General features: G+C 43.3%; 1 protein-coding gene across 3 annotated transcripts; it reads left to right on the top strand.

Moving 5' to 3' along the window:
- Positions 1-46,368: 46,368 nt before the first annotated feature.
- On the top strand, positions 46,369-109,353 carry SOCS5 (suppressor of cytokine signaling 5). 3 transcript variants are annotated; one of them, XM_089653914.1, is made up of 4 exons: positions 46,369-46,634; positions 74,292-74,538; positions 96,626-96,682; positions 105,391-109,353. In XM_089653914.1, the coding sequence occupies exon 4, from the start codon at positions 105,403-105,405 to the stop codon at positions 107,014-107,016; it is 1,614 nt and encodes a 537-aa protein (XP_089510040.1). In that variant the 5' UTR covers positions 46,369-46,634; positions 74,292-74,538; positions 96,626-96,682; positions 105,391-105,402; the 3' UTR covers positions 107,017-109,353. The 3 variants fall into 3 exon arrangements, with proteins under 3 accessions (XP_089510040.1, XP_089510038.1, XP_089510039.1); XM_089653912.1 differs by lacking the exon at positions 96,626-96,682; XM_089653913.1 differs by lacking the exon at positions 96,626-96,682 and having other exon boundaries at positions 46,369-46,643.
- The last annotated feature ends 34,826 nt before the right edge of the window (positions 109,354-144,179 follow it).

The raw sequence follows: 144,179 nt of genomic DNA, 5'->3' as shown, positions 1-144,179 counted from the left end.
TTGTGATTCAACACAGAATGGATTGCAACGCATGCACGGGATGTTGTGATCCGGAACAGGAAGTCGTCTCATCCCTCTGGCGGTTAGGGGCAGGGAATATAGATACACTAATACCCAGATACAATACAGCATATAGACAAAATAGGATTTTTTAGGCATGCCTTTTGTAAGGAATTGTTTAAAAAATATTTTAATGATATCATTAAAATTACAAGACAATGAGATAAAATCAATGGCTTACACAGTATTATATTTGATCACTCAATTTAGAAATGATATGGTATTGCTCCAACTTCCGACATAGGATCATATATACTCTATATATTGTTGCATTCAATGCGTTGCAGAAGTCATAGGTATGGGATAACACCAATGCATTTCAAGCAGGGCCAGGACAAGGGGTGGGCAGGAGGGGCAGCTGCCCTGGGCACTGTGGTATCATGTTAGGTGGGGGGGGCACCACAAGGAGATTGGAGGGAGGGGACTTGTGATGACAGGGGGAATTTGAAGGAAATCCCGGCAGGGGGTAAGAATTGTTCTAGGAGGGGAGATTTGGGAAGGTGTGCTAGGAGTGGTGATTGGAGGGGATTTGTGTTGGGAAGGGGGATGATATTTGAGCTAGGAGCGAGAATTTGGGGTGTATGAGCTATAAAAGTAATATAGTAGAGGGTGGAGAAGACATGTGCAAGGAGGTGATTTTTCTTGTGTGGGGGGCAGTGGGGGGGATTTGTGCTAGCAGGGATGATTAGGGGGTATTTGTACTAGGTTAGGAAATGTGTGGTGGGGGTATTTGTGTTAGGATAGGGGATTGGGGGGGGGGGACTCTGTGAATGTCCTGCAGTGACCAAGCCAGAGCCCAGACTTGAACTCGATTGAACATCTCTGGAGACATCTGAAAATGGCTGTGCACCGATGCTCCCCATCCAACCAGATCAGGGGTGGACTGACCATTTGGAAACTCGGGCACTGCCCAAGGGCCCCGGGTCAGTAGGGGGCCCCATGAGATGCCCCTGGTACCTTTTTCATAGGCTTTTTTGAGTTTGGGCAAGGACACAGGGGCCCCATGATCCCCTATTGCCCGAGAGCCCCATGAGTTGTCAGTCCGCCCCTGAACCAGATGGAGCTTGAGAGGTCCTGCAAAGAAGAATGGGAGAAATTGCCCAAAATAGGTGTGCCAAGCTTGTAGCATCATACTGAAAACAACTTAAGGCTGTAATTGGTGCTAAAGGGGCTTCAACAAAGTATTGATCAAAGGCTGTGATACTTATGTTCTTGTGGTTTTTGTTGTTTTTTATTTTTAATAAATTGCAAAGATTTCAAAACGGAAGTCTTTCAGGTTGCCATTATGGGGTATTGTTTGTAGAATGTTGAGGAAAAAAATGAATTTAATCCATTTTGGAATAAGTATATATATAAAAATGCAGCGCTATTAATATATCATGGATAATAATGATGAAACACAGTCCAATAAAAGGTGCTCCTTGATTCCCGATGCAAATGATAAGAATGCGCACTAACCAGAAAGCGTATAGGTAATACACATGTGAATAAATATCCTGAAGATTCCCCTCTCCTTTCTGGTCTGATCACGGGAATAGCTGATCTTCATTCTTTCCAGCTATTCCCGTGATCAGACCAGAAAGGAGAGGGGAATCTTCAGGATATTTATTCACATGCGTATTACCTATACGCTTTCTGGTTAGTGCGCATTCTTATCATTTGCACCGGGAATCAAGGAGCACCTTTTATTGGACTGTGTTTCATCATTATTATCCATGATGTATTAATAGCGCTGCATTTTTGTATATATATATTTCTTGGGACTTTTATGCGTTTTCCTTGAATGTTCAGCTGCTACATTACTGAGAGCGCTCACTATATTTTTATATTTTTCATTTTGGAATAAGGCTGTAACAGAACAAAATGTGGCAAAAGTTAAGCACTGTGAATACAATCTGGATGCACTATATATGTGATGATACAATTACCAATCAGCCAAGCATAGAAAGTTCAGTTTTCGACCCAAAGATACTGATGGTGGCCACCAGGAGGAGACAATGTGCATATATATGGACCAAGGGATTGTGGTACAAGGATAAGCTTCAACATACCATCACAGGTAAAGAGAGACTCCCTGAATTGACCCTAACATGAACAGACTAAACTAGATATCCCAATCAAAAGGCTAAGAATTGTATAGTGAACAATCATCAAGATTAAGGTATATATGATATACATCCCAAAACAAGGGGCAAAAAATTACATATTCAAAAGACTCTTTATGACTCATAATATTTGGGATGTGTGGTTTAATAAATGGGGTCATTTTGTGGGAGTTTCCACTGTCCTGCTACTCCAGGACCTTCAAAAATGTGATAGGTAGTCAGGAAATTAGATCTGTAATTTATGCTCCTTTAAAGATATTTTTTCCAAAAAATGTAGCAGATTAAAGTTTGGCCTAAATTTACAAAGAAAGATTATTTAGTTGAAAAATTTTATAACATAAACTAAGAAAATTTTTTTTTTTTTAATTTTCTGTGTTTTTTCATTTATATAGCAAAAAAATAGAAAACCCAGTGGTGATTAATTTCCACAAAAAAAATTCCATCTGTCTAAAAAAATGATAAAACTCTCATTTGGGTACAGTGTTGCATGATTGAGTAATTGTCTGAAATCTGAAAATTGGCCTGGCAGGAACAAGGTGAAAGTTGAAGGGGTTATCATTGCTGGAGTATCCCACCTATCCAGGTTCAAGTTCAGAAAAGCATAAAGCTAGACTGATTACTGAGCCAAGAGAGTAACTGGAACTGCCTGCTGGCTGCAGGTGTAACCAGGGTGGATTTGATTTATATCACTAGTGAAAAGACTCGATTTAAATCATAATTTTTAAAGAGTAACTGTCATTTCTGTACTGCAGCGGCTCCTCCTCTGACCCGCTGTTGGCTCACCTACAGTACCATTCACTTTAATGGGACAGCTGGTGATGCGGCAGTGACACAACAAGGTGAGGAACGTGGCGACAGCAGGTGAGTGGATGCCCGCTAACAGGGGTTGCCATGGTGGATCTAAAATGACAGGTGCTCTTTAAATATAAGGTATTTTAACTGGTTGTAAAAGTTCAAGGTTTCTCTACCTTCATGAATTCTATGACAGAAGGTAAAACACCTACTGTGTGCGGCAGCCCCCCCCCCCCCCCCAACACTCACCGGAGCCTCATCGTGATCAAGCCTCGGCTCTCCGGAGCCTCTCCCTCCTCATTGGCTGAAACAGCAGCGGGAGCCATTGAGGAGACAGAGGGGGTGGGGCTGAGAAAGTCTTTTTGTGTGAATGGACACGCAGATCAGTGGCTTGGGAGAAAGCCTGCTTGGGTTCCCCCATAGTAAGCCACTTACTCTGGGGGTACTTGGTAGAATTGAGGGGCCAGGAGCCCCAACGGGGAAAAAGGAGGATTGGGGCTGCTCTGGGCAAAACCACTGCACAGAGTAGGCAAGTATGACATATTTTCTTTTTTTTTTAAATTCTCTTTAATATCACTTTAAGTGTTAAGAGATGTGTCGTAGGGTTGGATTAATTGTTAAAGTGGATCTTGCACTCCAAGCAAGGCATACGTAATTATTGTGACCCCCCCCTCCCTCTTGCAAAAACACCAAATTAATCTTTAAAAAAATGTGGAGGAAAAAGCTAATATGGTACCCTCCTAGTTTAGCTAGTGGGAGCTATGTCATAATGGTTAGACAGAACCTGGTTAGCATCTCAGGTGTAATAGCCAGAGGGGTCAAATTGGGGTCGGGGCTGGGATACTGCAGGTAAATCCCTCTGAAATTTCCCCCTGCTCTGAGGCTTTCTGTGGAGGGCCTTGGAGGCAGTGGGTGGATCTGAGGAGTAGCTGGTTGCACTCTTGAGGGGGGTCCTGGCCAATCCCCAAGAAGAGGTTGGCAAGGGGCTGGACAACCTTAAAAGTGTAGGAGCCTGCTCAGTGGCAGGAGAGGAGTATGGAGTGTGGGGAGGATGAAGTGAGGTCATGAGGAAGAAGGCTGCCAGGAGGCCCAGAGGGATGGAGTCAGCTTGTGAGCCTGGAGCTGGAAAGGAGAAAAACTCAGGACTCATTGGTCCCCTGAGCGAGGACCACCTGTGTGGCAGGGAAGGAGCAGCCCAGCTGATAGACCTGGTAGCAGCCACCATCCCACAAGCGGTACAGGAAAGGATCTGAGTGAGTACACCTGCACCCCCTGGGTGGATAGGGGAAGGAGCACTCTGGTGGGAAACCCGATTAGCCCCCTACTAGTGACTGTTCACCTAATTTAAAGGAACAGGATCCAGATTCCCTGCTCAGGAAGAAAACCTCCAAACTGCTGGGCGAAGAGGAATTCATCTAGGGTCTGGGGTGGTACAACTAGGAGACACTGGCTAGCACTCACACAGAGACTTTGTGATAGAAGTTTGTGAATAGTTCCAGGAAGTTTGTCAGTTATCAGTTCCCTTGGGCATCCTATACCTCCCCTTACCCTATCCAAGTTCTAATCCCGTCAATAAACAACAAAACAAAAGCTCAAGGACTGATTTCGGACTCCGAATACAAGCTTGTGTGGAAAATGCTGAATGCCTGGCTGTGCAGAACTATAGGGGGACCAAATTCATAAGCAATCCCTAAGGGAGTAGTGCTACACTAGATAATATATGCACCTTTTCCCCAGCCTCATAGGGTATGGTCACCTTATAGTCAACAAGATCGCAGCAGTGTTAATTTTGACGTCAAATTTCGATTTAGTTTTAGTCATAGTCTTTTGACTAAAATGCCATTTTAGTTTTAGTCGTATTTTAGTCTTCTGAATTGTTTTAGTCGTATTTTAGTCTTTTGAATTGTTTTAGTCGTATTTTAGTTGACTAAAATAGTGTTCAGTTAGTCGACTAAAATATTTTTGTCAATGGAATTAACAGGGGAAGCTAAATACTCCAAATCTCAAGACCCTCTAGCAAACTCACCCTCACCTAAAAGAAAGGTAAGTACATTATCTAATTTCCCCCCACAGGTTTATTTGCAGTTTGATGGGGCATTTAAGCAAAGGCAAAGAGTGGGGGGTTGTCACACTAAATAGGCGAGACATGTCATCAAGGTGCAAGGTCTGCTTTAAGTTAGGTTACTATATATGTTAGGGTTTGAGTAGGGGCAGGATAAAGTGACAAAGTTTTAAACAAAGAAAATTCGATTTAAAGTATGATTAAAGACAAAATAGTTTTTTTAGTTTTGGACAGAGGAGAGAGGGATTAGAACCCCTGTAAGTTTTTATAGCTGTCTGTGTCCCCGTTTCCAATATCAATGAAAGTGAAAGCAAAAGAAAATCCTACATTTTGGGTTGTCCCCAGAATAATAATAAAGGGGAAATCTTCCAATGGGAACACAAGTTCTGGAGACCTGGGGTTCCTCAAGGAATTCCCTTAATTTGCAAGGATTTCTTTTTACTTCCTGTCTGGCTATGGGACATGACATGATGGGAAATCGCTGCAATGTGACACAGATGGCAAAAACAATGCCTGGCTTAGGGGGATCCAAACCCAGCAAATCCTACAGGGGCAGTGCTACATGTATGAGATTGGGATGCCAAAGGAAAGAGGAGATCAGCACATTTATTTCTTCAAATATATATTTGGGGATATGAACAGGGGAGGTGAAGAAATGTACAAAAATTTCATAAGGATCACCAAAATAAAGAAGTGTATTCTTTCTGGGAGAGCAAGATCAAATCCTGACCAAATACACGTTTCTATGGTGGACAACATCTCCATTCCCAAATATCCACATTTATCATTAAGTATTAGAGGATAGTTTTTATTTAGGTTCAAGTCAGCTAAGGGATCCATCAAGAAGACAGTGGATACCATTGACCTGGATGGTCTTTTTTCAACCTGACTAACCACATAACTATGTAAGTCAATTTTATTTTCAATTTATTTTACATTGTATTTATTTCATTTTATTGTTATTTGTAATGTTGAGTTAATTTTAAGTGAACCAGTTAAAAACCTGAACAGCAGCAAAAAACTTGTATTATGGTCCAAATTTGTTCTATCCCATGTTGTGGATCTGTTAGGTATACAGCATGTTGTCCGCAAATAGAGGGACTCTTTCCTGAACTCCATTTGTTTTTTTCTTGGTTTCTGCACCAAATGACCTGCACCTGCCTAGGTGAATGACCTGCAGGGGAGGCAAGGCAAGACAATTTGGTAAAAAAAAAAAGTAAATAAAGAAAGAAATTCGCTATTCATGCAAAGGACCACAGGAGGAGTGGAGAGGAGGAGTAATGTATTTGAGAGTGGAGATCTGCTTTAAAGTGGTTGTAAAGGCTCAAGGTTTTTTACCTTCATGTATTCTATGCATGAAGGTAAAAAACCATCTGTGTGCAGCAGTGTCCCAGCCCCCCCCCCCCATAATACTTACCTGAGCCTCATCGTGTTGTGTACAACAGCCACGGTTGTCCCGAGTGTCTGCCTCCTCATTGGCTGAGACAGCAAGCAAGAGCCATTGGTCAATCACAGCTAGTCAGCCAATGAGAAGAGAGGGGAGATAGAACCGAGCCACAGCTTCGTGTGTGAATGGACACACAGAGCAGCCGGTGCCCCCATAGCAAGCTGCTTGCTATGGGGGCACCCGACAGAAAGGAGGAGCTAGGCGAGATTTGGTGGGACCTGAGAAGAGGAGGATCCAGGCTGCTCTGTGCAAAACTATTGCACACAGTAGGTAAGTATAGACATGTTTGTTAATTTCCCCCCCAAAAAATTAACCTTTAGAATTGCTTTAAGTAATATGATGTTATATGATACATTGCAGAAAAACAAGATAATCAGGTGGTGGACACAAACAGAAAACGTCACGCACCATGCTTGTTGCTATGATGAGGCATGGGGGAGAAGGTAAGCTGGCAAGTTGTCTTTGCTGGTTGGTTCTCAGGGTTACGATTATTGCCTGATCTGGCCCAACTCTTGCACCTTTGGGTGCCTTTACAGAACAGCTGACTTAGCACATTGCAAGAGAAAAACAAAAACAGAAGTTGCCATTGAACGCTATACAAAACTAGACAAAAACAAGTGAGCTGGACAACAACACTTCAGGAATATTGAGTATCGTAAACTAAGCAATGCAGACAAACACCACAGGTGATGTACATATTATTAACGTTTAGCGCTGACGATGGACAACCACCTTAATGGTATGACATGATGGTAATAATACAGCAATGACTGAACACAAAAGAAAACTGTCAACACTTGAATTGTTCATTTGAAGTGATAGAAACCAGACAGGCCCACACATGCAACACAAACCCCAAACTAGGGTCACACTTGGACTGGTGTAGTCGGTTAAAGTACAACTTGGTCATCTCAGAGGAACTTGTCTATAGATGATCACATTTTTCTTGGTTTTAGTTTTATCATGACTAGTGCACCAGAGATAGGTTCATCCAGACCCCACTACAACACCATTACCCTTCCATACCAATCCCCTTTACTTACTATACTTACAGAAAACATAACACCAATTTTTTGGAGTAAAATGGCCAACACGGCTTTTTATTAACAAATCAAGTTTAAACACATCAACCATTCCTTATAACATAAACATAAATAGTTGTCGTTGGTCTTTGAAGGCACCCCCAAAACGATCCGAAATGCACCTGCGGACAACCATATACACTGGGCCTCCAGCCGCAACCAACCAGCTCGGAGACAACCATACCGTCCGCAGTGCAGCACCACCACCTTCAAGTTAAACCTTGGTTAACTGGAATGTTCCCGGGCATCCCATACCAATGATGGGTCCCACACCATTTTAGTACCTCCAAGATAAGAACTGCCTCCAAAGACCAACCACCGCCCAGGAACCGAAATACCCCCCCCCGGGGGGAACACACACTCACCAAACAGGGAGGACGGGAGGGAAGCTCTCTCTCCCATGTCCAGCTCCGACTGACGCCCCTCACCAGTACACCCCACCCTAAGGTGCAGAAGACCCCACCTACACTCTCACTCTACCAACCAGCTCCCCCAGCTATCCTTTACCAACCCCCTAAGCTATCATTAACCCTCACACGTCCTCCTTCCCACTCTGGGCCTAGTCATGCCTGCCCTGCGCTAATTCTTTTCTTCTTTTCGCTGCGGGCATTTCTTTAAAAATCAACTGTCCTACTATATATCCTAAATTAAATCCATTTGTTACTGACTTTCACATACACCTACAAATCGTGTGGGAAATGCTTAAGATTGGGAATGGTGCCTTAATGAGGAAATCAATAGATAGCTCCACCCACATCTAATGTATGTAAAAAAATTGGATTCATTTTACTCCACGGTCCTGCTAGACAACACTGAGGGCAAAATAAATCTATGTAGTCCTCCCACACTCTAAGTACCTAATCTTTATATAAAGCTGCTAACATCTTACCATATACCAAACAATGCCAAGTGAAAAATAATTGGTGCTGCGCTAATAATAAATATATATAAAATAGTCAATGAAATTAATATAGTCAAGAAAAATATTCCTCACAACATAAACATATAAAATTAAATCACAAAAAATAAATGTAGAATAGAATACACATGAAAACATCCAAAATAATGGATAACGGTGAAAATACACCCAAAAGTATATATAAAAGGTGTAACCTAGGTACACCATTAAAAGTAAATAGGTGACTATGGGTGAAAATTCTTAATAACCATACATGGTGCCAACATAGATAGTGATAAGATCCACACATGGGATCCCAACAAGACAGTGCTAAATATGCACTAAAATAGGGCTGTGGTGTGAAAAAATATACGATCAGGTATACTGTGTGCCAACTAAATTGTGGCTATAGAAAATTGCAGAATACATACAAATACATAGTGCACATAGTGATAAATAAAAAAGAATCTATTAAAAAACTGTGAATAGTGAATGTGTTGCGTCATATTAGCCATTGTGCTTTTTTTCACTGTTCAGTTTTTTCACCTTATATTCTATTCTACATTAATTTTTTGTGATTTAATTTTATATGATTATGTTGTGAGGAATATTTTTCTTTACTATATTCATTTCCTTGACTATTTTATATATATTTATTAGCGCAGCACCAATTATTTTTCACTGAGGGCTAAATGCCTAGATATTCTGTAGCCTTCAAAATGCTATTTAATAAAGAATTGAAAAAAACTGTGCAGAAAAATATTTACAGGAAATGGATACTACAAAATAGAGAAGAATAGCAATAGAAAAATAAATGGGAAACAAAGTACTTCCAGTGGAACGTCACTCTCTCAATCAACATGGACTATTTCTAGTCCTTATGCTGCTAGCATTAGTAAATAGGTAAGAAAGTATATTATATTTACTTGTTTTAACCTTTTTTTTTTTATTCCTTTACTTCCTGGTTTCCAGGCCTAGGCAAATGATGGCATACATCCCAGGAGTCTTCAAGAAGGGAGAGAGAGCTCTCAGCTCAGCCAGTGCCTGAGTTAAGGACATGTGGACTAATCTGAATGAATCTAAATCATCTGCCCTTACTCAAGATGGCCACTGCCAGAAATACCAGATGTTTTTCAAAATGATTTCTCAGCAAAATAAAGCATAGAGACATGGATGGATTGAGGAATTTGTTTTGAATATTAAAAATGAATTATATAGAATTTTTGGTTTGTGGTACTCAGATGCAGAGTAGTTCCACTTTAATACCATCACTGGTATTTGGGTTAAGGCAGAATTATGAGATTTCATTAGGGCTGCAGATACTCACATCCCCCGCCAGGAGTATGTATTGTGCAGTGCTTAGAAGTACATATTGCACGTGGTGCAGAGCTCTGGCATGCATCTCACACAGTGTGCAGGGGTCAGGAGCAGGGGCGGACTGACCATTTGGAAACTTGGGCACTGCCCGAGGGCCCGGGGTCAGTAGGGGGCCGCATGAGATGCCCCTGGTACCTTTTTGATAGGCTTTTTTGAGTTTGGGCAAGGACACAGGGGCCCCATGATCCCCTATAGCCCGGGGGCCCCATGAGTTGTCAGTCTGCCCCTGGTCAGGAGAGCATGTTGTGTAGTGGGCAGGAGTGCTGCATATCACAACACAGGGTTCAGGGCTCCAGCTTTCATATTGCACACAACCACTCAATCTCTTCCTCCCTCCTCATTAAAGAGCTTTCCCTCCAACCACCCTGCACAGATTATCCGCCCCCTCCAGTACAGAGCTCTTCCTTCAACCCCCAGTACAGAGCTCTCAAAACCATTCCCCCATCCCTCAATACAGAGCTCTCCCTTCACGCCAGAATCCCCCCCCCCCCCCCACCCCCCGAATAAAGTTGTACAGAGTGGGGCTGCTATGGAAGAGCAGCTAATACTTACCTGGGAGTGCCAGAGTCCCCAGTGCCAGCTGGGGTAGGGGGGCTGTAGGAAGAGCCACTGTTGTGAAGCTTGTGTGATTATCCTCCTTTTCTGTGCTATATGGGCAGGGTAGATTATGTGTCATGCTGCCCGAAGAGATCCTGTATGCTGTCACTGGTAAAAACAGAAGCCAGCAAAGAAAGCAAGTAGTGCACAAAATGTCCTCTATCGGCTTCTGTGTTTGCCAGTGGCAAGTCGGTGAGCACGTGGCCACTGCTGGTGGTGGTGGTACAGAGTACTATTCATTTCCAGCCGAAGAAAAGTCCTGGATTTCGGAGTATTTGGGCTCTTTCTTAAGAAGAAGTAATGTGCTTCACTGGTGTCTTCGGCAAGATGGGGAGTGTTTAGTCTCATAATGATGGCAGGGATATTCTACATTTAGTGGGGTCATCGTTATTAACCTAATTAAAGCACAACAGAGGTTATGAATGGATTTTGTATAGAAGGATTTTAGCTCAGCTAGGAAATGTTGATTTCTGCGTTCCAACGCTTGCTAAAACATTTACAATATGCCATAAAGCCTGCCTCAGGAAGATGTACAGTATGTTGCCTTAATGCCTGCTAAGCTATTGTATGTCCTAATGGGTTTTATAACCCAGGCCTGGATAAACAGATTGTGACGGGGTGTATGATAGACCTCATTAGCAGATCCCTGGTTATTAGTGGTCTGCTAAGTAAAATTAAAACGGAATTGTCAAAAGCCATTTTTGAGGTGAAATAGAAGTTCTTTTGAAGTTTCCAGAATGTCTGGGAATATTTACTTGATTTAAATGGCTTGTATAGGTAAAGTTGATCTAGGGAATATCCGATTGCCTCTCGAGGGATCAGGAAGGAATTTTTTTCCCAGTGGGAGCAAATTGGATCATGCTTTGCTGGGTTTTTTGCCTTCCTCCAGATCAACTGTGGGTATAGAATTATAATTTTTTTTTTTTTTAATGGTTGAACTGGATGGACTTTTGTCTTTTTCCAGCCAGACTAACTATGTCTGTAGGCCCAAGGCGTATGGAATGCATCAATTTTTGCTGATCCTACAAACAAAGATCTGAATTTAACTTATACTGCATACTGACAAATTTTAACAGAATATTGTTCGCCAATGTGCCTGCCTTAGTTTTGAGGGCACCCAGACCTCTTTATTCCCCTTTTACACAGGGCAGATTCTATTCCAATCAGCAAGGGATCTGTGAGCTGATCCCATGCTGATCGGAGCAGAGCAGGCTAATGACACATCCATGTCCACCTAGTTTCTGTAGAATAGACATGGGCAAAGTCCATTCTGCTCTATGGGCAGCTGGGAGTAATCTGACTCTGCTATCCATTTACACCTGGCTACCTCCGATCCGCCATGCCTAAATGGAAGAGAACAGAGTCCTCTCCCATTTTTTTTAGCAGGTCTGACTGGAACCAGAGGTAGGCGGGTGTAAATGGAAGTCCGTTTACACCCGCCTGTCCATAGAGATGAATGGATCTTCCAATCAGGCCTGCGTGAAAACTGACAGGAGAAGGTGATCAGAATTCCCACATGAAAGGGGCTTTACTGTTACACTCCCATGTTCCCAGTGACTTCACTAATGTCTGCCAGTGCCTTCAAGTGTGATCTCCATACTTCCAGTGTTCTCATTGTCATTCTGCCTGATCCCAGCTTCTGTGTGCCTCCTGCCATTCCTAGTGTTCTCCGTGCACCTCTAGCCCATATTCTGTTCCTGTGTGTCCCTGTGCTTTCCAGTATGCTACAGACTCCAATGTGACCATATGCCCTCCAGCTTTACCTAGCTCCAGTGTGACCCCGTGCACTTCCACTTTACCCTGCACCTGTGACCCTGTGTACATCAGCCTGTAGGCTTCTTCCACTGACCCTGCGAGTCTCTGTGCACTTTTACCTGCTCCCACTGTGTGTTTCCATGCATTCCTATGAGTTTGGACTCTGTTACCTATTGACTTGGGATCCCAGTATCTCAGTGCTGCAAAGGATTCCTTCCTGCATACCCACTCTCAATTCCGAATAGCTGGGGTGAGTAAGAGGGCCATAACCTCAGAATCATCTGCAGCAAAATCTCCACCTTCAGGAGTTCTGGTGAAGATAAGGCAGCCCTTTAGATTCTGTATCTTAGCCCTTCTATGGGCTCTCACCTCCCCTGTATGTGTGGGTACACTGTACTTGCCCTCCAGAGACAAGTATCCTGCTTCTTCAAGACTCTTCATAGATCTCTGTGTTTTCTCCTTGGCCAGTGCCACTGCCTAGCCCCACTTGTTATAACTCATTTCAGGCTACCCAGTCTGCGCCCTAGTGAGAATGGACTTCTGTCCCTAATACAACATGTACCTACTTGCACTAGAATATCACCTTATACTGCTAATGGGCCCACCATTAAACATTTTGCATTTAGCGCACTAAAGCTGGTCATACAGTGTTTGGGGTTTTTTTTTTTGTAGCTGAATGAAGAAAAAAAAAAAAAAGTTTCCTTCATCCACACAAACGAGGTGGATGCAGGAACCCCCAATTCCCCGCCAGGACATAGTGTTCCGGCAGTGTTGATTGGCTGATCAATGGAAAATTTTCCAACATGTCCCTTCAACAGAAGTCAGTTAAACAATCGACCTGTAGAGGAGGGGTGTCCACACACTGATCACATTTAATCTGGTCCCTGCTAGACAGGCTGAGTTTCGATCAGTGTATGGGCAGCTTAAATTTTGGATTTAGATCCATTGCTCCAATTTTTCCTGCAGCTCCACACAGGGGCGAACTGACCATTGGGGAACTCGGGCACTGCCCGAGGGCCCGGGGTCAGTAGGGGGCCCCATGAGATGTCCCTGGTACCTTTCATAGGCTTTTTTTGGGTGTGGTTTGAGTGTGGGCGAGGACACAGGGGCCCCATGATCCCCTATTGCCCGGGGCCCCATGAGTTGTCAGTCCGCCCCTGGCTCCACACATTGTTCATCCAACACTTGAAGTGTTAAGCCAGCCATACATGGATCGAAATTCAGCCAGTTCAGCATGGATCGAGCAAATTTCAAGCCATGTATGGGAACCCCAGTTGTACAAAAGTCGATCTACCAATCAATTCCTATACAACAAGCCTGTTGGGCTTTTCCCATTGGTCAGTGCTACCAAGTATAGCCAGCGGAACTAATCATTGTATTCTGAAAGCGGATAAGGCTTCCCACCATCAGAACACAATATCACAGTGGGAGGATTTCCTCATCCACCTCAGATCTGTGGAAGGGGAAATCGGATCATTTTTTTTTTCATTTAACCTGCTGGTTGAACAAAAAAAAAAAAAAAATGATGAATGTATGGGCTGCCTTAGCATGTATTCACAATTGCAAATGCCCCCTGGCAGCGATTCCATGCAAGAACCCCAGTAGGGGTTCCAGTGATTAGCTGTAACTAGGCAGCCCCATTGAAAGTAATTGAGGCTGCTGGCTCTCACAGTTCATCTTGCCCACTCACCGGTAATCCCTCATGGTGCAATCACATGCGAGTGATGGCCCCTGGACACAAGTGTAAATGCACCCTTAACCTATGAGCCTGGACTGACACCTCAAAAAAAAACCCGTTGTCTTGTACCAGCTAACACATGGTGATGTTACATTCTTTCAGGCAGTAGGTCTTGGTTTAGAAAAAAGGTGTAGACATAATATATCTTCAATGATGTTTACAATTTAAAACACAATAGACATTTAAAGCTAACCATCAATTAGCTCAGAGAGCCACATGAATGGAACAAAAGAACCGCACACAGTAATGATGTATTGAAGGTTTCTGCTCCTTACCTGTCACTGGTGGTGTGGAATTAAACTGCCTGTCAATCAAGAAACAGTACATTCCATTTAAATTGTTTACCATCTGTGTAAGCTTTTTTTACCTTTTTTTTTTTCCAAACAGCAATTTTGATAAGGGGTACTGGAAGGCAGCAAAAAGAGATAGTTGAAGCTGGGACAAATTAGTATATACAAAATGCATAACATTGGTGCCAATAAAAGGAACAGTATCATCTCCAATATAAAATATTATGGATGAAAGATGTAGCAATACAAAAGATATGAATGAATATTGAAGAAATATGTAGAATGTCATTGTACGTATGAGTTTCTCTCTAGGATGCCTATCGCAACAAGGGGTGCCGCTGTAACCAGACCTGTATGTTAAGCCGACCATAAACGGATCAAAATCTGGTCTGCTCAACAGGCCGATCTATAGAGGCTTGAGAGTGCGTGCAAAGGGTGCTCCCATAGCATCTGGAATGCTGAGGAGGCACCCGAAGCAGGGAGAAGGTAACAACAGACTTCCAGAAGAGGAGGTAAGGGACCACTTTGTGTTATATTGGTACACAGAGCAGGTAAGCGTAACCAATTTTTTGTTTTAATTAAAATAAACAAAAGGCTTTAATATCACTTTAACATTCACTGTAATAGGACAGAGAATGGGCCCTAAAGATATGCACTAATGTTCAAAGGACAAACCATTGGAAAGCAGGACTAGTTACAGTAATATAATATGAAAATGCATTGAAACTTCAAACTCAATGCAAATCTATGGGACTAAACATGTAAATTCAAAAGTGCCCATTTTGAAGGCTTATATGCAAGTTATTGGCCATAAAAGGGGTATGGGGACTTGGGTACTGCCCTGAGGGACACAAATCAGTGAAAAAAAAAATTCAAAATGTACTGTTTTTAAAGGGGCAGTCATTTTCATTGCTTAAAGTAAAAAAAAAAAAGAAACATTCCTTTAAATATCATGCTTGGTGGGTTGGTGGGCAGGTTGAATTCCCATTGAATGTCAGCCAGCTTAACCATGGCCACGTATGACCGCCGGAATTGGCCACAGACCTTTCTGGCCTGCCTCAGAAGATCTTGTAAGATATGATGTCTGGAATTATTCTTTAACCTCTTGGCGCCGGCCGAACGCAAATGGGCCTAGATGCCGAGCGGCTGCACATTTGTGTTCTATTAAAAAAAAACATATGTGCTGAGAGCGCGTGCCCTGCGCGCTTTCAGCACACATGTCCGGTACTCACGGAAAGGTCCTGATCTCCTCTTTCGATCGGGACCTTTCCCGATCATGTGACTACAATGACGGCGTGTCATGTGGGTCACATGACCCTAAACCACTCCCCACCTCATAGCTTCTGAGACCCTTAAAGGGCCGGGAGGCGCCAATGCCAAGGGGTTAATGAAAGCTACATATTTAAAAATGTTGAAAATTGATTTTGAAATTATAATAACACATTACTGCTTAGATGGGATTTTAGTGATTGGGTTTTCATCTACTTTAACGTAAATGTGTCAAAACACATAGCCAACCCAAAAACCTATTATTTATAACACACCAATTCTGGAAGAGTGAAGGTAATCCTACTTGGTGAATCACTTCCCTGGAACTAGTATGTGACACATGAGTCAGGTAAGACTACTTATATGGAAACCTATGTACAGAGGTATTTTGATCCATGACTGAGCTTCTTTAAATCCGAAAGAAAAAAAATGTTTGAAACTTCGCCTCCAGAGAAACCCCTGGCTGTTGTCTTAGATGGGAAAAAATGTTGTAAAATCTGAGCTGGCCCGTTAGAATGTCTTCTAGTGTCATTCAAGAATAGGGCTAGCTTGCAAAATTTATGGGGCACCATAATGTCTATATGCAGAGCCTGCTGCCTATAAACTGGAGGAGGCCCTGTTGTCCAACACAAGGGTTGTCATGGCAACCTCTTGGCATTTCATTTGAAGCTGTTCAATTGTGTATACCAAATTTCCTTTGGTTTGCTGATTAGACAACACCACAATCTTCAGTACTGGAAAGTTTACATTCCAAACATTCTCTATAGGGCTCCATTATAGGATACCAGAAAAAGCTTGCCAGGTTCTTGAACAAAAGAGGTGTAGAAAGGAAATATATAAAACTTTGCAATGGAGAAAAGGAAAGCATAAAAGTATTGAAAAAACTGAGGGGCTTCATGATATCTATCATAAGGAAGCAGTTTAATTCCAAACACAACTGGTTGAATGTGGAAAAACTTCATAACTTGACATCCAAGGCAAGCAAAAGCCAGTTACAACAGTCTCAGACCTGTCAATATGTCAGAGCAGAGGTAAGAATCTTGTCTTGTGTAAACTCTTACTCCTATATTTCAATTGCACATGAACACCTGTCATATTCTTTTTTTATCTCTGAATCTGTGTGTTTATAACTTGGCTGGCCATAAAACCGTAAACATATTGGTACAATCTTGAAAAATCTTCACATATCTAGGGCTTTGAATTGCTACACTAGGAGAGCAGTTATGTCACCACAGCAAGTTGGAAACTTTTGCCCAGTTAGCTTTGACTTAACGTAAGGTCGGCTGCACAGATGTCCCATGGGAAGGCAACAATACCAGAGCTTTCAGGGAGATCTTCATAGTTGAGACCTCCAAGGCCCTTACTCTTAGGGGGGTGCCCTAAATATGGGAGATACACACAGGGGCTATAAAGACACAGTCCCCTCTTATCATCCCCCACTGGCCAGTGGTACATAGCTTTCAGCAGTCAAGGTTGGGCCCATAGTCTACATTGGAGCACGCTAACCAGAGTTTTGAAATCCCAAGAACAGAAGGGAAACACGCCTAAGAACAATTCCATGGGGTCTCAGAAAGGGGTAGTGTTGTCCGTTTAAGCAGGAATATAACAAAGATGGTAGCCAAAGGCCTCTCCACACTCTGCAGTCCATCACAAAGATTCCTCCCTCTCAGTCCTCTTACTCACTTCTCTGCAACCCTGCATGCCTGGGGCTTCCAGAAAATTCCAGTAGCCCCTGCGCCTGCAGCTTCTGTATCAGTGTGCAAGTATTCCTCAGGTCAATGGTTGTCAATGACCAGCTTCTTTCTCCATTTGGATGGTGGGCTAGCTTACCATCATGCGGACGCAGCCTGTAACAGCATCCTCTCTCCTCTTTCTCCTCCAGCCCAAGCACTTAGTACACTACATACACTCCCCGGCCACTTTATTAGGTACACTTTGCTAGTACCGGGTTGAACCCCCTTTTGCCTTCAGAACTGCCTTAATTCTTCATGGCATAGATCCAACAAGGTGATGGAAACATTCCGCAAAGATTTTGGTCCATATTGACATGAGTTACTGTTGCCTTTCTATCATCCGAACCAGTCTGCCCATTCTCCTCTGACCTCTGACATCAACAAGGCATTTTTGTTCACAGAACTGTTGCTCACTGGATATTTTCTCTTTTTTGGACCATTTTCTGTAAACCCTGGAGATTGTTGTGCGTGAAAATCCTAGTGGATCAGCAGTTTATGAAATACTCAGACCAGCCCGTCTAGCACCAACAACCATGCCACTTTCAAAATCACTTAAATTCCCTTTCTTCCCCATTTTGATGCTCAGTTTGAAGTTCAGCAAGTCGTCTTCACCATGTCTAGATGCCTAAATGCATTGAGTTGCTGCCATGTGATTGGCTGATTAGCAATTTGTGTTACCATGCAATTCAATGGGTGTACGTAATAAAGTGGCTAGTGAGTGAATACTTACAATGTTTTTACTTTCCACAAATACGTTTGTACTCACTTGTAATATGCCTTTGAACTTGCTGGGGAAAAACTGACTACTCTAGGAAGAGTTAATTTCCTAGCGCAGCTTCCATCCCCCCTGCATATCATAGCTTTCTCTTCTATTCAGCAAGTGATTAATTACTATCTGTGCTGGCCCAGCTCAACCCCCCCCCCCAACATAACCTTTTATGTAAGCTGCTACCCTGTACTGTCAGTGACCTAATAGAGATAATCTCAAGGAGTCCTCCCAGTTCTTCTTTTGCACTACAGGATATAATTCTTTATATTTATTATTATTATTATACAGGATTTATATAGCGCCAACAGTTTGCTCAGCGCTTTACATTATAGTGGGAGACAATACAGTAACAATACAGTTCAATACAAGAGGGATTTGAGGGCCTGATCCTTGGAGCTTACAATCTAGGAGGGAGGGGTTAATGGTACAATAGGTAGTAACCAGGGGCGGACTGACCATTTGGAAACTCGGGCACTGCCCGAGGGCCCGGGGTCAGTAGGGGGCCCCATGAGATGCCCCTGGTACCTTTTTTCATAGGCTTTTTTGAGTTTGGGCAAGGACACAGGGGTCCCATGGTCCCTTATTGCCCGGGGGCCCTATGACTTGTCAGTCCGCCCATGGTAGTAACTGTGGGGGATGGAGTGGTTGGAAGCATAGAGGAATCCAGTATTAGCAGAGGGCAGGATAGGCTTCCCTGAAGAGATAGGTTTTCAGTGATCGCCTAAAAGTCAGCAGAGTAGGTGATAGTCTGATAGATTGGGGTAGGGAGTTCCAGAGGATGGGGGAAGCCCTGGAGAAGTCCTAGAGACGAGCATGGGAGGAGGAGACAGGGGAGCTAGAGAGTAGGAGGTCTTGCAAAGAGCGTAGAGTACGGTTTGGGTGATATTTAGAGACAAGATCGGTTATGTAATTAGGGGCAGAGTTATGAACGGCTTTATATGTCATTGTTAATGTTTTGAATTTTATTCATTGGGCAACTGGGAACCAGTGGAGGGATTGGCAGAGAGGGGTGGAGGACACTGAGTGGAGGCCAGTGGAGGGATTGGCAGAGAGGGTTGGCAGATACAGAACGGTTAGTAAGGTGGATGAGTCTGGCAGCAGCATTCATGATAGACTGAAGAGGGGATAGCCTGCGATGAGGTAGGCCAGTGAGGAGGGAGTTACAATAGTCAAGGCGAGATATGACAAGGGAGTGAATATGCTTTATGCTCCGGAGATGATGAGAATAAGTGGAGTTTAGCCGTTTAAAATAGAACCATTGCCTTCAGTTAAAAAATATGTGCTGTATCACTTTATTATAGGTTCATCTGCACAGTTTTCTCAATGCCCCCTGCAAAGTCCCATTAATACCTGTTGAACCTGTCAGTGAAGTTCACCTAATGAAGCTACATGTGATGATGTGACAACAATGCTGCACTACTTCTGAATTCAAAGCATAGATGCCACCCTCATATAGGCTTGCACTACAGCGGGATGAAAAATGTTTCAGGGGGCATGGCTATCAGCATTGTCACTACTGATTCACAAGCTTGTCAGTCAGCACCCGGCTACACCAAGTCCTGCCTATTGCTTTCTGAATTGACAGCAATGCCTATGTTGCTGAAATCTTCCCATCATAAGCTGCAGTGTCTTGGAGGGGGAACGTGTGAGACCCAAATGAAGGAGGATTTGGCTCACTCAGAGAAGGTGAATTAAGTTTCTTCACTTACTATATGAGGCTTGTGCATGACATAGTAACTGAATTTGGTATTTGTAGAGACTGTTATACAAGAGCATGTGTTGCAGAGATGTACTAAATATGTTTTATTACTTTTTGACTGACATACACTATGGGGCTGATTCACTAAATCAGGGGCAGACTGACCATTCAAGCACTCGGGCACTGCTCGAGGGCCCGGACTCAGTAGGGGGCCCCATGAGATGCCCCTGGTACCTATAATTGGCTTTTTCATAGGCTTTTTTGGGTATGGGCAAGGACACAGGGACCCCATGATCCCCTATTGCCCGGGGGCCCCATGAGTTGTCAGTCCACCCCTGCACTAAATGCAAGTACACCTGCAAGTGCAGATGCTTTAGATCCGAGGGGAAGCTCTGAAATTTTTTTTTTTTTAATTTATTACAGGTACTTATATAGTGTTGTCAATTTACGCAGCGCTTTATATATATATTGTGCATTCACATCAGTCCCTAACCCTCAAGGTCTAAGGTCCATAACTCACATTCATACATACACATACTAGGGCCAATTTAGACAGGAGCCAATTAACCTACCAGCATGTCTTTGGAGTGTGGGAAGAGTACCCGGAGGAAACCCACGCAGGCACAGGGAGAACATGCAAACTCCAGCAGGTGGTGCCATGGTTGGGATTTGAACCGAAGACTCATGTACTGCCAGGCGGAAGTGCTAACCATTTAGCCACTGTGCTGCCCAAAATGAGGCAAAGCTCTGCTGATTCTTTCATCCAATCATGTGCAACCATACAACCATGTGCAAGCAAAAATGCAGTTTTTTTATTTTCCTTGCATGTTCCCTTCAGATCTAGAGCAACCAGGGGCGGACTGACCATTTGGAAACTCGGGCACTGCCCGAGGGCCCGAGGTCAGTAGGGGGCCCCATGAGATGCCCCTGGTACCTTTTTGATAGGCTTTTTTGAGTTTGGGCAAGGACATAGGGGCCCCATGATCCCCTATTGCCCGGGGGCCCCATGAGTTGTCAGTCCGCCCCTGAGAGCAACTGCACTTTCAGTACACTTCCAAGTGCACTTGGAGTGCACAGCTTATTTTCCTTTAGTAAATCAACCCCTGTGAGTCAGTGTTTCTCAACCAGGGTGCCATTTGGGTACTCCGGGATGCTGCAAACATGAGAATGCCCTGGATTGGAGATAGATGAGAGATGCAATGGGGTGCTTAGATGAGATGGGGATACTCTATCATGGAGGTACTCATTTGTGATTGGGTTGCTCTCACGTTCAGGGAGGGGGGCTCTGATTTGATGGGGGCTCTGATGTTTGATGGAGGAGCCTCTGTTGTGAAGGGGGGCTTCTGGTGTGGAGTTAATTTTGTTATCTTCTCAGGCTCAGGTTTCCTAATGACAAGCAACATTTATGTTCTATACATATTTGACTGGGGTGCCCTAAGATTTTGCATGCTTTTAAAGGGTGCTGCGACTGAAAAAGGTCAAGGAACACTGCTTTAAGTGAAGCAACTAATCACATTAACTTCTTGCCGACCGCGCATAGCCGAATGACGGCTTCACCGCGGCCGGCCAGTTCTGAGTGGACGTCATATGACGTCCTCCCAGAACGCGCTCTCCTGCGCGCCCCAGGGGGCGCGCACCCGGCGATCTCCGTGATCGCTGTGTCCTACGGACACAGCTGATCACGTGATGTGGTGAAAGGCCGATCCCACCGGCCTTTTACCACGTGATCAGCGGTGTCCAATGACACGCTGATCACAGGGAAATGCAAGTGCCGGTTCTCGGCTGCACTTTCCTCACGCTGTCAGATCGTGAGGAAAGTACTGCCGAGAACCGGCAGTTGTCAGAGCGGGGATCGGCACCGATCATCAGGGCACTGATGATCAGTGCCCTGATGATCGGTGCCCAGCAGTGACACCCGCAAGTTCCGCCCAGCAGTGCGCCCACTAGCCCTGCCCACCCGTTCCCAGCAGTGCCCCCACCTGTGCCCAGCAGTGCCCCCACCTGTGCCCAGCAGTGCCCCCACCTGTGCCACTCTGCAGTGCCACCTACCTGTGCCCAGAAGTGCCACCTACATGTGCCCAGCAGTGCCACCCACCTGTGCCCACCCACCAGTGCCACCCACCTGTGCCCACCAGTGCCACCCACCTGTGCCCACCCACCAGTGCTGCCCACCAGTGCCACCCACCAGTGCAGCCCAGCAGTGCTGCCAGTCAGTGCCACCAGTCAGTGCCCAGGGGTTGTGCCAGTCAGTGCCGCCAGTCAGTGCCCAGAAGTGATGCCAGTCAGTGCCGTCTATCAGTACCCATCATCAGTGTCACCTATCAGTGCCGCCTATCAGTGCTGCATATCAGTGCCGCCTATCCGTGACCCCTAATTAGTGCTGTCTATCAGTGCCGCCTATCCGTGCCACCTCATTAGTACTGCCTATCAGTGCCCTTTAGTGCTGCCTATCAGTGCCCATCAGTGCCGCCTATCAGTGCCCATCAGTGCCCATCAGTGCCGCCTCATCAACGCAAATCAGTGAAGGAGAAAAAATACCTGTTTGAAAAATTTTATAAAAGAAACAAATAAACTTTTTTTTTTTTTCAAATTTTTTGCACTTTTTTTAATTTATAGCGCAAAAAGTAAAGCGCCCAGTGGCGATTAAATACCACCAAAAGAAAGCTCTATTTGTGAGAAAAAAATGATCAAAATTTCATATGGGTACAATGTTGCATGACCGCGCAATTGTCAATCAAAGTGCGGCAGCGCTGAAAGCTGAAAATTGGCCTGGTAAGGAAGGGGGTATAAGTGCCTGGTAGGCAAGTGGTTAATGGACCTATAGTAATATTCAGAAGGTAAAACTAAGCTGAAGTTTTGCAGAGAAAGTCCATGTGTGCAGATGCATCAGTTGTATAATTTCTGTTTTCACTCAGGGTGATTCACAGTTTAGCAACCCATTGCATTACGTCAACACATGTGCATTAACGTGAGTTACTTTACATGTTACCATGCATTGCATTAATGCATCCCATTCAATAAATGGGCTGCCAATACACCACAAAGCTCAATCCTTTTTTAGGGCTAGTTCACACTAGATGTAGTCCAGTGTGTTTTTATTTTTCTGCATCAAAAATGCATGCACAGTGTTTTCCATGTATTACAATGGCCCTTGTTCATACCAGTGCAGTCAGTTCCAGTCAGTTTCCGGTGCAGAAAATAAGTAAAACATGCTGCATTTTTTCTGCACAGAACCATACTGGGACATAGCAAACTGCATCAAAACTGCAGTGGAACGGAGTGTGGTCTGAGCTGTAAGCAAAAACATATCTGGAATGCATTACAAGTGCGTTTTTGTGGTGTGAACTGGCCCTTAAGCTGAATTCCACCTGAAAAAAAAAATAAAAGTCAGCAGCTACAAAAACTGTAGCTGCTGACTTTTAAAATACAGACACTTACCTGTCCCTCGGTCCAGCGGTGTCCTCACCACAGCTGGTTTCACCGGCCGTCTTCTCTCCCCGCCGCCGGCATCTTTAGTGTGGGCACCCGGCTGTGACAGCTTGCGGCTTCACAGCTGGATACCCACTGAGCATGCGCGAGAAACGCTGCGCTTTGTGAATGGCCCTGTAGTCTTCTTGGACCTGTCATGTGTCCCAGAAGACTATGGGGAAGGAGGAGGGGAGGACAACTTCCGCTTCCGATCTCCTAGGCCACATGTCCCATGAGGCATTGCAAGACTGACAGTTACAAGCATGACTCCCAAAGGCAGAGGCATGATGGGACTTGTAGTTTCGCAACAGCTGGAGGGCCGCCAGTTTGACTCCCCTGGCCTAGACGACGGCAGCAGAAGTGGGAGAGGGTACCTGTCAAATTCGGGTACCCACTCCCCAAAGGTGCCAATCCTTAATGGCTTAAAGCCAAGGCTTAAAGTGGAACTTCCCCTTTTGAGTGGAACTCCCCTTTAAGCAGTGCACAGTGTGCTGTGGTGCATTGCCATAGGTCATGTAATGTATGCTACAGTAGAGTGCATTGGGATGACATTCACAAAAAGTGCCATTGCACAGAGAGCAGGTGCATTGCTGTTTATTGTAGGAATGCATGGTAAGGTGCCCATTGCCACAATGCACAGGCATCAATGGACTCCGCAGTTAATGTCTCCTTGTGCATATTTCACTCTATGTTCATTTTGAGTTGCTCTGGTTTGTGACACGTGATAAACATATCTCACGTTTGTTATGTCCTCCCAACAACAGACTGTGCTTTTCCTTCAGTTTTTAGGAGAAACAATTGGTTCAGCCCCTGGGGCTAGCTGATCAAAAGATCTTTTGTTAATCTTGCTGTAACTAGAGATAAGATGTCTTCACACCTTTCTGTTGGTAATCACAGAAAAAAGAGACAAAAGCAGCATAACAAACAAGCGACTGTGTGTTCCTCAACACAGCATTCATTATTACTAATATTACTATACAGCAGGGGCGGACTGACAACTCATGGGGCCCCCTGGCAATTGGGAATCATGGGGCCACTGTGTCCTTGCCCACACTCAAAACACACCCAAAAAAAGCCTATAAAAGGTACCAGGGGCATTTTATGGGGCCCGCTACTGACCCCAGGCCCTCGGGCGGTGCCCAAGTGCTCGAATGGTCAGTCCACCCCTGCTATACAGGATTTATATAGTGCCAACAGTTTGGGTAACATTTTACAAAATAAAGGAAGACAATACAGTTACAATGCAATGCAATGCAAGACAAGAAGGTTAGGAGGGGCCTGCTATTAACAGCATGCAATCTAAAAGGGGTGACAGACCATGCAATAGGTAATAGCTATTAGGGGAATGAGTTGATGGAGAAAGTAAAAGTTCAGTTGTTAGGTGGAGGTGGCAAAGGCATAGAGTAGGGGATGACCAGCAAGGTTGGGGTAGGGATAGGAGCGGACTGACCAATCGTGCTCTCGGACCACTGCCTGAGGGCCCAGGGTCAGTAGGGGGCCCCATGAGATGCCCCTAGTACCTTTCATAGGCTTTTTTTGGGTGTGGTTTGAGTGTGGGTGAGGACACAGGGGCCCCATGATCCCCTATTGTCCGGGGGGCCCAATGAGTTGTCAGTCCGCCACTGGGTAGGGAAGATCTGGAGAAGAGCATGGCAGCAGGTGACAAGAGGGCTAGAGGTCTTGGAAGGAGCCAAGAGGATGACTTTGGTGATATTTTGAAACTATGGAGTTTGTGTGTTCTCCCTGTGATTGCATGGGTTTCTTCTCACACTTCCCACATGGAAGAAAAATATATTTGAAATATATTTTAAAAATATTCTTCCCAAATATATTGACATATATTTGAAATGCTACAATTTTGGCCATATTCAATATAATTAAAAATATATTTCAATAAATATATATATATACTGCATGTTGAAATGCATTTTTTATATATTACAAAATATATGAAAAATATTTTTAAAAATATATTTTTTTAAATATATTCTTCAGATTTTTTTTAACATAAAAAAGTCATTTTAACATATATTTTTACATATATTTGTAAATGCATTCCAAAAATGTAGATTTTTATTTTTAAAGACATACAGTACATTTGAAATGTACTTTTGAAAATATTTTTCATATATTTTGTAATAAAAACGCATTTCAACATGCAGTATATATATATATTTATTGAAATATATTTTTAATTATATTGAATATGGCCAAAATTGTAGCAATTCAAATATATGTCAATATATTTGGGTAGATTATTTTTAAAATATATTTCAAATATATTTTTCTTCCATATGGTTCCAAAGACATGCTTGTAGGTAAATTGGCCCTAGCATGTGAGATAAAGTCTGGTACACACAGGCAGGTTTTCTTTTCGTTCAACCCAGCAGGCTGAACGATAAAAAACTGAAGAGCATGGTAGAAGCATGATGTACTAATTATGCAATGTTAGTATAGCAATCCCCCTGCTGAGCTTGTGTGTTCTGACAGGGGGACTGCCCAACCCCCCCCCCCCCCCCAAAAAAAAACGCTTCGGTCAGAGCTTGCAGCCATTGGCTGCCAGCACTGATTGGATGCTGGTTTTCCCAACATGCCCATTCGACAGAAGCTGGAAATTTGTCCAGCTTCTGTCAGACTATCTGCTGTACACACGGACCGAGTGTCGGCTGCTTTCTGTTGAACTGGTCGATACCAGCCTATATTCGTTCTGTGTATACCGGGCTTAAGTACCGTAGATTTTAACTAATTTTCCTCTTTTGGCATGTCTGGTACATCCAAAGAGTAAACAGGTTGAAAGTAGCTCTTGGCTGCAGTAGCAGCTTTGAGTTTGTTTCTGTTTTTATGAGCAGGCTCCTAGCTTTATTATGTGATCTGGGCAGCTGTAGAGCCATCCAGTCATTTTTAGGTGACTTGGTCTGCCCCCCTCCCCCCAGGCCCTAATCCTTGGTGGTTACCGGGAGCTCAGGACCACAACAACTAAAATCAGGAAGGGGAGTGGGAGTAGATCGGGAAGCATTCATTTCCCGATCTCCTCTGCATAAGGGTGAACCGGAAGCGCTCAGCTCTGAACACTTTTGGTGCAGATACTAAGAATCCTATAAACACTAAGGACTTGACAGTTCTCTCATAGATGTACAGGTTTCTCATCAAAAAAGTGTCAAACAATCGTTAACATGTGGCTTAAACGTCCATGTAACATAAATTGAAACAGTCCAACAATGTATGCAATGAGATCCAAAAAGTAATGAAAATATGACACAAAATAGTGCTCTCCTCTTCACCAAACAGATGCACACCACACTCACTCGCTTATGTATCCCCAACTGGCAATCTCCCACGCATGGCTGTGACATTTCAATCAGTTTCAATCAGTTTTCCCTTCCATCTGGTATGACATGCATGTGGACAAGTAGACACCTCCAAACTCCTAATAGCACTCCAGCACCTTTAAACAACTCTACATATCTCATTCATGTTGAGGGAGAAATAGAGGAGCCGCTCATAGTGTAGTATGTTCAATTTAATGGATAAAATACTACAATTTCTCTTATATGAAGTTAGAACACTCAGGCTTTGAAATAGAAACAAAAAAATGCCAGTTTGTGCTCCACCTGCATTTCAAGTAGTGGAAGTGAAATCTCAAAAGTCCCGCCAACGTGTTTTGTCAGCAATATCTGACATCATCAGGGGTCACCTCTGGTGCAGAGCTGTCAAAATCCTTGCTACAGATGAAGCAGAATCCTGAGCTCAGTTGATCAATGAGATAATCTATAGGCTGCTCATGCTGGAACCAGATCTCTAAGATTTTGTAATTCTTGGACATCCAGGAGATGATGAGAGATAGGTGTATACTGGCTGGAGCCAAGGGGGCACTAGAGCATCTCTTCGGTGAGTGGAAGCAGACTCTGATAATGGAAGGAACACAAGGAGAAGCCGCTTCTAAGTGCAGTACACTTACAGGATGGTAAAGGACGCAGGTTCATCATCAGTAGATGGAGACCGTTTGGTCGACCATCGGCTGTGGTACCCATAGAATGCAGGATCAAGATGGCTGCTGCATTTCTGGGATTGTCGTAGAGCGCATACGCTGGAAATGATATCAGGTGGGGGCAGTAACGCATTTCAGAGCATGCACAGAAGCTCCTTTATCAGACCTCTAATAAAGGAGCTTCTGCGCATGCTCCAAAACGCGTTATCGCCCCCACCTCACGTCACTTCCGGCGTATGTGCTCCATGCCAATCCCAGAAGTGCGGTGGCCATCTTGATCCTGCATTCCATGGGTCCCGCAGCCGCTGGTCTGCCGAACAGTCCCATTTAAACATCTACCATGCGTTGGATACTTATGATGAGCCTGTTTCCTTTACCATCCTGTAAGGGTTTTTATCACGTGTCCTAATAAACCACCATAATTATTGCACTTAGAAGCATTTTCTCCTGGAGCAGAAGGCAAGGAGACATTGGTGGTTTACTAGATCCTGATGTCTTGGGAGGACCTGACACTTGCTAGAAATATCACATATGAACAATTGCACAAAGGCAGGTAAGTATGACATGTTTGTTATTAAAAAAAATAAACTAAGGGTCCATTCACTTGAGGCAAAGACGTGTCTCCAGTGCAGGGCCATCTTTTACTAACACAGGGATGCACAGGTGTTGCAGGCATTCCTGTGTCAGCATCCCATCCCAGCCGCTGTGGCCCAATATATGATATGGTTACGTTTGGGGACGTTTAAGCCCATGTCATATTAGGACACAGCAGCTGCGTCTGTGGAGATGTGCATCCCAATAGAAATGAATGGGATATCAGCACAGGGATGCACACAACACCTATGCATCCCCTTGCTGGTAAAAGATGGCCCTGCACAGAAGATGCATGTCTGTGCCCTGTGTGGATGGACATTAAGCTTTGCAATTACGGTAAGCTCTGAGGAAAATTCTCTTGTTGCAAGGCAGAAGTGCAACTACCCTTTTTGCCTTTAGCACATCAACCCCTATGACTCGATTTTTGATTGACAGCGGATATAAGAACTAGGAACTCACACAGTTGCACATTCCTGTTCTCTGTTGCAAGGTTAAACAATGTTCTCGCAGCAAGGGGGATTTATGTTTAGACTTATACAGTTGTATTGTGATCACAAAGAGGGTTCAGCTGGCCATACACGGAGAGAAATTTGACTAGTTCACCAAGGAACAGAAAAGATTCGATCCATGTATGGGCAGTCTGATTGTACCGAACTCGATCCATTGTTCAACTTGGGAACATCCAGCCTGCCCAATCTTTTACATTTGATTAATGCCAGCGGCTATAGCCGCTAGCAGTATTCATTGTGTTCTGCTGACCAAAAGGGCTCCCCCCGCCTCCCCCCCCCCTTTTGGCAGAACACAATAGCACTGCAGGAGGCATTCCCCTTCATTGACTATTGATGGGGGAATCAAGTCATCTATGGGCAGCTTGAGCTAACTTTTTTTACCCACAGGCTATTTTTTTTAATTGACACAATTAATATTTAGTACAGCGCTCTTCAACACCTTATTCTTATGACATGAATATACACACCATCTTTATATGTGAAAAATGTGAAATTAATTAAAGTGAATTAATAAAAATCTCTAACGTGCAAAATTTTGCAAAAAGTATTGACCATTAATTAAAAAGTGTAATGTGCAAAACAAACCCTTATTATAATATTCAATATCTTCACATACTCTTTACTAATAATAGAACACACCCCATATATAAATAAATACACAAAATATATATGTATATGCCAACAACAATTATATATTAGTAACAGTGTGCCCACCCAACCAATATATATATATATATATGTATATATATATCTTTAATCCATATGTGTCCTGAAACACAGCCACACCGTGTTGATCCACCACCAGACAAATTAAATGAACTCAGCAGAGCTCCATGCTGGTAATATTATAAACCAGCTAATGAGCCCAACTCATGGGGCCCCCGGGCAATAGGGGATTATGGGGCCCCTTTGTCCTTGCCCAAACTCAAAAAAGCCTATGAAAAAGGTACCAGGGGCATCTCATGGGGCCCCCTTCTGACCCCGGGCCCTCGGGCAGTGCCCGAGTTTCCAAATGTTCAGTCCGCCCCTGGCAGCGACTCTGGGAGCAACGATCTGCAGAACTGCCAAATGACTCCTACACCTCCTTACCTTAACGACATGGGAGGAAAGGAAGAGGAAGCTTCATAGTGTAAAACCATAAAAATGCTTTATTCCATTAAAAAATATAAATCGCACTCACAATGTATAGTGTCATCACCGACACTGGCATAAAAAGCATGTATATTCCTAAACAGGCGAACTCCAGTCTCAACAAACCCTGACAGCTCACCCGTATGTGGTGACGACACCTCCGAGAGCCCTGCGCGTTTCGTCACTCGACATCCTGCAGGAGCGGAAGGAAGTGTGGTTGGTTTTTCTCTTTACATGTCCAGTGGTGCCGTCCATCAATTAGCAATACATTTTATTTTTTTTTATTGCAATGTTTCATTTTGGCATGAGGGAGTCGACCTTGGGTAAATAATCAGATGCTGGAATTTTAGTGCAAGGTCTATTTTAACCTACCAATCTGTTTTTGGCATTAAATCCACACAAACACATGGAGAACATTTAAACTCCATGCAATGATGTACGGTGTCATTGCTAGGAGTGAGACATAAGAGCCCAGTATTGCAAGTCAAAACTGCCAACCACTTCAACATGCTATAGTTCATTAAAATGGCATTTTTCACAAACATACATATTATTACATTTTGATAAGACCCGATCTTTAAAGAGCTCAGGCGTCTGAAAAGCTGAACTTGTAGCTGATTCCTGGCAGAATAACATTCCCAGCCAGCCTACGTTAAAAGGTTTTCACATTACACAGCAGATCTAATTGTGTGATAAGTCAGGCATCATGTTGAAGCTCGCAGTCAGGTCTCATAATTTCAGAATAGCTTTTGCCACATGCCAATTAGCCTGATGTAGGCCATAATCACCTGCTCAGCAAAACATTTCAGCATGTGAGCCATGGAAGTATTGAAAAAATCGTTTTAAAGGACACATTTTATATTGTCAATGTTAATAGAATTAAATATAATGTCCGTGTGTCTTTCACGTGAACTTTTAAATGTCTATAAAGCATTAAAAGAAAAGAAAAGTGAATTTTTAGAAAATGCATATCTGGAGTTTTAATAGCATGTTAGAAATTAAAGCTGAACTCCGGAAAACCAAAATAAAAAAGTCCTCTCTTGCAGTGGGGATACATCTGCACTGCAAGAGTCAAATTTAAATTCCAGGTATGGTATATTTTTACATACTGTAGTTACATTGGTCCAGCTTGTACCATACCATACTTGGCTAATGCCCCTGGAAGCTGGAAATTACTGAAGTAGACACAGCTACTCTAGTGATCTCCATTTGACTCCGGGTTCCCTGCCAAGTGGCTGGCCTGCTTCATTCTGAACACAGGAGGCTGGCTACTCAGCACAGGTGAATGCTTTGAATACTCAGAGAATGCTTTGTATTTTTTGAATGAATGCAAAGCATTCTCTGATTGAATGTGGTGGTGAGCATGACATCACTGACATATGTGATGTTGAAACTGCTACCATTTCTTCGGCTTTCCTTTTGTGCTTATGACAGCCCATATATTGATCATTTTTTTTCATTCAACCACATTTGATATGGATGAGGGAATCCTTCACACTGTGGTATTCTGTTCTGACAGCGGGGAACTTTTCCCACTGTCAGAATACAATGATCAATGTTGCTAGCTATAGCAGAAGTCGAACCAGACGAATTTCTATTCGTGTATGGCTTGCTCAACCCTGATTGGATATGGTGGAGAGCATGACATCACTGACATATGTGATGTATAAACTGCTACCATTTCTAGGGCTTTCCATTCTTCTACTTTCCAATATTTACTTTTACTTTGTAACCATTCTATTCTCTTAACTTTATGCAAGAAAGCATTGAGAAGCAGCAGTATGGCTGAAGCCAAATCCGTTGGAGCGCCATTAAGATTCATGAGAACAGAGGAGGAAAAAAAAACAAGAGGAGAGCCTAGTCATGGGACATATCAAAATCACTGGTTCTCCTACAAACACAGAGCTCTCTTTTTTGCATATTTGGTGGAGTACTGCAAGTTCCACACCATGGCCTACATTTTATGAATGGGCCATAAAAGTGTCAATGTGCTTATGACAGCCCATATATTGATAATTTTTTTCATTAAACCACATTTGATATGGATGGGGGAATCCTTCCCACTGTGGTTGTCAGGAATGGACTGGCCAGCAATGGTGGGACTCACCTGCCTTTTGATCTGCAGTACCAGGGCTGGCCAGCGGGTGCTCCCAGCAATCAGAGACTCAACTTTGCAGCCAGCTAACACCTGGAACTGATTATGCTGGGGTATTTAAGGGATGGCCAGACCCACAGACTCTGCCTTGGTGTGTGTTTGTCCTGGGCCCTGTATCTGTCCTGCATCCTGTTTCTGTTCCTTTGCTGACCCTCTGTACTACGCTGCTTGCTACCTGTTCTGATCCCTGGCTTGTGACCCTGACCATCCCTCTGCTTGACCCTCTGTACTACGCTGCTTGCTACCTGCTGAACCTGGCCTGTGACCCCGACCATTCTCCGCTTGCTCCCCCTGTACCTACCTGCCCAATTGATATTGACCCGGCCTGCCTGACGACGCTTGCTTGTATATACTGTTATCTGTGGGTGGTTGGTTTGGTTTGTTTGCACTGTATTATGTTTAGTATTGCACTGCGTTTATGTTTGTATTGTTAGTGTTAATAAATTATATTGTTTATCCCATATCTGAAGTCTGCGTTTCCCTGCGTCAGTCACACATCTCTGGTCATACCTGGGAGCCCTGACATTACACCAAGGCCAATCCTGACCAGAAGTGGCTGCACAGGGAAGCCATCTTGGTTTGTTGATGGGAAGGATGGATCTGGATGAGGTTGAGTATTTATCTCTGCTAGTGTTTGATGACAGGGAGTATGCTTATCAAACTCTGAAGGAGTATCCCCGGGATGAACTGCTAGAATGTATACGGCTCGCTCATGTTCTAGTAGATCAGGGCACAGAGTTCTCTGAGGTGCAGCCTTTGTTTGAGGTTTGTGCAGAGTTGGTTTCATCTGGTTCCCCCGAATGCAGGGATGAATTTTTGCCACCATTTAGTGCAGACCAGGTAGAGTCCCTGGTGTGGTTATTAGAGGATGATGTGGGTTACTTTCTGGAGCGTTATTCCACATGTTCACCACAGACACTAAGAGTTTGTATAAACGCAGTGCAGTCATTGACCAGACAGGCTTTGTGTAAGCTCAGCTTTGTTCAACCCCTACTGCAGACATGGACAGACTTGTTGCACCCAGCCTCAGTCAGCTTACAAAAACCCAGTCCTGCTTCTAACTCTTCTCCTGTATTCCCAACAGCTCCTCCAGTTACAGCCCAGTATACTTGGCTATCTACCGCATGTCAGTACCCTGTTCCCACTCGCTGCACCTATCCTGCCTTTAACCCTGTAAAAAAGCCCTCTGTAGCAACTGCTCCCTCTCCTGTTCCATCCTCCAGTTCTTCTCTGTCTCCAGCTGCTCCATTCGTTTGCAGACCTGCGTTTACTTGCAGTGCTCCAGTAGTTAAAACCAGAAAAAAGCGAAAATTCTTTCCAACCAATACCATCCTGCCAGTATCCAAACCGGTGAGCCTGCCTTCCGTGGTTCAGCCTGAAGCCTCTACTCGGCCTGATGCCTCTACTCGGCCTGAATCCTCTACTCGGCCTGATGCCTCTACCCAGCATGATGAACTGATCCAGCCTGATGATCCTATTAGGCCAGTTGACTCGATGCCCGCTGTTGATCCAGATGATCCGGTACCTGATCCGGTGCTCGCTGTCGTGCCAATTGACTCAGAGCCCGCTGTCGTACCTGGTGACTCGGTGCCCACTGCCTTGCCAGATGACGCGGTGCCTGCTGGCGAGCCAAATGACCTGATGCCTGGTGACCCAGTGCCCGCTGTCATACCTGGTGACCCGATGCCCGCTGTCGAGCCAGACGATCCAATGCCTGGTGACCCGGTGCCCACTGCCTTGCCAGATGACGCGGTGCCCGCTGGCAAGCCAAATGACCTGATGCCTGGTGACCCAGTGCCCGCTGTCGAGCCAGACAATCCGGTACCTGATGACCCGGTGCCCACTGTCGTGCCTGTTGATTCGGAGCCCACTGCCTTGCCAGATGACGCGGTGCCCGCTGTTGAGCCAAATGACCTGATGCCTGGTGACCCGATGCCCGCTGTCCAGTCAGACGATTCAATGTCTGACCCAGTGCCCGCGGTCATACCAGTTGACTCGGAGCCCACTGCCTTGCCAGATGATGCGGTGCCCGCGGTCGAGCCAAATGACCTGATGCCGGGTGACCCGATGCCCGCTGTCCAGCCAGACGATCCAATGTCTGACCCAGTGCCAGCGGTCATGCCAGTTGACTCGGAGCCCACTGTCGTGCCAGATGACTCGGCGCCCGCCGCTCTGCCTGAGGGCCCGAGACCTGCCGCTCCGCCTGGGGGTCCGGCGCCTGTCGCTCCGCCTGGGGGCCCGAGACCTGTCGCTCCACCTGGGGGTCCGGCGCCCGCCGCTCCGCCTGAGGGCCCGAGACCTGTCGCTCCACCTGGGGGTCCGGCGCCCGCCGCTCCGCCTGAGGGCCCGAGACCTGTCGCTCCACCTGGGGGTCCGGCGCCCGCCGCTCCGCCTGAGGGCCCGAGACCTGTCGCTCCACCTGGGGGTCCGGCGCCCACCGCTCCGCCTGAGGGCCCGAGACCTGTCGCTCCATCTGGGGGTCCGGCGCCCGCCGCTCCGCCTGGGGGCCCGAGACCTGTCGCTCCGCCTGGGGGCCCGAGACCTGTCGCTCCGCCTGGGGGCCCGAGACCTGTCGCTCCACCTGGGGGTCCGGCGCCCGCCGCTCCGCCTGAGGGCCCGAGACCTGTCGCTCCGCCTGGGGGCCCGGCACCCGCCGCTCCGCCTGAGGGCCCGAGACCTGTGGCTCCACCTGGGGGTCCAGCGCCCGCCGCTCCGCCTGAGGGCCCGAGACCTGTCGCTCCACCTGGGGGACCGGCGCCCGCCGCTCCGCCTGAGGGCCCGAGACCTGTCGCACCGCCTGGGGGCCCGATGCCTGTCGCCCCGCCTGGGGGCCCGATGCCTGTCGCCCCGCCTGGGGGCCCGATGCCTGTCGCCCCGCCTGGGGGCCCGATGCCTGTCGCCCCTCCTGGGGGCCCGATGCCGGTCGCCCCGCCCGGGGGCCCGGTGCCTGCTGCTCCGCCCGGGGGCCCGGTGCCTGCTGCTCCGCCCGGGGGCCCGGTGCCTGCTGCTCCGCCCGGGGGCCCGGTGCCTGCTGCTCCGCCCGGGGGCCCGGTGCCTGCTGCTCCGCCCGGGGGCCCAGTGCCTGCTGCTCCGCCCGGGGGCCCGCTGCCTGCTGCTCCGCCCGGGGGCCCGCTGCCTGCTGCTCCGCCCGGTAATCCGATGTGCCTCTGCCCGGAGTCCAGCCCGATGTGCCTCTGCCCGGAGTCCAGCCCGATGTGCCTCTGCCCGGAGTCCAGCCCGATGTGCCTCTGCCCGGAGTCCAGCCCGATGTGCCTCTGCCCGGAGTCCAGCCCGATGTGCCTCTGCCCGGAGTCCAGCCCGATGTGCCTCTGCCCGGAGTCCAGCCCGATGTGCCTCTGCCCGGAGTCCAGCCCGATGTGCCTCTGCCCGGAGTCCAGCCCGATGTGCCTCTGCCCGGAGTCCAGCCCGCTGTGCCTCTGCCCGGAGTCCAGCCCGCTGTGCCTCTGCCCGGAGTCCAGCCCGCTGTGCCTCTGCCCGATGTGCCTCTGCCCGGAGTCCAGCCCGATGTGCCTCTGCCCGGAGTCCAGCCCGATGTGCCTCTGCCCGGAGTCCAGCCCGATGTGCCTCTGCCCGGAGTCCAGCCCGATGTGCCTCTGCCCGGAGTCCAGCCCGATGTGCCTCTGCCCGGAGTCCAGCCCGATGTGCCTCTGCCCGGAGTCCAGCCCGATGTGCCTCTGCCCGGAGTCCAGCCCGATGTGCCTCTGCCCGGAGTCCAGCCCGATGTGCCTCTGCCCGGAGTCCAGCCCGATGTGCCTCTGCCCGGAGTCCAGCCCGATGTGCCTCTGCCCGGTGTCCAGCCCGATGTGCCTCTGCCTGGTGTACCGCTGCCCGGAGTCCTGCCAGGTGTGCCAGTCTTTGATATCCCGCCAGTTGCCAGACCCGGGCGGTGGAACATTTTTCCCAGCTAGGACTGTTTGGAGCGTCCTGAGGCCGCTCCTTGAGGAGGGGGTACTGTCAGGAATGGACTGGCCAGCAATGGTGGGACTCACCTGCCTTTTGATCTGCAGTACCAGGGCTGGCCAGCGGGTGCTCCCAGCAATCAGAGACTCAACTTTGCAGCCAGCTAACACCTGGAACTGATTATGCTGGGGTATTTAAGGGATGGCCAGACCCACAGACTCTGCCTTGGTGTTGTGTTTGTCCTGGGCCCTGTATCTGTCCTGCATCCTGTTTCTGTTCCTTTGCTGACCCTCTGTACTACGCTGCTTGCTACCTGTTCTGATCCCTGGCTTGTGACCCTGACCATCCCTCTGCTTGACCCTCTGTACTACGCTGCTTGCTACCTGCTGAACCTGGCCTGTGACCCCGACCATTCTCCGCTTGCTCCCCCTGTACCTACCTGCCCAATTGATATTGACCCGGCCTGCCTGACGACGCTTGCTTGTATGTACTGTTATCTGTGGGTGGTTGGTTTGGTTTGTTTGCACTGTATTATGTTTAGTATTGCACTGCGTTTATGTTTGTATTGTTAGTGTTAATAAATTATATTGTTTATCCCATATCTGAAGTCTGCGTTTCCCTGCGTCAGTCACACATCTCTGGTCATACCTGGGAGCCCTGACAGTGGTATTGTATTCTGACAGCGGGGAACTTTTCCCGCCGTCAGAATACAATGATCAATGCTGCTAGCTATAGCAGGAGCCGAACCAGACGGATTTTGATTCATGTATGGCTGGCTCAATCCTGATTGGATGTGGTGGAGAGCATGACATCACTGACATATGTGATGTAGAAACTGCTACCATTTCTAGGGCTTTCCATTCTTCTACTTTACAATCTTTACTTTTACTTTTTAATCATTCTATTCTCTTAACTTTATTCAGGAAAACATTGAGACGCTATTACACGACATAAGGAATTCAATTTAACTTTTAAAAAGCAGCAGTATGGCTGAAGCCAAATCCATTGGAGTGCTATTAAGATTCATGAGAACAGAGCAGGAAACAAAAAGCCATGAGGAGAGCCTAGTCATGGGACATATCAAAATCACTTGACTGGTTCTCCTACAAACACAGAGCTCTCTTTTTTGCATATTTGTTGGAGCACTGCAAGTTCCACACCATGGCCTACATTTAATGACTGGACCATAAAATGTCAATGTGCTTATGACAGCCCATATATTGATCATTTTTTTCATTCAACCACATTTGATATGGATGGGGGAATCCTTCCCACTGTGGTGTGTTCTAACAGCGGGGAGCTTTTCCCATCAGAATACAATGATCAATGTTGCTAGCTATAGGAAAAGCCAAACCAGATGAATTTCGATTCATGTATTGCTGGCTCAACCCCTTGGAATATAACAAATAGTTGATAGCGATACCTGCATTTCCATTATAAATTACTCTAATAGTGTTAGGCCTCATTTACACGGGTGTACCTATGCATACACCCATGTGAAGGGCCATCTTTGCCCGCACAGGATGCACAGATGTTCCATGCTTCCGCATGCAGGCAGTCCCATGAATATCTATTGTGATACACAGGCTGCACAGACACAGCCACTGGTCCCAAATTCACACCTGAAGAGAAGTATGTATTGCTGACCATGTACTAAGAATGTTACTTGCTTGGTTCTTGTGCTGACCCTCTAGAGTCAGTACTTTCTAAAATATTGCCCCAGAACCGTCTTTTCTTGATATACATTTCCAGGTCAGAGACTCAGACTGTATCAGAGCCAGGGGCAGACTGACCATTTGGAAACTTGGGCACTGCCCGAGGGCCCGGGTCAGTAGGGGGCCCCATGAGATGCCCCTGGTACCTTTTTCATAGGCTTTTTTGAGTTTGGGCAAGGACACAGGGGCCCCATGATCCCCTATTGCCCGGGGGCCCCATGAGTTGTCAGTCCGCCCCTGATCAGAGCCAAAGAGTTAGCATGGCAGACAGACGCATTTTCACAATGATATTTCTATCATGATAGGTTTGAAATCAGTGGTGCTATCAGTAGTCTATCTATCACAAGCTGACTTTAAATGCCACTGTAGACATTATTCTTATGTCCATCATGAGACCACCTTATAAATGCAAAACTTAAAGCTGATTGGCTGAGTCAGCCCACTTCTCTGACTCAATCAGAGGAAGCTTTGTATTCATTGATAGAATGAGTGCAGCTCAGACAGACTCTATTGTCTTCCAGGTCTGAGACAGGAAGGTCTTGGCTCACACCGCAACACAGTGCTGTATGTTGTATGTAGCCTCAGCTGCATACAGTTTATATAGCAGATCCAGTGGCCACACATGCTAGGGAGGGACGTAGTTCATTTGGGCCAGCTTAGCCCAAATAAAGTGTACCAAAAGCTGCAGTTCAGCTTTAAAATGCGATGTGGTTCTTATGAAAGAAAAAGTATTACTGTGAGGCCAAGATAACTTTCTTTTTTAACCGCTTCTGTGCCGCCCTATAGCAGAAATACTGCTACAGGGCAGCACGCGTGCGCAAAATCACGTGTGCGTGGCCTTGGCTGTCAATCACTGCGTCCCAGCCTTTGATTCTCCGCTGGCACCCGGTGATCTACGAAAATTACCGATGGGGTAGAGACCTGTGTATAAACAACACAGATCTCTTCCCTGTCAGCTCCTGCACACTATTTTGTATGGGTCTGCATAGCAGAGCCATACAAAGCAGTGTGCTTACAGTGTAAAGCACACACACAGCACACAGTGAAACAGCGCACAGTACACAGTTAACCCTTTGATCGTCTCATATGTTATCCCCTTCCTGCCCAGTGACATTAGTACAGTGTCAGTGCTTTTTATTAGCACTGATCACTATATTGGTGTCACTGGAGATGTAAGTGACACCAAGTCAGTTCCCTCCAGTGTTAGAATGCCCACCACAGTGCTGCTATAAGTCGCTGATCGCCACCATTACTAGATAAAAAATTTAAAAAAAAAAATTCAGTATACTGTATATACCGCCATTTGTAGATGCTATAACTTTCAGGTAAACCAATTAATTTACACAAATTGGGATTTTTTTTTAGCAAAGACATGGAGCAGAATACATTTTGGCCTAAATTTATGACGAAATTTGATTTTCACAATTTTTTTACTGGACATGTTTAATAGAAAAAAGTCAAATATATTGTTTTTTTTCTCAAAATTGTCGGTCTTTTTTTGTTTATAGTGCAAAAAATGCACAGGCGATCAAATACCACTGAAAGAAAGCTCTATTTGTGGGGAAAAAAAAGGACATAAATTTAATTTGGGTGCAGCGTTGCATGACTGTACAATTGTCAGTTAAAATAACGCAGCGCCATATCGCAAAAAATGGCCTGGTCAGAAAGGGGGGTAAATCCTCAGGCGGGCAAGGGGTTAACATAGAGAAAATAACTTTGTTTATACCTGTCACAAAACTCTCTAAAAATAGGAGGTTTTCATCAAAGAGTCCTTTTCGACAGACCATTCTTTTTTTTTCTGTAAATTCTTTATTTCATGTACACATCTGAACATTTTTCATAAACGGAGTCAGAGCATGTATAAGTGCATAAAATTAAAGAGTCCAATGTCAACCTGGCAGTTCCACATACTAGAACAGGGGTCTCCAAACTTTCTAAACAAAGGGTCAATTTACTATTCTTCAGGTGTTTGGGGGGGCAGACTGTGGTCATCAGGATCAGAAATTGTCCTGGCATCAGTGGGAGTAAACGCTGCATCTTTGGTAGTAGGGGGAGGAATAGCTCCCCATTGTTGGTGTGACTGGGAGGAATAGTGCCCCATCGTTGGTATCAGTCGGAGGAATAGTGCCCCATCGTTGGTATCAGTGGGAGGAATAGTGCCCCATCATTGGTATCAATGGGAGGAATAGTGCCCCATCACTCATGTCAGTAGAAGGAATAGTGCCCTATTATTGATTGGCGTCAGTGGGAGGAATAGTGCTCTATTGTTGGTGTCAGTGGAAGGAATGGTGCTCCATGATTGGTGTCAGTGGGAGGAATAATTCCCCATAATTGGTGTCAGTGGAAGGAATACAGCCCCATCATTGGTGTCAGTGGGAGGAATAGTGCCCCATTGTTGGTGTCAGTGGGAGGAATAGTGCCCTATCATTAGTGTTAGTGAGAGGAATCGTACTCCATCATTATTGTCAATGGGAGGAATAGTGCCCGATCATTGGTGTCAATAGGAGGACTAGAGCACCATTATTGGTGTCAATGGGAGGAATTGAACCCTATCATTGGTGTCAGTGAGAGGAATAATGCCCTATCATTGATGTTAGTGGGAGGAAAAGTGCCTCATTGTTGGTGTCAATGAGAGGAATAGTGCCCAGTTGTTGATGTCAATAGCAGGAATTATGCCTCATTGTTGGTGTCAGTGGGAATAGTGTCTTCTATCCGTGGGAGGAAAAGTGCCCCAGGGGCTAGATAAAAGCAAGCAAAGGGCCGCATCTGGCCCCCAGGCCACCGTTTGGAGACCACTGTACTAGAAAGACACTGTCAGTAAGGTGTTACAAGCATGGTTGAATGGTAGTTTCTTTATATGGAAAAAAAAATGAGTGCAAGTAAGCATTTAAAATACTTTTTTTCTGTGTTTTTACCTGCAATTTGTTAAGATGATGACAGGATCTCTTTAAGTAATTGAAATCATCCACTAATTATCTTCTGAGGCCAAAATTAAAGAAGCAAATGTAGACCGAGTTTCCTATTATGCTTTTAATCCAGGAAAAAAAAAGACATTAGGTTAACAGATCTTATTGTATCGATTGTCTCATGCGTTTCCTCCCTTCCTTATGCAAATGCTATTTCCATGTCATAAATCTGAGCTGAGGGATCAGCTGCACTGAACCACATTCACTATTCCCTGTAATTCATCTCTCCCCTGCTCAGCTTTCAGTTTGCTACATGTGAGATTTTAGTCGCATGCTAGTAAGAGATTTTACTCCTCGTTGATGAGGGTTTCAATTGTAGCACATTGATTCCATTGGAAGCGAAGGGTTAAATATCTTGCAAAGCAGTGATGAGCAAACCGAATAAAGTTCAGTTCACTGAACAAATGAAGAAAGTCTGTAAACCCCCAAAATAGCGCTGAACCCTATTAAAGTGTATTGGAACTGAATCCTGCCATTTTTTTTGGGGGGGGGGGGGGCTTTTAGGGCTCATGTACACTGCAGCTGCTAAACTGACGCTCAGGAGCTGTTCAGCATTTTTTTTACAGCAGCCCCTGAACTCTCCCTAATGTTTTCCTATGTGTCTATGTACACTATGTTGTTTACAGGCACTTGAGTTTACAGTCATTTTTTTGAACGCACCAAACTTGCGTGCAGGAGATTTTACCGGCGTTTCAAACGCCAAACACTTGTAAACGCGTGTAAATGTGGTTAACCGCGTTTATAAGCGTTTGTGTTTAGAAGCGTTTTTTAACTGTTCCATATCCTGATGCTGTCCAGAGACTTTTTTCATCATCAGAAATGCATGCAAAGTGTTTTCCATGTGTTCAAATGGACCCAGTACACCAGCGTAGTCAGTTCCAGGTTTCACGTGAAGGAAAAAATGGTAGAACGTGTTACATTATTCTCAGGATGGGATCCTTAATGAATACAACCAGAAAAGACAGGTCATCTCAACACATACTGCTCTCTCTGCTTCTGCTCTCTCTATTTCTCTCAAAATGTCTAAAATAGTTAATTATTTACTGTTTTTCAGTGCATTCTGGGCATTTGGGAAGGTCTCCTGAGGTTATCCTTTAAAAACGCAAACGGGCATAAACGCAGTATGCAAATGCAGCTAAACTGACGTTTTTTAACCTACGTTTTCCAGCAGTCAGTTTCCATCGTTAAGAAGAGTTTTCCAAACACCCCGTGTACTTGAGTCCTCTCAAATCCAGTTTGGAAGCTTTTGTTAAAAATGAACATACTGTAAGTAGCTGACTATTGCCATGGAGGACATGTACAATGCAAAAAAAAATGTAAATACCCAATTTTATTGATGTGTGGCTAAATAACATGTAGATACAAAGATGCACTCACATCTGGCAATGTGAGGAAAATCCAAGATGGCCGCAGGCTTTCCTGACGGCCTCGGCGGCGTGACGTACACAGCGAAGCTCCTCCCTAGCTGTGTACTAAGAGCCTAGCTGTGTACGTCACGCCGACCAAGAGGTCTGGGGTGTGGAATGTACATAGTGCAGAGGTCTGGGGTGGGGAATGTACATAGTGCAGAGGTCTGGGGTGGGGAATGTACATAGTGCAGAGGTTTGTGGTGGATAATGTACATAGTGCAGAAGTCTGGGGTGGGGAATAAACAAAGTGCAGAAGTATGGGGTGAGGAATGTACATAGTGCAGGGGTCTGGGTGAGGAATGTACATAGTCCAGAAGTCTGGGGTGGGGAATGTACATAGTGCAGAAGTCTGGGGTGGGGAATGTACATAGTGCAGAAGTCTGGGGTGGGGAATGTAGATAGTGCAGAGGTCTGGGGTGAGGAATGTACATAGTCCAGAAGTCTGGGGTAGGGAATGTACATAGTGCAGGGGTCTGGGGTAGGGAATGTACATAGCGCAGGGGTCTGGGATGGGGAATGTACATAGTGCAGAGGTCTGGGGTGGGTAATGTACATAGTGCAGAGGTCTAGGATGGGTAATGTACATAGTGAAGAGGTTTGGGATGGGTAATGTACATAGTGCAAATGTCTGGGATGGGTAATGTACATAGTGCAGAGGTCTGGGGTGTGGAATGTACATAGTGCAGAGGTCTGGGATGGGTAATGTACATAGTGCAGAAGTCTGTGGTGGATAATGTACATAGTGCAGAGGTCTGGGGTGTGGAATGTACATAGTGCAGAGGTCTGGGGTGGGTAATGTACATAGTGCAGAGGTCTGGGGTGGGGAATGTACATAGTGCAGAGGTATGGGGTGGGTAATGTACATAGCGCAGAAGTCTGTGGTGGATAATGTACATAGCGCAGAGGTCTGGGGTGGGTAATGTACATAGCGCAGAAGTCTGTGGTGGATAATGTACATAGCGCAGAGGTCTGGGGTGGATAATGTACATAGCGCAGAGGTCTGGGGTGGGTAATGTACATAGCGCAGAGGTCTGGGGTGGGTAATGTACATAGCGCAGAGGTCTGGGGTGGGTAATGTACATAGCGCAGAAGTCTGTGGTGGATAATGTACATAGCGCAGAGGTCTGGGGTGGGTAATGTACATAGCGCAGAGGTCTGGGGTGGGTAATGTACATAGCGCAGAGGTCTGGGGTGGGTAATGTACATAGCGCAGAGGTCTGGGGTGGGTAATGTACATAGCGCAGAGGTCTGGGGTGGGGAATGTACATAGCGCAGAGGTCTGGGGTGGGTAATGTACATAGCGCAGAGGTCTGGGGTGGGTAATGTACATAGCGCAGAGGTCTGGGTTGGGGAATGTACATAGCGCAGAGGTCTGGGGTGGGTAATGTACATAGCGCAGAGGTCTGGGGTGGGTAATGTACATAGTGCAGAGGTCTGGGGTGGGTAATGTACATAGTGCAGAGGTCTTGGGTGGATAATGTACATAGTGCAGAGGTCTGGGGTGGGTAATGTACATAGTGAAGAGGTCTTGGGTGGATAATGTACATAGTGTGGGGGTCTGGGACAGAAAATGTACATAGTGCACGTCTCACCTGACACTGTCCAGCTATGTTTGGCCCCAGGGAGAAACCAGTAGACAAGCTTTGTGAATCTTTGCATTCTGTAAATGGAGGAGTAGCAGATGAATGACAGCATCTCCCCTACCCATTCACTGAATGCAATGTATTGTGGGACAATAACAGTATGAGTTCTGTGAATGGTGAATCATGGGAGGTGATAGCACAACTTTTCTCAGTAGCAGCGGGGAAGAGATGGCACCAGGAAGCAGTATGGGAAGAAGGCAGCATGATGCTTTGGGCAATGTTCTGCTGGCAAACCTTGGGTCCTGGAATTCATATGGATGGTACTTGACACGTACCACCTACCGAAACCTTGTTGCTGACCAAGTACACCCCTTCCTGATCACGATATTCTCTGATGGCACTGGCCTCTGTAGGATGTGCTGGAAAAACAAGTCCGATCCATGGAGACCCCACCTCACAACTTTCAGGACTTAAAGGATGCGCATCGTATGGCTTGGTGGCAGATACCACAGCATGCCTTCAGAAGTCTAGTCCATGATTCAATGGGTCAGGGCTGTTTTTCAGGGAACCTACTCAATATTACTCAATATTAGGTGGGTCATCATACAGTTATGACTGATTGGTGTAAGGCTTTATGCACATGGGCACATTAGGGTGGTTTGACATTGAATAAATTCTGGCCTTTTCTGTGCTCAGGAAGCCCTGGTGCAGCATACAGTTGCCCATAGACATGCACAGCTGTGCGCTGCTATATGCCAGTACTCATAAAAATGCGTAGAGATATATTGCCTGAATACAAACTTTGTGCATTCAGGGGATATATCCGAATGCTGTTCGCAGGTATACACGAGTGCTGACCTTTACCCGCGTACAGTCATTCATGTCAGGGCCACAAGTATTACACAGTGGCCCCATGGGATTGCAAGCTCCTAGCACCCCTTGTTAAAATGATTTAGGGCCTGTTTTAGTTAAATAGGTCTTGTATTGGGCAGTTTCTTGGCTCTCCTTTTGTCTGTTTCAGGTACCCACTTTGCTGTATCCAAGTAGGATTACAGCTATGAACAATTTAGGCAGATCAACTATTCGTATTACACCCTATGATTCAACGCAGCAGTCTCTCGGCGTCTGTGATAACTTCTCAAAATGATATAAGTGCTCCCAAAATATAATTCACCTTCATGGAAACATTTCTTTTAATCCGTGTAAACCTCAAAAAAAGAAAACTCAATATAGTGCATTGTCCCACATAAATACAAAAATATCATATAATCACCCTGTGTTACTAACGTGTCACCCCACTTAGTGTCCACATCTAAATGGCTGTTATAAACACCCTTACCCTATCAAAACTTTTACAGTGGGGATCGAAAGTTTGGGCACCCCAGCTAAAAATTTGTATTAATGTGCATAAAGAAGCCAAGTAAAGATGGAAAAATCTCCAAAAGGCATCAAATTACAGATTAGACATTCTTATAATATGTCAACAAAAGTTAGATTTTATTTCCATCATTTACACTTTCAAAATAACAGAAAACAAAAAAATGGCGTCTGCAAAAGTTTGGGCACCCTGCAGAGTTAATATCTTGTACTGCCCCCTTTGGCAAGTATCACAGCTTGTAAACGCTTTTTGTAGCCAGCCAAGAGTCTTTCAATTCTTGTTTGAGGTATCTTTGCCCATTCTTCCTTACAAAAGTCTTCCAGTTCTTTGAGATTTCTGGGCTGTCTGTCACGCACTGCTCTTTTAAGGTCTATCCATAGATTTTCAATTATGTTGAGGTCAGGAGATTGTGAAGGCCATGGCAAAACCTTACCTGTATGGGCAGTTCGGTACGATGGACTAACCCTTTATTTATTAATGAATGCTTGTTTTGTTTACTGACATTATCTTTAACAGCTTCCTGACCGCCCTATAGCAGAAATACTGCTACAGGGTGGCATGGGTGTGCAAAATCATGTATATATACGTGATTTTGCATTTCCAGGTAGGTAATTACTCGCCGGTGCCTGGTGATTTCCAACGATCACCGACTGGAAGGAGGACTGTTTTGTTTACTAACAGTCCTCCTCCCTGTCAGTTCGGCCACACTGCTCTGGATGGCTGTGCAGAGCACAGCCATCCAAAGCAGTGTGCTTACAGTGAAGCACACAGACACCACCCCCTAGTAAAACACTCCCTGCACATAGTTAACCCTTTGATCGCCCCTCATATTAACCCCTTCCTGCCCAGTGCCATTAGTATAGTGTCAGTGCTTTTGTTTAGCACTGATCACTACACTGGTGTCACTGGGGATGTCAGTGACACCAACTCAGTTCCCCCCAATGTCAGAATACCCTCCTCAGTCCCGCTATAAGTCGCTGATCACCGTCATTACTAGTAAAAATGAAAAAAAAAACAAAATTCCACTATCTATACCGCCATTTGTAAACGCTATAACTTTCACATAAACCAATTAATTTACAGGTATTGTGATTTTCTTTAGCAAAGACACGGCGCAGAATACATTTTGGCCTAAATTTATGATGACATTTGATTTTTAAAATTTTTTACTGGAAATGTTTAATAGCAAAGTCAAAAATATTTTTCTCCCTCAAAATTGTCGGTCTTTTTTTTTTTTAAAGCGCAAAAAATAAAAATGCACAGGGCATCAAATAACACCGAAAGAAAGCTCAATTCGTGGGAAAAAAGACGTACATTTAAGTTTGGTGCAGCGTTGCATGACCGCACAATTGTCAGTTAAAAATGCAGCGCCATAACACAAAAAATGGCTTGGTCAGGAAGGGGGGGCAAATCCTCTGGAGGGCAAGTGATAAAAACTCAATAAAAACATTGAGAATTAAAAAAAAGTACAGTAAAAAAACTTTATTGTTCTGTCACATAAATGTTCGTTTATATTTACTGTAATGGAGGCTGGATTGGTAGCAAAGGCATATGAACAACCTCTGCGTGGTATCAGGGCTCATTTTTTGCCCCCAGGAACAGATCAGGCAGCGTGGCCCCTATCTGTGAAGTACTGGGCCCTTCAGCCCAGCTCTCCCCAACTCCTCACACTCCCTCAACTAATGCTACCGGGTTAGGCCTGCCTCTCCACCAAACTTAGCGCTCGGGACCGCCCTCATTGCGCATGGTTGGCAGCCAACAGCCCGCTGATTGGACGTTCCAGGCAGCCCGAGCCACGCTGTCTTGGCAGTCTCGCCGTCTGATTGGCCGAGGCCGTTGGAGCTAGCTGGCGATTGGCAGCTGTCTGCCGTCTGTCGGGGCTGTCTAGCTTTCTTCGTTATTTTCCGTCGCGGTCAGGCTGGGGATGCTGTGTTGCCTCTGTAGTGTCTGCGGGGGAGCTGCCGCCGCCGAGCGCTGCACACGGAGAGGGAGCTGCGGCGGCCTGAGCGATTACCGGGGGGCGGCCTGAGGGGCCTAGTCGGGCCTAGGCATTACCTGAGGTGTTAGGAGGGGAAGGGGAGCCGCGGAGAAGGAGGCCGCGCTGTGCCGGGGATGAGGGTGCCGATCAGCCGGGACATTCACTGGTGAGTGAGGTAGGAAAGCGGGAGGGAGCCGGGCCTTCATCAGCTGTATGGTGTCATATCCCCGGCTTCATCCACGCATGTAGTACCCCCCTCCATTCTTTTATACAGAGCCCCCCCCCCCCACATCCTTATATACAGAGTTCTCTCCCCCCATCCTTATATACAGAGTTCTCCCCCCCCCATCCTTATATACAGAGTTCTCCCCCCCCATCCTTATATACAGAGTTCTCCCCCCCCCCATCCTTATATACAGAGTTCTCTCCCCCCCCCATCCTTATATACAGAGTTCTCCCCCCCCATCCTTATATACAGAGTTCTCTCCCCCCCCCCATCCTTATATACAGAGTTCTCCCCCCCCCATCCTTATATACAGAGTTCTCCCCCCCCCATCCTTATATACAGAGTTCTCCCCCCCCCATCCTTATATACAGAGTTCTCTCCCCCCCCCCCATCCTTATATACAGAGTTCTCTCCCCCCCCCCCATCCTTATATACAGAGTTCTCTCCCCCCCCCCCCATCCTTATATACAGAGTTCTCTCCCCCCCCATCCTTATATACAGAGTTCTCTCCCCCCCCCCATCCTTATATACAGAGTTCTCTCCCCCCCCATCCTTATATACAGAGTTCTCTCCCCCCCCCCATCCTTATATACAGAGTTCTCTCTCCCCCCCATCCTTATATACAGAGTTCTCTCCCCCCCCCATCCTTATATACAGAGTTCTCTCCCCCCCCCCATCCTTATATACAGAGTTCTCTCCCCCCCCATCCTTATATACAGAGTTCTCTCCCCCCCCATCCTTATATACAGAGTTTTCTCCCCCCCCATCCTTATATACAGAGTTTTCTCCCCCCCCCCATCCTTATATACAGAGTTTTCTCCCCCCCCCATCCTTATATACAGAGTTTTCTCCCCCCCCCATCCTTATATACAGAGTTTTCTCCCCCCCCCATCCTTATATACAGAGTTTTCTCCCCCCCATCCTTATATACAGAGTTCTCTCCCCCCCCATCCTTATATACAGAGTTCTCTCTCCCCCCCCCCATCCTTATATACAGAGTTCTCTCTCCCCCCCCATCCTTATATACAGAGTTCTCTCTCCCCCCCCCATCCTTATATACAGAGTTCTCTCCCCCCCCCCATCCTTATATACAGAGTTCTCTCCCCCCCCCCATCCTTATATACAGAGTTCTCTCCCCCCCCATCCTTATATACAGAGTTCTCTCCCCCCCCCCCATCCTTATATACAGAGTTCTCCCCCCCCCCCCCCCATCCTTATATACAGAGTTCTCTCCCCCCCATCCTTATATACAGAGTTCTCTCCCCCCCCATCCTTATATACAGAGTTCTCTCCCCCCCCATCCTTATTAACAGAGTTCTCTCCCCCCCCATCCTTATTAACAGAGTTCTCTCCCCCCCCCATCCTTATTAACAGAGTTCTCTCCCCCCCCCCATCCTTATATACAGAGTTCTCTCCCCCCCCCCATCCTTATATACAGAGTTCTCTCCCCCCCCCATCCTTATATACAGAGTTCTCTCCCCCCCCCCATCCTTATATACAGAGTTCTCTCCCCCCCCCATCCTTATATACAGAGTTCTCTCCCCCCCCCCATCCTTATATACAGAGTTCTCTCCCCCCCCCCATCCTTATATACAGAGTTCTCTCCCCCCCCCCCATCCTTATATACAGAGTTCTCTCCCCCCCCCCATCCTTATATACAGAGTTCTCTCCCCCCCCCCATCCTTATATACAGAGTTCTCTCCCCCCCCCCCATCCTTATATACAGAGTTCTCCCCCCCATCCTCATGTAAATCGTCCCCCCCCCCTCCTTATGTACAGAGCCATCTCCCCCCCCCCCCCCCCCCCGAGGGGAGTAATATCCATCCACATACCTAAAGAAGATCCCTCCATCCGGTGTCATCTCCATCCACATAGAGCAGGATCCTGAGGTGTCATCTCCATCCTTACAGTGTTACTATACCTAGAATTAGGATCCAGAGGTGTCATCTCCAACCTCATACCTGGGGCGGGATCTGCAAGTGTGATTTCTATCTTTAGATACAGTGTAATTATACCAAGAGGTGCCATCTCCATCCTCACACCTAGATTAGGAACCAGGGGTGTTATCTCCATCCTTATATACAGAGTACCTATACTGTAGGTGGCATTGTCATAGAGTTGTTATACCCTGAATTGTTATCTCCATCCTCATACCTACTGTAGATTGTTCTAGAGATGTCCTCTCCAGCCATGGAGTTATTATACCTATACTGTGGGTGTCATCGTCATCCTTACATAGTTATTGTACCTAGAAGTGTCATCTCGGTCCGTACAGAGATCCTGTTCATATGTGTTCAGCACTGCAGTGTTCTACATGTACAGTATTCTCTAGTGCTGTAGTTCTGTGTTCTTTCTAATATCCATTGTTGTCCAGCGCTCTGCGCGCCCCGTCGCCGGGGTCCAGCGCTCTGCGCGCCCCGTCGCCGGGGTCCAGCGCTCTGCGCGTCCCGTCGCCGGGGTCCAGCGCTCTGCGCGCCCCGTCGCCGGGGTCCAGCGCTCTGCGCGCCCCGTCGCCGGGGTCCAGCGCACATCCTGTCCATTGTTATACAGTGTAATAATGTGTGTCCAGTGCTAGAGTTCTCCTGAGTGCCGTATCCATCCAGTACTGCTCTGTCCATAGCCTGATTTGTGTGCCCCATACTACAGTGCTCTGCTCTATGATCTGTCCAGTATCCGTTGCTGTGCAATGTTACATGTTAGGTGTTACAATGTCCTGTTCCATGACTGTGGCTGCATCCACTGTAACATTCTGTGCTGCAGGTTTACATTTGGTGTCACGTCCATTATTCCTAAACATCCATCTTTTCAAGCACAGCAGCAAGCAAAGTTGGATAGACTGCAGCCACCATCCAGTGAGAAGTCCTTTTTTTCCTTTTTTTTGTTTCTAGTTCAATTTTTGAACATGCATTCATACTCCTATTGCTCCATCCCTAAATCTGTGTTCCTGCCCCAGATGTTCTGGAGGAAAAACAAAGATTCTTGTTGGAAAAGTTGAACAGTGGTGGATGTTGTGCTGTACATGTAATTGATTGTTGCACACTGTAGATGAAGTTGGGTGATTTACAGATTATTTTCTGACTGTTATTGCTCTGCTATTTTTTAATTTACATTGTCACGGATCTGTTGCTGTGAGGTTTTTTTTGTTTAAAATTGGTTGCCTATAGAAAGCTGTGTATGTAGTTTACCCAATTTGTTTCCTACTGGTAAGTGCTTACTGCTTGGCTGTCTGATTATCCCCGCACACTACTATTATGTGGCCATTGCACTTGAAAGCTAATTAATATTCAAACGTGTGTGTTTTTTTTTGGGGGGGGGGGGGGGGGGGTGTTTTTGGTTTTTTTTTTTCCCCTTTTGGGTGTGTGTGTGTGTGTGTGTGTGTGTGTGTGTGTGTGTGGGGGGGGGGGGGGGGGGGGGGGTTTGTGTGTGTATTTGTTTCTTTTGGGGGGGTGGGTGGGTGTTGGTGTGTGTATTTGTTTTTTTTGGTGGGGGGGTTGGTGTGTGTATTTGCTTTTTTTTTGGGGGGGTGGGGGGGTGTATTTTGCTTTTTTTGGGGGGGTTGGTGTGTGTATTTGCTTTTTTGGGGGGGTTGGTATGTGTATTTGCTTTTTTGGGGGGGTTGGTATGTGTATTTGCTTTTTTTTGGGGGGGGGGTTTAGGTGTTTTTTTTTTTTTTTTTTTTCCATTTTTTTTTTGGGTTGTGTGTGTTTTTGTGTTTTTTTTTTTTTTTTTTTTTTTTTTTTTTTTTAGCCTGTTTGGTACCCCGGATGAATGCATTATAACTAGACTATCGATTGTACTCTCAGCATTCGTTTTATTTTTGATCCACTATCGTGTTCAGTCTACTTGTCTACATCCACATCTTGTTTTACTTGCTGCATTTACATCACAGAATATGAAGAATTGAATGCATGTGTTGGGATGCAAGGCATTTATTCGTATAGCATGTGCCTGCACCCTGGTGATTTTATCCAGATATCACAGGTTAACATATAAATTTTTATATATGATCTAAATTGTATAGCAATGTACATGGGAGAGAGGTATATATTAGTGTGTGTAGTGGACACATTGATGCAACGCTGGCTGCCTATGCAGCAGTGTGGATATAGTAAAAGAAATGCGGTCACTGGCTACCTTGTGTAGATTTGTACCCAGAGCTGCCTTCTAACATGCTGAATAGTCACATAGCTATGCGCTCCAACATTACAGATCATCTGATGTATGCTGACCGTTGTATTACTAACCACAGATGTATCACACTAATTCATTGTCACCCGCACTGAGCACCTGTATCTCTGGAGATGGGTATCTGGTATTGCTGAATGTGTTTGCTATTCAGGTGTATATAGGCCTTTTTATCTGTAATGGTTTTTAAAGTATTCATCTTAACTAATACTGATTTCACATTTGTCTCTTCCTTTGTTCAGCACTATGGGAGATGACGGTGCTGTGTATAATTAATAGTAATGATCAGATGTCTGAGTCTCTAGTATGAGAGCTCTGTTCTGTTCTTGGTACTCTCTACTGTCCACATTTTACTATGCACAGAGGAGCAGAGGTCTCTGCAGGTTCCCCTGTAGCAGCATCATATCTTATCTATCTATCTGTTTGTGACACAGACTTTTTAGTGAAGATGTACAGTCCTCTGTGGAAATGAATAATATTTTAGTTTCTGCTGCTAGATCATCAAAAGACTTCCTGACTGCGTTGCTGTAGTTTGCTGCTCTTTTTCTGGTTAAATAAGTAATGGTACATTAGAGGTATTTTTAAAGGATAAGTTCACCTTTGGGAACATGTTGCATGTTCCCAAAGGTGCATAGAGTGACACCTAGTGGGGGATCTTCCCCCGCTTGCTGTCACATTTAAAAAAAAAAAAAAAAAAATGGACCTGCAGGGCTACGCCTGCCTTGGCCGCATTATTCACATTATTCATTCACAGAATTCTATGAATGTAAAATAAGTTCCGACAGCCTTTGTGGTTGTTGGCATATAGTTCTCAGTGAACCTCCATGAGCACTGTGGTAGTTCCTTCTCTCTTCCTGTCAGTGTATCTGCTAGCCTTTACAATGTACGATCACACAGACAGGTCTGCAGGAGTCCTGCATGGCACCTATGATCATGGATGTAATGCTTTCTATGCTACTGGTAAAAAAAAAATAAATTAATACATGCACATTTTTTTTACTTGCAAAAAGATGTGCATTTATTTGTTTTTGTTTAAAAGGTGAGCTTATTCTTTAATGAATTTTGCTTTGTGGAAGGACTGCAATATGTAGTTGATATAGGAAAAAGTATAAAACTGTTTTATGTATTCTAATTGCACAGGAGGTCATAGACCGTGGGTTATAGGCCTCATGCTTCTGGTAATTGGGCACTGACAAATTTGCACCCTCGTATACCCAGACAGATTGGGGTAGGGAATTCCATAGAATGGGAGAGTCTTGGGAGAAGTCTTGAAGGTGAGCATGGGAGGCGGTGACAAGAGAACTAGAGCAGGAGGTCTTTTGAAGAACAAAGAGAATGAATTGGTTGGTATTTTGAGACTAGGTTAATGAAGTATCTGGGGGGGCCGAGTTGTGAATGGCTTTGTAAGTTGTTAGTGTTTTGAATTTAAACTGTTGGGTGATTGGCAGAGAGGAGTAGCAGACACTGAATGGTTGGTAAGGTGGATGAGTCTGGCATTTATGGACTGGAGGGGGGGGGGGATAGCCTATGTAAAGGGTAAGCCAATGAGGAGGGAGTTGTAGTAGTCGAGGCGAGAGATAACCTGGGAGTAAGTTGAGCTTTGTCATGTCACTGGTTAGCAAGGGGTGTATTTTGGAGATGTTGCGAAGGTTAAGATGGCGTCCAGGTTTACACCTAGAACCCTGGCATGTGGGGATGGACTGATAGTTGTGCCATTAATCTTGATGGAGAAATCAGGGGAAGGGGCATGTGGGGGAGGAAATATTATGAGCTCGCTTTTGGATAGATTAAGTTTGAGGAAGTGGTGTGACATCCAGACTGATCAGTCAGTCCATAAGTTAGTGATGCATGAGGAGACTGATGTGTGCTGAGAGAGCAATAGATTTGGGTGTCTTCAGTGGAGAACTATTGAAAGCTATGGGAGGCTATTTGTTGACCCAGGAGGCGGTGTAGATCATGAATAGGAGAACCTTGGGGGACACTGATGGCGAAAGGCACAGGAGAGGAGGAAATAGAATTGTGAATGATACTGAAGATACAGTGGGATAGGATGAGAACCAACGAAGAGCACGGGCACACAGACCAAAAGAGTAACGTTTTTTTTGAGGAGGAGGCGGTGGTCAGCCGTATCAAAGGCAGTCAAATTGTCCAGAAGTAGGAGTACAGACTAGTGTGCAGTAAGTTTTTTAGGAGAGCAGTTTCTGTGGAGTGTTGAGGGTAAAATCCAGACTAAAGGGTTTTTCTTAATGGAGTGGTCACTTGGTTGTAGACCAGGCGTTCAAGGAGTTTGGAGGAAAAGGGGAGCAAGGAGACGGGGCATAGGTTAAGATTGGTGGAGTCCAAGGAAGGCTTTTTAAGTATGGGGGTGACTCGTGCATGTTTTAGTGTTGGGGAAGATACCAGGAGAGAGGGAGAGATTGAAGATGTGAGTTAGAGTGTAGGATATAGCCAGAGGGTGACCACAGTATTAGAGAGGGAATAGGGGACAGGTGGTTAGGTGGGTGTTAGAAAAAAGTTTTTAGCAACCTTATCTATAGTAGTAGGGTTGAATGAGGGAAGTGTTGAGTGTACCTGTGGACATGAGGTGTTAAGTGGGGGGGGGGGGATATCTGTAGCGTGGAGATTTTAATATGAGTTGTATCAGTCCTATGGAGAAGTTTCCTAAAACCTTTTTTCTGGTTCTTGTATCAAGGGCCAGCTACTTATTGACACTTATTGTGTCAGGGTGCACAAGCAGAGTCCATGGCTGTGGTCCAATCCTATGGCACTCAGATCCTGAAAACTCCTTCAAGGCTATGCCCACCATAACGAGTGAAGTTGGTCCCCTCTGGGAACCTGCAGTGTGGGTAAGGTAAGAAAGGGTTCCCATGTATTGTGACCAGTTCCCGTATTTACTTGTGGAATGTAATTTGCTTACTGTGTTCATCCCCCTCTCTAAATATCTACTACCTTGGTGGTAGGTAATGTTATTCTAACGTTTGCCTTTTTAGGCTTGGTGGGGTTATTTTTCCCCTATACAGCAGTGCTGTTTGGGTGTTGACGTAGTCCTATACCTTCTGGTTGGCACACTTACACCTGTAATATCTGCTGAGAACACAAGACTCATGTCTGCTGGTCTCCCAGCTACCTGCTGTACCAGAGACTCAACTCCAGGACATCAGTCAGAATCTGGGTTATTGGGGCTCCCTTCCTGGGCATGCTAATACTTTCTCAGTCTGCCTACCTTTTATGAGTACCCCACAGGGGATCCCCTCACTTAGCAGTGGCAGAGACAAGGTGTATAGGAACTAAGAAAAAGGGCCTAACATCTCTCATGTAACAGAAGGTCCTACGACGCTACTTTCCTCTAAAGCTGTCCTTACATCTGTAAAATTTTATTTGAGAGAGATAATTTTTAATTTTTTTATAAATGTGCATTTGATTAGTTAAAGTTTAAAGGGGACGATTCAACATTTTGTCTTCGACCAGAAGGTGTGTTTAAAAAAAAAAAAAAAAATCAAAGGACAAGGATGGAATTTTTTTTATCCAATCCTAATGGGAACTAACAACTTTCTATTTGTTTGCTCCTAAGCAAGAAAAATTGTAACTAGTGTCATGCACATGCACTTGTCAAAGGTATTATGGAAGTAGAATGTTCTTCCTATGAAAATCAAGACTTTGACATGGTACTTGAAGGAAATGTCATTTAATATTAGTGGAGCCCATGAAAGCTCCACCTAAAGTCAAAACTTAAAAAAAAAAAAATATATATATATATATATATATATATATATATATAATGGAGAGGGATTCGAAAACCTCTTAGGTTTTTATCGCTGTCTGTACCCCCTTTAGGGGAGATCCACCCTCTGTCTTGTTAACTGTTACTGTAAGTGAAAGTAAATTGAACCCCAAGTTTTGGGTTGTACCCAGAAAAGTAGTAGAGGGGAATCTTCCAATGAGGAAACTAGGTCAGATGGCTTGGGGGTCCCCAAGGAATTCCCTTAATTTGCAGGGATTTTCTCTCACTTCTTATTTTGGCTATGGAACAGAGAGTGAAGGTAAATCTCCCCTATGAGACACAGATTGCAAAATATAAACTAACAGGTGTTATAATCCTCCCTTACTCTATCCAAAAGGAAAAAAAGTTTTGCCTATAGTTCTACTTGTATGGTCAGATGAGCGATTTCTATACTTGTTCGAAAGAAATTGTACAGGTGTGAGGCGAGCTTTATTGTAGTTCCCTCTCAGGCATACAACAGACATGGCTGACTAATGCAGGCCATAGACGGGGAGAAAAACGGCCAATTTTTTTCTTTTAAAAAACGAAAAATCGGTCGTTCAAGCGACCGACGTTACCAGCAATGGTAAAAAAAATCAGCCGATTTTCATCCCGTCTACAGCCGGCAAAAAGTGTCCCTGCAGAGAGCTCTGCTATTTCTTTGACAGTTCCTTGACATTTACAGCGGTTGCAACAATGTATCTATTTGTATCCATTTAGGATACAGATGTTTTTATTCGGAAACAAATAGATACAATGTTGCAACCGCTGTAAATGTCAAAGAACTGTCAAACAAATAGCGGAGCTCTCTGCAGGGACACTTTTTTGCCGAACTGGAATTCCTCTTATTTTTCATCCTTCCTCTTCTTCTTTTTGTCTTCCTCTTCTTCTTTTTCTTCTTTTTGTCTTCCTCTTGCAGGTCACTGCTCATGCGCAGATTTTTTATCGGTAAAAAATCGGCCGATTTGCCCATCATTGCCGCGAAAATCGGCCGATCGGCAAAATTGGCCCTTTTTTTCCCCCAACTTTACCGATAAAAAAAATCTGCCAAATTCCCGGAAAACGGCCGAACAAATATCCCACTAACGATCCGAAAATCGGCCGATTTTATTTTCGGCCGAAAAATCGGCCAATTTTCGACCCATCTATGGCCTGCATAAGGCAGATTTCACTGCAACTACGTAGCTTTCTTTTGGAATCTCTGCCCTTTTTAGAACATTTTGGTTTCCAGGATCCAAAAGTGTTGTTCTGCGTCTCCTTCGCCTGAATCTATTCAGCGGTATATCTGATCCTTCTAACCTCTGAGGATGACATAGAGAAAGGTGAGATTGATACAGAAGGGAATCCTGCAGAGGAATTTTCATCTCCTGCATTTTGAGACACATGCCACATGCTTTCTACTGATTTCTTATTGATGCAGTGCATACTAGCTTTTACCGAGAAACTCCTCAGCCTAAACAAGCTTCTATGGGAACAAAACGGCTGGCGAAATCTAGAAAGACCTTTCCATTGCACAGGCAAATGAATTATGCTTTGCATGAGGATTGGACAAATCCTGAAAAGTATTCCTTCCTCTTTGTTACATTTATATCATACGGAAAAGGAGATTATAATTACAAAAAAGTCTGTCCTGGTAGTGGATCCTGCCATTTTCCGTTCCAACAAGCATCTCACTGTTGCTGTTGGATGTCCCTCCTTTAAATTGAAACTAAATTCTTACATCCTTTTTTTTTTCCAAAAATAACAAACATGTCTATACTTACCTGGTGTGTGCAGTGGTTTGGCACAGAGCAGCCCAGATCCTCCTCTTCTCGGGTCCCGTGCCGCCGCTCCTGTTTGTCGGGTGCCCCCCATAGCAAGCAGCTTGCTATGGGGGCACCCGCTGCTCTGTGTGCATATTCACACATGAAGCTGCGGTACGGCCTTACCCTCTCTCTCCTCATTGGCTCACTGACAATGATTGACAGCAGCAGGAGCCAGTGGCTCCCGCTGCAGTCTCAGCCAATGAGGAGAGGGGACTTAGATGAGTATTGGGGGGGGGGGCCTGCTTCACAAAGAAGGTTTTTTTTCACCTTCATGTATCCAATGCATGAAGGTGTAAAAAACCTTGTGCCTTTAGAACCACTTTAAGAATACTGTTAGACATTTTGAAACCCTATTGAAGGCAAAATTTACATTCACAGGTCCTGCCTCACAACCATCTACAACTACATCACATAATCAGATTGTTGCTGACTGGATAAATAAAAAGAGAATGTTATCCTTTTTTTGAGGACCCTGTTCTTCTGGAACAATTACAGATCATGTCTTTGGTGTTGCTATTTGAGAATATACTTTTCCAGATCGCTAGTATGACACTTCTCTGTGCAGCATTGGTCGAAGGCTTGGTCTGCTAAACCTGTTCACTAAAGGTCTCATTTATGCCATTTGATGGTTATTGTTTGAATTCCTTTGCAAATTTATCAAGATGTGGGGGGGGGGATTTAGTACTTTTACCCCACAAAAGCAGCCTAAGCCTACTGTTCCTAATGGCTAGTACTTCTAACTGAAAGGGTTCCTTTCATTCTACCCAGGTGTCCTCTTAAGTCAAAGGCATGTTCATTCTTTCATCACAATCCCTGGACTCCAAAACCATCCAACCTTACCCAGTAGCCCTCCTCGCAATGAAGGGTTTCTCTCACTCTCTGGAGTGGGCAGCACATCTATTTGCATTTGTGTCAGTCTGGATCAGAGATATCCTGGTCATCTGGGTCCAATTTGTCATTTCTAGCAGCAACAAAACAGAATTTCTATCCCAGCCCCCCGCTTCAATTCCTACCCTCTGATCTACCAGCTTCATCTCAGACATGCAGATTTACAGACCTCTCTGAGTCAACTTCTGGCACAAAGAGCAGTAGTCTCAAGTTCCTTCGGCAGAGAGATACAAAGGGTTTGGTCCCTCCACTCAAATCTTCTGATGGTCTGTCGGAAATGTCAAACACCAGATGTGGACAGGTGTGTGTGTTTTCAGACTTATATATGCATTCCCTCCAGTCAAGATTCTCCCTCGACTGCTGCATAAGAGAGAACAGATTCCTGTGATCCTCGTTGCTTTAAAGGGACCCAGGAACGTTCGACATACTCCTGGACGAGCTTCGGCCCCTTTCAAAGAGGTGCAGCTTCCTGTCACAGGGCCTTCTGCTCCACCCTGTATCTCAGTCGCTGGCTTTAATGGTATTGCTGTTGAAACCTAGGCTCTAAAGCAGCCTTTTCAACCAGCATGCCCAAGGAATCTGGGGTGCCTTCAGGTTTCTTGGCAAAATATCTCAAAAATTGTATACAAGCCAGTGGGTGGATCACATCTGCCGTTTCGTTACACAAACCCATAGGTTTTCATTGTGAACCCACTAGCCTCCTAACAACCAATTATGTCATCACTTAATAAGGAGGACATTGGACACCTACACAGCATCCTTGTTTGGCCCTTTCTGTCAGTACTGGGGTCACATTAGCTGAGTGACGGAGAAGAGAAACTTTGGAATACTAGTAGGGATGCACCAAAATTTCGGAGGCTGAAACATTTCAGCCGAAAACACCCCTATCGGCCAATTTGAAAAAAAGCACCGATACAGGCGCCATAAAAACCCTGCCGCTCAGTAGTTCTCAGCTTTACCTGAGAAACCATCGAACAATCCCGGTGCTGGGCATAGAGATTAGTGAAAGAAAGATGCCCTTGGAGGACTAGAGCAATGTCACTTCCGGTTCCGGACAATATTGTTTTATCTAATGCTTTACATTGCAGAGCAGAGATATGGGGTCTTATTGACCCCATATCTCTCCATAAAGAGCACCTGTCACTTATTTCTATTACAAGGGATGCATGCATTCCTTGTGATAAGAATGAAAGTGATTAAATTGTATTTTAAAGGGACAGTGCAAAAAAAACTAAATAAAAAAAAAAAATAGTTTAACCAATTCAATACCGGGCAATTTTACACCTTCCCTCCCAGGCCATTTTTCAGGTTTCAGCGCTCTCACACTTTGAATGACAATTGCGCGGTCATACAACATTGTACCCAAACTAAAATTTTATCATTTTATTCACACAACTAGAGCTTTCTTTTGGTGGTATTTAATCATCGCCAGGGTTTTTATTTTTTTTTATTTTTTGCTAAATTAACAAAAAAAGACCGAAAATTTTGAAAAAAACCCACGTTTTTCTTTGTGTCTGTTATAATGAAAAAATTAAAAAAAATTCACTTTTTTTTTTTTACATACTGTCACCAGTGCAGTACAGTGTCATCATATAACTGGCATGGCGGTGATCAGGGACACTGACTGGTGACAGTGTGAAAAAATTTTTTTTGTTTTTTATTTTTAATTTTTTATTACATTTTTTTTTCTTTTTTTTTAAGATTTTTTTTTTTTTCATATTTCACTATGTCCAAAGTAGTACAATGTTACCATATTAACATTGTACTACTTTAGGGAAGTGATCAGTATTTTTTTTTTTTTTTTTTTTTTACTGAATTTGCTTATAGCAAAGAATTACTTGCTATAAGCAAGCATTTACCTGAATGACATTGATTCATTCAGGGTTTTTTTTTTTTTTTTTGTGCTTAGCTGTGATTTGGCCACAGCTAGTCACATGATATGTGCATGTGATTAGCTGTGACCATTCACAGCTAGACACTAGTATACAATGGATGGCATGAATGAAGCCATCCATTGTATACAACTGTCATGTGACCTGCTGTGATTGGTCACAGCAGGTCACATGGTACCGGCAACGGGGCCAATACTCAGATCTGTCATCGGCCGTGTCCGAGGTACACGGCCGGTGACAGATCGTGGCTCTGCAAGCGCGCGAACTGTGCATGTGCGGGAGTACGCCAAATGGCGGCCTCCCGGAAAGCTAGTGCATTTTACCGGCTGCCATACGGCTATTGGCCGGGCGTCAAATGGTTAAAGTGCCCCTGTGCTCGCTCTTAATGGTGAACGCATATGTAGGCCATGCCCACATATGTAAATGGTGTTCAAACCACACATGTGAGGTATCGGCACGAACATCGGAGCGAGAGCAATAATTCTAGCACTAGACCTCCTCTAGAACTTTACACTACTAACCTGTAGAAATTTTTAAAGCATCACCCTTGCAGATTTTTAAGTACCGTAGTTTCACGCCATTCCACGAGCATGTGCAATTTTAAAGCGTGACATGTTTGCTATCTATTTACTCGCCGTAACATCCTTTCATATTTTACAAAAAAAATTGGTATGTATATATTTTTTTTTTTGTAATCAGTGTATTTTTTTTCCCAAAAATATATATTCATTTTTAAAAACTATGCGTTTTTTGGTTTTTGGCCAAGTGCATTTTGAATTTTCGTATTGTTTCGGCACCAGAATTTTCATTTCGGTGCACCACTAGTCAGATTAGTTAGGCCCTACCAAGACTGCAACATCTTCCTTCAGAAAGTGACCCTTTTCCTCTTCTCTGGAGTAAACATCCTTCTTCCTCTTCCATCATTGCTAGGTGGCTCAGGGCAACTCGTTTCCGTAGTGTATGTCCTCAAGGAAAGGGTTCCTCCCATCTCTATTAGGGGCCTATTCCATCAGATCTGTAGGTGTTACCTGGGCCTTCTAAAGTTTGTGTGTGTGTTTTTTGTTGACTTTTTTTTTTTTTTTATTTTGCTTTTGTAGGCTAATTTTAGTTTTAATTCAGAGAAATTAACTCCGAAATTTATTTTAGGGCTCATGTTTCCAGATTTAATATTAGTTTGTTTTTCGCACAATTGAAATGGCCAGGTAATCAGTGCTTGTTAACTAGGACAGTCTTTTTATTGTGTTACAGCAAATTCTTTCCTCGTAAGATACTATGTCAGCTCTCATTTTCTGCATCAGTTCAACAGCAAATTTACCCAGAAAATGATATGCTTTTCCTTGTGGACAGGGATGTGTATGTGTTTGTCCTTCCCTTTTTTTTTTTTTTTTTTCCCCCTCCAACTGTTTTAGTCATAGTAGGGTTGTCATGTACCAGAAACTATATGCTCATGTTTTACTTATTTGTTTGTAGTCATCAGTCCAAATGTAAATTCTCAAAACTGTTTTGAAAACCTTTTGGGAGAACCCTTCAAACGGTACCTTTTTATGATATACTAAATAATTCGCTTTTGAGGTTAAAAAAAAAAGTACTGTGCAAATGATAAGCAGCTGGGAAGAAATGCTGTAAATTAAGAATGCTTTAAAAAATGTTATGATTTATTTTTATCAATTTACAAAATGCAAAGTGAGCAAACAAAACTAAATCAAATCAATATTTGGTGTGACTTGCCTTTGGCGTCAAACTAGCATCCGTTCTTAGACACACTTTGTACACTTGCACAAAGACAGATTTTGTAGGATTAGTCAGGTGTATGATTAACCAATTATACCAAGCAGTCATTAACTGAAACAAACAGCTGTGTAGGAGGCTTAAAACTGGATGAGAAACAGCCAAACTCTGCTACTAAGGTTAGGCTGTGTGACAATTTTATGTTCCAGGCATACACCATGGGAAGACTGAGCCCAGCAACAAGGTAGTTATACTGCATCAGCAAGGTCTCTCCCAGGCAAAGATTTCAAGATGTGCTTTTCAAGCTCCTTTGAAGAAGCAAAAAGAAATGGGCAACCTTGAGGACCGTAGACTCAGTGGTTGGCCAAGCAAACTTAATCCAGCAGATGAGACACCTCATGCTTACTTGCCTTCAACATCGGAAGACCTCCAGCAGTGCAGTCTGCACAGAACTGGCGGAAACCAGTGGGACCCAGGTATACAACCATCTACCGTCTGGAGGAGTCTGGCGGGAATTGGTCTTCATGGAAGAATTGCAGCCAAAAAGCCATACATCCGACTTGGAAACAAGGCCAAATGACTCAACTATGCATGAAAACCTAGGAACTGCGGAGTAGAAAATGGCAGCAGGTGTTCTGGTGTGAATTAAAATGTAAAAATATTTGGCTGTAGTTAGATCTTCAAAAGGCTGGAGAGTGGTACAGTAATGAGTATCTGCAGGCATCAGTGAAGCATGGTGGAGGTTACTTACAAGTTTAGGGCTGCATTCCTGCAAATGGAGTTGGAGGTTTGCTCAAGATCAGTGGTGTCCTCAATGCTGATAAATACAGGCAGATACTTATCCATTATGCCATACCATCAGGGAGGCATGTGATTGCCCCCAAACTTATTCTGCAGCAAGACAATGACCCCAAACATACAGCCAACCTCATTAAGAACTATCTTCAGCGTAAAGAAGAACCGTGAGTCCTGGAAGTGATGGTTTGGCTCCCACAGAGCCCTGATCTCAACATAAAATCTTTATGGAATTATATTAGGAGTCCGTACAGTTTAAGGCAGTCTACATCCACAGAAGATCTGTGGTTCAAGGTGTTTGGAATAACCTACCTGCCAAGTTCCTTCAAAATCTTTGTGTGTGCCTAAACTTGATGCTGTTTTGAAAGCAGAAGGTCATGCCAAATATTGATTTGGATTTATCTTCTGTTCATTTACTTTCCATTTTGTTAATTGATAAAAATATTAACTATAAAAATATAAACTTAACACTTCTACTTCTGAAAGCATTCTTAACTGCTTCTCGCCCGGCCTATAGTCAAATGATTGCCAAGTGGGAACTTTCCCATCCTGGGTGGACATATGATTTCCTTCCAATCACGCACCCTAGCGGTCGCACCGTGGGGTGATTACTGTCAACAGTCAGTATCTCTGATCACCAACGCAAGTCATTTGACGCTGTACTGTGCTGGTGACAGTATGTATTTAAAAAATTGTGGGAAAACACATTTTATTTATCGTAGTTTTCAAAAACATTACAACTTAAAAAAACTCACCATGCACCTTACTAAATACCTTGGCCTGTCTGTGTTCCAAAAAGGAATTTGGGGGATATTTGTACTGTCCTCTGGCATTTTAGGGACTCAAGAAATGATCCCTCAGGATTGATCAATTTTCAGAGATGTGGGGTTTTGCTAAAGAAATGTAGCAGAATACATTTTGGCCTAAATTTGGTGTCTGTTTATGAAAGAGAGAAAAGCTGAGATCCTGATGACAGCTGATCTCTCAGGTGTGCCAGTTTATGAAGCTGAGGTGAGGAGCGGAGAACATTTTCTTTACTTCTCATCACAGGACACACCCTTCTGTCATTCAATTAGCCCTGGTTCACATATATGCGGGCTGTGGTTTTTGCGTGGGCACAAGAGCCCGTTAATTTTAATGGACTCTCGTGCCCCGGGACACGCAGGGAAGAAGTCCCTGCACTTCTTTGGAAACCGCAGCCCGCACGGGAACCTCAGTTTCCAGTGCGGGCGGCGTGCCATTAGAATTAATGGCACCCGCCCGCGGGTCTGCATTCTTCTGTGTGGGTGGTGCGGCTGCACGGATTTATGTGCGGATCCGCAGCGACTTCTCCCGCACATATGTGAACCTAGCCTTACAGAGATGGCCAGTTTATGAAGGTGAGATCTAAAGATCTCACTGGCCATCTCTTTAACCTCCCTGGAGGTATTCCCGAGTGTAGCTCGGGGTAAAGTTTCAGCACCACAAGCGGTAACCCCGAGCTACACTCGGGAATACACTGCAGCGTTGCTCTGGGATCTCTTCTTCACTTACCTTGTCCTGCGCTCCCGCGATGTCCCTCCTGCAGTGTCCCCGGCAATGTCCTCCGGTGGATGCCGGCATCTGTCTTCTGGGTTCTGTTCCCTTCGACAATGGGACGTACGGGGGACGGAACGGCGGGAAATTTGAAAGTTGCAAAAGTGACATTCACTAAATTATATCACATAGTATAACATTCCTGTATCAAACCATTTCACATACATTTTGTCCCGAGTGCTTTGTCCTGTGCCCTGCCTGCATTTTTACTGTTCTTTCTGCCTGGAAACTGAGAGACGTCCATGGCGTCCAAAAAGCGTCACTTTAGGTCAAAAGTGGTTTTAGACCGGCTAGAGAACAGCGATAGTAAATCAGAACCACTTGCAGAATTGAGTGATAATGATTCGTGGGGGAAATTCGTCATCAGACACTGAAACCGATTTTGCAACTTTGCTCAGTGATGCGCGAACTTGGCGCTATATTTCAAATTTCAGTGTTTTTGGTTTGATAATATTATTGAGTTAAATTTATTATATTATTTGTTATGGTTATTTATTAAATTATAATTTATGATTTCGGTGTTCAAATTTTATCATACCTGGGATGTTTACTAGACTCTTGTTCAGACAGATTTCAGTGAGTTATTCCTAAAAATTACAGGCCTACAATAAAAAAATACATATTTCAATTAAAAAAAAAATGTACTGCTTTGAGCACAGAAATATGGACATAGACCGCTAGGGAGGTTAGAATATCTCCGTCGCGGATTCTCCTGCCCAGAGCTGGAGAATATAGTGGAGAAGCTGCTGTGATGTGAGGAAGATTTCTTTCTTCCTAATATCAGCACCAGCAGAGTTAAACATGGATATAAATTATAACTCCTATATGTTTATATATGTATATTTGTGTTTTATATATAGTGTACAGTGTGTGTGTGTGTGAGAAGATATATCACACACACACACGCTATAGTTCTAGTGTATTGTCGTTTAGAACGCATTCACATCTGAGCAATGCAGAATTGTTGGCAGATTTTCACAGTTCTTGCCGCAATACCAAATTGGGCTAAAATTGTGTTAAAATACGCAGTGTGCTTTTGGGTGCCATTCATTGTTAATGGCACCCCAAATACTGTTAGACATGCATTTTGCCGCAGGTTCAGTTTTGGCTTTTTTTTGGGCCTTTTTGGTGCAGTTTTAACAAATATTTTGCTGCTTTTTTCAACACTTTTTTTTTTTTTTTTTTTTTTAAATGTGAGTTGAAATTATGTGCATTTTGGTGCCTTTTTTTTTTTACATGTATTTTGGCTTGTTTTACCTGCGTTTTTGTGTGTTCTTGAAAACGACACCCAATGGCACCCAAATGTGGCTAGCAGATGTGCGGTTTGCCAAAATATGTATAAAAAACAAATCAAAATGCACTTTACAAAAGTGCCAAAATATATGCCAAGAAAAGTGCCAAAAAGTGCGTTACAAGCCACACCAGAATGCAGGTTAAAATAACCCGTGCCAAAATGTGCGTTAAAGTGCCTAAATGTGTTTAGAAAAACGCCAAAATGCACATTAAAAACCCACGTCAAAATGTGTGTTAAATTAATACAGCATGCTAAAAAGCCGCAAAATGCATGTAAATAATGCGGAATGCGCAATAAAAAGTAGCCAATATACACATTTAAAGAATGTGTGCCAAAATATGCGTTTTAAAAAGTACTAGTGGTCAGTGCTTACTATTTTCATGTAATCGCATGGTCTTTTTAACTTTTTGGTTTCACTGTTTAAGCTCAGGTGATCTGTAATCACACAATTATCTTGGGAGATCACATGCAGCCCTCCCCCTTCTACACCGATCTCAGCTGTTCAGAGGAAAAACTTCTCTCTTCTTCTGAGAACAAATGTTCTCCGCCTCATAAACCGGGGGACAGAGGAGAAGATTTTTCCCTGAGAACTGAAATTAGAGAAATTTATCTCTGCTTGATAAACGTACAACTTTTTATGAAAGATTTTTTTTTGCTAAATTTTATAACAGAAACAAAGAAAAACGCATGTGTTTAATTGTGATATTTTTTCATTTATATACCAAAAAAACAATGGTGATTAAATGCCACCAAAGGAAAGGTTTATCTGTCTTTAAAAAAAAAAAAAGATCATTTATGTACAGTGTTGCATGACTGAGTAATTGTAATTCAAAGTGTGACCGCGCTGAAAGCTTAAAAATGGCCGGGGCAGGAAGGGGGTAAATGTGTCTGGTATTGAAGGGGTTAATTTACACACCAGTATCGGTCAGCCATAACTTTGTTTTAACCACTGACAGGTTATTTGAGTAACATCTCTGTGAGGTTATGGTCTGGGCTGTGAGTGGGCCGCTCCAAAAGTTGCATTTTTATTTTGTTTTTCTGAAGCCAGTCTGGTGGATTTACTTTGATGCTTAGGGTCATTGTCTCCTACGGACACAGCTGATCACGTAATATGGTAAAAGGCCAATCACAGCGACCTTTTGCTACGTGATCAGCTGTATCCAATGACACACTGATCACCGGGATATGCAATTGCCAGTTCTCGGCTGCACTTTCCTCATGCTGTCACAGCGTGCGGAAAGTACTGCCGAGAACCGGCAGTTGTCAGAGGAGGGATCGGCACTGATGATCAGTGCCCTGATGATTGGTGCCCACCTGTGCTGCCCATCAGTGCCACCTCACCAGTGCAGCCTCATCAACGTACATCAGTGAAGGAGAAAAATTACCTGCTTGCAAAATAGAAATCTATAGAAATAGAAACAAAGAAAAACTTTTTTTTTTTTTTTGCTCTTTTTTTTGTTTATAGCGCAAAAAATAAAACACCCAGCGGCGATGAAATACCACCAAAAGAAAGCTCTATTTTTGTGAAAACAATTATAAAAAATTTCATATGGGTACAATGTTGCATGACCACTCAATTGTCATTCAAAATGCGACAGCTGAAAATTGGCCTGGTAAGTAAGGGGGTATAAGTGTCCGGTAGGCAAGTGGTTAAGCTGGTGGACAGCCACCCTGACATTTAGGCTGTAGGATATTTTGGTATACTTGGGAATTCTTTTTCCCCTTGATAATGGCAAATGGTCCAGCCCCTGAGACAGAGAAGCAAGTCCAAATCACTCCAACTCACACGCCCTCTCAACCCGTCCCCTCTCACACAGCTACCCCATCATCCCCCCTCCCCCTCGACATTACCCGCAGGGACTTCGTCGCTGCTCAAACTCCCTCCAACCCCCTTCCCCCTCACTTAGCTACCCCCTCTTCACCCCTCTCCCACGGCCTCACCACTGCTCTGACCTCCTCTCCCACCCCACCCTACATTCCTCATACTGAAGCTCCCCCAACACTCCGCACCTTTGACCTTACTACCATCGAGGAAGTCTCCAAGATCCTCTCTGATGCCCGCCTCACCACCTCCCCCTCGACCCTATTCCCTCACAATTCCTACGACCTCCCTCCCCCTCCATCCTACGCTCCCTCACCCACATCTTTAATCTCTCCCTCTCCTCCGGCACTTTCCCCTCCCCACTGAAGCATGCACACATCACCCCCATACTTAAAAAGCCCTCCCTGGACCCCAATGACCCGAACAACCTCAGACCCATCTCCCTGCTCCCACTTACATCTAAACTCCTCGAGCGCCTCGTCTACACCCGCCTATGCTCTCACCTCAACAACAACAACCTCCTCGATCCCCTACAGTCTGGCTTCCGCCCCCTACACTCCACCGAAACCGCCTTACTCAAACTCTCCAACGACCTTCTAACCGCCAAAGCTAATGGCCACTATTCAGTGCTCCTACTCCTTGACCTCTCTGCGGCCTTCGACACAGTTGACCACCCCCTCCTCCTCAAAATACTACACTCCCTCGGCCTCAGAGATTCTGCTCTCTCCTGGCTCTCATCCTACCTGTCACAACGCTCTTTCAGCGTTATCTATAATGCTACCACCTCCCCCTCACTCCCCCTCTCTGTTGGGGTCCCTCAAGGCTCTGTCCTTGGGCCCCTTCTCTTCTCCATCTACACCTCCTCCCTTGGCCAACTCATGCACTCTCACGGCTTCAACTACCACCTCTATGCCGACGACACACAAATCTATCTCTCAACCCCCCACCTCACCCCCTCGGTCTCTGCCCAAATCACACACCTACTGAGCGACATATCAGAATGGATGTCGCTCCACTTCCTTAAACTGAATCTCTCCAAAACCGAGCTCCTTGTCTTCCCCCCCAGCGCGAACCCCACCCCCCATTGACTTCTACATCACATCCAACAACGCCAATATCAAACCCGCTCTGCAGGCCAGAGTACTTGGTGTCATTCTGGACTCCAACCTATCCTTCCAGCCCCAAGTCCAATCTTTAACAAACTCGTGCAGACTCCACCTCTGCAACATCGCCAAAATCCGCACGTTCCTAACCCCAGAAACCACTAAACAGCTCATCCACTCCCTCATCATATCACGACTCGACTACTGCAACTCCCTCCTCACTGGCCTGCCTCGCCGCTGGCTATCCCCGCTTCAGTCGATCCTGAATACAGCTGCCAGACTCATTCACCTTTCCAAACGCTCCGTTTCCGCCACCCCCCTCTGCCAATCCCTCCACTGGCTTCCGATTGCGCAACGGATCAAATTTAAAATCCTAACACTGACGTACAAAGCTGTCCACCATACTGCCCCGAACTACATCACCGACCTAATATCCAAGTACCGCCCAGCACGCACACTCCGCTCCTCACAAGACCTCCTTCTCTCTAGCTCCCTGGTCTCCTCCTCCCATGCCTGCCTCCAGGACTTCTCCAGGGTGTCACCCATCCTCTGGAACTCCCTGCCCCAACCCATCAGATTATCACCTACTCTCCTCTCCTTTAGGCGCACCCTGAAAACCCATCTCTTCAGGGAAGCCTACCTCACCCCCTGCTAACTTGCTGACCTCCTCCACTCTTCCTACCACTCCATCCCCCACAGCTATCTCCTCCTGTGCCACCATCCCCTCCCTCCTAGATTGTAAGCTCGAAAGAGCAGGGCCCTCAATTCCCTCATGTTTTGCATTGTATTGGTATTGTTCTGTCACATGTTCTGTCCCCCTTTGTAATGTACAGCGCTGAGCGAACTATTGGCGCTTTATAAATACTGTATAATAATAATAATAATAATGATGTTCCCTGTACCATACTTCCCTGCTGAGATGAGGTTTTGATGTCGGTAAGTTGTGCCCTTATTGCGCTATACATAGTACTGAGTATTCTTCCTGAACAATTCAACTTTTGTTTCATCATTCCACAAAACCATTTCCCAGTAATGTGGTTTACCATGGTTCTCTTTGGTGAACTTCAAATGTGCAGCAATGTGTGTTTTGGAGAGCAGCGGCTTCCTTCGTGGTGTTCTGTCATGAACTCCCTGCCTGTTCAAACACTGGCACATGGTAGACTCATGAGCGGGGATGTTTGCCAGTTCCAGTGATGTCTTCAAGCCATTATCTGTTGCTCGTGGGTTGTTTACCTCGTTGATGATTCTGTGTTGTGCCTTGGGAGACGTCTTGGCTGGGTGCCCACTTATAGGGAGAGTAGCCACAGTACAAAACTGTCCATTTATAGACAATTGATCTGTCGGCTGATGGACGCCTATACACTTTGTGGTTGCTTTGTATCCCTTTCCATCCTTATGTTTTCAGAGAGCTCTTTTTTGCAAGGCATGGTTCACATCAGCTGATGCTTCTTATGAACAGCAACCTTAAAATGTTTGGCTGTCTTTTATCAAAGTAGCTGTAAACCACAACTCCAAACTAATTTCATTAATTGGACTGTAGGCGTGCAAACTAGGGATGCACTGACATTTCGGCCACCAAAACATAGCCAAAAATAGCTCCATCGGCATTTTGCCAATAGGAAAAATGTAGCCGATACAGGGATTGTGTGTACTGCAGATGTGAAGGGGGGGGCGAAGAAAGGCAGCAGAGGAGCAGTGTATACAGTGGCTGGTTGTCACTATGGGGGTTTATTTACTAAAGCTGGAGAGTCCAAAATCAGACCCCCTTCTGCATAGAAACCAATCAGCTTCTAACCTCAGCTTGTTCAATGAAGCTTTGGCAATGAAACCTGGAAGCTGATTGGTTTCTATGCAGAAGTGAGTCTGATTTTGGACTCTCCAGCTTTAGTAAATAAACCCCTATATGTCAGTGCCGGTTTTAAAATGCAATTACTGTTTTGTTTTTTGTTTTTTTTTCTTCACTATAGCTCAGAGAAGCAGCTGTCACTTTCCTGAGCTAAAAGAAAGTTTCTTTTTATTTTCTTCCAGGAGCTAAAAAACAAATTTTCCTTTAGCTCAAGAGAAAGTGACGGCTATGGTGAAGGAAAAAAAAAATCCGGCAATTGCATTTAAATACTGGCACTGACATATATTGACAGCCAGTGAGGGAGTCTCTCTGTATACACTGTTCCTCTCCTGCCCCCTCCTTGCACACACTGCCCCCCTCCCCCCTACAAAGAGGACCTGTCACTTATATGCTATCACATAGGGGGGCTATTGATCTGGTATGTGATAGCAATAAAATCATAAGTTTAAAAAAAATAAATATATACATGAAAGTAGTAAAAAAAAAATAAAAAAATTGGAGCCTCCCCACCATCACATATGCAGACGGTTCAGTTTTCGGACACTTGCATTCTGAATATTCGGTATCAGTTTCGGCACCTGAATTTTCATTTCGGCGCACAGCTAGTGCAAACTGATTCCTTTTAGCTTTCGTTGAACAAATTTAGTCCAGAGCGGCCGCTGCAGGCCAAGCGACGTACTGGTACATCGTGTCTAAACTTACGGGTTTGGGGCGCTCGTGTGTGCGCCTCTCTGCAGACTCGCAAAAACACAGAACTCTATGTACAGGGAACAGCGATCTGGCTAGCTGTTCTCCCTGCAAAGCAGGCAGGATAAACAGCCATACACTAAAGTAAGCCCTGGTTCACACTGGATCCGGCTTTGAAATTGTGCAACTTCACATTGTAAAGTCAGATGACAGTGCGCTTGGGGTGAGGCTTGATAGATATCAGTGCAACTTCATGCACAGGTGTCTATGCAAGTCGCACCCCAAATCGGCAATAGTGCAGAAGCGAATTTTCCAATCAGTGCAACTCCGATGGAGTTGCACCCATTAGAACGATTCAAATGCCAATCATTGTATGCGATTTGAACGGTAAAATTGCATGACAATTCGCATCAATGTGAACCAGGGCTTAAAGCCGCACATATTACACACATTGCAGGTTGTTAGGCACACAGTTAACTCCTTGATTGCCCCTACAGTATTAGCACTGATCATTGTATTAGTGTCACAATTTCAGTGCCAGATTGCCCGCCACACTTATCACAGTCCCGTTATGAGTCTCTGATCACCACTATTACCAGTACATCATCATAGCTATGTAAAGTCCAGTGTATATATACACCATATAACTTTCACTCAAACCAATTAATATACACTTATTGGGATATATGTAGCAAATAGATGATTTTTATATATATATATATATATATATATATATATATATATATATTTTTTTTTTTTTTTATTACATAGAGTTTGTAATAAAGTAGTTTAAGTGTTTTGTGTGTGTGTATATGTGTATATGATCAAATACCACCAAAAGAAAGCTTTGTTATAAATTTCATTTGGGCATTGAGTTGCATGACTGAGCAAGTCCAGTTAAGGTAACAGTGCTGCATAGCAAAAATGGCCTGGTCATGAATGGGGTAAAACCTTCTGGAGCTCAACTGTTGCTGGCTGGGGATCTCGGGCAGAATCGCCATAATTCTGTGCATGTCCCTAAAACGCTGTGCATAAATAACAAATTCCACCAAGCCTGTTTCGATGCCATTAACCACTTGCCCTCCTGAGGAATTACATGGCATGCAAAGCAGTGTGCACGAGCTGACAGGGAGAACTGTTTTGTTTACAAACCGTTCTTCTCCCCGTCGGGGATGCTCGGCAATCACTGGCTGGGACCCAGTGATTGGCAACCGCGCAAAATCACGTATATATGTGATTTTGCGCATCCGTGCCACCCTGTAGCAGTATTTCTGATATAGGGCGGTCCGGAAGCAGTTAATTTTCAATGGCACCCAAACATGGTGCAGTTTTGCCACAATTGTTGCATGATAAACCGTGCTGTAATAGTGGCAAACCTTGTCGCCAAAAAGCAGCTCCTGCTTTAGCAACAAGCTTCGCGTGATGCAGTTTGCTGTGATTGCAGCGTAATTTATTGTGACAGAACTGCTCCGCAATTTGGTGCCATTGAAAATGAATGGCACCTGAACAGGCATAATGGGATTTGTGCAGTGTTTTGGGATCATGGGCAGAATCACGACAAATCTGCCAGAGAATCCCCTAGCCAGCGGCAGTTTGAGCTCCAGAAGGTATTAGCCCCAAGGTGATTCTGCCCAAGATCTCAGTCTTGGACTATTGTGATATATAATAATTGTAGTTACATGCGTGCGTGCGTGCGTGCGTGCGTGCGTGTGCGTGTGTGTGTGTGCGTGTGTGTTTTTCCTCAAGGCCTCTGTGGTCTGCTACTACTTCTGTATCATTTTCCCCAAGCTTTGTTGTAAAGTTTATACAGCAGGCTTCGGATGTTGCTTGACATCTGAGGTATCGTGCTATCCTCGTCTCGTGATCATGCAATATGTTTAATTCACCATCTGGTGCAACCTGCATTAACAATTAATCAGATTACAATTTAAAAAAAAAAGCTGGCTGACAATTTTCTACTGTTGTCCTGAATGGATGTGAAATGAGGGCAATAAGTATGGAATAACGGGCCACATTTTATTTTGATCACTTTTTTCTTTTTTTTTTTTTTTTACTTACCTTTTTAGCAATTAACTCTTTAGCGTGTGTTGACCCTTTATAAATGCCATGCTATGCAGTGTCCTGTAGAAACAAAGTATACAATTTACATACAACATACGGCGCTGTGTTTTGGCAGTTGTGTGGTACTTCTGGTCCTGTTTGGCTCAGCACTGCTCAGCCATTCATTGGGATCCTTGTGCTTTTATGAACACAAGGCTTCCTCTGATTGGCTGAGGTGAATATTGTGATGTCATCCACCCCACCAAAGAAATCCCAAAACTGCCTGTTCATAACTGAGCAGCACTCAGCCTGACTCAGGTTTTGTTCTGGGATTCTATATACAGTTTATACAGTGCTGGCAGCCGCTGCATTGATTAGTAAAGGAACTAGTTTGGGCCAGCTTGGTCCAAACAAACTATTTATAGTATTCCTAGAATTAGTCTTTAAGTTGGCACAACCTCACCTCATTCACTAAGCTAGGTGAATGTACTTTGAAATGGAACATGCTCTACTGCTCTAGTAAATCAACCCACTGTGTTTTACCCAGTGCAGGTCAGCTCTGACTTCACTGGCTGCATGCTTATTCCCAGTCAGTCATTTGGAAAGTATTGAAATATTGAGACATTGACGCAGTTACTGCACAGACAATGGAATCCTATTCTTGCCTAGGGTTCAAATGGAAAGTTTCTGATTTTGGTTAGAGATTTTCCAGTATAGAAATGTATTCAGCCAGCGGCACTTTTGGTACCTTTTTGGAAAGTTACCCTTGACTGCCTAATTGTCATGGGTAATGTGTGAATCCATCATAAGACATCAGTTCTCGAAGTATAATTTTTATTCTAGATGACTGTACAGTCTAAACTCTGTGTGGCTTTTTACTGTTGTGCTGCCCTGGCTGAGCAATTCTGAATTAAAAAAACAAATTGTTCCTGATACAGGCAGAACTTTTCCTGCTGTGTTGATTCTTTCAGTTTGCTCAGACCTACACAATGAAGGGCTGTATACAGAAATACTTGGGGATCGTGTCTCTGGAAAGGGGGTCTTCTGACCCACATGTAGTTACCTGCACTCCCCAGCATCCAGCAAGAATACCTAGAACTTCTAGGTATGGGAACTATATGACCTCTGTGACTGTGGCTGGTCATCCAATTGCTAGGCATAAGCACATGACCGGGCAAGTGACTTTGCTGCTTGCCTTGGTCGCCAACACTGCTGATTTCAGGTCTGGCTGTAGAGGAGCAAGAGTCTGTGAAAGAGCGTGGTTAATGTGACTGTATGACCCTAGGTTCACATCTGTGCGGGTGGTGCCGCTGCGGATCCGTATGAAAATCACCACCCGCACAGAGAAATGCGGACCCGCGGGCGGCTGCCATTAGTTCTAATGGAACACTGGCCGTACTGGAAAACGCAACCGTACTGGGAACCGAGGTTCCCGTGCGGGTTGCATTTTCCAAAGAAGTGAAGGGACTTCTTCCCTGTGTGGCACGGGAGTCAATTCAAATGAATGGGCTCTCGTGCCCGTGCAAAACGCGGCCCACATGGCCGTATATATGTGAAATGGGAGTAAGGGTTGGAGGGATACACTTGCATAGACACAGCTATGGGGGGGTTGACAAGGGGTTTAGAATATTCACTAAAGTGTAGCTGTTTACTTTAAAATGCCTAATCCTGTGCAGATAAAATAAATATGTATTTGCTTTGGATAATTGAAGTGACCCTTCACTAGATTAGAATGAAAATTCTTTAGTAAGTAAGCTTGTGTTTCTAATTTCAGAAGGTAAGGAGTACTACTTGTACATAGGTATGAGCTCAGGCATGATTGGATCCTGGTCCGAACTCACCGGAGAGATCCTGCCAGTAAGCTGTAATTCCTCGCCCCACAGCTGCATGCATGTTCACAGAGCCGGGAATGCCTTGGACACTATGATTGGCAGTGTACAGCGACACCTTCCTAGACTGGGATCTGAACATGCCTAACCTCATTTCTGCTTGAAGCGTAATCCGTCACTCTGTTGCCTGGGAAGTGTTAAATTGTTGTGTTGTGGAATTTTATTTTAGTGGCTGATCATAATGTAGAAATGTTTGCTTTTTTTTTAAAGTCTGTCTTTTTAAAAGGCTTTTATTGGCTGTGCCTATTTTCTAAAATGTATTTTTTTTCTTTCTTATTCTGTCTGTAGGTTTCATGGTAGAACTCTGAATAAAGGGTTTGTTTGCACTGGAAGCGAAGACCTCCTCCTCTTTTCTTAAATTGCACTTGTCATCTCGTTGCCTTGGAGCAATAAAAGCCACCTTGCACTTGAGCATAGAAACTCTTCAGCACTTAGAAATGTGTGGACTAACTAGAATGCGCTAAGGGTCAACTTTTGTCTCGACTGGAGAACTGCAAGATTCCACCATGAGGACTGTGATGAAGAAATAATTACGGTAGGTGTATAAGAATAGGGATGGTCAGATGCAAGAGAGAGCAAAAATAACCATCCGTTTACTTGACCCTGTCTGTGCAGAGATTTCTGGGAAGGTTACTTTTAGGTGTTCGGAAGTTAGCATTGTTTAGGCTTTTTTAGAACTTGAGGGGCTCATTAGACTGGAAACCTGCCATAATCGAACAACGCAAGCTTCAATTCACTTTTTTGTAAAAATGCTAGTTGCCTGGCTGTTTCTGGTTGTGTTCTTTTGAGTTACTAATCTGGAACAAGCAGGCTGAAAGTGAGCTCAGAGAAAAGTCGGATCCTGTTTTTTGAATCCTTGGGGTCCTTTCACACCTGTGCTCTTAAGTGATATTTTGAAAAAACACGTATCACTTTTTTGACGCATTTTCAATGCATTATTAGTGCCTTTTCTGGATTCTTTATTCCCAGCATGCACCTGTGAAACTTGGACACATAACTCAAACGCACTGCTGGTGTGTTTAAGTGTTTTACGTTCCTTTCAATGAGGAGGTCTTTGTAAACCTGCACCAAAAATGCAGCATGCAAGACTTTGGTGTTCATCAATGTGAAAGGTTCCATAGCAATACATTTTTCTGCATTTTGTTTTTTTTAAACACCAAAAACCACTTAAAAGAACCCTTATTGGTACAGCAAGGAATCCTTCTTTTTTTTTTTTTTATCATATATATTTAACATTTAGTATAACAGGAAGCGGACTTGTCACAAAGAGAAAAATTAATAACTAACAGCAAAAGTTCTGCAAAAAAAAAATGTTGATGTCTGTACAACTTGTACTTTTCTACCTCATTACTAGCTTTATATAGAGGAGGGGGGGGGGGAGATGAAGGGTGGTAGGAGAGAGAGAATTAAAAAGCAGTTTCCAGTACAGTTATTATTATGCAACCATAAAGACCAAAGTTTACAGGAGTTAATTTTTTTTTTAATATCTAGTAGTTTTTCCGTTTTCTCATTGATGGTTCAGCGTGTCTAAAGTGTCTGTAATACTAGGAAGCCTCTAGCATTTTTTAAGGGATCAGCAATATGAGCAATAGTTTAACCACTTCCAGACCAGCGACGTACCCGTACATCGCTGGACTTTCAGTGGTTGTACCGGAATGATGCCTGCACCTGCAGGCATCACCCAGATATCATTTTTTAGTTATGGCGGTCGTCTTTCTTGTCAGAGCGGCTAACTAGTGAGGTATCCCTGCGATGGCCAAATCATGGCTAGTAATTCTAGCACTGGACCACCTCTGTAAAAAGTGGTAACTTGTAAAGGCTTTTAAAGTGTCACCTATGAATAGTAAAATTTACAGTTTGTCGCCATTGCACAAACGCAATCGGAACATGTTTGGTATCTACTACTTACTCAACGTAACATCATCTTTTTATATTTTACAAAAATTTGTGTTATGTTTTTGGTTATAACCCTATGTATATGTATTGATAGTGGTTATAACCCTCCCCATTTCTATCCAAAATGGGGGGGGGGGGGGGCAGGGGGTAGTTTTGCCTTTTTAGTTCTGTTTTAAAAAATTGACAAGAATGGACAGCCTGAAAAAAGTTTGTGCGTATTCCTCGTTTTATCATATTGAGCACCGATTTTACTCAAGTCTTATAGTATACATAAATTCAATCAATATGAACTCGTATTGGTGTTAAAATGTTGAAAGAATATCAAAATTAAATTTTAATATCTGCAGCTTTCATTAAAATAATACCTGGTGATACTACCATAAAGGTCTTTGTTCAGTTACCTCCTGTTATAACAACTTCTATCACTACATTTGGCTGTTTTCAAACACGTTACACAGGCATGTTCCATGGTTATCCCCATCAAAAAACCCACTCTGAGAAACGCCATGCACCTATCATTGGAGTGTGACTTTTGAATAGGCTGCAATAGGTTAGTAGCACATGGTATTAAAAAGTTTAAAAAGTATTTTACCTAAAAGACAAAATGTATTTAATTCTAAATGATAGTGTTTAAATGATAAAATTCACCTTTTTGGGCAGAATTTCACTCTTCATCATAAATAGAAGCGTTCTCCAATGCCATTTCTGGCCCAACCATCCCAATGTGCTTTTCTCTCACCTGCCTCATCCACAGGAGGTTTACTTTTTTTTTTGTCTGTTTTATTTGAATGTTTGAACAGATTTTCAGATTGCATTTCCTAGATGGTCTCTCAGCATTCACTTCCAGTAGGCCACCTCCCAGAAGGCTTTAGGGTGTGATAGGGTCTGTTCATCACTCTGGTCCACACCTCCCTCATTACAATACTACCTTCCTCCCATCCGCTATGTAGTACAAAGGCCTGTCTGATACCAATTGAATAGATTGTTCAGGTGTGTCTGCCTATTCCATAGTTCTGGTAAATCTAAAGGAGATTGTACAATCAAATGACATAGTGTAGGGCCATCTTTATACAAATACATAGGAGGGGGTGGATAAAGGCCCCATTCACATCTCCATGTAGTGAAGACTCACGTTCCCGCATGCGTTTTTGTTTTGGGTATTTTGGAGCATTTTCACTCATCACGCATAGGACAGCCCTTTCACTTGAACAGGCTGCCATACACACAACAATCGCCCCAGAAAAGCTCCAGAACTTTTTTGAGCAGAGCATGGTTCATTACTGCATTTTTGGTGTGTTTGCTGCACTTTAACATGTAATGATAACACAAACACGAGCACATTTGCAGCGTTTCTGAAATTTATGGCAAAGCATGCATTTTCTGTGCAGTCTGCCATGCATACGGTAACACACAGATATGAATGGAGCCTCGTTGTTCTATGTAAACGCACCGATTTTCACTTGCAGGCCCTATTCACGCCGAGAGTAGAAGGAGCACATATTTTTGGCTAATTTTTCCAGTGACACACACACAGGACAGCCCGTTGATTTCAGTCGGCTACGCTACATGTGGCAAAGTAGCTCATTAGACATTTTGGCTTAGTGCATGCTGCATGTGTTTTGCTGTATTTGTTGCCGTTTTTCATGCGGCAAAATGTGCTCATTTCTGTTTGGTGTGCCGTTAACAATTGGTGACACTGAAAGTGCAACTAGTTAATTTTAGGTGTATAAATGTGACCATATACTATACAATCTGATTGTACGATCTCCTTTAGATTTACCAAAACTATATAATAGGAGGACACAGCGTCTATCCAATCACTCTATATCCAATCAAGAAGGCCTTTGCACTACATCAGGGGTGTCCCGTGGGCTGCATGTGGCCTGAGCCCGTCTGATGGTACACTGGGGTAGCCAGGCAAATGCATGTGGGGAGTGATCCCGGAGATGCTGTGGGAAAAAAAAAAGTTGATAGGTGCAGGGTGTGTACTAATGAGGACGGTGCAGGATATGTGTGTGCTAAGGAGATCAGCTGGTAATCTACTTCCGGGGTCCTACTGGCTCCTCTGTCTACATTCCAGGAAGGCCTTGCTCTTTAGATCAAAGATCTTGTATATTTTTACAACTAAGATACATTTAAAGTGATTGTAAGGGCTCAAAGATTTTTGCCTTCATGCATTCTATGCTTGAAGATAAAAAAAACCTGTGTGCAGCAGTGCCCCTGAGCCCCGTTGTGATCCAGCGATGTGCACAACCGCCTCGGCTGTCTCGGGTCTTTGTCTCCTCATTGGCTGAGACAGCTGTCAATCACAGCCAGTCAGCCAATGAGGAGAGGGGGGGCCAAGCTTTGGCTGAGTGTGTGAATGGACACACAGCTGCTTGCTGTGGTGGCATCTGACAGGAGGGAGGGGCCAGGAGAGCCTGCCTGGGGGGACCCAAGAAGAGGAGGATCCTGACTGCTCTGTGTAAAACCACTGCAAACAGTAGGTAAGTATAACATGTTTATTATTCCTCTGAAATGAACCTTTAATTTTATATTGGTACATGGGGACCTGGATGTTATTAAAAACAAAAGTGAACTTGGCCTTTACGCAAACTGAATGTTGTTCAGTAACAGTTTACATGCAATTTAAGTTTTGCCAAGATGCTTGTGAACTGATTTCCTGTGCATATGTAGTAGATGCCATGTAAATTCCTTTTAAAGTGATGATACAGGCAATTTTGTTTTGGTGTTTTTAAATAACAAACGTCATACCTGCTCTGTGCAGTGCTTTTGCACAGAGCAGCCCTGATCTTCCTCTTCTCGGGTCCCCAGCTCTCCTGGCCCCTCGCTCCTGCCTGTCTCAGCCAATGTGGAGGGAGAGACCTGGGAGAGCCACATCGCTGGATTGTGATGGGGCTCAGGTAAGTATTAGGGGGCTGGGGGAGCTGCTGCACAGAGTAAGTTTGAAGGTTAAAAAAAAAAAAACCTTCAGCCTTCACAACCGCTTTAATTTGGTATCTGTATGCTTTGATCTTACACGGAATCTGATTCCTTTTTTTTAATAGGGACCAAATTTGCTCCTGGCAAGCTGTAACTTTTATTTATTTTTTGTGGTGTTCGCTTGTATAACAATTCAAAACATTTGCACAGATACATGAGCCGTTTCCACGTGCTTTGAGCCTTTTCCAAAAAGTAGATGACCCTGTGGATTTTGCAGAACAATGAAGCCTTCTTTTTTTCTCTCCTGAGGAAGTGTTTGCAACAACACTTTCTATCAATCTTGTTGAAATTTGTTTTCCCTTCTTAGTGCAGAAGATTGATTGCTATTCTTATGTGTGTGTTTTGTCTCAACTACTGTAACTTCTTTTGGAGTAATTCTTGCATATCAGTGGTATCCGAATTTTTAATAGAACCGCACAGGAAAGTATCTAAAAAGTCCTAATATTAATGTAGCGTCAGGAACTGTGTGAAATAAATGTGTGTGTGTGTGTATATATATATATATATGTATGTGTGTGTATATATATGTATGTGTGTGTATATATATGTATGTGTGTGTATATATATGTATGTGTGTGTATGTATGTGTGTGTGTGTATGTGTATATGTGTGTGTATGTGTATATGTGTGTGTATGTATATGTGTGTGTGTATGTATATGTGTGTGTGTATGTATATGTGTGTGTGTGTATGTATGTGTATATGTATATATGTATATATAAATGTATATATGTATATGTGTATATATATATGTATGTGTATATATATATATATATATATAATCTCTAGAGTGCAAGTTAGCAAATCCTGTCTAACAATCAGGGGGAAAATGGAAGGCAAACCCTGGTCAACCAGAGGGAGGCCTGGAGGTGACCAACTACACATCCAGCAGGGCCCCAAGCCTAGGGTCCCTCCCCAATATATAGAGGGCCACACTCGCATCCCTCGCTTGACTGCTATGCTCTGCTATTCCTGCGACATTGCAAGCTGCAGGGCAGGAGACACAGGTGAGGCCAGTCTGACAGATAGCAACCCTGACCAATCAGAGCACTCAACTCCTTTCCTCCTTTTGAGCAAAACATTTTTTCTTCCATTTATTCAGGTACACCTTAAAGTAATGGTATGTACCCTGGGAGGCGGTAGGTTAGGTTGGAAGCCACCATTGTTAATGAAAAGATTGCTAGTTCCAATAGAACAATTGCTAGTCTGGTGTGTCCATGTACAAAATTGCCCAGTTTCCATGAATGTGGAACAGAAGTAGGATTACCACTCTTTTTTTTGTTATCATGGAAGTTTTGTTGCTTTTGAGTAAAGTCCTGTTTGTAGGGGACAGCTGTCCTCTGGCATCATGATTTCCACTGTAGCTTCACCCACACCCAGTTTTAGGATTTTAAAAACTGTCTTTCTCCATTACGTGTGTGGTATTTTCAGATTGATTCCTATGCTAAGCACATATATTCATCCATTACATCTAGGCAGACTTGCAAATAAAGTCTAGTCTGCATAATCCATTTGTTTCAGACAGTCAACTTTTTAAAGCCAGACTCCAACCAAAAATGTAAGGGTTAAATAATTAGCCCTTTTAAAAGATAAAATAACAAAACCAGCCTTTGCTGCAATATTCAGTCAATCCAGAGATTGCGACCCCCCCCCCCCCCAATATGCTTTGCTGGGAATTGTCCTCCATATAATGGCTTTTGTATCGGAACCGGAACCCCAGACCACACTTGGGTATTTTCCGTTAACTCCAGCTTCCCTGTCCAAACACCATCCACGGACCACACCCTTGAAATCCCTCAGGAAAAAGAATGCACCAGACTCTTCTTAAAACAGGAAGGCAACTCTTTATTTATACACAAACAAGTTATATACACAGGGTGGGGAAACACAACCAGGAACAGGAAACACATCATCAGCCTGCCCCATCAGTGGGAAGGGCTACAGGAAACACATAATCAACCCTCCCCATCCAACCAAGACACAGAACAATGGGATTCAGCACATGGCAGAAGGACAAAGGACAGCCACATGGCCGAGAACAAAAGGACAACACACCAATACACAATACTAGGACATTCACACCCTGTACCCCTTAACAGGCACAGGGTGAATTAAACATAATGAGGGGAACATGAGCTGACACAGAGGTCCCCCCACCTCCAAAAGTCACTCCCGTCACATATCTCCCCTTTCGGCAGGAGACTAACGCAGGAGTAGATCCCAGATGGATGTACTCTGAGGTTAGTCTGTACCTCCAGTCCCTCAATTCCAGCACCCACACAGTACCCCATGCAAATTGTCCCACACCAAGCGTTACCCAGCCAACCTCTGCCTCTCCCGTAGAACATACCCGCTGCTGGGGAGAAGTATGGACTGGTCCTTCTCCCTGAAATCCTCTCAGCTGCTGGAGAGAAGACAGGGTGGCTGGGCCAACTCCATCATGCTGTGGGGGATCTGGGCCAACTGCCCAGCATCCCTGGGGTATCCAGGTGGTGGCTGTAGTCTCATCCATGGACATCAGCTCAAGCTGCTGTTGTGAGGTGTCGCTTGCATCCTCTTCCTGTACCTCCTGCGGTGCTGGTTGTTGTGAGCAGAGGTTGAAAACGCCATGCCCTGGTGCCAGCTCTTCTGCGGGAGATGTGCTGGCTGTTTCCTCCTCAGCAAAAAAGTCTATCAAATCCCCAGTCTCTGGAACTGGTGTCTGTGGATAGGTGTTCACCATCTCCTGTCCGTGGAACTCAGAGGATGTTACCAGTGCTGTGCAGAGTTCAGTACTGTTTGGCTCTGTTGCCAGCTCTACTGCTGGTTCCTCCTCATCCGAGAATTCTATCAGATCCCCAGTCTCTGTAATTTCCACTGCTGATTCTTGGGCATGCTGCCGAACATGTTTTAGCAGTTGCCTGTATACCCTTTCCAGATGCAGTTCTTTCATCAGCAGGTATTGCAGATGTAGTTCAAGCTCTGAGATCCCTGTGAGACCGAACATAGCCTCTCTGCCTTCTCGCAACTCCTCTAGGGTAGGTTCTCCTTCATCGCCCTACACTAAAAGATCTGGGAGGTTCTCCCACAGCAATCCAGGCCCACCAAAGTCATGTTCCTCAGGAGAGCACTCCGTTGACACCCCTAAATATTCCTGCTCTGCGTACCACCGCAGAGCCCGATATCTATTGTCCAGTTGTATCTCCTGCTGGACCAGCCTGTCCAACTAAGTCACCCATTGCTCCTGGGGTTGCTCTCCCAGGAATGGCATCCGTAACTTCCAATGGTCCCTGTCCTGTTCCCCTGTGGTTAGATAGCACTTTCCTTTCTCCATACCAGCAGCCTGGACGGCTCCTCTCCAAAGCACCTCCCAAATCCGCTGCCTGAGCTCCAGGTACTGATCCGTAGACACAGTCCTGGGGTATGTTGCAAGAACAGTCTGCAGCAGCCCTGGGAACTCTGATGCCAGGTCCATATCTCCACTGGGGTGACTGACGTCTCCTTTCCTGATCTTGAATCCCGGTGGTGGTTTGGATGTGTTTACAGCTTGGAAGCACAATCCCACCGCTTGCCACCAATGTAACGAAACCGGAACCCCAGACCACACTTGGGTATTTTCCGTTAACTCCAGCTTCCCTGTCTGAACACCATCCACGGACCACACCCTTGAAATCCCTCAGGAAATAGACAGCACCAGACTCTTCTTAAAACAGGAAGTCAACTCTTTATTTCTACACAAACAACAAGTTATATACACAGGGCAGGGAAACACAACCAGGAACAGGAAACACATCAGCCCGCCCCATCAGTGGGAAGGGCTACAGGAAACACATCATCATCCCTCCCCATCCAACCAAGACACAGAACAATGGGATTCAGCACATGGCAAAAGGACAAAGGACAGCCACATGGCCGAGAACAAAAGGACAATACACAATACTAGGACATTCACACCCTGTACCACTTAACAGGCACAGGGTGAATTAAACATAATGAGGGGAACATGAGCTGACACAGAGGTCCCCCCACCTCCAAAAGTCACTCCCGTCACATATCTCCCCTTTCGGCAGGAGACTAACGCAGGAGTAGATCCCAGATGGATGTACTCTGAGGTTAGTCTGTACCTCCAGTCCCTCAATTCCAGCACCACACAGTACCCCATGCAAATTGTCCCACACCAAGCGTTACCCAGCCAACCTCTGCCTCTCCCGTAGAACATACCCGCTGCTGGGGAGAAGTATGGACTGGTCCACTTCCTCTGTGCCCACGACATCCTGGACCCACCCTCAGCCTGTGACTGGACAGTAAAAAAAGAAGCAGCACAAGGATGAGCTCATCTCTTGTCACTGCTCTTTTCTGCAGTCAGCACATGAACTGATTGGCTCCTTGTGCTCTTTTTTTCCTATCATACTTCAGCTGTGCTGCACAGGCACTGCAAGGGGCTGATAACCAGATCAGATTCAGGTACTTACACTGCTTGCATTAAAATACATTTAATGTGTTTATTGCACACAGAGCTGCACTCATTTTGTGCATTATAGATCTGCCTTGAGTTCAGCTTAAAGGATAACTTCCACATTTCCAAAGTAGAGACTCTTGTCTATAAACCCTCCACCCTCCTCTGCAGATGCCTACCACTTTTTTTTATACTGCACATGCAAGCACTTCTCGCTATAAAGTAATGAAGCCCCTATCTCCTGGATTTCAGGGAGCCTGCCTATGCACTGCTATTTTGTAGTACATACTGATCCAGAGGGAGGAAAGTCTTATCGCAAGTATATTGTTATCGTTTTTTATGACGAGGGGTGCATATTTAGCTTTATGCTCAGAAGATACATTTATTCTAAGTAATTTTGCACATTTATTTCTAGAATTTTGTTTTTGTTGAAGAAATGTACAGCCAGTTACTTTGAAAAGCCTAACTCCAGGTTTCATTTAACGTAAAATAGGTGTCCTTTTATCATGCAGCGGTAAATGACCGCTGCTCAGTTCTGCGACATTCTTAGAGGAGACAGTTCTCCTCTGAATGTCTTTTTATGAAGCTGTGTAGATCGCTTCTCTGAATGAGGAGAGAAGCGATCTACAAACGCTTTAAACGCTGGAAAATGGCTGCTGTTACTATACTCTCACGAGATTACAGCAAGATCAGTCAAACACCGTTTACTAAGCAGCAGTAAATTATCGCTGCTTCGTTTGCGGTTTCCCCGATTCTCCATCTCTGGGCTGGAGAATCTGGAGGGAGAACACAGATCACCAGTGAAGGGCTGACATCACTCCTTCATACACTGGCCATCTGTGTGCTGAGATGATCAGCGGAGAACATGTTCTCCGCTGATCATCTCTGTTTACTAAACCACTAATGATCTGCGATCAGCAACGATAAAGGTAATGCACTATGCAAATTTTCTTTTTTTTTGAGGTGGATGATTTTTGGATATCGTTGGAAGAATTGTTTGGACTTTCATTTGGTGGATTGTAAAGAAATTTCAGTGGATTTTATTTTGTAGTGGACTTTATAAAAATATAATTTATTTTATTTGGGGATTAAGGCAAATAGTGATGGATGGTGTAGATATTACATTTCACAGTTGTTATGTTATAGGATGAATTTGTAAAAACACTGTCACTTTATATGATATGATCCTCAGGATCGCCGCTGATCTCTATTTCATAAAAGGACACCATAGTTTGTACCCAGCTGGTCCAAACAAAATATTTCCTTCTCTAACAGATCCACCCGCTGTCAGCCCTGTAGAGCTTCCAGTCAAACAAAGGTTTGTGTTCATTGATAAAATATAAAGCTTCCTGTCTAACCTGTCTTCAGACCTCCAGCAATCTTATCAGCAGAGTTTGCTCACACCATCAAGTAGTTCTGATTGGGTAGTTATAGGTTTGACACAAGGGGCATATACTGTAGGACCAGTGAGGACTGGCTTTTTGAGGGTGGGGGGGGAGGGTGTGTAGTAAGTGGAAAAAACAAAACAAAAAAGAAACCACAAAAATTGGGACTTGTGCTACATCTAATGAAAACTGACCTTCAACCTCTGTGATCTCATCTGCCTTTTATAAATGTTAAATATTATGAAACCGCTTAAATGTAGGTAGAACAACTGATGTTCTTACAGAGGTTCATTTTAAATGTCCCTCTGAAGTTCCAAATATAGATTGGGCTTGGTTCAGACTCGCCTCTAATTAAACACGTGAACTGTAGTCTGCTGTGATATGATCAATGAATTTCTACTCTGCTTTCAGCATCCACAACTGTGTGAGTTCGGGCTGATATTGCGCATGCTTTCAGTGAAGAATCTTGTTAAATATTATAAAAAAGGTGCTTCAGTTACCCTTTAGTCATGTTATATGTATATCCAAAAACCAGTTTAGATGAGACCTGGGCAAATTGTGGCCCCAGTGCCACATCCAGCCGTTTGGCTGTCCCTATCTTGCCCTCGATGCTTCCATTGTCAGCACAGAGGAAGCTGACCGGCTCAGAGAGGCATCTGTTCTGGTGGGAGAGCATTGCCTAGGAGACATCCGGACACTGTCCTGCCACTACAGGGCCAAGTTCTTCCTGTGTTAATGTGTGCAGAATACCCCAGACGCCGTGTGCCTGTTCTTCACTGCAGGTCAGGTTCTGCAGAAATCCCTGCTGTACCCAGCTCAGGCCCTCTCCTTCCAATCAAAGTGCTTTTCAAAGGGCGTTTCATAGGCTTTGTGGTAGTTTAACTGCAATCGCGTGCATAGCACAGTTTCAGCGTTGCCATATTTAGCCACTTCCAGTCCAGGCCAATTTGCAGCTTTCAGTGCCATCACACTTTGACAATTGCACGGTCATGCAACACTGTACCCATATGAATTTTTTAGCATTTTTTTTGAGACCGATAAAACTTTATTTTGGTGGCATTTATTCACCAGTGGGATTTTTTTTTCTATATAAATGAAAGTCCAAAAATTTTGGAAAGTTTTTCTTATAAAATTTTCCAAATCTGTCTTCATAAATCTTGGCCAAAATGTATTCATCTTTTTAGTAAAAACAAAAATAACCCAAATTGGTTTATAACCAAAAATTATAATTTAACATTTTTTACATTTTTTTTTTTTTTCATATTTGTGTTTTTTTTTTTAACATACTGTCACCCTAGCAATACAGTGTCACCATAGTGACAGTGTACTACTTGTGGGGGTGAAGATTTTTTTGGCCAATCAGTGATCACATGAATCAGGACCTCACACAGAGGTCCCGTACAGCGATCGCGGTGCCGCGAGCTCCCAGGGATCATGTGGGGGCAGTTTAGAAATGTCCACCCTCATCAGCAGCGCTCCCGTCTGGCCGTTTATCGACGTGGGCCGGATGGGAAGAGGTTAAACTCTGTTTACAAGTGTGACAAGCGGTGCCGCTCATCAAACTCTAGTCCAACTTATAAATGCTGTGGCATGTGATCTGTGCAACTGTTTTACAGTTCAAGTGGGCTTAGCTGCCCCCATTTTGTTTTTTTTACCACCCCTGACCATTCATCTGATAGAGGCCTTTTCATGAGCAGTTGTACCTGTCATTCCTAGTGCTCATACTTGACTGTTTTCATCGTCCCTGGGGAAAGAAGGGGAAGACCCACAGCTTTCAAATTCTTGGACCCTTGCACTAGCTGTGTGGGCAGTAAAAGCTAATCTTCCATGGAGGTAAATGAAGTGTGGACTGCGTGGGGAAGGTGTAGTGCATGGGTGCTCAACCTGTGGCCTTCCAGGTGTTGCGGAACTACAAATCCCATGAGGCACTGCAAGGCTGACGGTTACAAGCATGACTTTCATAAGGCATGATAGGACTTATAATTCTCCAAAAGCTGGAGGGCCGTAGGTTGAGCACCCATGGTGTAGTGTGTTCACATTTTCAATAGAAAAAGAAAAAAAAAAAAAGTTACACTTTAACCTTTCCTGTGGTCTCATTCTGCTCTGTTTTGCAAATTATAGCCCTGCTTTGGAATTGATATAGATTTGAGTGTAAAACTGGTTATTGTTTACACAGAGCTGCCCTGCCCTCAACTCCATTTCACAGTGCTCAGGCCTGGTGATAGGCCACTTGGGCATAGAGTGCGACATTATGGGAATGTAAGAACAGACGCACCTTTTGGCTCTCACTGATTATAGCTGCATTACTTTCTTACACCACCCCTGTAAACTTCGACTCCCTCTAGCTCTAGGTGCAGTTTGAAGAATGTGTACATTCATGCTGAAATTGTCTTCACTGACCATATTTCCAGATTTCAGATTTCAGAGTTCAGATTCCCCTAGGCTTTAGTGCAGTATCTGTTTCGCTGCAGGCTTTCAAATAGGTGACCTCTCCATTAGGGCCTACAGAGTACGCTGCAGCCCTCTAGAGAAGCGACTGTGCCTGCCCAAGCCATCATAGGACTCCTTTTCTAACCTTACTGCTTCATCCTTGTACAAGTTCAAAAAGTGAAATAATTGAAGCCATAGACTTGTAGAAGCTAGCATTTTCAGGAGGTCAGCAATGGTGTGAATGGTTGGTCTCATTCTTGCGCCAAAAAAAGTGTTGGAAGTTGAGCCAGCTGCCTGGCCCCATAAAATGGAACAACTGCGATAGTAGAATTACTGACTATTGTGTCTAGTGGCACAGGAAGTACTTGCACTTGGCTCATTGGCCTGCCTTTACATAGCCGATATATGGAGATAGACTTGTGTGCTGTTATGTAGCAAATTAGTAAATAATGTGTGTGTGTTTGTGAATAAAGTGGAAGATTAAGGCCTCGTTCACACCATATGTGCATGGAAACTGATGCACAGATTTCACTTGCAGAAACATCAGTTACATCAGTTTTTTTCTGTGTTTTATTGTTTTTCATTAGTTTTATATACCTTGCAGATTCCTGTGAAGAGAAAATTTGCACGTGATCCTAGTGTTGTGGTGTGAACAGGGAGCATAGAGAACAACTGATTTTGTTGTGCCCTTACAGAACGCATGCAGAAAAACTGACGTCTCTGCATGATGGTGTGAACGAGCCTAAATCAAGCAATTGTGTGGATCTTCTGAAACCATTTAACCACCTCAATACCAGACTCTTTCCCCTCTTTGCTGCCCAGGCCAATTTTCAGCTTTCAGTGCTCTCACACTTTGACAATCACTCAGTCAAACAACCCTGTACCCATATGAAATTTTATTAATTTGTTTCACACAAATATAGCATTCTTTTCGTGGTATTTTAATGATCACTGGGTTTTTTTAATTTTTTGCAACTGAATTTTGAAAAAAAAAAAGTTTTTAGCTTCATTTTGCAAATAAGTAATTTTTCTTAATTTTTACCAAAATTGATACTGCTACATTTCTGTGGTAAAAAAATAACCAATCTGTGTATATTCGTGTCACTGGTCAGGAAGTTATGTGACCAGTGACACAGCACGTCGGGCGGAGCCAGTGATATTTCCAGTGGACATGCAAACTGGAAGGTTGGTGAGGAAACTGGCAATTTTGATAATGGGATACACTGCTGAATGAAATGTGTGTATATGTGAGTGCAATACTGTTTTTTAATAAAAGGTTTTAAATTGGTTACCATGTGGTGTGCAATGAGAGCTCTCCCCTTTTGAGCTGCAATTAAAAGAGAAGGTAACATGCGGCGGACCCTTAAAGGGACAGTACATATGAAGTGGCTGCTAACAGCTGGAGGTGGAGTTGCAGGAATTGTCCAATAAAAGTGCAAATGACCTATTCTTTAAGGTCTTACCTTAGTTCACCTTTACCAGAAACCTACCTATGCAGATAAGGGGTGTCTCTGGATAATAAACTGTGTGGCTCTGACTAAAGCTGAACAATACCCTTGCTATAGATATAGGCTGTTTATGCATCTCATGGATCCTGACTGGAGTACTCCCTGGACGTTGTTAGGACGTTACTAAGTGAGGCCTAGTCATTACTGCTCACATCCTTCATCACAGGAGTGAGCTTTTTCTCTGAATCAAAGCCCCTCACATGTTCTCTCTCCCTTGATGCAGTAGCTCTGAGCTCAGCATCTAAGAACTCCTGTGATGATGAAGGGAAACAGTAATGACTAGGCCTCACCTAGCAACACCCTGTAAGTTTTCCTGTCAGGCTTCAGGAGGTATGTAAATGGCCTACACCTATAACAAGGGCATTATTCAACTTTAGTCAGAGCTTCACAGTTTGTTTTTCCTACAAACACCCCTTATCTTCATAGGCAGCTTTTGTGAGTGGGCACTGCACCTGTTTGGTGGATTGGCAAATTGGGCACCGAAGCATGTTTGGGCACATGTTGGGAGTCACATGGATATTGCTCACAAAATGAATATTTATTGCAGCTAGGCTAGTGGACTTGATATCTTGAGAACATTCGCCATAGGTGAAAAGTGACATCTGATACACTTTTTGCAGAAAAGTTATTTATATTTTATTGGGACTTTATACTGTTGTTGTTGTTGTTTTTTTTGTTTTTTTTTTGAATGTGTTAGAATTTGCCAGCAAAGGCAGCTCACAAACTGTCTGAGTTATTTAAAGGGACAGTGCATGATATTATAAGTACTGCCATAGGCTCTCCTTTATTCCATCATGAATACTGCTGTCAGACTCATCCACTGTACCAGCCGTTCATTGTCCAACCCCTTTTTGCCAATCCCTCCACGGGCTTCCAATCAACCAATGAATAGAATTAAAAATATTAACCCACAAAGCCATCCATGACTCTGCCCCCAGGTACGTCACCAACCTCCTCCTAAAATATTAACAAAATCATTCTCTTCGCTCCTCCCAAGATTTCCTATTTTGCTCCCTTGTCACCTCCTCCCATGCTTGTCTACAGGAATTTCCAGAAGCTCTCCCATCCTCTGCACCTCATTACCCCAGTCTGTCTGGCTGTCTCCTACTCTGTCCATCTTTAAGTTATACCTGAAAACCTGGTCTCTTCAGGGAGGCCTATCCCTCCTCTAACTAATAAACTGTATTTTTACTTTCTCCTTCAGCTCATCCCTCAGTATTTTACCTTTTTTTTTTTTTTTTTTTTTTTGTATCACTTGACCCTTTATTTTAGATTTAGATCTAATAGGCAAGGCCATCTGATTCCCCTTGTATTGTTTATTAGCTGTTCTGTCTGGTTCAGGGGCGGACTGACAACTCATGGAGCCCCCGGGCAATAGGGGATTATGGGGCCCCTGTGTCCTAGCCCACACTCAAAGCACACCCACAAAAGCCTATAAAAAGGTATCGGGGGCATTTCATGGGGCCCCCTACTGACCCCGGGCCCTCGGGCAGTGCCGGAGTGCTCGAATGGTCAGTCCGCCCCTGGTCTGGCTGCATCTTCTAAAGTGCTGTGCACACTGTTGGTGCTATATAAATGCTCTACAATAATGTGTAGTACCTGACTAATTCTTCTGGATCTTTTAGATTTGTCAGTGAAAATTTATAGTAAAAGGAGGGCTTTGGAAGTAAATTTACCCATTGTATTGTTTAGTATTGTTTTTTATTAATTATTCTCACCAGCTCATAGCAGCAGTCACATGTTCCTTGTTTTTATGAAGAGGAAATAAGGTTGAGGTTTTGTATTGGGTTTTCTTCCTTTTTTTTTTTTTTCCAACATCTTCAGCCCACGTGTGGGCTCAGTACACGTTTTGTTCAGACTGTCGCTGTCCCTTTCTTGTGTTGTGAAATCCCGCAGTACGTTTCCATCCTGTTAAGGAATTGCTTTTGTAACTTTTAACACTTTAGTTACTAGATTTCTCATCTTAATGCAAGTTAAACAGTATGTGTTCAGTGTCACTTTATCACTTCTGTTTACTCATATGGATGATGGCACTGTATATATTTTAATAACAAAATCAAAGTATCTTTTTTCATAACTGATATACAGCTGTCACATGACCCAGCTCTTTTCCAGCCTCTCTGCCTACATCATCAGGAGGAGTTTCTAGTCATATGCCAATCACATGATCTAAAATTATATCTAAATATATATATATATATATATATATATATATATATATATATATAATACCTCACAGAAGTGAGTACACCCCTCACATTTTTGTAAATATTTGATTCTATCTTTTCATGTGACAACACTGAAGAAATGACACTTTGCTACAATGTGACGTAGTGAGTGTACAGCTTGTATAACATGTAAATTTGCTGTCCCCTCAAAATAACTCAACACACAGCCATTAATGTCTAAACCGCTGGCAACAAAAGTGAGTACCCTAAGTGACAAGGTCCAAATTGGGCCCAAAGTGTCAATATTTTGTGTGGCCACCATTATTTTCCAGTACTGCCTTAACCCTCTTGGGCATGGAGTTCAGAGCTTCACAGGTTGCCACTGAAGTCCTCTTCCACTCCTCCATGACAACATCATGGAGCTGGTGGATGTTAGAGACCTTGCGCTCTTCCACCTTCCATTTGAGGATGTCCCACAGATGCTGATAGGGTTTAGGTCTGGAGACATGCTTGGCCAGTCCATCACCTTTACCCTCAGCTTCTTTAGCAATGCAGTGGTTGTCTTGGAGGTGTGTTTGGGGTCGTTATCATGTTGGAATACTGCCCTGCGGCCCAGTCTCCGAAGGGAGGGGATCATGCTCTGCTTCAGTATGTCACAGTACATGTTGGCATTCATGGTTCCCTCAATGAACTGTATCTTCCCAGTGCCGGCAGCAGTCATGCAGCCCCAGATCATGACACTTCCTCATGACGCCCCTCCAGCCTGTCTTTTTTTTTTTTTTTTTTTTGTATGTGCTCAGAATTACAGGAGGTGAAGCCCCCATCAATCAACATGTTAAATCCCCCCCCCCCCCCCCATAGTGTAGAGCTGTTTAGTTGGAATGGAGGGATTGGGTTGTCATTTTCCAGGGTGTATACGCCCACATGTGACGTGGTACTGCCCGCTGACGGTGACGCACTTATTACTGGTACTTATATAGCACTGTCAAATTATGCAGGACTTTTCATGTATTGTACATTCACATCAGTCCCTAACCCTCAAGGGGTGTACAATCTAAGGTCCCTAACTCACATTCATACATACACATACTAGGGCCAATTTAGACAGCATTCAGTTACCCACTAGCATGTCTTTGGAGCAAACACATGCAGGCACCGGGAGAACATGCAAAGTCCCTGCGACCCTAGTGCTGCTAGGCGTAAGTGCTCTAGTGCATGGTTCAATGGATTAAAGTGGACAGAAATGACTCAACACCTTTTTACAGCCTTTCAGATGCTTTCTAAAGAGCAATCCAGATGTGGATTGCTCTTCAAAGAGTGACCCAGGTGTAAACAAAGTCTTAATATATAATTAAAGGCAAGACTTTTAAAGTTTTTTTTTGGATAGAGTGGAGAGGGATTTAAACACCTGTCAGTTTTTATTGCTGTCTGTGCCCCCATTAGGGAGATTCACACGCTCTGTCCTGTTTACCATTTTCATATGAAAGTAAAAGAAACCCTAAATTCTGGGTTGTTCTCAAAAAGTTAATAGAAGGAAAATTTTCCAATGGGTACTCAAGTTATGGTGACATGGGGAGTCCCTAAGAGATTTCCTCTCACTTCCTGTTTGGCCATGGGACAGGAAGTGTAGAAAAATTTCCACCATGGGAGACAGATGACGAAAAAAACCCTAAATCTGGCGGGTTATAATGCATGCTGCATTTTATTGTATTTATTTGTAAGTAGGCACCATATGTAGCAGACATGAAGGGGTTTATTTACTAAAGCTGGAGAGTCCAAAATCAGACTCCCTTCTGCATAGAAACCAATCGGCTTCTAACCTCAGCTTGTTCAATGAAGCTTTGGCAATGAAACCTGGAAGCTGATTGGTTTCTATGCAGAAGTGAGTCTGATTTTGGGCTCTCCAGCTTTAGTAAATAACCCCCGAAGTGTCGCTTTGTTCTTCAAGTAAATAAAAAAGTGCGCTAAAATGTGCACCACCCCTACAGCGCCTCACTGCAGCCAAAAACTGACAGCTGCCCACACACTAAAACAGAGTATTTACTGCACAGGCAGTGTACACGGGACTTCAGTCCATCTATACAAGCAGTGCTCCCCCCTTCTCACAGGAGCAAACATTTTCTGTTTTTTTCCAAATTTTCCTTTCCAAATAGTATTACACTTTTACTGAATTTGAATGTGTAATGTAGTTTTAATTTTTTTTTTTTTTTTCAGTTGCATGTTGGTTTGTTTACTGATGCAGTGAAAGGAAAATTACTTGAATACCCCTTGTAGCAAGAGTTCAATTATGGGAAGTTTTTGGGTTGTGTGGCTCATGTGAATAAAAAAAAAAAAAAGTCAGAATGGTTTATGTTCATTGACGCTAGGAAGTCAAAACTAAGCAAATTGGCTCATCTGATATGATTGAAATGAAGCTTCCTCTGTAAGCTGTGCTGTCAGTCAGCATGTTGTTAGCAGAGGGTGTGGGAATAGACACAAAAGTATTCAGGGTGTCAGCACCTGGACTGCATATCAGCAGCTCTTCATTAGAAACACAGAAGGTAAAACGGTTTTAATTTGTTTAGTAGTGCCATTGTAAAATGTGTTTCCACTTGGTTATCTTGTAACTTTTTCACTTTTTTGCTTTTACCCCTAGTTTGTCATTTAATTCCTGCAGAAGCTTAGTATATTTATATAAGACTTGAAATGTAAATGGAAGAATAGCAGGAATTTTCTGCTAGTAAAAAAAAAAAAATGAACACTTTTCCTTGCTTGCAGTAGGATATAGGACTCTTGTTTGCATTGCCAGATGTGATATAAATATCATTGAAAAAAAAAATATCCACTTTGCAGCCAACGGCTCCAAGTAGCAGAACATTTGTGCGGGGAATAAATACTCACATTTCTTAGCTTCTCTGAGCCAGTATAATCTAGGAAGTAAAATGTATCTGCTCCTATATAGACTATTATTGTTACTTATTGGAGAAAGCAAATACTTTTTTTTCCAGCATAGGTGCAAATGGTATACAACTTGTGAAGAAGAGGTGAAACGGACAGCACTGTACACTGTGATTTTGTGCAGATTTGTTATTTATGTAGTATTAGATTAGCAACAGATGTGGAAACGCCACTCCATTCGGGTAGTACAGGCATTTAACATCCTTGCAATCCCCCCAGTCAGTCGTCTGATTGCACTGGTGACGAGTGAGTATGCAGGCCCTGTCAGTAAGGGTATTGACTCCCTTTTATGCTACAAAGAGCCAGAAATCTGACCACATTGTTAATATTGGTTAACATGCTCCTTCTTTTTTTTTTTTTTGCCCAGTGGTCATTGAGGCCTCGTTGCCTACTAGACCAAATTTAGCAGGGACAGTATGTTTATATAAACAGAGAGAGAGAGAGGCGCAGGCAGGCACAAGAGTCCATCCAGTTCAACCATTAAAATAAAAAAAAGTTATAATCCTATACCCACAGTTGATCCAGAGGAAGGCAAATAAAACCCAGCCAAGCAGGACACAATTTGGTCCCGCAAGGAAAGAAATTCCATCCTGATCCCCCGAGAGGCAAGCGGATATTCCCTGGATCAACTTTACCTATAAATGTTATATCCAGTTATATTCTGTGTATCCAAGAAAGAATCCAGACCATTTTTAAAGCAATCCACTGAGCTGGCCAGAACCACATTTTCACAGCTCTCACTGTGAAGAAACCTTTCCGTGTTTTGGAGATTAAATTTATTTTCCTCCAGACTTAAAGATTGCCCCCTTGTCCTCTGTGATGACCTCAGGGTGAATAGCTCTACACCGAGTTCACTATAAGAACCACTGATGTATTTATACATGGAGATCATATCCCCCCTTATGTATTATACATGGAGATCATATCCCCCTTATGTATTATACATGGAGATCATATCCCCCCTTATGTATTATACATGGAGATCATATCCCCCCTTATGTATTATACATGGAGATCATATCCCCCCTTATGTATTATACATGGAGATCATATCCCCCCCTTATGTATTATACATGGAGATCATATCCCCCCCTTATGTATTATACATGGAGATCATATCCCCCATTATGTATTATACATGGAGATCATATCCCCCTTATGTATTATACATGGAGATCATATCCCCCTTATGTATTATACATGGAGATCATATCCCCCTTATGTATTATACATGGAGATCATATCCCCCCTTATGTATTATACATGGAGATCATATCCCCCCCTTATGTATTATACATGGAGATCATATCCGCCCCTTATGTATTATACATGGAGATCATATCCCCCCCCCTTATGTATTATACATGGAGATCATATCCCCCCCTTATGTATTATACATGGAGATCATATCCCCCCCTTATGTATTATACATGGAGATCATATCCCCCCCCTTATGTATTATACATGGAGATCATATCCCCCCCTTATGTATTATACATGGAGATCATATCCCCCCCTTATGTATTATACATGGAGATCATACCCCCCCCTTATGTATTATACATGGAGATCATATCCCCCCCTTATGTATTATACATGGAGATCATATCCCCCCCTTATGTATTATACATGGAGATCATATCCCCCCCTTATGTATTCTACATGGAGATCATATCCCCCCCTTATGTATTCTACATGGAGATCATATCCCCCCCTTATGTATTCTACATGGAGATCATATCCCCCCCCCTTATGTATTATACATGGAGATCATATCCCCCCCCCTTATGTATTATACATGGAGATCATATCCCCCCCTTATGTATTATACATGGAGATCATATCCCCCCCTTATGTATTATACATGGAGATCATATCCCCCCCTTATGTATTATACATGGAGATCATATCCCCCCCTTATGTATTATACATGGAGATCCTATCCCCCCTTAATCTCCTCTTCTTAAGTTTGAGTTGTCCACATGGCTTCCGCTGCTGTCTTTGTTGCAATGAGGAGGGATAGAGCCACTGCTCTCATGCACAGCACTGGACCGAGATTGTTCTCAGGTGAGTATAAGGGGGCTTGGGGGAGAGAGCAGACCACAGAAGATGTTTTGTTTTTAACGCAGAGTTTTCCGCCTAATTTCGTTTGTCACTTTGGGGTTGGGGGGGGGGGGCACGTCACAGGTCCCAGAAGACTGCAAGACCATTCACAAAGTGCAGTGTGGCTAGCGCAGTGGGCAGCTGGATGTGAAGCCCAGATCAACATTGCCGGCTGCCCGCAGTTAGAATGTTGGTGCGGGGAACTTGAAGGCTAGTGAAGAACTAGCACGGGTGTGGGTGGCACTGGATCTCTGGATAGGTAAGCGCCCTTTTATTAAAAGTCAGCAGCTACAGGATTTGAAGTTGCTTACTTTTTTTCTTACCTACTTTTCAAAGTTAAAAAAAAAAAATAGCTTTTAGTAGTATAACCACTATAATTTGGAAAAAACCTGCTCTACTTTTGCTTATAAGTGGACAAAAATATTTATAATTTTTAATATTATAATTGTATAGGGCAATTACAGTAAAAATGGGCACTCTGCCATCTACAGGCTGCTGTGGCCCCTGCAAGCCGAGACCATTTTCTTAATGCTTCAGTTTACAAGTGATGACTGTCAGCTGATATGGGGATCGCACAATTAATCAAATCAAGATCTATATATTTTTTTCAAATATCGTTCATATTCCAGTAACTGGTTGTGGAATAAATGGATATCTGCAAGTTTAGACATTACTTTGTTTTTAGCAGTTAGCCTCCAGAATTTCTTCCACTGCCATGTGTAACACTTTCTCCTGCACTACACTTAGTTTATTTTTTCTTTATTTTATTTTTACCTTAGGCAGAAACCCTTATTAGGAATCTGACAATTACTCGTGTTCTATTTACTTGAATACAGGTAAGTACTATACTTTGCATACAAAAAAAATGACTGGTATGCATGAGCTGCCAACGATTTTGTAAGCGGTTAGGTGAATTGGAAGGGTTTCCTGCTTCACCCGGAGATTAATCAAAACCATCTTGGACCCTTGAATTATACAGTAGGATAATAATGCTACGTCCTTTTGATGTTAATGCTGTGACTCTGAATTGCACAACCCCCCGGTGCTCAAGCATACTGGGTTCCATTTTTAGATTACCAATGTGTGATAAAACCCAACACTCAGATGTGAATGCAGCCTAAAAATGATCTCTTATGTTTGCACTTCCACAGAGTGATGTACACAGAAGTGCCCAATGAGATTCCTATCATGAAAAAGTTATCCAGCAGCTATATAGCCGCTTGGATCAATTTTACATGAAAGAATTGCCTGCTCTTAGAAAAAAAAAACAAAAAACAAATATGGTTCTAAGGTTATGGATGCCACCTCAACCAACACAATACTGCAGGCATCATCCCAGTATTGCAGGGGTGTCCAAACTTTTTTCAAAGAGGGCCAGATTGGATGAAGTGAACATGGTGGATGGCCGAACATTTTTCCGAACATTCTTTGAACCATTACAATTAAATGCAAATAAATTATTTTATGCCAAGTTAATTGCAAACGACGTACTTTTCATTTCATAACATTAAGATCAACTGACAGCTGAGTTTTCACAATGTATTGAAAATAAATTTTAAAAAAACTTACCTGCACTAATGTGAAGGGTGAAAAAGGTAGCTGGAGCTGAAGTCTCTGCACGGCAGCCGGGAGGGGAAGAGAAACACACTTCACGCTGGAAGCCCGGCCCTGACGTCACCGCCCTCTGTCGCTCCCAGCGTGGCGCAGTCACGCATGCGCACTGCTCTCAAGCAGAAGACTGTCTGCCACAGAAGGGAGGGCCGTGCGACAGCCGCATTTACACAGACCAGGGAGAACGCGCCGCAGTCAGGCATGCGCACTGCCCTCTGCTCTCAAGCAGAAGACTGTCTGCCATAGAAGGGAGGGCCGTGGGAGGGCCACATTACACAGAGCAGGGAGGGCTGTTGGAGGGCCGTATTAAACCGACCCCCGGGCCGTAAATGGCCCGCGGGCCGGACTTTGGACATGCCTGCAGTATTGGGTTTTTTTTTTTTTTATTTCCAGCCAAGCGGTTCCACTAGCTGACTATAGAGCAAATTGGATACCGGAACAACTCCAATCATCTATGTGGTATAGGAAAACCAGAAGCAATAAGCATGTCACCACTTCCGGTTTTGCTGGATGTAAACACACCCTTAGTAGTCCAAAAAAAGCATCGGATCACACCGATCTTGGTATGACCTGAACCTTTACTGAGAAACCTGAGGTCTTAGACCCCAGATCTCTCCTCTGCTCTTTAAAGTGGACATGTCACTGCCTATTACTACACAGGGAATAATTACATTCCCTATGAGAATAAAAGTTTAAAATGACAGTATAAAAATAAAAACATCTTTTAAAGTGCCCCCCCCCCCACCGCTTCCCACCATGCTCTCACTCGCAAAGGTGAAAGCACACGTTGATCTGTAAATCACGATCACACCATTTGTGAGGTATCGCCGCGAACCTGAGATTGAGGGCTGTAACTCTAAAGTGGCAACTTGTAAAGGCTTTTAAAGCATTGCCTGTTAATACAGTTTATGTAGCTTGTTGCCTGTTGTGTGGGCATGCACAGTTTTAAAACGTGACATGTCTGGTATCTATTTACTCAGCGTAACATCTTTCTTATTTTAACAAACTGTTACTAATTTTTGTTTCTGCATCAAAGTTCGAGTGTGTTTTTTCCAAAAATGATTGTATTTTAAAAACAAGTGTCCCAAATACCATGTGACATAAAAAATTGCAACATCCACCATGGGCCTCAGTTTCAGGGTTCTAAGTAATTTTCCAGCAAAAAATGCAAATTTTTACATGTAAACAAAGTGTCAGAAAATGCTGGATTCCAAGGTATATGTCTACAGGTAGATGAGTAATCCATCTCCGGCAGGAAAAGGTGGCTACATTCACATACACAAAGGGGCATGGAGAACAAACGTAGCCACCCTAGAATAGATGGTCTTGGAACAGTAGAAAAAAAACTTGCATTGGAGAGAAGGTACATTCTACTTATGTTTAGGCATATTGCTTTTTTTTTTTTTTATAGTCACAAGTTGCTTTTTAGTGTCACTTTAACCACTTGTTATCCATAGGCTATTTAGAAACAGCCTGGACTTCAGTTGAAGTGCACCCCTTTCTCTATTGCCTGCCAGGGAGCCTGAACTTTCCCTATCCTCCAGGGAGCGCAGGACCACAGTAAATGCTTTCAGGATGGAGCGCAAAAGCAGATCAGGGAACATCTGGTCCCCCAATCTGCTCTGCGGTGAATGATCCTGGAAGAGCTCAGCTCAAAGATGCCAGGTGCACAGCTGATCAAGCATGGCTAATTGGGCCCAATTTGGACATCGTCACTTAGGGGTGTACTCACTTTTGTTGCCAGCCATTTAGACATTAATGGCGGTGTGTTGAGTTATTTTGAGGGGACAGCAAATTTACATGTTATACAAGCTGTACACTCACTACGTCACATTGTAGCAAAGTGTAATTTCTTCAGTGTTGTCACATGACAAGATATAATAAAATATTTACTAAAATTTGAGGGGTGGACTCACTTCTGTGAGATAGTGAGTGTGAGATTTTGCAGTTCCAGGTATGGGGCGAGCCATGTGCCCGCACCGCCATTTGCGGCCTCAGCTGTCAATCACGGGTCCCAGCCGGTGATCGCCGAGTATTACTGACGGGGAAGAGAATTGTATGTAAACAATTGCACAGGGCAGGTACTTATGAGATGTTTATTGCAATTAAATCTGAACCCTTATAATTACTTCAAGGGAAATATTAGACCCTTAATGTCTCTATAAATAGCACTGGCAGGTAACCATTTCTATCACATAGCAAAGGCACGAGTAGGACATGCATGTGAATGTAAACGGCGATTGTCACTCACCTGTGAAGTATCACAATGTGAGAGCTGTAGTTCTCGGGCCACCATTCACATCTACCTCCTAAGTTGTTCTCTCCAGAGGTGGCCATCCTCTTGAGCAGGCCCTGCATTTCATAGCCTGTAAAGAGAGGCTGACTCCATGAACATAACATTTTACATGACTGCTCCGGAAACTGCTGTCAAAGTGGCTCTAAAGTCTGGGTGTGTGTGGGGTTTTTTTTTTTTTACCTGAATGCATACCCCCCCCTCCACTATCCAAAACAGTCTATGAAAACACACAGCCCAGCTTGGGACACCTGCACAAGTGACTCCATAGCATAGGGCTTGCTATAAGGCACTTGGAAGAAGGAGGGGAGAACGCCAGCAGGGAACTGCCAGGAAAGAGGTAAGGGACCGGTTCTGGGCATTATCATTGCACAGAACAGATAAGTTTTACTTTTTTCATTCGCCACAAAGGATATAAATCCTCTTTGGTTGCACTAAATGCCACTGCAAACTGCACTATTATGTTGTACATGTGACAGAGACATCACTGTGCTGTACATAGCCTGAGCAGAGCTGTGCAAGGGACCCAGTAAGCCCACCCACCAAAACTACAGGAGGAGGCGGAGACCAGACCAGTCGCCCTGCACAAGGAGAGAGAGCAGCAGTGACCAGTCTGTATTACAGGAAGCTCCTGCAGAGAGGGAAAGTTTCACACTGGATTACTCCAGATCTGGAAGAAATACACAAAGCACACCAAGATTCAACAAATACGCATGACTTTTTTTTCAGACAATATTTGCTTATCCTGGAGTTCAGTCTTTAAAGTGGATGTAAATAAAGGTGTGTTTTTTATTTTTATTTTTTTTTACCTTAATTCATTATCTGCATTAAGTTAAAAAAAACTTGATCTGTGTGTTCTCCCTTCCCCCTCCTAAACACTTATGAGTCCTTTATTGATCCAGCACTTCCTGGTCTGTCTTTGCTGATAGCAGCAGGAGCCATTGTCTCCTGCTGCTTTCAATCATATCCAGTGAGGAGGGGGCAGGGCTGAGCTGTGCTGTATGTCTGTGGACACACGCAGCCCGGCTCGAGGTCAAGCCTGCATGTCTGGCCCGTAGCAAGGGGCAGATGCAGAAGAGGCGGTTCAGGGCGCTTTCTGCAGTACCACTGCACAGAGCATGTAAGCATAATGTTTGTTAGGGAAAAACAACAACTTTATAACCACTTTAAAGTAACAAAATGCTACTGAGTCATGAGAGGATATAGAAGTTTTAGTTGTAACAATGCATAAAACAAAGTTCGTGTAATCATAAGATTATGTAAGGACTCCTAATGTTTTTGCAAAACTGTCACATGTTGCCACACCGCAGCTGTGTTGTTGTCTACACTGTAACCATTATTATTTTCATCCACCTTTCCTGTTAAGGTAGAGTGATGATGTTTTTGCAGTTTTTACTAACTTCCTTGCACACATTGTCGATTGGTACATGTAGCCACCTTTTGCATATTACAGTCAAATTAATTTTGGGTCTGCTTTTTTTTCCCCTAGACATTTGCTTGATACAAATTTTCTCCTTTTTTATAAAACATCTAAATTTTAATTTGTTTGAAGGTATGTATATGTGTGTGTGTAAATGTGTGTGTGTGTGTGTGTGTGTGTGTGTGTATATGTGTATATAGACCTAAACAACCCTAGACCAATCTCCCTGCTGCCATTTACATCCATACTCCTTGAGCGCATAGTCTATAATCACCTAAGCTCCCACCTCAACGACAACAATCTCCTTGATCCCCTACAGTCCGGCTTCCGTCCCCTACATTCCACCGAAACCGCCTTACTCAAACTCGCCAATGACCTGCTAACCTAAAGCTAATGGCCACTACTCAGTCCTCCTACTCCTCGACCTCTCTGCGGCCTTCGACACAGTTGACCACCCCCTCCTCCTTAAAAAACTATACTCTCTTGGCCTAAGAGACTCCGCTCTCTCCTGGCTCTCCTCCTATCTATTCCAGCGCTCCTTCAGTGTTACCTATAACGCTGCCACCTCCCCCTCTCTGTTGGGGTCCCTCAAGGCTTTGTCCTCGGGCCCCTCCTCTTCTCCATCTACACCTCCTCCTTTGGTCAGCTGATACACTCCCATGGCTTCAACTACCACCTCTACGCCGATGACACGCAAATCTACCTCTCCACCCCTCGCCTCACCCTTTCAGTCTCCGCCCGAATCACCTGCCTACTGAACGACATATCAGATTGCATGTCACTCAATTTCCTAAAATTAAACATTTCCAAAACCAAGCTCCTAGTTTTCCCCCCAGCCCGTGCCCCCCCCAACCCTCTCCATCACGACCAACAACACCACCATCGGTCCCACCCCGCAAGCCACAGTTCTAGGTGTCACTCTAGACTCCAATCTGTCCTTCCTGCCCCATGTCCAATCGCTGGCAAATTCATGCAGGCTCCACCTCCGCAACATCCCAAAAATACGCACGTTCCTAACCCCAGAAACTACAAAGCAACTCATTCACTCCCTCATTATCTCACGACTCGGTTACTGTAACTCCCTTCTCACCGGCTTACCTCATCTCAGGCTATCCCCGCTTCAGTCTATCCTGAACTCTGCGGCCAGACTCATCCACCTTACCAACCGCTCCGTATCTGCCACCCCCCATTGTCATTCCCTCCACTGGCTTCCGATTGCCCAACGCATAAAATTCAAATTACTAACATTGATGTACAAAGCTGTAAATAACACTGCCCCAAACTACCTCACCGACCTGATATCCAAATACCACCCTACCCGTACTCTTAGCTCCTCACAAGACTTCCTACTCTCTAGTTCCCTGGTCTCCTCCTCCCATGCCCGACTCCAGGTCTTCCCCCATCCTCTGGAACTTACTACCCCAATCCATCAGACTGTGACCTACCCTCCTCACCTTTAGGCGCACCCTGAAAACCCTCACCTAAATGCTGATCTTCTCCACTCCTCCTACCACTCCATCCCCCACAGCCATTTCCTCCTGTACCACTATCCCCTCCCTCCTAGATTGTAAGCTCTAAGGAGCAGGGCCCTCCGCTCCCTCGTGTATTGTTACTGTATTGTCTCATGTACTGTCTCCCACTCTAATGTACAGCGCTGAGCAAACCTTTTGGCGCTATATAAATACTGTATAATTATAAATATATATATATATATATATATATATATATATATATATATGCATACACTTCTGCTGTGTGATGAGACACCTAACTAAGAGGTGGAAAGCTTCATTTTCGTCATTCACGGCGTGCACTGCTAGTAATACAGAGTCATGTCCAGAGTTTACTGAGCTTCAAAGAGGGAAAATTGTTGGTGCTGCTTAGCTGGTGCCTCTGTGACTGAAGTTGCCTATTTATTTGCCATGTCGTGAGGTCCAGCATGAAAGGTTGTGAAGGCATATATACATCAGGCAAAATAAGTATTGAACACGTCACCATTTTTCTCAGTAAATATATTTCTAAAGATGCTATTGACATGAAATTGTATGTATGGACTGCATGGGTTGTTACCAACGTGTAATGACAAAGAAACCAAAACAAACAAGTTCAGCAACTATCCCTTTTGTCATTCCATTTTATGTACTGAACTCGCTAACTGAAATGTATTTAATACATCATACAAAATCCTTTGTTGGTAATGACGGCTTTAAGATGCCTCCTGCATTTAGAAACTTGTTGCATGCAGTACTCAGGTGTGATTTTGTCCCATTCTTGGCCTCAGTCTTCAAATCTTGAAGGTTCTGTGGGCCTCTTCTATGAACTCTGCTCTTGAGTTCTTTCTATAGATTTTCTATTGGATGCAAGTCAGGTGATTGGCTGGGCCATTCTAGCAGCTTTATTTTCTTTCGTTGAAACAAATTGCGAGTTTCCTTGGCTTGTGTTTGGGATCATTATCTTGGTAAAATGTCCACCCTCATTTCATCCTCATCATTCTTGTAGATGGCATTTTATCAATGTCTTGGTGCATTTTTCCTTTCATCCATCCTTGAATGACATGAAGTTTGCCAGTACCGTATGCTGAAAAACAGCCCCACATCATGATATTCCCACCTCCAAACGTCACTGCTGATATGGTGGTTTTGGGATGATGTTCAGAGCCATTTGACCTCCAAACATGGTGTGTTCTATGGCATCCAAAGAGTTCATTTTTGGTCTCATTTGACCAGACTATATTACCCCAGTATTTCACAGGCTTGTCTAAATGTTGTGCAGCAAACTTTAAATGAGCTTCAACATTCTTTCTGTGGAGTCTTGCTTGGTGAGTGTGCATACAGGCCATGGGGAGTGTGCATACAGGCCATGGGGAGTGTGCATACAGGCCATGGCTCTTGAGTGCATTGTTTTCTTTGAAACAATTGTACCTTCTAATTCCAGGTCTTTCTGAAGCTCTCCACAAGTGGTTCTTGGCTTTTGGACAACTCTTCTGATAATTCTTTTCACTCCTCTGTCAGAAGTCTTGCGAGGAGCACCTGGTCGTGGCCAGTTTATGGTGATATGTTCTATCCACTTCCCCAACAGTGCTCACTGGATCATTCAGAAGTTTAGAAATCTTTCTGTAACCCATTCCATCAGTATGTTTTGCAACAATAAGTTTGCAAAGGTCTTGAGAGAACTCTTTGCTTTTACCCATCATGACATGTTTCTTGTGTGACCCCCTTGGTAATGAGATACTGTTTTATAGGCCATCAGTTGAGACTGAACCGGATCATATTAATTTGCACTGACAAGGGGCAGGATTGCTTTCTAATTACTGATAGATTTCAGATGGTGTCTTGGCTTTCCATGCCTTTTTGCAGATCCTTTTCATGTGTTCAGTACTTTTTCCCCTGTGTCATTCCATTTTATTACACATAACTTAATTTCTGAACTTATTTGTTTTGTTTCTTTGTATGGATTGCATTGGTTCTTATCGAACTATGGTGAAAATTTCATGTCAATAGCACATTTTAGAAATATGGGTCTATTAGTGTGATGACGTCAGGAACAGTCCATTCACAAGACGGCCAGCATGCAGGGGGGAGCAGAAGTGGCAAGGACCTTGTGGTTGGAGGATCGGCAGATTAGGTAAGTATATCTTCACTCTTATCACCCCTACACAAAAATGAGCAGTTGGCCCATGCAGTGCAGGCACAGCCTCACTGCATGGTACAAAATTTTTTTTTGCCCAGAATTTTGCTTTAAATTAAATGCATCTTTCCGAGTGTAAAAGAAAAAATGAAGTCTGGTAATGGAGAATTACAGCTTGCTGCATGTGTATATATAGGTACAACATTCTGTATTTACAGGTTCATATATGGCTGAAAATAGAGTATGCGCACATGTGGATACTTGGCATTTGACATAACAGAACAAAATGGGCAATAAAAATTGATGATAAATTACACCTTCTGTGATCCTACCCTGCTTGTACTGCATGTCTGCCCAAATTCTTTGGTGGGAGTTGAATGACTTACCAAGTGCTTTGCATATATAGCCCTGGAGGAAGTGCCTGGTGGTCTGATGTTGGATATAATTACTGGTCAGGCTCGATCACTCATTTCTCAGTAAAAGGTTTCCAGATTAAGCAAATCATTCTGATGTTTATTGTTATTCCATCTCCTGCTTATATTATGTTTCTTTAGTTTTGTTCAATGCCTGATATTCTCTTTCTGTTGTTGCAGGTCAGTTGATAAATGGATAAAGTTGGGAAAATGTGGAACACATTCAAATATCGGTGCCAGAATCTCTTTAGCCATGAGGAGGATGGGAATCAAAATGACATTGTGGATGTTAATGCCAACAGATGTACGAATGGTGGGGATAAAGCAGAGGGTTCCGCTGGTCCGGCCTCCATGCAGTCAGCTAGTCCCCTACACCAAAACATTTCTCCTGAACTGAGCCTGAGTCCTTGCAGTGGTTCTAGTAGGAGGAATCCAAACTGTGTTTCGGAAATGCCACAGTTAGTTGAAATTAGTATTGAAAAGGACAATGACATGGGTCTAAGCACAGGTGCCCGTCTGGCACGCAGAGACTCGTATACTCGCCATGCCCCATGGGGTGGCAAAAAGAAGCATTCATGCTCCACCAAAACTCAGAACTCTATTGATCCAGACAAAAAGATTAGTAGGCAAAGGAGCGGGCTTCAAAGGAGAGAGAGGCGTCATGTGGTAGGATCAGTTCACGATGTGGAGGCTGTTTCAAGCAGAGCGGTTGGAAGTCGCAGTTTACGGCAGAGGCTGAATGAGACTGTGGGCTTGTGTTTTCCGATTAGAGCTTATAATAGGCAGTCAAAGCCACTTTTTACTACTAAGAGGAAAATTCATCTCTCTGAACTGATGCTTGAAAAATGCCCCTTTCCTGCTGGATCTGATCTGGCCCAAAAATGGCACCTGATTAAACAGCATACAGCTCCTGTCAGTCCACACTCAAGCATACTGGACACTTTTGAGCAGTCTTTGCTTTCTGCTGAAGATGAAGAGGATCGATTACGGGAGAGGCGTAGGCTTAGTATTGAGGAAGGTGTTGACCCTCCACCAAATGCCCAAATCCACACTTTTGAAGCAACAGCACAAGTCAACCCTGTATATAAGCTTGGACCAAAACTTGCTCCTGGCATGGCTGACATGACTGGTGACAATGGTGCAGCATCACAAGGCGGGTGTGAGTCTGAAGAAGACGGCACAACTCTCTGCCTGCAGTCACGGCGACAGAAACAGCGCCAGTTTTCAGGAGACAGCCATATTCAAACTAATAGACAGGGAGCCTGGAAAGTGCACACTCAGATCGATTATATTCACTGCCTTGTGCCAGATCTGGTGGAAATCACAAGCAACCCATGTTACTGGGGGGTCATGGATCGCTATGAGGCAGAGGCCTTGTTGGAAGGCCGGCCAGAGGGCACTTTTTTGCTCAGGGATTCCGCACAAGAGGACTATCTATTCTCCGTGAGCTTCCGCCGCTACAACCGATCTCTGCATGCACGCATTGAGCAGTGGAACCACAACTTCAGCTTTGATGCTCACGACCCCTGTGTGTTTCACTCCTCCACTGTTACTGGACTCTTAGAACACTATAAAGATCCCAGCTCTTGCATGTTTTTTGAGCCCTTGCTGACGGTACCTTTAAACAGAACTTTCCCTTTTAGCTTGCAGTATATCTGCAGAGCAGTCATTTGCAAGTCTACCACCTATGATGGTATTGATCTACTTCCTTTGCCATCTATGTTACAAGACTTCCTTAAAGAGTATCATTATAAGCAAAAGGTCAGAGTGCGGTGGCTAGAGAGGGAGCCCATTAAGTCAAAATAATAAAAAAGCAACATTTCTTATTGTCCTGTCTTTACCTTCCAGATTATCACCTCATAGACTTAGAATATGCTCAACGTGTATCAGTTAAATAAAAAAAAAAAAGCACATGTACCTGTATTTAGATGATAATAATCGAGTATGACACTTCAAGCTTTAAGTGTATCTGTCTATTCTCTTCTGCTTATACAGAAGACATTTTGTGCATTCTGTGGAACGATGAAGCAGAATCTCTAAACTGCATGTTCTTATGAATGCTAACACTAATTGTACTAATGCTCGTATCTCCGTTTTGTAGCAGGAAATGAAGTGTCTATATGGCTTAAAGGAAAGAAAAAAAAAAAAAAAATTGACAATTACATAAAATAGTTTACTTGTCCAGATTAAGCTATGTTTTCCCACCGTATAAAATCCTAGATCTCCCAAAAAAACCCTATATGACAATTTTGTCTTTCCCATCATGGTGTGGAGAATAAATCTGTTGCCTTTTTATTAAGCTAAAGTCCATAATATGCTGTCGCAATAGAAAATATTTTTACTGAGAAAAAAAAATTTAAAAATCAAGTTGTTGAACTGGTGCTTACTTGGTTAAAGAGAACAGAGTTCGAAAGGATCACAAACTAAAATACAGGTTGACTTTGGATGTTCCTCACAGTTCTGCTGTGGTAACTTGCGTGTTGGTCTGCTGTGTTTGTTCTTGAAGCAGATCCCCACCCAAACCCTTCCCCCAATTTTTTTTTCTTTTTCATTTTATCCCTGCTTACTGGAAAGTGGTATGTGCACATTTCAGGTACTCGCCCATCAAGCCGATACAGAGCTGTCTCACTGAGATCCTCCCATGCCCTGCCACCACTCTGTCCTGTGCCACCATGTTCTTTCCGACCGTAATTGAAAGGCCCTGCGGCTACTCTGGGTTCAGCAGGCGGGCCTCCCGATAACCCGCCGATAGGCCCGCACCTTCTATTCCACTCCGGAATGAAAGGCTATGCCTCTTGGGATATGTGACATGCATATTCCAGGAGGCACAGTAGACTGTGCACTTCGTTCGTCTAGGTAAAAGACATGCATGGGGAGGTGGGGACAGACTTTTTTTTTTTTTTTTTTTTTTACACAAACGTAAACAAAATGAAACAAAACCGTGCTATACACATACAGGATGGTAGGAGGGGTGGAGAGGCAGGAAGTTGTTTCAGAAGGTGAAGATCTGCTTTAATGTTACACCAGGCCAGCAAACATGCATTGCAGAGCACCACAATTAACAGTAACGCACTATACTGTGCTGTTAAAAAAAAAAAAAAAAAACCATGCCATTTTTGTGGTACATTGGGCAGTCCATTCAGAAAAGATTGCCCTAACACAACGCATGTTAACACATGACATAATGCACATTAGTCACATCACAACAGCGTGAAGCCAGCCTTATTAATGAACATTCACACTTTTGTGCAGTTGTAAAATTGCCGGTCTGCCTTATTGTGTTGCCCAGTTTGTGCTAGAATGACCGTTTCGATGCTACGGGCATGACTTTTTTTCCATAGACCTCTAGACAAAGCACCAAAATTCATTAATAAATAGGACCTATCCTGAGAACCTAGTTTTAGCACAGTCAACAGTAGACACCAATCCATTTCTTATCCAGCCTATTTTAGCCAGATTGGGTAGTAGACCTACTGTGTGTGTGTCAACAGATACTTGGAGAGAGCGCAATCAAATTAGAAGTTTTTCTCTGATCTACTTCCATTTTCCCAGCACCGCAAGTGATGTCTGAGTGCATTCCATGCTCCAGTCACAGAAACAGGTTCACTGGCAGTGGTTGATAAGCAGCTCCCTAGCAGTAAGATTATAAATGTGTCCAATGGACCACACATTGTTCTAGCTGTCAGTCTGCACAGGCAGCAGTATCTGCACAAATCCCTTTTTTTCTTTTTTTTATAAGTCTGCTTGTATTTTGGCCACTGTGATCCTTTAAGTTGAACTTTTAAAAGCCTTTTCATGGACTTTCCGCAAGATAGATTTTATGGTGCAATAAGGCAGTCAGTGGTCATCATTATGGCTGGCCTCAGTGGAATTGTAGAAAAATACTGTTTTCCACTTCATAGAAGTGCAAAAAAATTAAGCTAGTAAGTATAACTGTAGCATATGAAATTGGTGAAATGATATAATGTCAGCAACCTTAAAACTGTGCATCCAGCATTACTGCAGGTGCCTTTTGTTAAGGTGGACGTGTTACCTTGCTCAGTTAACTCCTCTTTTCTTTATTTTTATATAAAATTGTCTTAAAAATGTGGAATAATGCAAGAATCTGTTATTGTATTAATAAACTTAGTGAATCCAGAATAATTTCTAGATCAATTTGTATAAAATTTCACAGTGGCCAGGATTCTATAAGGTCCCAGTGTTCGGCTTTAATTTTAATATCGGTGGTTTGTATAGAATGGCGCAATTTTGTTATTGACTTATATTGGACATAATGCATTTTAAATTCCCATGTCGTTAGTTGAATTCCAGCCTAAAGCTAACTGGTCTTGAAAATGATCCCTCCTTCCTAACACCTATGTTGACCTTTGTAAGAAAAATGTATATACTTGCCTATTTTCAGCCCTTTCCAGACCGGTTATTTGACTTGGTTTCCCATATGTCAGTTGCCGGCTGCTGCAGGAGGAAGGGCCACCAACATTGGATGGTCCATGGGAGCCTATTTGTGTTTTCATCTCTCTCAGGCATTCCCAGCCATTGTCAAGCACTCTTCTTCCATGCAGCTGCCACTTACACAGAGGATCACGTGACCAGAGCACACTGAAAATATTATTATACAGTATTTATAAAGCGCAATAGTTCGCTCAGCGCTGTACATTACAAAGGGGGACAGAACATGTGACAGAACAATACCAATACAATGCAAAACATGAGGGGATTGAGGGCCCTGCTCTTTCGAGCTTACAACCTAGGAGATCAGTATATATGTTGCTTGGTGGCCCCCCCTGCTCTGGCTGTTGAAGTCCTGTGGGATGGACGCCACTGGCTTATGAGGGTGCAGGCTGGAGATGGGTTCGTCCAGGCCTGATACACCGTGAAGATGAGTAAGCATTAGGGGTAAAACGCATTGGGGACGAGGCTTCAATGAATTGAGCTGAGGCTGCTTTTACCTGCTGATAACATGGCCAGAGGAGGTGTGTGGCATCCAGGAACCCCTTCTCCTCTTCAGTATATACATCGTACTTACACAGATTACTCCACATAGTGGGGGGGCAGCATTTTTAAGACTAGTTTTGTGTTTTAAAGTAGAAATCTGGACTAAACCTAAGGACTGGTATATGAAAAGTGTTATAAAATGTTCTTTGTTGCTCACAGAACTCTGATATTTTTGCAGTCTAGATCTGAAAATGAAACCTGTTTTTTTTTGATTGGTTGCTGCGGTCATTTTCTAATTTTTTTGTAAATGGTCCTAGATCTTTATAGTGACATTCTGGAACCTGGCTACATGCTAAATAGCCTGATGCAGCTGAAAAGTGTTCCAAAGACTAGCCCATTTTGTAAACCCAAAGGAAAGTGTTCATATTCTGGTGCCATCATATTACTAGTTCCAAGAAAAGCAGCAGGGTGATTGGGACAGACCATAAACGCTGCCTCCTCAGTATTTAGATTGTGTAGTCTTCCAATGAATATATACGTATATTTGACAAGTGCTGCCACAATAGTAGGTCCTTTGCTTGGTTGTCCATCCCCTCTAAAGGGTAATTACAATTTTTAAAATGATTTTTAGGCCCATTTAGATGCATTGCAAGGGTTTTAGGAAACCACCTTGCAGTCCCACCTGCCTGTATTCTGGAACTTGCAAATGCATTCACTTCCTACTTCCTTGTGTCTGCTTTAATCACATGACCTCTGTGTTGGAACAAGAGACAAAGCAAATGGGAACAGCAGTGACCCATTCATTCACTGGAACAATAACTTTCATTTCTGGGGATGTTCTGTAAAGAACTTTCCCAGCAATGTAATTTTATTTCCATACTTACATTGAAACTTTTGGATTTACAGTTTAAAAGTTTAATGTGTTTAGATTACATTTTACTAAAAATTCCCTTTTTTAATTACAAATTGGCTTGTGTAGCAATTGCATATGCTTATGTCATTTTTTTTAACAAAAATGTAATTTTCCTAAGCATTACTAATATATACAGTGCCTTGCAAAAGCATTCATACCCTTTGAAATTTTCCACAGTTTGCAACCAAAAATTTATTTTATTGGGATTTTATGTGATAGACCAACACAAAGTAGCACATAATTGTGAAGTGGAAGATAATCAGAAGAAAATGATAAATGTTCAAAATGTTTTACAAATATCTGAAAAGTGCGGCGTGCATTTGTATTCAGCCCCTTTTACTGTGATACCACTAACTAAAATCTAGTGCAACCGATTACCTTCAGAAGTCACCTAATTAGATTAAATTACATACAGGTGGACTCTATTTACTCAGTATAAATACAGCTGTTCTGTGAAGCCCTCAGAGGTTTTATAGAGAACATTAGTGAACAAACTGTATCATGGAGACCAAGGAACACACCAGACAAGCCAGGGATAAAGTTGTGGAGAAGTTTAAAGCAGGGTTGGGTTGTGAAAAAATATCCCAATCTTTGAACATCTCACGGAGCACTGTTCAATCCATTATCCAAAAATAGAGAGTATGGCACAACTGCAGACCTACCAAGACATGGCCGTCCACCTACACTGACAGGCTGAGCAAGGAGAGCATTAATCAGAGAAGTAGCCGTGAGGCCCATGGGAACTCGGAGGAGCTGCAGAGATCCACAGTCAGGTGGGAGAGTCTGTCCACAGGACAACTATTAGTCGTGCACTCCACAAATCTGGCCTATAGGGAAGAGTGGCAAGAAGAAAGCCATTGTTGAAAGAAAGCCAGAAGAAGTCGTTTTTGCAGTTTGCGAGAAGCCATGTGGGGGACATGGCAAACATGGAAGAAGGGGCTCTGGTCAGATGGCTCTTGGCCTAAAAGCAAAACATGTGTGGTGAAAAACTAACACTGCGCATCACCCTGAACACACCATCCCCACTGTGAAACGTGGTGGTAGCATCATGTGGTGAGGATGCTTTTCTTTAGCAGAGACAGGCAAGCTGGTCAGAGTTGATGGGAAGATGGATGGAGCCAAATACAGGGCAATCTTAGAAGAAAACCTGTTAAGAGTCTGAAAACCTGTTGAGAATGTGGTGGAGGTTCACTTTCCAGCAGGACAATGACCCAAAACATACAGCCAGAGCTACAATGGAATGGTTTAGATCAAAGCATATTCATGTGTTAGAATGGCCCAGTCAAAGTCCAGACCTAAATCCAACTGAGAATATGTTGCAAGACTTGACAATTGCTGTTTACAGACGCTCTCAATCCAATCTGATAGCCTGAGCTATTTTACAAAGAATGGCCAGAATTTTCACTTTCTAGATGTGCAAAGCTGGTAGAGACATCCCCAAAAAGACTTGCAGCTGTAATTGCAGCGAAAGGTGGTTCTACAAAGTATTGACGCCGGGGGGGGGGGGGCTGAATACAAATGCCGCCACACTTTTCACATTTATTTGGAAAACATTTTGAAAAGCATTTATCATTTTCCTTCCACTTCACAGTTATGTACCACTTTGTGTTGGTCTACCACATAAAATCCCAATAAAATACATTTACGTTTTTGGTTGTAACTTAACAAAATGTGGAAAATTTCAAGGGGGTATGAATACTTTTTCAAGGCACTGTAGTATTACTGTGCTACCATGTTCCTTTTTAGTGTACAATTTTATTCCTTAAAGCTGAACTTTACCCATAACAACTTGATAAAAAGTTCTTCAGCAAGAATCGTGCATTCCACATTAATAATTCTGCTACCAAAATTAGCTGTAAATGACCTCCAGCTTTGTTGTCTCTACTTGATGGAGGCTGCTCTTTAGCTGGAGCCAGGCACCTGAGACGCAGAAAATCTTTAGGCTGTCAGCGGATCAGCCTCTAAGTTTTCAGTAGTGCCAAAAAGAGAGCAACTGAGCATGTGCAGAGCAGGGTGAGATAGTGTATTACTGGTTTTTAAACAGTATAGGCACTTATTTTTAATATTTTACATACCTGCAAAAGGAGCCAAATAAAGTGATCTATCGGAACTTAATTCTCTGACTAAAGTTCTAATTTAAAGGATAAGTTCACCTTTGGGAACGTTCCACCCATTTTTTGTGTTGAACATGTGACATGTTCCCACTCCTGCAGCCACAGACTGATCTGCTGCCTCCTTGTGACAGGAGTCGGGTTTTTCTCCCTGAACTCGCTATCACTATTTTAATTTAAAAAAACGGCCGTTTGTTGAACACTCTGGTAGTCCATTGATTCTTCCTATCCTTGTGTAACTGCCTACTCGTGCACAGTACGAGCAAACGGCTTACACTGGTAGTATGCAGGAGGCCTGCATTGCATCCATGATCTGCTAATCATGGGTGCAGTGCTTTGTAGACCCCTAATAGAAAAAAAAAAATTACCTGCAAAAAGGTGTGCCTTTATTGTTGTGTGGTGTATGTGTGTGTGTGTGTGTGTATGTATATATATATATATATATATATATATATATATATATATATCCACACACGGGTTGTCTTGCACATTGTGTACACTAACAAAAAAAAAAAAGTGTGTTTATGTGCAATTTGGAATAATTGATAAATCAAATGTGCATCACTCAGTGGTCCAGGTGCATTCCTAGCATCTACAGGATTGGAGCTCACTGCATCAAAATGACCACCTAGGGTGCAATTCAGAGAACTTTGCATTTCTGAATGAAAGTGTTTTTTGATTGGATGAGGTGGAGGTTGTGACATTTAACTTACCCGCCTCTCTATCTCATCCAGCCAGAGAATGCTTTCCATTCATTGAGCAAATGCAACGTGTTCCCTGAATGGTGGCACATGACACTAGAAATTAGTGGGGATCACTGTAGAAACAGTGTCTATTACAGTGGCTTCCACTGAGATCCCATAAATATAGCACATATATACTAGTATTGACTCAAGCTGGATCACTGTAACTATTGTCAAATTGTCACACAGCAATTTTTATTTCCTAAAATATTGTATTGTCTTCCCAAAGAGGATTTCAAACTGGTACCTCACTTTCTGCTCATTAACCTTGTGCTCCATGGTACCCCAGACATTGAGGTCACTTATTAAGGGTTTCAATTATTAAACTGTCTGCCTCCAAAGGAGTAGGCAGAGCAGAAGAGCTCATTTGAGACGTCTTTGCCTGTAATTGCCAGATGATCTAAACGATTCTAATATGAACATGCCCCCTATTTCTAGGAATCGCCTAGAAATACATAGTAGGGTCCCCATGCTTTTACCTCCTCTTAGAGAGAGATTGTTTAGATTGGTGAGATACACCCTGCTCAGTAATTTGTTTCCCAAGATCAGTCTGACAGGGAATACTGCTGAGGTTGCAGATAGCCCACAATGTAGGTTTCTTAACTTTTTTCCATGTACAGCTGGTCTCCTCCCCTATTGTTCCAAGAGAATGTATTGGTACATTCTTCGGGAACTGAGCTCCTCTGATTGCAGTGATTGGATACATTGGGGTTTATTTACTAAACCTGGAGAGTACAAAGTCAGGCTCACTTCTGCAGAAAAACCAATCAGCTTCCAGGTTTCATTGCCAAAGCTTAACTGAACAAGCTGAGGTTAGAAGCTGATTGGTTTCTATGCAGACGTGAGCCTGACTTTGTACTCTCCAGGTTTAGTAAATAAACCCCATTGGATCACATGCAAAAAGCACAGAGCCAATGGTATTTGCTCCTTACCGCGTGAATACTGTGACCAATCACAGCATTACAGAACATAAACAGCCTGCAATGAGCAGCCCTGTGTCGCCTATTGGCTGGCGATCAGGAAGCATGACTTGTTCTCGCACACCTATTGGTTTGTGAGCAGAAAGCTGCCTGACCATTAAACAGAACCAGTTCAATGCATTACACTCCAAACATTATTACAATTACCATCCCTACTGTCATTCACCCCTTTACAGTGAGTGTGTGTCCGCACCACCCTGTCTGATCTGAATATTAACCCCTCACCTGCTTTATCTTACACTTATCTAATTCTAGCCCCTTCATCTCTATCCTCTCATTGCATCGCCCCGTACACATGAATATCGGACGAATGATGGTCTGTGGGTTTTTTTTTTTTTTTTGCATGCCAGTCTCACATCGAACGTTCAGGTTACTAAGGTTATAAAAGTTCTTAACAAAATGAAGATTTGGATGTAATATATTTGTAGTATATTTTTGGACGAAAACTGCTTATTAAATGAAAATCGTATGATCTGGTATTGTACAAGAAAAATTGTCCCTTCAAATAATTTCAGACAGAGCTGTGTACGATCGATCAGATTATCGTACAAGCGCTTCAAAGCTGTATGTTTCATACGATTTTCTGATCATGTGTACTAGGCTTATGTGACTGCCCATTAACTCCTTCACCACCCGATCCCTTTGTGTACAACCTATTGCACTATTACCAAGCGCCCTGTTTTAATCCTTTCAATTCCTGCATGCTTCTTCACTTAGAAAAAATGGTGGCAAATAATATCGCTTTGGGATGTCTACTTTGAAAATAGTACTTTTCAGAGGTTTTGGTATTGTCCTGTCTATTTTTATTTGCTATGTTTTTCAGCAGATAGGAAGGGAAATGGTTTTTGCACCTTTAAAAAAAAAAAAAAAAAAAAAGTATAAAATAAAACCCAGTGGTTAATTAATAAATCGCGCCAAGAGGAAGCGGTGTCTCAAAACAAAGATAAAAATTAATTTGGATACACACGGGGGATAATTTCCTAAAAGCTAGCATTCCTTAGTGCAGATGAGAGAGAATCTGCTATTTCTATCCTATTTGTATAACTCCAGACAAAACAAACCTCTAACTATTGTGAGTTAATTGCTCTAATTTAACCAGTTCCTGCTGACCGCACTCCTGTGGCCTCTCAGTGGGTGGGCGGGAATGCCGAGCTGCCGCATATATGCGTCTATAGGTAAACCGTTTACTGTGCTGATAGTGCGCTCACTGCGTGTTCCCAGCAGAGTAAATTGTCATGGAAAGCGCCTGATGCATATTTGCGATTAGGAGCTTTTGATCATGTGATCGCTGTCACAGCCAATCACAGCGGTCAAATGATTGTAATGCCTGCCTCTGCTTCCCGTGATTTTGATTCTCTTGAAGGGCTGAGAGGCAGCAGCAGGAATGGGGTTAACTGTATATTTTGTTTTTTAACCACTTCCCGACCGGCCGTTGCATATAAACGGTCGGACGGTGGCAGTGCAGGGTCAGGTGGCTGTTTATGAACGGCCTCCCCGCACCCTGCTTGTGCGCGCTCTCTGGGAGCGTGCAGCACCGCGATCCGGTGCCCGCTGTGTCCTCCGGACACAGTGAAACACCGATCGTCAGACGGGACCTCTGTGTGAGGTCCCGATCATGTGATCACTGATTGGCCAATCAGTGATCACATGCAAAGTAGTAAGCAAGATGTCACTTGTGACATCATTGCTTACTACGTGTGAAATCTGTGAATGATCACAGAGGTCACATGGTACAAGGCTATTCACAACAGCCTTGTACCATGTGACAAGCTGGGACCAATCACAGCTCACTCAGTACTTCTCAATGAGAAAGAGAAATGATTGCTTTTACATCCTATATGGGTGTAAAAGCAATCAGTGTTAAAAAAAAAAAAAAAAAATCTTCATCACCCCCCACAAGTAGTGACACTGTACTGCTAGGGTGACAGTATGTAAAAAAAATAAATTAATAAAAAATAATATAAAAAAATAAAATAAAAATGTAAAAAAAATGTTTAAAAATTATAATTTTTGGTTATAAACTAATTTTTTTTTTTTTTTTTACTAAAAGATAGCGGAATAAATTTTGGCAAAGATTTATGATGAAATATAATTTATTTGCAAAATGTTATAAAAAAAACACTTGTTCAAAATTTTTGGACTTTTTCATTTACATAGCAAAAAAAATAAAAATCCCAGCGGTGAATAAATACCACCAAAATAAAGCTTGATCTGTCTCAAAAAAATGATAAAAATTTAATTTGGGTACAGTGTTGCATGACTGCGCAATTGTCATTCAAAGTGTGATAGCGCTGAAAGCTGAAAATTGCCCTGGTCAGGAAGGGGGTAAAAGTGTCCGGTCTGGAAGTGGTTAATGGTTTGGTGGTTGGGCTGGAAATGCATTCTTCCACAAAGGTGTTGGACTCGCTGCACCAAAGAAAATCCCACTGCCACATCAGCTGGTCTTTTCATTGCTAAGTCCGTTTGAACCCATTAAGTGACCCTCCTGAGATGCTATAATCTTCCCTCCCTTCCCCTGAATCCAAAGAAACGTTAGCCTCTAAAGCCACTGTGGTTTGGTCTAGAATTGTAATAAATGCCTTGGTACAGATTTCTTGCAGTATTCCACATTGCATCTGCAGTATTCCATCTATCAATCAGATTCATTTACATCAGAATCAGATTTATTTTACTTGTTCTCCCTCCCTCATGAAAACTTTGAATCCTACTTCAAAGGTGTTTTTAAGGTACTGTGCATTGCCTGCAACTGTAAATATTTTTTAAAGACTGCATTGGCACTTTAAAGTGTAACCCCTCTTGGCTAAGTCAGGGGTTAATAATGTACTTTGCCTCTGTCGTCTGGCAGTGGCATGGGGCAGTGTTTGAAATGCTCTTTAGATGAGCGGTCTAAAACGTTAACATGTTCATTCTTGTACATTTCTGTGTCTGTCTGAGCATAAAGTGTATTGTTACCCTTCTACAACAAAAGCAGTCATTTTGTGGTCTGAGCTTATGATTGAGAATACAGCTTCACCATTTTAGGAACTGGTGATGGTACTGTGTTGGTTAAAAAAAACCCCCAAAAGGACTCTTTCCATAGCAACAGATCAGTTTTTTTGTTTTTGTCATTTTTAAAAAGCTCAGATGCTCTAAAGGTACTGGTGTGGCTATAGTCCAAATCAACCAGTGAAATATCACCAGTTTGTACGTTCAAGCTATGGCAAAATTAAATACATTTTTAAGCAGTCCACCACTGACCTTCTGTAGCTGCAGGTGCTGAGGCGCAATTCATCCACAGTTAACAAGAAAAGCTCTGAAGAACGGTGTCGGGTCACAGCACTGTGCTCTCTCCCCCTTTCCTGTGCACCTGATCAGTTTTCATTTGGGCTCATTCACGTCTTTGCATTATGGGGTGTCTGTTTTCTTTTTGGAATTTTTTTTTTGGGGGGGGGGAAATGCAGACATGCTGCACTTTCTGCACTGCTCTGCTCCTGAGGGCTTCATTGTAGTGTAAACAGTAGCTTCTCTGTGCCCTTGCAGAGCCCTGCTTTTTTTTTTTCAAGTGCAGAAACACCCCTTAGGGCTTGTTCACATAAGCAATTGAGGGACGGTAAGACCCTGCGGTTGAGACACATTTTTACTGCCTCCAACTATGCTCCCTGCAGCTGCAGTGGCCGAAGATGTAAATATGCTAAAATGAGGATATAATACTCATGCACTGCCACAATAATAAGCTGCTGCATGCACCTAAATGTGTTCCCACACCAATAAAATTCCCCAAGAATAGTGCTGCGCTGCCCCCTAGTGACCCCCCAGAAATATAAACTAATAAACACCCTCCTGAGCATCAAACCCAATGTGTAAATGAATATATGTAAAACAAATAGTAGTAAATAAGAAAACTGGCTGAGCCACTCAATCCAAATGATATGTGAAACCTATATAAAAAAAGAAACCATAATCAAGTAGCAATAAACACCTGGCTGAACTGATGAATATAGTGTAAAAAAGCAAGAACAGTAATAGATATGTGAAACCTCTTAGATTGTAAGCTCCCAGGATCAGGGCCCTCCTAACCCTCTTGTATTGAACTGTATTGTTGCTGCATTGTCTCCCGTTATATTGTAAAGCGCTGAGCAAACTGTTGGCGCTATATAAATCCTGTATAATAATAATATATAAATCCTGGATAATAATAAAAAATAAAACCCGATCACAATAGCAGTAAACACCTGGTCGAGCTATAAACACCCGGCTGAGCTGAAGCATAAAGTTTGAAAAACAATATTAAATGTAAAACAAATGCCAAGCTGAACAATCAGCCCCCCCAATGGAATAAATAGGTGATGAATCAAGTGATTGTTCAATTGGGCTAGGTATTCACAAAGTGCGTAATAGAAAAGATAAGCAGCTCTACTGAATATATTTCAAAACAAAACAGATGAATGGTGAATGATAGCACAGATTAAGTGCAAAATGCAGTCTAAAAGTGATAAAACAGTCTTTCTTCCAACATTTTAGGTGATGCAACTCTGACTTCAACAAGTGTGCAGATCTGTGGTGCTCCTCCACCTTCAGGCACGCACCCTCACCTTAACAGCTGTGCCATAGAAAATATAGGCCAACGTGCACTATTAATCCCACTGGATCCTCTGCTTCTACAGGTCTCTCCAGGCACACTCAGGAACAATCCTTTATGTCCCCACTCCAATGGATAGGTGCTCAAAAGATAAGGAACATGGAACTCCTCCTAGTGTAGTAAAGCTTTATTACCATAAAAATGCCACTCCCATAGATACAAGGTTCACAGAACCTACTACAAGCATTTAGGGGAACGCAGGGTGAACACGGATGGCTGCTCCCACACGCACCAGAAAAGACATCACAAGCTCCCGTCCTACGCGTTGCGTCACAAGTCACTTCTTCAGGAATCGGTTTTTATTTCTAATATACATTGCATGTATTTATTACTAGTGGTTTTTTTTTTTGTTTTTTTTTACATTAGTCTTCAGCTCAGTGGGTGTTTATTATAGGTTGACCAGGTGTTTATACCTATAAATGTAGCGCTCCTTATTACCACAATACCAAAATAATATATCCCTCCTGTGATAGAACATACCATAAATTTATACTAAAGAATCAATTATAACAAGTGACAGTGTTGTACAATCAAAACATTGTGACATAAAAACAATTTGAAACTTTTTATATATATAATATTAGTCCCATCAATCAAATATAGTCCAATATTAGTGATAAGGTGATCATTAATCATCAATTTGTGACTTTCCGTGAATCCTCCAACTGATAAAGATGTATGCTCACCTCTTTAATGCCTACAGTTAGGCTATACACACTTGTGGTTCACCCTCCTTGGAACCTGCCAGAAGAATTTCTATATATTCCATATACAGAAATATATAGAAATAATTCTGGCAGGTTCCAAGGAAGGTGAACCACAAGTGTGTATAGCCTAAGTGTAGGCATTAAAGAGGTGAGCGTACATCTTTATCAGTTGGAGGATTCACGGAAAGTCACAAATTGATGATTAATGATCACCTTATCACTAATATTGGACTATATTTGATTGATGGGACTAATATTATATAAAAAGTTTCAAATTGTTTTTATGTCACAATATTTTGATTGTACAACACTGTCACTTGTTATAATTGATTCTTTAGTATAAATTTATGGTATGTTATATCACAGGAGGGATATATTATTTTGGTATTGTGGTAATGAGTGCTACATTTATAGTTATAATATTTAATTTGCACATTTGAAGTTGTGTTTAATGTTGGCGATCCATTGAAGTAATTTAGTAGGATTGGCTCGCAAGTCACATATATCTAATTTTTTGACCAGGTGTTTATTGCTACTTGATTGTGTTTTTTTTTTTTTTGTCTTTTTCTTTTATGTTTCGTAAATCATTTGGATTTAGTGGCTGGGCTAGTGTCTTCTTTACGATTGACTTTTTGTTTCACAGATTTATTCATTTACACATTGGGTTTGATACTCAGGAGGGTGTTTATTCGTTGTTGTTTTTTTGGGTCACTAGGGGACAGCGCAGCACTATTATTATTTAGGATTTATATTGCTCCAACAGTTTGCGCAGCTCTTTACAATGTAAGGGAGACAGTACAATTACAATACTTTCAGTACACAAGGAATGTGAAGGCCTTGCTCATGGAGCTTACAATCTAACTATTTTTGAGGATGTACATGTTCTGTGGCCTCAATGCTTTGTAGCTACAGCAGGAATTATACCCCATGTCACTTCCAGTGGGTGAATGTGGCCGCTTTAAGTCTCCCTCACCTATGTGCAATTCACACGATTGTGTGGCGACCAAAGGTTCAAAGCCGGTGATGATACACCTCACCACCTATTAAGTGTTCTCTTAAAAGCAATCCAAATGTGGATTGCACTTTAGGGACCAAAGCATGTGTGAACAAGCCTTGAGAAATTGTAAAGTGGACAATGTGAAAGATGTTTTGTTTTTTGAGGATGAATTATCCAAGTGTCTGAAAATACAGAGGTCATTAAAAGCTTGTTCTAAAAGGCAATTTACTGCTTGTTACAAATGTATAAAGATGTGTCCATAGCTTGCCCAAAGTTTCTTTTTAACCTGACCATGCATTGGCAGATGGGCCACCTGATGTGTCTTGGCTGCAGGCATAGACGACTGAAACAAATGGCTGTTGGCAAAAGATACCAAATGCCTGTACCATGCAGGGGACATTAGAGAATTGTGGGAGGGACACAAGAACTAATGTGCCCCCTATACAGCCTCTTCATTTTTTTTTTATTTCTATAATACCAAATGTGTGAACAGACATTTGTAAGCCTCTGTTATTATCTACAAGAACTTACTATATATTGGCTAGGAATCTGCCCATGTATGGGAATCTTTAGGCGATTGTTAGGCTTTTAGTGTTCGATCAGGCCCCAGGATGGCTGCTTCCAATATGTTATCAGTAAATTGTAACAAAACTTCTATTGGCTGTTAACTGTAACCTCTGAAATTTTGTTCTGAGATGGTCAATCTCTATGCAACCCTGACTTTTCCCCTCTTGCTTCCTGTGCCTTGTATACCTTTTTATTTCAGTGTTGTGATCTGGGCCTACATGCTTTTTGCTTTATAATTCTGCATAATTGCTGTAATTGACCTCCCACATAATACTTGGCTTAGGATCTATGCATTTTTATCAGACACATTTCATCCCCCAGTTGTGTTGACTTTTCCAAATACCTTGAAATTGTTAAATCTGCTTTTCATAATCTGGAATACTTCATGTGTTTTTAGTTGTCTGACCCTTAAGAGTGCAATTAAAATGATTGTTTGAAAATGTACTGATGGCCCCTTAAAAAGCTTTGTTTGGTCATGAACAATTTTGTTTATCAGTCATTTCCAATGTCTACTATTTACTTACTAGCATACATAAGGGTGGCTCTATATGAACTCCCCCCCCCCCCCCCTTCAAGAGAACTAGTCAATATCCTTGTGTTCTCAAAATGACAGTCTAAAGCAGGGGTGTCCGACCTTTAGACTCTCTCCTCGGCCACATTGAAATGAAGAGGAACTGTCTTGGGCCACACATAAGAAACACTAACAATAAGGATAGCTGATGAACAGAAAAAGGCAGGCAGATGATCGGATTTCAGCTGTGGTGCTGTGTGTGTACAGTGCGGGGATGGGAGATGGTCAGACAGGGTCACAGGTAGAAGGGAGGTTGTGTGGGGGGGTGCAGCCCACCCCAGTACCCCCTTAGATCCAACCATGCAGCTCTTACTCTGCTGCTGCTAGCTATTGGGAGTCCCTGCATATGCTGCCAGTGCTTTTGCAAGCATGGCATACTTCCAGACGCGCCCGGTCCCTGCTTGTCTATGGCGGCCATCGCTGCGGGTGCTATGCCAAACATGGCATCCCTCCAGAACCGCAAGTTAATAAATTTGATTTGGACAGCCGTGGTCCAATGCATGGTACAGACATACCAAAAAATGTCTGATTCAGCAAGGACCAGACGGATTTCAGTATGTGTATACCGCTGTCTGTTCAACACAAGCTGGTCTAACAACTGGTTTCTCTCGAAAGGTCATGATGGAAAACCGGCATTCGATCAGCGTTTCTGGACAATGGCTGCATTGCTGATCTGTGTACTTTGACCCGGAGGGGAGATTGTCTTCGCCCTGAATCAGAATACAAAGACACAGCAGGATAGATTCCAGCTTCCACATTGCTTATGTTCAGGCTAGGGATCTGTGGGGATTTTTTTTTTTTCAACCCTGTGGTATAAGCATTTAGTGTATGTTAGGTTTACCTGTAAAGCGTTATGTCGGCAGTCAGCAACCAGTAGATCTTGGCCAGGTGACTGGTAGACCATGGTCTGGGCTTGCTGACCCACCATCCCAGAGCATCAAACAGAGTGCAATGCAGAGGTACTACTTGTAAAATTGGAGCTGTACTAGGGAGCAAGAGCTGCATAAGTTGATGTCTCCCCTGTAGTGCTGCTCCTATGCCCTGTCATGGATGGTGGGTGTAGCACCTGCCAAGCATGACCCATTCAGGTAAATGAGGCCACTCTGCAAGTGCCCTGTAACCTTGTGCAGTACAGCAAACAAGGGGTTAAACAGGCAGCGGTGTGTTGCTTTCTCATTGCCTGCTTTAACCCCTTGGACCCCACAGAAGCATGCAGTTGCGTGGCACTTGCAAAGTGGCCCCATTTACTAGAATGGGTCTCGGATTGATAGGTAGTAGCATCCAACAAAAGCAACAGGGGATGTAATTCTAGCTTCAGCATGTGTACACCTTTTGGCTGCTGCCTCAGCAGCTAAAGAGGGTAGGGATTGGGGGTGATAAAACCGTAACTCAACCGCAGTGGTTTACCACACCCCAACTTTACATGTGAAGGAGCCCTAAGGGTGCTTGCTGCCGGATGCAACTAAGTGCTCATTCACAAGTGCAGCAGGCACTGCTGCTCCTTTGTACAGTGATCCAAATGTGTTTGACAGGTGGTGAGGAGGTGATATGTTACGTGCATTGCACGTGATTGTGACACGGTAGTAGGCCAATTACAGGTTTAAATAAGGTGTGAGGAGCTTAGTGGCTGACACTGTGCTCGGTGATCTTTGACTTCTCCCATGTTCAGGTAGATTGCCATCTCTTCATGTTTGCTTACCCCTGCCTTATGTGTACATCCCAAAGCCCAGAAATTGAGTGCCTCCCTTTTGGATATGATGTCAGCAGCCCCAGCAGATTTGGAGTTCTAACAGTCTACACTGTGTGCATAATTAGGCAAGTAAGTATTTTGATCAAATATTTTTATGCCTATTGTCCACCTCCAAGCTGTATAAACGTGAATGCTTATTGGATTTAAGCATATCAGGCGATGTGTAATAAGGGTGGGCGTGGCCTAAAAAGATCAACACCCTATATCAAGGTGTGCATAATAGCCAGCTTCTTATCCTCAGGCAAAATAGGCCAAAAAAGAGTTTTAACTGACTGAAAAGTCAAACATTGTAAAGGATGCAGCACTCTAGAAATGGCTAAGATTTTGAGGTGTGATCCCAGAACCATGAAATGTTTTGTTGCAATTGGTCAACAGGGTTTTGCAAGAATCGTGTTGAGAAAAATGACGCAAATAATTGCCAAAGATTTGAGAAGAATCAAACGTGAAGCTACCAGGAATCCATTTTTCTCCAGTGCTGTCATATTCTAGAACTGCAGTCTACTTGGAGCACCCAGAAGTACAAGGTGTCCAGTGCTTAGAGACATGGCCAAGGTAAGGAGGGCTGTCACCCGACCACCACTGAATTAGACACTTAAGTTGAAACGTCAAGACTGGGCCAAGAAATATCTGAAGATTTTTCAAAGGTTTTATGGACTGATGAGATGAGTGACTCTTGACGGATCAGATGGATGGGCCCGTGGCTGGATCAGTAACTGGCGCAGAGCTCCACTTCAACTCCAATGATAGCAAGGTGGAGGTGGGGTACTAGTATGGGCTGGTATTAAAGATGAGCTAGTTAGACCTTTTCCGGGTTGAAGATGGACTCCACATCCATTCTCAAGCCTATTGCCAGTTTTTAGAAACCACTTTCTTCAAGCAGTGGTACAGGCAAAAGTCTGCATCTTTCAAGAAGACCGTGATATTTATGCAGGACAATGCTCCATCACTTGCATTGAAGTACTCGACTGCATGGCTAGCCAGTAAAGGCCTTAAAGATGAAAGAATGACATTAGCCCCCTTTTTCTCACCCGACCTAAACCCTTTTGAGAACTTGTGGGCCGTTAAATGGAAGATTTACTGTGAAGCAAAACAGTACATCTCTGAAGTGTCTGGGAGGCTGTGGTTGCTGCTGCACAAAAAGTTGAATGTCAACAGATCAAGAAACTGCCAGACTCCATGAATGGAAGGCATATGACTGCTATTGAAAAGAAGGGTGCCTATATTTGTCACTGATTACATTTTTTATACAATATTATTTGTAAATTGTGAGTTATTATTCGCACTTTAAAAGATGAAAGTATTGAATTAGGGAAAATTTTTCTTTTAGTTGCATAATTCTGTACACTAGAATAACAATTGTGCACACACAGATTTTCTCCTAACAAAGCCAAAATCTTGCTTTCTTAAATATTCAGGTGTAAGGTTCTCTGTAGTTTAATAATAAAATTAATCCTCAAAAATACAACTTGCCTAATTGTGCACACCGTGTATAACAGTCCTTCACTTTTCCCCCACACTGCTACATAAAAGGTTATGTGAGGAGGGGCAGAGGAGCTGGGTCAGCAAAGACACTTCAGAGGAGAAGAGGGCTGTGATGTGCAATGAAGTAATGGGTTGTGTTAGACAGGGTGTACACTAGTAGAATTTAGTTGAACATTTTCATTGTAAGACTGTTTGCTTTTCTAATCATTGCGTTCAAATTGACGTTCATTTCAACTGTGGTGGTGAGGAAACTTGAAGGAGCAGAATTAGAAATTTTTCTTGAATGTACAACTTTCTAATAGTGTCTGTGGTTTTCATTCGATTAAAGTTCATTTGTTCCAAAACTGAATGTTAAAATCAAAATCAAATACCATTTGTTCTGAGAATTTCTGAATTAATTTCACTTCTAAATTCTACTCTTGTATACCCAGCTTTAGATAAACGGATTGTTCCTGAAAAAAATCTAATTATTAGCCACATTTCAACTAAATCAAAATAATTTATAGAAATGTAAAACACCATGTGCAAGTATTTATAATACTTGGATTTTTTTTTTGTTTTTTTACCTTCAGTTTTCCCTGATCAGCAAAATGCAGTTTTCAAGACATTTTTGCAATGTAACATGGCGGTCTCAGGTCTGTGCAGAAGTGCCCTGATGTTGCAGCAAAATGCACAAGACATCTGATGTGACTGACCGTTGATGCTTGTGATAATATGCCCTGTCTAGACAAACAGGTTTACTGCAGAAATAGACATTTTCTGTGTTCTAAATGGTAAATTATTAAAAATTAGTTTGTTACAAGTTACCAACAAAATTACAAATTTCTCACTTGAAAAATAATCTTTATCAACAGTTGTACCATGGGTAACATGATCTTGAATTTCAAATTGTACCAAAATCTGCCTGTGATATGGTCAATGTTGCAGTATAGTAGACAGATGGAGACCAGTAAAAAAAAAAAAAAAAAAACTTTGATTTGTCAGCAATTCTATGACCAATTGCATGTACAAACTGTAGTTAATAGCAACCAGTCGTCCTTTAACCACTTCCTGTCCATGTATGTAAATGGCCGGATGGGAACAGTGCAGGAGCGGGTGGCTGTTTATAAATATCCTCCCGCTTCCCTGCCTGTGCGCACTCCCTGGGAGGGTGCAGCACCTTGATCTGGGACCACTATGGTGACACTACTGCTATGGTGACGTACGTAAAAAAAAAATAAAAATGTAAAAAACCATTTTGAAAAATTATAATTTTTAGTTATAAACTAATTTGGGTTTTTTTTTTTTTTGGTTTTTTTTACTAAAAAGATAACTGAATACATTTTGGCCAAGATTTATGAAGAAAGATTATTTATTTGCAAAATTTTATAAGGAAAAACACTTTTTTTCAAAATGTTTTGATTTTCATTTATATAGCAAAAAAAAAAAAAATTCCAGTGGTGAATAAATACCACCAAAATAAAGTTTTATCTGTCTCAAAAAAATGCAAAAAAATTCATATGGGTACAGTGTTGCATGATCGTGCAATTGTCATTTAAAGTGTGATAGCACTGAAAGCTGAAAATTGGCCTGGACAGGAAGGTGATAAGTGTCTGGACTTGAAGTGGTTAAACTGCATTAGAGTAATGTAAACGGAGATAGGATTGGCTTTGCCGGTTACAATCTGCTCATTCATCTAGTTTATAAAAGAAGTAATGGGTTCCATTTAACATCTGGATAAAATATCCATCTTGGCATTGAAACTGTGCACATGCTTGTTTCCCTTCTTTTGGCAAAAGTCAGTTTTTACACATACAGTATATGATCTATTATTTGAAAAGTGTTGTTGGGTATTAGCTGGCAGACCACTGAGTATCTTCTTGGAGAATGCTCCTCTTGTCCTACTTTGCATCAGTTGGCTAGGTCCGCCTTTAAGCCTTGTTCACACAAGTGTATGGAAGCAAAATCCAGTGTGAGATGTGTGTCTGCCCGCAAGGAGGTGCATGGGAGTTCAATTCATTTCCATGCAGGTGGTCCCATGCATGTCAGATTGGAGGCAGTGTCTGTATGAAAACAGTCGCTGTTCCTAATTTGACATCTGGGTGGGTGCAAATATGGGCCCCCGAGTGTAGAAAACATGCATTCGGTGAGGTTCATGGATGTGAAATTGGAACTAGCAGCTGTCCATGTAGCCACACCATCCCAATTGACATGCATTGGACTGCCTGCATGGGGATTCATGGAACACCTGTTCATCCTTGTGTGAGCAAGCATGGCCCTTTCAAGGGCACACAGTTAAGTGCACACATGAGTGAGGTCTTAGTCATCACCTTTAATCAAGGAGGGTGCCAGTAAAACTAGAAACCGCTTCGGAACAAAAAACAGAGCAACATGGAGGTCTAACACAACATGGAGGTCTACCACAAACACAGTTCCTGGGTTTTCATGGAGCAGGCAGCTACATTGTCTGCTTTCATTTACATGGTAACCTATGGAAGATATTGGATGTACTCCATTAGGACCACTGTCCTTGCCCGCATGCTTGTTTGGCTTCCTGTTTGCCAAGTAATATGACATAATGATGCGTTTGTATACAAAGGGCTGTGGGGACTTCAATCAAATGGAGAATTTTCCTTAAGTATTCTTTTAACATAGTTGTAAACCTCAGACATGAAATAAAAGCATATCCCTCTATAGTGTGTTTTTGTCTCAATCTAGAGTGCTAAGTGTCATTTCTGTCTGCTTCCTCATTCCTCTATCAGCATGAGTCACTTCTGACAGGTTTTCCTGACACCAAGAGAAAAAAGGGAGCTCCAGCACACAGCCCGTAACTGACAGCCTCAGCTTAGGTCCTGTGTACTGTGTGAAGGGGGGATGGATCCCTTCAATCTCCAATCAGCTCTCATTGAGTTCTGCAGATGTAACTTCAGCTTCCTGCCACCTGCTTTTTGGAAGCTTAGACAAGCTGTATAAATTCAGCACTTTAAACGGCTGTAAATAAGAGAAGGCTGCAGACAAACTGGTACAACCTTTTGTAGGAGGATTTGCTTCTTCTGTGTATCATCTGAGGCCAGTCACTTCACTAGGTATATGTAAGGCTCCATGCACACTGGGAGTTTCAATAACGCTGGTAATGTTAGCTGTGTAAAGTTACGTTTAAAAAAGAGTTTTTTAGCATTTCGCCATGTTTTTTCACGTTTGTGTTTTTTTTTCAGAGCTTTTTTTACCCCCCCCCCCCCCCCCCCCAAAAAAAATGTTTGTCAAAAAAAACCTCCAAAAACACTGGTTTGCTGCAATTTACCACGTTTTTTTTAGAGTTAGAGCATTTTGCAGCTAGAAAACTCCTCTGAAAACCCTCTAGTCCTGGGTTTTTTTCCAGTCAAACACCCCTGCCAAAAAAAATGTTGATTACAGTCTGTGTACATGGACACATAGGATAACATGCTGGGGGGTTTACTGGCTGTAGAAAAAAATGTCAAAAGCCAAAAACAGCCACTGTAAAAATGTCCGGTGTGTATGAGGACTAAGGGTTTACAACCTTTTGAAGCCTCATATGTGTGAATGGACACTGTAAATACAGTACATTGAGAAAGAAATGTGGCCTGCAGAAAATTAGATAAAATGTCACTAGTACTTGTGCAGATATTCATTGCAGCCAATTGGGTTTTAGTTTTCAGTGATTTAGGATTGTCTAAGATGATTTCCAATGAGTAGGTTTAGACAAGACTTGACCGATCCAAGTCAGGTTTGGTTTGTAGAACTATATATTCCCTAGCTAACTTGGTAACTGTTCTATGTAGTCCTTGAGACGATCGCAGTGTCAGACCCCAGCCTTTCTCATTAAACTCGTGACCGAAGGACTAGCCAATCTAAAACTGTGCTGTCACGTGCATAACGATGCCATGCCCAGCTGCACCCTGCACAAAGATTTTCCAGCTAATGGACCACAATCTGTGTACTTGCATCCTGGGAGCGATTGTTACTGGGTCAGGTAATTACGCAATTAACCCTTCACACTGCCACCACCTCCTTTTTGTACAGAGAAAGAGGAAACTTGACAATATCAGCAATAACACTATGATGTTGAATAATCGTCTGTATACCACTGCCACCGCAGGCAGGGATATATAGTGGTTTAAACACACACAGTAGCGCTTTTCAGAGACCGGGGTTCTTAGTTTGCATTAAAGAGCTTTAGAAACAGTTCCAACACTTTCAGAAAGTAAGATTTATTACTAAAAGGTCAAAGGGGTGCAATAAAAATATTTACAGAAAAGATGTAGTGTGTGTATATATATATATATATATATATATATATATATATATATATATGAGCAATAGCACAGCAAAGAGATAACAAAGGAATTTAGATAAAGTACTTGCCAAAAGCCTTGGGTTAAGCAGCTTTCAAGTTTCAGAGCAAAAGGGTGCTTTATCTCCCAAAGTTGGTTCCGATGTTACAAGGGAGAATCTTCAACTTAGTTCGACTCAGCTTAGCTTTTTTCTAACTCCAAGTATAACAGCCTTTTTCTAGGATCTCAGCAGGGTGTCTCCCTGAAGCAGAAAACCAATCGCCTCATTTGGGGAGGGAGTTGTAGGTGGGGAGCTCACGCTCTGACCAAAGCCCTCACAAATTATACTATGGTCAATAACTTTTCCTAGGTACATTTAACATTCCACCCACGGGTAGATTAATATGCAGAATCATCTACTGAATGTCTAGATATGAAATATGACATACCTGCTGGGACGGTTAAGGAGATGTCATTTTCTGCTCTCCTGGATCTGTTAGCTAGGGGGAGTAATATATCAGGCGATTTGTATTAAAGTGAGCCATCCGAATTTGTGCTCCATGTTTGTGTAATTATTTCCTATTTGGAGATATAAAATTATATGGAAAAGTGGGTTTTTAAATGTAAGTCTGGTTTACGACTACCTGGAATGTCTTTGAGCTCAGTGAAGGAGTTTATGGTTTTATGATCCTTTTCCAAGCAGAGTCTCGCAGACATAAGGGGGCCAGGCTAATTGGGGTTTATAGCCATGAGCTCTCCCACTGGCCCTTGATGCCTTTTTGAACTCGGCAACCACGGACCACGTGTCACTCAACAGAGAGGGAGGGGGGATGAGGGAAGCTGATTTGGGAGTAGAGAATGATAGAAGATGGAGGCCTTTGCCAAAATGGAGATTTGCATCCATCTCTGTGTGCACGATTGCTACAGTCCTGTAGTACCTGAATTCTACATTAATGTGTACCCCCCAGCTGTGGGGTTTTAGCATTTTGCATGTTTTTCTTTTACCTTTTTTTAAAGCAGACCTCAATTTCCTCCCCAGTCAAGTCTCATGAGATGAAAAAGAAATGGACGCAAGCTCTCCGTGTACGTGGCTACACCAACCACTACACATCACAGAGAAAATTGCAATGATTATCTAACCTGCAATGGTATTCGATACTGTGGTCTGTATTTATAATTTCAATTTAAATATCTATGGAATTTTTATGTGACTGTAATGCAATGTCTGTTCAGCATGCAATATCATTTTTAATTGATCAAACATGGTAGTTCTGCAAGTAATGGGCTGCTGCAGCCTCATATATTATCTTTTAGATTACTCTGGGGCTAAAATGGTCAATACTGAATGCATGAAGTCTCCAGCCCTACAATCACAATGAGTAATAGGTGTTTCCTTACACAAGCTACTGGTTAATGCAGTTATATACTTACGTGGATGATCGAGTAATGTTGTCATGCCTTGGATTCCAAGGTCGAGCATCAGTGCTTCAGATCATTTTTTTTTTTTTCTTAACCCTCTGGCGGCAAATTTCGCATCAACCCAACTGACCCAGATAAAGAACTGCATTTAATGTATTTGCTTTTTAACCTAATTTTTCTGGGAAAAAAAAACATAGGCAGTAATATCTGTGCTGAGATTGCAGTCCTTGTTCACGAATATTGCTCCCTCTGGCAGGACCCCCATCGCAGCAGCTTATCTGGCATAAAGCTGAACACACATTGACCCGGTGTGTAAAAGTCCCAAAATACTGACTTTGCTAAATGTTCCCTTTGAAAACTGGTCTTCTCAAGAAGAGCAATGTAACTGTCTCCTGAATATTTTTTTCAAAATCTTGCGTAGATCTTTAACCCCTTGCCCTCCTGATTATTTACCCCCCCCCCCCCCCTTCCTGACCAGGCCATTTTTTGCGATACGGTGCTGCGTTACATTAACTGATAATTGCATGCAAAGCTGCACCCAAATTAAATTTACGTCCCCTTTTTGGTTTTTTCCCTACAAATAGAGCTTTCTTTTGGTGGTATTTGATCTCCTTTGAAGTTTATTTTTTTGCACCATAAACAAAAAAAGACAGAATTTTGAGAAAACAATATTTTTGACTTTGCTATTAAACCTGTCCAGTAAGAAAAATTTAAAAAATCATATTTCGTCATATTTAAATTTAGTCAAATTTATTCTGCGACATGTCTTTGCTAAAAATAATTCCCAATAGGTGTAAATTAATTGGTTTACGTGAAAGTTAGTGTTTACAAATGGCGGTGTAGGAAATTAAAAAAAAAAAAAAATTTAAAACAAATTTCATTGCCCACTAGCTTTTTTAGAAGGGAGTGGCAAATTCTACCACATTTGTAAATGACCGCTTAGAAACCAGCAGAAACCTTGATCGAGATTTGATCTAGTTCAGCACCAGGGTTAGTGTTTGGGTCAAGGTCAAAGGTCAGGATTTTTTTTTAATTAAGAAAAAAAAAAACATAAACTGCGCACTATTGTTTCTGAACTGTCCTACAGGTACAAACAACAACTAGCATACACATATATGGTATTGCTTCGATCATCAAGAGCTGGATAATTTATTTTGGCTTGTTCTTTGGTGGCAGGTTATGGTAATAACAAGAAACACACAGCTAAATTTAAAAAAATTATTTTATTTTTATTTTACTATTTTGGGCCGGTTTTTCTTTGCTAAAAAAAAAAAAAATCGGGATATCCATTACCATTTATCACCAAATGAAAGACCAATTTGTCATGAAAAAGGTATAATTCACCTGGATGTACAAAGCAGTTGTGATCTGTATAGTTTTACTAACACATGGGCAGCACAGTGGCTTAGTGGTTAGCACTTCGGCCTGGCAGTACTCGGGTCGTTGGTTCAAATCCCAACCACGGCACCACCTGCCTGGAGTTTGCATGTTCTCCCTGTGCCTGCGTGGGTTTTCTCCGGGTACTCCACTTTCCTCCCACACACCAAAGACATGCAGGTAGGTTAATTGGATCCTGTCTAAATTGTCCCTAGTATGTGTATCTATGAATGTGAGTTAGGGACCTTAGATTGTACACCCCTTGAGGGTTAGGGACTGATGTGAATGTACTATATATATGTAAAGCTCTGCGTAAATTGACGGCGCTATATAAGTACCTGAAATAAATAAACGTAAAAAGTTCTAAAATTTTTCTTTGGCTGTAAGGTTTTCACCCTTAGGCGTGAAGGGGTTAATTGGACAAGCTGAGGTTAGAAGCTGATTGGTTTCTATGCAGAAGGGAGCCTGATTTTGCACTCTCTAGCTTTACTAAATAAAGCTGCCCTCCCAAAAAAAGAATGTTTAAAAACAGTAAAAAAATTTAGATAATAAATTGGCAAAACATGAAACTGCTAAATTTCTTTTAATTTGCAAAAATAAGTGCCATAAGACAGATCCCAGCCTGGAATTCCCCAGGCAACGGGGGGGGGAGATAATACGCTGTGACAGCAGGTAGACACACACACACACCTACACACACACACACACACACACACACACACCCCCCCCCCCCTCTCTGAACTAAATGATCGCACACAGTGACAGATCCAACACAACAAACTGACACAGATCAGCAGGCACTAGAATAACAGGTTGTGGAATCGTGATGTCATCACTCACTGACACATTGCACATGTGATGTTCGACTAGCCAGGTCACACAGACACACGACATCAGAGTCAGACATTACCTTCTTCCGCAGGTGTAGCTCCGCTTCCGCTGATGAATGGGAAGAGAAGGGCTGGAATTCAATAGTGATCAGCAGCTGCCAGCTGGCTTGCAGTAAGGGACTAAGTCTGAGAGGAACACTGGAAAGAGCAGCAGCTCAGCTGCTACACTAGTCCCAGACACCCGGCATCTTCCTCCCCTCTGCCGCCCCTCCTCCCAGCTGAAGGATCATACGTGACATGGCAGCGTCCCATACAGAGAGAGTGCTGGCCTGTGCTGCACCCAGTTGTCCCTAGGTGTTTTCCTAGGGGAAGCACCGGCCCTGTGTATATTCTTACCATTCGCCTGTTCCAAAAGTAGGAAATGTCTTTCATCTTGTGGCTGCTGGCCATCCATGGAATGGCCACACCCTCTTTAATTGCCATTTTGAAATGCCATTTGTGAGGTTATGACTTTGAACTGTGCAAGGATTATTTATTTTATGTTGAGATGTCAGATGAAGTAAGGGAATGGTTTGCTTTTTGTGTAACTAACCTATAACAACTGCAGAAAAGTAAGGCTGTCCATTACGTCATTTTCCTGGAGAATGAAAGCTGAAGCCTTATTGGTTGCAGTGAGAGACATCCTCTCGTTTCCCTTCTAGTTCTGAAAAATCAACATTAAACTTGTAGCCCTCATTTACACGGGGCAAACATAACCACTTAAGCTCTTAGGTTTTACCCCCTTTATTTACAGGGCATTTTTTTGCTATTCGCCACTGTGCTACTTTAACTGGCAACTGCACGGTCATGCAACACTGTACACAAATGAAATTTTACTTTTTTTAATCCAGATAAAGATTTCTTTTAGTGGTATTTGATCACCACTGTTTTTTTTAAATATAAACAAAATAAAGACTGAATTAAAAAATATATTTTCTACTTTGTGTTATAAAACATATCCTATAAAAAAAAATCAAATTTCGTCATAAATTTAGGCTGAAGTGCATTCTGCTATGTCTTTGGTAAAAAAAACAATCCCAAAGTATATATTGGTTTGTGTGTCGTCTACAACCTATGGTATATTTACTGAAATTTATGCAGCTATGACACTATACTGGTAATGATGGTGATCAGCGACTTATAGTGTGGTGGGCAATCTGGCACTAGCTGACCCTGGCTGGGAGGCACACTAACTGACACTGACATCAATAGTGACACTAATACAGTGATCAGTGCTAATACTGTACACTCACTGTACTAATGACACTGGCTGGGAAGGGGTTAACTGTGAGCCTAACAATGTGTAATATGTGCTGCCATTACTAATAGATATGGTGTTTTTGTTTTTCAAAACCGCCAAATTGCTGCTCAGTGTACAGAGCCCTGTGTTGTTAGTAAACAGAGGTCTCTGTACTATAATTTGCTATGGCCATGAATGATTGGCTGGGATCTGCTGACCAAATTGTGCTGTATCGAATCACAGCACAGATTGGGTGAGGGGCGCACGCCAATACCCGGAAATGCTGGATCACGAACATGTAAGTATATGTACTGTGGGTGGGCCTTAGGTGGTCAAACTGGTTATAAAGCCTAAACCTTTTTTTACCTTAGTGCATTCCTTGCATTAACTCCTTGGTGCCGGCGCCTCCCGACCCTTTAAGGGTTTCAGAAGCTGGGAGGCGGGGCTGCGTTTTAGGGTAATGTGATTCGCCTTCACGGCGGTCACGTGATCAGGAAAGGTCCCGATCGAAAGAGGAGATCAGGACCTTTCCGTGAGTACCGGACCTGTGTGCTGGGAGCATGCAAGGCGTGCGCTCTCAGTACATATGTTTTTCTTAATTGCACACAAATGTGCAGCCGCTCGGCGTCTAGGCCCAGACATCAGGAGGCCACACATTTGTGTGCAGCCAGCGTGAAGAGGTTAAGGTAAAAAAAATGTTTAGGCATCAGCATCCCCCTCACCCCTAAATTTTCTTACCTGAGCCCTCATTTGATCCAGCACTGTGCACATCTGCAGCTCTTCTCTAACTTCACTTCCTGGTCTCACAGGCTTTCCTGAGGCAGCAGGAGCCATTAGCTCCTGCTGCTGTCAATCAAAGCCAGTGATAGGGGGCGGGGTTGAGTTCCACTGTTTGTGTCTATAGATGCAGACAGGGAGGCTCAGGAGAGAGCCTGCACCAGTTATGGGGGCACTCGCCAGAGAGGAGCATTCAGCAGTGCTGTCAGGGGGACCCAAGAAGAAGATGTTGGGTTCGCTTGCTGCAATTTCGATTGCACAGAACAGGTGTGTATAGAACTTTTTTTTCTAACATTCACAGTCACTTTAAGAGGGGTGTGGCCAAAGCTTTTCTTTTTGGCCATGCTGCTCTTGTAGGTCCGAAGAGTGCAATTACTTGTGCTCTCCTGTGACCCAGAATCAGCTGCCAGCGGGCTGTTACAGCGCTGCTGTTGGCTGACATCAGAGCTACTCCAGGCTCTGGAAGGAACCCAGCCATATTCTTGGAATCCACTCAGCTGCCTGATTGACAGCTGGCTCAGGCTCTCCACACTCAACTGAAGCCAGCTGCGACTGCCCCCTCTCCAGCCTGCTGCCCCAGTAAGTGCAGGAGGGGCAGAGCAGAGAACACTGACTGACAGTCACTGCTCTCTGCCCAGAACTGACCAATCAGTGGTCATGTGATCACTCCGCTCTTGGGCTTAAAGCCGGAGGGGGACAGCTGCAAGATCAGACCAGTGACGCAGCATGGAGGTGAGTATGTATGTTTACATGGTTTTTCTGTTTGTTTTGCTTTTTAACCGCTTCCTGACCGCCCTATAGCAGATATACTGCTAAAGGGTGGCATGGGTGCGCAAAATCACATGTATAAATATATGATTTTGTCTGGGTAGGGGGCGTGCGAGTGCTCTACCCACACCGCCATTTGCTGCCGCGGCTGTCCATCACTGGGCCCCGTCCGGTGATTGCCGACGGGGAGGATAACTGTAAACAAAATCATTCTCCCTGTCAGCTCATGCACACTGCTTTGCATGGCTGTGCACAGCACAGCCGTGCAAAACAGTGTGATTACAAAGAAGCACGGACACAGCTTACAGTGAAACAGCGCACAGTTAACCCTTTAATCACCACTCATGTTAACCCCTTCATGCTCAGTGCCATTAGTACAGTGTCAGTGCTTTTTTTTTTTTTTTTTTTTTTTTCTCTATAGCACTGATCACTGTATTGGTGTCACTGGGGATGTTTGTGACACCAAGTCAGTTCCCCCCAGTGTCAGAAGCCCACCGCAGTCCCACTATAAGTCACTGATCGCTGCCATTACTAGTAAAAATAAAAAATTCCAGTATATATACCGCCATTTGTAAACGCTATAACTTTCACGTAAACCAATTAATTTACATGTATTGGGATTTTGTTTTAGCAAGGACATGGAGCAGAATACATTTTGGCATAAATTTAAGCCAAAATTTGATTTTTTAAAATTTTTTTTACTGGACATGTTTAAACAACCCAGAAATTTTCCTTTACCCTAGGTTCACACCTAAGCATTTTCTTCAGCATTTTGCGTTTAGCAGAAATGCAGTACAGTCCAGTTAACATGATTTCCTATGGGACATGTTCATATCTCAGGGTTTTTCACCTGGTGCATTTTTTGGAAAGGGTCCGGGACTATTTTGAACGCAAAAAGTTGCGTTTTTGGTTCTATAGACGTCAATGGAAATACCGCAGAAAAGAATGTATTGTGTTTTGCTGTGTTTTTGCCGCTTTTCTGTCTAGCATCATTAAAACGTGAAAAAAACAAACAAACCACAAAACGTGGCAAAAACGCAATGCAGAAACAGCTCAAGCGCAACCTGCATAGGTGTGAGCCTAGCCTTAAGCGCACACCTGTGTGAGGACTGTGCTTGCCTGAACGGGGGGGGGGGCGCATAGGGTGTTCCATGTAGTTAGTCCCATTTATGTCAATTAGGATGCAGTGGCTGCACGGACACAGCCACTGCTTCCAATCTGACACCTGTGTGGGTGCCTGTACCAGAATGCAGACAGTATGAGTTTGGGGACAGGCACCCACCTCAACGAAGATGTCAAATTGTGTGCCCATGCAGCTACTGCATCCCAAATGACATGAATAGGACTGGCTGCACACGGAACACTTGTGCTTCCCATGTGGGCAAACAACCCTTCACATGGGTGTGGTGGGTGAACAAGGCCAATTTTTAGTTTTGGATTGGGTGGTGAAGTGTGTGAATCACAAGATTGGACATAATACCTTGTGGTAACTATAAATACATCTCTTTATGGAATGCTTTTATGTCCGGATGCATGCTGAAGACAAAGCTGTATATAAAGTTTTCTAAGCTGCTAACAAAATGGGAGCGCTTCCCATTCAGCACAACGTACGTCTCCAGACTCGGAGGATTCAGGCCAGGTAATACTATTTATAGACTTGCTCTTCTGGTTGAGAGTGTTTATGCTGACTACATTTTTTTTTTTTTTTTTTTTAGCTTGTATAAATGATAATTTTTCAGGTGTGTGTGTACTCCCATTTCCCCACTTCTATTGAATAACCATGCCTCATCAATGGTGTGCTGAAATGTAGCCAGCTGTGATATTTGTCAGTTAAAACTGTCTAATAAAAGTTGGATTCTGCTTGATTGACTTTACATGTGAAAAAAAAAAAAATTGTATTTGTTCATGGAAACATCCGCCTCGCAGTACTAGGGTCACTGGTTCAAATCCCAACCATGGCACCACCTGCATGGAGTTTCCATGTTGTCCCTGTGCCTGCGTGGGTTTCCTCCGGGAACTCCGGTTTCCTCTCACACTCCAAAGACATGCTGGTAGGTTAATTGGCTCCCGTCTAAATTGGCCATAGTATGTGTATGTATGAATGTAAGTTAGGGACCTTAGATTGTACACCCCTTAAGGGTTAGGGACCGATGTGAATGTACAATATATGTATGTAAAGTGCTGCATAAATTGGTGGCGCTATAGAAGTACCTGAAATAAATACAGGTGTACCTCGGTTTACAAATTTAATGTGTTCTCTGGGATGTTTCATATTGTGAAAAAGGTGTACCTTGGTTTACAAATTTAATGTGTTCTCTGGGATGTTTCATATTGTGAAAAATTCGTAAACTGAAATGCGGTTTTCCATAGGAATGCATTGAAAACCAATTAATTAGTTCCAGAGGTCACAAAAAAGTTAAAAAAAAGTCGCTGTCACTATAGGTCAGTGCCGGTTTTTAAATGTAATTACCAGCTTTTATTTTTCTTCACGTTAGGTCAGCGAACCAGCTGTCACTTTCCCCCCAGCTAAAAGAAAGAAAGTTTCCTTTAATTCATTTCCAGGAATTAAAAGAAACAATGTTTCCTTTTTAGTTTGTTTCCTGAGATAACAGAAACAAAGTATCCTTTAGTTCCAGGGAAAGTGACAGCTAATTCTGTGAGCTATAGTGAAGAAAAAAAAAGCTAGCAATTGCATTTAAAAATCGGCACCGACATACACTTCGGATTGCGAAAAAAAATTGTAAACTGAGGCATTATTTTCAATGGATTTTCATTTGTAAACCGAAAATTGTTATTGCCTGTAAATGTATGGGTAGCATGCAACAATTTCCATGTAACATTCTTATTGGGCATGGAGCGGTGTAGTGACATCATCTAAATAGGATAAGTTCTGAAGCTGAATCTGAAGCATTGTGGATCAATAACTATACCTTGTGGAGGAGGGGGGGCACTATGAGGCTCTTTCACTTTGCTTCTGAAAGAGAAAAGTATGAGAGATGATGGGAGTGCGCATTTTTGCACTGAACATTAGAGTGGAACTAAACTCTGCAAAATATTAGCCTCCACATCCCAGCGACGCAACGGTTATATCCATTGCCAGACTCTGTCATGCCCTGTCCAGGCTATGTTGAACACACGAACAGTACAGGCATTTGGCAGGCTGTTCTCACGCCCTGACAGTGCATTGTGATTGTCCAAAGCATTGCACCTGACCACAGGTCAGGTGCAATGCTTTGGCCAATCACAGGGTATGCCTTGGCCAATCACAGGGCATGATGACCAATCATGTCCTAGCCAATCACAGGGCATGATGGCATCACAAGGGGCTGGTGTTGGCGGCAGGGCATCGTGATTGATGTTGGCTCTATTTCAGGGGACATTTTTTAAATTTGTAATAAAGGGCATGTCAATGACTGTCTCCTGTCTTTTTACAATACACCTTTTTTTTTTTTTTTTGTGAATTTGTAGTATACTCATTCACATTGGGGAGGATGATCTGTTAATGGGCTTCCAGATTCCAGTAAGCCCTCCACCCACAGACCCCCGCAACCACCGGCCATTGTTGTGGGGGAAAAGGCCCTTGTCCCCATCAACATCAAGACAAGGTGCTTTGGGGAGGGGAAGCTATAACTATTATGCGCAATAAAGACATGGAAGCTGTACGTGACAGCCATATTGTTAAGCTCTCAGCCATTTTTGTTCTTCATGAACAATAATCTTTCTCCCCTCCTTCCCTCCTCCTGAAAACTGGAATTTGTAGCTGTAAGTTTTAACAAACTTCAAAACAGCCTCTTATCGTAACTAAAACACAATAGATGCCAGACCCTAGGCCTGGATGTAGCTGTAAACCGCTAATTAGTCTTGGCAGGATGTCTGTTTTCAGGAATGATGAAAAACACTTTCCTCTGCCCTATCGTAAAACAATAATAACTCAGTCAAGCCGTCAAAAATGACCTGTTAGATCATTAAAGCTCTAGGAATGCAGAACATGCCATAAACTGTCTATTCCACTTGTAACTTGTAACAATTCCACATACAAATCATAGAATTTAACAGGAACAGGGCACATTAATATTAGGTATATATTTGAATAGGGAACTTCATATCAAACAAATCAAGGTCATACATGACTATGTTTGCACATAGGAAAGGGGAGAAGGCAGTCTCTTCCTCTCTTCCCTCCTGGGTGACAAAGGTATGCTGTGTTTGGTATCCCTGGGTTCGCAATATAATTCTGAATAATAATCTACCAGTTGCTAGAATACCACCTGCACGTATTGGAGGTTATTAATATTACTGTAAAACTGTAGTTGGAACTTGGTCATAAATTTGGTGACTTCCTTGCACCCATCCCCTAAACAGGATGATTGGTCAGTTGTTCTCAGGCGCCACCCCTTTAATATCACAGAAAAGGACTGAGGGGCCTGCTGAAGGGAAGCTCTTGTTTAACATCAATCAAGGAACATCTTAATGGACTTGAGAGCCAAGGCAAAGGTTTTGCTCAGACAATTGGACTCTGCTAAACCAGGACTTTCAAGTATTCTGCCATCTTAACTAGTTTATTTTATCTCTCTGTTGTTTTATTGTTTTATTTATGTCTGTGTAACATTTTATTTCCTTTAAATTTTTTAATTGCACCATTTTGTCCTTTTTAGTAATAAATCCTATTTTGAAAAGTGTTGAAACTGTCTCTAAAGCTTTTAATGCAAACTAAAAATCCCTGTCTCTTGAAGGGTGCTACTGTATGTAATAATCCTCTGAATATCCCTGTCTGTGGTGACTGACAGATGTTTATGCTAAAATCATAGTGTTACTGCTATGATTTGTGAGTTTCCTCCTTCTCTGTAAAAAGGCGGTGGTGGCAGTTTGAAGGGTTAACTGCATAATTTAACCTAACTCAGTGACAATCGCGCTCAGGCTTCTGGCACATAGATTGTGGTCCCACGAGCTGGAAAATCTTTGTGCAGAGCGCAGCTGAGAGTGGCATTGTTATGCAAGTGTGAGATTGGCTGGTCCTTTGTCACAAGTTAGTGAGAAGGAGAAGGTGAATTGCAATTAGTGCCTGTGTATAAATAGTCAATGAGTTTGTTAGCTCTCATGTGTATTCACTGAGCATGCTTGATACTGAGCCATGTGGAGAAGAAAAGAACTGTCAAAAGACCTGTGTAACAAGGTAGTGTGACTTTATAAAGCTGATAAAAATTATAACAATGATATCCAAAGACTTGAATATGCTAGTCCGTGCTGTTCAATCACTTATTAAGAAGTGGAAAATTCAGGTAGACCAAGAAAGTTTGCAGTCACACATGTCAGAAGAATTGTTTGGGATACAAAGAACTCACAGGTAACCTCAGGAGAAATACAGGCTGCTCTGGAAAAGACGGTGTGGTTGTTCCAAGGAGCACAATACGATGATACTGAAAAGTTACCTGTTTGGTCGAGTTTCCAGAAAGAAGCCTTTACTGCACCAATGCCACAAAAAAAGCCTGGTTACAATATGCTCAACAATGCCTTGACAAGCTTCATAAATTCTGGCACACTGTAATCTGGAGTGATGAGACCAAAATAAAGTTTTATGGTCACAATCATATGCTCTTTGTTTGGAGAGGGTCAACAGCGACAAGAATGCCATCCCCACCGTGAAGCATGGTGGTGGCTCACTGTTTTGGGGGTGTCTGAGCTCTAAAGGCATGAGAAATACTGTGAAAAATTGATGGCGCGATGAATGCAGCATGTTATCAGAGAATACTAGCAGACAATTTGCATTCTTCTACATGAAAGCTGTGCATGGGACGCTCTTGGACTTTCCAGCACAACAATGACCCTAAGCACAAGGCCAAATTGACCCTCCAGTGGTTACAGCAGAAAAAAGGTGAAGGTTCTGGGGTAGCCATCAGTCGTGTGACCTTAATATCATCGAGCCACTCTGGGGAGATCTCAAACGCACTGCTCATGCAAGACTTTGCATGACTTGGAGGGATTTTGCCAAGATGAATGGGCAGCTATACCACCTGCAAGAATTCGGGGCCTCATAGACAACTATTACAAATGACTGAACGCTGTCATTGATGCTAAAGGGGGCAATATACAGTATTAGGAACTAAGGGCATGCAGACTTTTAACCTCCCTAGCGGTCTGATTATGTCAGTATTTCTGTGCTCAAAGCGGTACATTTTTTTGAATTGAAATATGTCATTTTTTATTGTAGACCTGTAATTTTTAGGAATAACTCACTGAAATCTGTCCGAACAAGAGTCTAGTAAACATCCCGGGTAGGATAAAATTTGAAATACAAAATCAAAAATTATAATAAATAATCATAAAAAATAATATAATACATTTAATTCAATAATATAATCAAACCAAAAACACTGAAATTTGAAATATAGCGCCAAGTTTGCACATCGCTGAGCCTAGTCGCAAAATCGTTTTCAGTGTCTGATGACGAATTTCTCCCACGAATCATTATCACTCAATTCTGCAAGTGGTTCTGATTTACTCTATGGAAAATGAAAAAAAGTGAGCGCTGATCCTAGAAAGCAGCTAGGCACTCTAAGTAACCAATAAATACTTATACAGAATTATATAAATAAAAGTGCAGCGCTAAGTAATAAATCTGAAAATTGTCCACTGTAAGTCCAGTTCATATAAACGTGGCAGGTGACAAATAGGAATCCACAATGGTGATCCCTGAGGAAGTAATAGAAATGCGCACTCACCAGAAGGCGGATATACATAAGCAGTATATATCAAAAGCCCATGGATCCTCGGTCAAGAAGAAACTGGTCTGGTCACCGTGGATTGGCCTTTCCTTTCCTTAAGTGTGCAGAGCAAAATTCTTCCTCCTCTTAGGTGGATGCTTGGATTTCTAATAAGGACTCTGCAAAGAGGTAATCCTGGTCTAAGGCCGACTTGACGAGAGGTCTTCCCTTGCACTGAACACCCCTGGAGGTGAGTGCCACAAAATTTTTACATTTCCCACCAGTTCCGGCACCCGTACGTCCCGATGCTCGCAGGTACTGGAAGACGGATGCCGGCATCAGCCGAAGGAGATGGCCTGGGACACTGCAGGGGACACATCGTGGGAGTGCAGGACAAGGTAAGTGATCGAGGGAATCCCAGAGCAACGATGCAGTGTATTCCCGAGTGTAGCTCGGGGTTACCGCTTGTGGTGCTGATAATTAACCCTGAGCTACACTCGGGAATACCGTCAGGGGGGTTAAACAGGCGTCATTTCATTTGCTTACTTGTTGCCATGTTTTGTTTTATGACTGTGCCATTCTGTTATGACCTACAGTTACAGAATATGAATCCCATAAGAAACAAAAGAAATGTGTTTTGTGGGTTTACTCATGTTTTTCTTTAAAAATGGTACATACTGTATATTACTAATTCTCCAGCTATACTTTTACCAAAAATAGTGTTACAGAGCTAAATGTTTTGTTAAGGGTTAACAAGGTGGGGTGTCAGGACGGGTATTTCCATGCCATGTGAGTGATTTTGACCATATCCAAAAGAATGCAATCTGCTGGTGCTGGTCCTTGGGCTTAGAACAGCCCTTGCTGATTTAGGAGGTTACTGCTTCACTGCCTGCAGTATAGTTGAGGGGTCAAACAGCTTAAAAAGTAATGTGAAGAAATTCTGAGAAAAAAATAGAACCCATGTGTTGGCTTGTGTTGAGCAGAACTGCAACAGCAACAAGAAATGCTCTCATAAGCCAAGGGTAACATTCTTTCTTGAGCTTTATGGTGTCAGTCATACTGCTATTGTGGGGTGAAATACAACTTGGCTCCCAGTAGCTCCAAATGATTATAAAACAGCATGGACACAGATATTTTTTTGAGCCTGCTTAGTTTTTTTTTCTAAAGCCAAGA

Source organism: Staurois parvus, unplaced genomic scaffold (assembly GCF_062004578.1).
Source record: "Staurois parvus isolate SC_StPar_1 unplaced genomic scaffold, SC_StPar_1.0 ptg000727l, whole genome shotgun sequence".
In the NCBI taxonomy this organism is placed as follows: domain Eukaryota; kingdom Metazoa; phylum Chordata; class Amphibia; order Anura; family Ranidae; genus Staurois; species Staurois parvus.
Note: the sequence above shows the minus strand (reverse complement) of the source record. Positions and strands in the feature narration are given on the sequence as shown.

Bases quoted from the DNA above. Each gene is read 5' to 3' on its own strand.
- SOCS5 (XM_089653912.1), top strand. From the start codon at position 105,403: ATGGATAAAGTTGGGAAAATGTGGAACACATTCAAATATCGGTGCCAG.